A 121,896-nucleotide genomic window follows, 5' to 3' on the forward strand; every position below is an offset into this window, starting at 1 on the left:
TTAAAAAACAGGTTTGTTACCTTAACAAACTAGCATGGAACATCATTCACAGAGGAGAAAAAAAAAACTTTGTATAGAAGCTCACAAGTCTCACCTACCACTGCACCAGTTAGCTCTAGTGTTAGCATATGTTCATTTGAAGAGGCAGTCACCTTTACTTTTACCAACCCTACCAGTAAAACCTGCACTGACCAAAATATTTCCCTTCACTCTTTTTATACAATAAATCTTTTTTTTTTAATGTAATCTCAAGTCTTTTTGGTAACTTTACCATTCATGCTTACTTTAGCCTGATAGCACTAATTTGCCATATAAAATAACTACGTTAATCTCAGCTGTTCAGTCTTTGTCACCAAACCTCCACTTAATAAATGACAAAAATAAAACATGCCCTCTGACCAAAGCCATAACACCATACAGCCCAGCGAGATGCAGAAGCACAGAAGCAGCTTGCTGCGACACAACACAGTAAAGTTGTGAAATTAGGGGTGTGACCTGCATGAAGAAGTAGCTGCTGTGTTTTCTGCACACTTATGTCTGATGTGCAACTTATGTGCAACTGAGACAGAGTGAGTTAGCTCAGTGGAGGTATTAGCATTAGCTCAGGTATTTGACCAACTATAAAAACTATTATTGGTGTAATAGTTATAACTATATAATAGCATGTTATATAAAAAAAGACAAGGAATATGAGCATGTATTGTAACACTCCCTAAATAAGGATTGTTTTCTTTGTGGTATCCAGTTAGACACAGCCAAGCAAGCTCTTCCATGGGTTAAGACTTAAAGAGTTGAATTAAAGTTCTTACACATTAGATTAACTACCAACATAATCAGGAAGTGACACAGGAATCAACCAATCACACTTTGATTTACAAATTTTAATGAAAATTTTTATTATTTTTTTTAATTTTTGATTTTAAAATTTAATGAGACCCACCTACAAACTGAGCTGTGTAAGTGCATGTGTGTGTGCGAGAGCCTACCTTCTCAATGCGCTGCTCTTTATTGTGATCAGATTCAGGTTGGAGCTCCAGTTGTCTCCGGCGCTCCTCCAGCTGGGCAATCGACTCCTTCAGCTCGGCCGCTCTCGCAAAATCCTCACGGCTAATGCAGTCCTCTAACTCCTGCTTACATTCCATTATACAGACCTTCAATTCTGCCAGCTAGAGAAAGAGCAACAGAACAAGAACAAACAGAGAAAGAGACAGACACAGAGACAGACACACAGAGAGAGAGAGAGAGAGAGAGAGAGAGAGAGAGAGAGAGAGAGAGAGAGAGAGAGAGAGAGAGAGAGAGAGAAAGAAAAAGAGAGAGCGAGAGAGAGCAAAGAGAGAATAAAGACAATGTATGTACTCTTTCAAACAGCTAACATCTGCTCAGGAACACCATCTACAAACTGTGAGATCATCCGACAGTCAGTATAGATGTTGCCTTTTGACAAAGCACAGAAACTGAATTTGAGGCCACACAGCTCTGGTTTAAAATTGCCTTTAAGATAGCTGAAGGAGAAAAGGAGGAAGGTTTTAAACATCAAGTTTGTACTGTCTATTTTTCGTCTACATGCTCTACTAAGCCAGGGGTGCACAACTAAGATCCTGGAGGGCCGATGTCCGGCACAGTTTGGTGATAGTGGTGGTTTGGTTAGTGTAGTGGGTAACACCTCTGCCTTCTATGCTGTAGACTGGGATTCAATCCCCACCTGGGTAAGCACCCTACACTATACCAATTTGAGTCCTTGGGCAAGACTCCTAACACTGCCTTGGCCTACCAGTGTAAAATGATCAAATTGTAAGTCGCTCTGGATAAGAGCGTCAGCCAAATGCCATAAATGTAAATAAATGTGATATACCTGGTCAACCACACCTGATTATACTTGTCTTAGCTGGCAGGTTTAATAGCTGTGTTTGAGAAGGGAAACCTCAAAACTATGCCCTCTAGGGCCAGAATTGTGTAAGTTGTTCCTCTAGTTATATTTGTGTATTCATTTTTTTCGGTATTTGTGTATTCAGCATTAATAATTCAGTAATAATTCTGAATTTTGGATTAAAATAATCAAATCACTCTGAGAGCAGAGATTTACAGCCCTGCGCTAATGAGTCAAAACCACACTAAAATCTGGAAACTGAAATGGTGGAGTTATACAGTTATAGAATTACACGGTTAAACATAGATAGATCGTAGATGTAGACTTAGAGTAATACAGTCGGAGTAGTCAGTTTAATTCAATGTAACTCACTTTAACTTGTTTCTTCCGTTTCTCGTTTTCATCCACACACTCTGTGATCGGTACGATGGGCTCCCTCAAATCAGAGATAATCTCAGCCATCTGTTCATGACAACACAACACATGGACATCATAGAACAGAGACACAGGAGTAAACAGAAAGCAGGTCCTCCACTCTGACCTCAACGGTTCACAGCGTCACCTTGCTGTGATGGATCAATAAATCACTGTAACACACGCACCACTGTAATACGTTGTTGGTCGTCATGGAGAATTCCTACAAGCTTCTGCACCAGCTGACCAATGAGAGACAGTGGAGTATTGGGCAACAGCAGCATCTCCTTAAGCACCGCCAAAACACGCCTCCTAAAAACACACATACAACGAACAAACACAATGAAACGGCTTCTAATTATAATAATAAAAATTATTTAAAATAATAAGAATTATTATTATTATTATTACTAAATCTACGATAAAAAAAACCTAATGAACACCTTTAAAAGACAGAAACTGCATGACGCTGTATATGAATTTGTATACAAGACCGCATACAACACTGCAAAGGATGCTGTATGAGACTGTGTATCACTCTGTATATAGTCATATACAGTCCCACAAACAGCATTATACACAATCATATACAGTCTTGCATACAGCATCATATACAGTCGCATACAATCCTGTATACCAGGGGTATTTAATTAAAATTCAATAAGGTCCAGTCAAAGAAATTTCCTCAAGCAAAGGTCCAGATCATAACGTTTAACTTGCATCACGATTCAGTGCCGCATACTGTTTACTGGAGTAGTCTAGCAGTTATATCAACATCTTATGCAATTAATACCTGAATATCAAATCAAATAAAGTACAGTTCAGTCATATTTCCACAACATTTATTGTCAGTTTTTTCTTTTTAGATCACGCCATGTGAAATAACCTGGCTTACTTTCATCTCCGACCGCATGGTTCTCACCTCGTTCCTGCCCTGTGTGTGCGTCACTCATTCGAGTCTCAGTGCTTATTGTAATGCACAGATCTGATTGGCTGAGTAGCGATATATGTGATATTTAAGCAATTGGTCTGCGAGTCTCCTGAGCCACTAAAGCTCCCGTAAAGGCTAGAAAAGTTACGCTGATTAAAATAGGACCACCGCATCAAAATTATAACTTTTTCTCCATTTCTCGGATATAGGTCTACGTCCGCATAAGACAGCGCCTAGGTCCAGACTCGAACCACAGTCCACTTATTAGTGATCTCTGCCGTATACAGTACTGTATTTAGTCCTATATACAGCATCATAACATACTGCTCCAATTCTTTTTCTTTTTTTTTTTGATTACTTCACATGGGCACGCCTGTGCAATACTCTTGTATATATACTTATTTAAAATTTATTTATCTGCTGATATACATATGTTTACATATGCACTACACTACACTACATTGTATGCTTATATTTTTCTTTTTTCCTCAATATACTCTGAGCCAAAATTTCATTCTAATGCACACTGTACGGTGTTAATTTGAATGACAAGGTCTGTCCAAGTCCAAGTCTAATATCCAATCCTAAATACAGTCCCATATAAAGCCTTTTACACAAAAAGGACACTATCTTCTGGATAAAGTTGTCAATTTTTCTTTCTAACAGAGAGCAAATCTCACCGATTACATTTTTAGCAAACCATAAACCACAATGTTTGTGATCAAACCATACATAGATCAAAATGTCCAACAAGAAGGATTAAATAAAGGCAAAGCAATGAAAAAAAAAAATCATGCAGCATGTAAAGGATAATGAAGGAATGATCATTTGCTTAATATCATACTTAAATTATCACAATATTCTTTTTTTGAGTAATAATTTATTTGTCCAATGCTATTTTTTAATGTTTGTTTTGTTGTTTACTGTACCTGCCCCCTTCCTCAGTGGTGTCTAAGCAGCCCACCAGCAGAATGAGCTGTTGACCGATGAACTCCTTGGTCATGACAAGCTCCAGCTGAGTCATATCAGCCCGCTGTTCTTCTGAGAGTAGCGGGACACTCTTCAGATAACTAACACACAAAAACATCAATGTGCCAGATTAAACTGATTATCACAATAACAGTTTTAGAGGCTTTTCAACGCTCAGCTTTACAGCCTTCACTCATTTATCATCTTTATTGGAAATTGCAATCAATCATCAAAACTAGACATTTGGGTGCCGTTTTGAAAAATCAAAGAAGTGGGCTTTTTTGTAAAGCTTATGAATTCTAGAGATTGTAATTTTTGAGGTTTATTTTGTTATATGGCAGTTCTTAACCAAGAATATTAATTAACTGTGAACCTCAAAATCAAAAAAGCCAACAGAAAAACGTGTGAATTTACACCACTAACACACACTCAGTGCCACCACCCACCAGTGGAGTGTGAGTGTGCGTACATGTGCTTGTGTTCAAGTGTGAACAGCAGTCTGTTAAAGGTGAGTACTGACCTGTACAGATATTCAGCGAAGATGGCAGGCTCTGGCAGCAATTTCTCCAGAAGCTCCTCCCCCTCATCTCCCTTAGCCTTCACAAACTCACAAGCGGCCCTCCAGTACAGCACATTCTCACATGTCAGAGCATCCACAGGGATCAGCTTCCTGTACACGCACACAATAAATAGGCTGAAAATCTGAACTAGCGCAGAATATTTCGCACAGACCAACTTCAAAATGTGAAAATCACTGAACATAAATATTTCAGGTCGCTGTTCATGGACAGAATGTTTGATGCATTTGCAATGGGACATGTAACACAGTGAACGTCCCTTTCAGTAAAAGAAACCTAATAAATAAACCCTGCAACAATAAGCACTTTCAAGAAGCAGATTTTAAGGGTCTCATAAAGTGTGTAGAATGCTGCACTTAAAAACTGTCCATTCAAAATATTTTGCTATTGTAGATCTAAACAATAACGCTGAATACAAGATGTGATAAGCTCTGTGAGGTGAAATGAGGGGGGAAAAAAAAAAACCTAACAACGTCTTGATGAATTACTAACATGGCTATTAACATTTTATTTCCTCTATATAACCACTATTTATTAGTTAATGGAAATCCTCAAAGACAACACAACTGTTAGAACGGTCAATGATAAAGTGCTTATTGTAAATGTCCTGATGTGCGTACTGTCAAAGAATATGCGAAGATTAGTAATGTTTGTAGAAGATACCTTCAGGATTTAATTTGAAAAAGTTAGGATTAGTTTAAAGTTCAGCCAAGTTAGATAATTCACACATGCTGTTAATGAAGTGGGAAGGAGGGATCAGGGGGACCTAGTATCGAAATAAATCTGCAGACCAACGGTGGAAGTTACGAATGAGATGCCAAATGATGTTACAGAAGAAGCACATACAGTCAACTTCAGAATAACTGGCACTCTTCGAGAAAATAAGCTAAACACAATTAATTAACATACTATAAGTGATATTTCATGCTTAAATAGTAAGCTGCATTTTAAAGGGGGAGTGTAGGGGCTGGCAAAGTTCGCTTTAGAAACATGTTTTGAAAACACAGGTTTCAGAAATATTGGCACCCCACTTAAAAACATGTAGTGAAGCCTTTTTTGGCAACAATTACAGCACTGAACCACTTTCTGTAATGCTTAACAAGGTTAGAGAACACTTGTGGGACACTGGACCACTCCTCCTTCCAGAACATTCCAGATCCTTGATATTCTTGGGTCTTCGCATATGACCTTTTTCAATACACACCACAGGCTTTCAGTTGGGTTCAACTGTTCCTGCAATCAGTTCTGTGTGGATTTTAATGTGTTTGGGGCCATCGTCTTGCTTAAAGCTCCACACACCACCAAGTTTTAGTTTTTTGGCAGAGGCAGACAGATTCTGGGCTAAAACCACCTGCTATTTAGTGAAACTCATTATGCTATGGATTTTCACAAGTGGCCCTGGAGCACTAGCAGTAAAACAGTTTCACCGCTGTATGCGACCGTGGCTACTTGATGCTTTTAACTGTATGCAGCGCCTTTTTTCACAAAATGTGATTGTGTGCATGAACCAAAAGTTCAGCTCTGTCTCATCTGTCATCTGACCACATCACAATCTATTTTTAGCTCCAATGCCACAAAGTTCAGTAGCTGTACATTAGAAAAGGCTTAATTCGTGGAAGATGGAGATGAAATCTGACTGGATGAATTACTAATTCATCCAGTCAGTACATTGAATACATTGAATAATACATTGAAATCTGAAAACCTTAGGATTCAGCTAAACTGGAGTCAACTTACCGTTCATCAAGCTTCGCTCCATTCTGCAAGAGGTCGTCAAGAGTCGTTGCCGTGGAGAACAGAGCATGCAAGGCTAAAACGGCAGTCTCTGCGCAATTCTCAACATCCAGCCTGTGCAGCAGCTGCAGAATATCATTCTGTAGCAGGCGCAGCCAGGCAGGTAACAAAAACACCTTCACCACCTCCTTCACAGACTCTGAAACACAGGAAAATACAGTCAGAGCAACAGAAGATCCTAAAATTCAGGAGTTTGTAGAATCAAAACATGAGAAGACTGAAGGCTGTAACCACTGCTGATGAGCTTCAATGGAGCTCTGCTTAAGGCAGGGGAGTCAACCTTTTTTTTCTTCCCCAAAAGTGGCCAGATCAAAGCACTTCAAAATATTTGAGGGAATATTACTTGGAAATTAGCTGCAATATTTCTAAATCTGAAAAATACAACCATGAAGAGCATCAACTGACCAAGCAACTTGCTGGCAAACTATCATTAGAATCTGGCAATGACCACTGAAACGCATAAAAATCTGCTGTCAGAGAGGTTAGGGCACAGGCATGTTCATGCGTTGGTAAACCCAGCAGCAGTATTAGCACTGGTAACTTTCTGTGATCTACCATGTTTCCTATTACTGTATAAAAGAGGCACTGTGCTTCCTTTATTATTGGATTGCTCATTCAGTTATTTTGATCGTAGTACTTATACTACTAAGTACTTATATTAAAAAAAAAAAAACTGTTTAGTCACATTTTGTTGTTACTCTGAATAATGTATTAGGTATATTCCTATTCAAGTATTTACTTGATCAAAAATATACAGTATATATCAAAACCTATAAATATTTGGTTTTGTTATGTCATGTTCTTTGTGTGTCAAATAAATGCCGCAACTGCATTTGGAAGTCACTTCATTAAATGAGAAAAGCAAAGTGATGATAAACAGTCATAATATTGTTCCTTACCAGTTAATATTTACTAAACTACTGAATTTGCTCTGATAAGAAGCTCCTGTGGTGCGACCCGATTGGCTTTATTTTCTCTGCCCTCTCCTGCCCTGAATATTTATTGTAATATCCATGTTTTGTTTCATGTCTACTGATATTAATCAATTGTAGTCTTTTGACAGGTGATGCATATGCATTTGCTGTGGCTCAAAAAATTTGGTAAATTAAGATGGAAGTCTTATCAGAGAAGAAAAGTTCCTAATCTGGTGAATTACACTGTAAATTTACAGCACTGCAGCCACCATCAGGTGAAAGGAAAAACTGCAATGTCCTGGCTAGCAGGCCACTTATAACACACTCAAACAGAATTAACATTAAAATCTGTCCACAGGTTGCATTTGATCCTAGGCCTGGACTGTGGACACCCCTTGGTTAAAGGTTCTGGTTATTTGGTAGAATATATATATTTTAAATGTCATTTCTTCATTTCTTAAATGTTGTCAAATTCTTTGAATGTTTTTTATTATGGTGTATTACTGGTATAATGGAAGCAGATGTTTTCAGACTACTGTATGTGTACTGTATAATACAATTAAATAACTGATATCCCACTATGGTCTATGGCAGAAAAAAAGAGCAGGTTCACCTTGATTGTGGATATAGACAGTGAAGAGAAAAGATCCGACTGGCTTTGAAAAAGGGTGCATTGTTGGGGCACAAATGGGACAAGATTCGGTCTCAAATCCTGCTCAGTTATGTAGTCCCCAGTGTTTTAACAGAAACAGTGAATGAAGTGTCCTCGGCAATTAGATTTGAAAGTCATTAGTAAACAGGGCTGGAAATTGTAAATGAAAGTACACATTTAGTGAGCGATATGTAAGAAAAGACGGTACATATATATGCAAATGCTGCTTATGTGTACTGTATGTTCATGATTGTGTATCAGTAAAAAAAAAATCCATGGGCTCATGTCCATTTCTATCTCAATGACTCTTAGCTTAATAAACAATCATTTGTTTACCATCAGCGTGATAAAATCAGTGTACTTATATACTAGTACACTGGAACAACTTAACTGTGTGAGCAGTCACATTTTGAAATGTGGTGTTGGAGGAGCTCTTTCATACACCAATATGACGCCAATATCATCACACATTGCTCATCTCTAAAGCCAAATCCTTGCATTGACTGGATCTGCTGGATGGTGTATTTGACCCCTCGACTTGCTCTCATGCCGAAAAAATTGGCCACTGAAGAGTAACATTTCAACATTTCACATCCTCTACACAAATGAAGCAGGACTAATTATGCTTTGCACTTGCTTATTGTTCTTTAAGTAATGATGATACCCACTGTATGCTCAGAAAGTCATAAAGTTTATCATGACAAAAAAATAAAATTATCACAAGAATTCTAAAATATCCTTATACTGCCCACCACATCGATCTGTTTAAACCAATCTAATGGACTGTGCAGATGAAGTGTAGATTAGCGGGGATTTTACAAGGAAAGGAAAAACAGCATACTATACAAACAGCATAACAGGTTTTCAGAAGGCTCCTCTTCTCTAGTTAAAGGTGGAAGTTTGTTGAAATCTCAAACACTTGTAAAATTATACAAGTTTTACCACAACGTGAATACAACACCATTCACTTGCCGTTAAAGTACGAAACTGTACAAATATGGTGTGGAACCAAAGGTAGACTCATCCCTAATCTGACACACACACACATTCATACCTGCAGAGTCATTGAGGCCGTGCTGTAGCAAACTGACTCTCTGAGCGATAGTCAAAGCTCGAATGTGCACTTTTTCAGCAAGCACCTGTAATACACACATATACACAGTCTAGCATACAACTACAGGAAAAATAATAATTTTACTGCAGCTAACAGGTAACTTGAACTTAGAACAAACATTACACAGATAAAATATTTTCTCTTATTCAACATTGAGCTGCACTTCTAAATCAGGACCAGCACAATAAAACACATCTACAAAAAACAGAAGTAATTAAAGTCTCTGTTGTTGATGGAAACATTGATTAATTAACCTTTCACACACTTTCAAAAATAAGTATCATTTGAAATGAATAACCCATCCTAAATGTAAGTATTGTGATATAAACTGAGTTGTGTTCTACAGTTTCTCATTAGCCTGAATTTTTACCAGCGTTCTGTTCACAATAGTAGCTATGAAAAAAGACATTGGTTGGTGAAGCCTGGAGAGGTTTATGGTCCCGATGAAGGACGTACCTGATAGGATAATTTCCGCACTTTCTCTTTCACATCACGGGTGCGTTTGTAGATTTTGGGGAGAGTGAAAGCGGCTGGAGCAATACAGGACAGAACAGCCCGCCGAACTTCAGCATTAGAGTCATTCTCCAACAAAAGCATGTACGCTATTCACAAAACAGACAAAAACAGTGGGAGTCATTAGATAAAGTTATAGCTTTAACGGTGGGACAGTGGGGTCATCAGATAAAGTCAAACCTTTAATAGTGGGACACTCTGGGTCGTTGGGATCCTGCAGTCTTGCCATAGCAAGTGCTGCCTGAATCCGGACGTTGGGATATTTATCTGTCACTCTGATCAGCATGGCCTCATGGATCCGTTCACAGATTTCATCGTCAACCTGAGCATTCTCACTCAGACTGCCCAGCAGCTTATTGATCAGCTGACAAACACGGAACCGCACTGCGTGACTGTTCGCTGTGTGAGACTGAGAGCGGGAAAGAGAGAAAGTTCAGCCAAAAGAATAATTCTTTCTTGTTCTTGACTACTGACATTAGCTCAGTGTTTCAGTAATTTTTTTGCAGTGTTTTTAACTTCACAAAGCCCAAGACATTTTCATACACTATATTTCCAAAACTATTTGCTCGCCTGCCTTCACACGCATCTGAACTAGAGTGACATCCCATTCTTAATCTACAGGGTTTAATATGATGTCAGCCCACCCATTGCAGCTATAACAGCTTCTGTTCAATCTTCTAGGAAGGCTTTCCACAAGGGTTAGGAGTGTGTTTATGGGAATTTTTGTCCATTCTTCCAGAAGCGCATTTATGAGTTCAGACACTGATGTTGGACGAGAAGGCCTGGCTCACAGTCTCCGCTCTAATTCATCCCAAAGGTGTTCTATTGGGTTAAGGTCAGGACTCTGTGCAGGCCAGTCGAGTTCTTCCACACCAAACTGGCTCATCTATTTCTTTATCGACCTTGCTTTGTGCACTGGTGGACAGTCATGTTGGAACAGGAAGTGTGTCATCCCCAAACTGTTCCCACAAAGTTGGGAGCACGAAATTGTCCAAAATCTCTTGGTGCTGAAGCATTAAGGAGTTGCTTTCATGGACACTAAGGGGCCGAGCCCAACTCCTGAAAAACAACTCAGACCCGTCCATCAGATTGCCAGATGGAGAAGCGTGATTGGTCACTCCAGAGAACACGTCTCCACTGCTCTAGAGTTCAGTGGCACCGCTTTACACCACTGCATTCGATGCTTTGTGTTGCGCTTAGTGATGTAAGACTTGGATACAGCTGCTCAGCCTTGGAAACCCATTCCATGAAGCTCTCTACATTGTTCTTGAGCTAATCTGTAGGCCACATAAAGTTTGGAGGTCTGTAGCGATTGGACTGACTCTGCAGAAAGTTGGTGACCTCTGCACACTAAGCGCCTCAGCATCCACTGACCCCACTCTGTCATTTTACGTGACCTACCATTTCACGGCTGAGTTGCTGTCGTTCCCAATCACTTCCACTTTGTTATAATACCACTGACAGTTGACTGTGGAATATTTCGTAGGGAGGAAATTTCACTGGAAATTTGACTGGACTTGTTGCACAGGGGGCGTCCGATCACGGTACCACACTGGAATTCACTGAGCTTCTGAGAGCGCCCCATTCTTTCACTAATGTCTGTAGAAGCAGTCTGCAGGCCTAGGGGCTTGGATTTATACCCCTGTGGCCACGGAAGTGATTGGAACACCTGAATTTAATGATTTATGGATTGGGTATTATGGATGGGTGACTGAATACTTTTGGAAATAGTGTACATCTGCCTAATTATCCAACAGCGGTTTAGTCCTTCCCCCCAAAAAATAAACAATAACACAAGAGCAATATGAATAGAGTACAAGATTTTACAATTAATATGCAATATTTAATATAAAGAAAACAGAAAGAAAAAACCAGCCCATCACTAGAGGGAGGTATTTTGAGTAACCAGTGATCATCAATGACTGCTTTTAGAGGCCTATTAGAGTAATGGCAAGAAATAGATCTATGAAACCAGTGAAAAACAGTGACTATGTTCAGAAGCGTATCACAGTGAAAATGAGAGTAAAATCCAAAAACAACAGTGACTATGGTTCTGCTCAGTGTATTCTGAGGCAGGTGAATAGAGCCTAGAGTATATTAGCCCCATCCTTTCAGCCTACAGCAGTTTAGTGCCACTCATTCAGCTTATGGCAGTTTAGTTATGCCCATGATAGTGAAGTTATAAGGAGTGTTTCAGACTGCTTTTTGAACAAGACACAATACAAGACAGCCAATGAGGACAGAGCTCAGTTACATATATTGGTCCTAAAGGCACAGCAACATAAACAGCCTGTTTAATTCTAAAGGATAAAGAGAAGTTGGAAAGGATCATATAGAAATAAATGAGTGTTTCTGCTACACACAAAAAAATGTAATACAGAAAATGTATAATGTATGCTTCTTAAAGATAAACAGTTGCTGAACAGGTGTTTAAATCTTAGTGCTTAATGAAAGTGCATCCATCCTAATGAGCAGAATTTTATAATCTGATCTCAGTTTTTCTGCATGAAGTGATGCAATACACTTAATCAGAATTTTCTGGAACAGAGAGGTTCTTCAGTATTACCTCCAACAGGAAGTTGAGCAGGAAGTTCAGAAATGAGCCATCATCTTCCTCACTCTCTTCCTCCTCTTCTTCATTCATGGGAGTTTCAAAACTAACAGCAAACTTCACCACAAAATCAATCACGTTCTCCACAGCAGGTTCCCTGGTGTAGACAATCATGGCATACTTCAGACAGCGGAGAAACTCCTCGTGGAACTCCAACTTGTCCTCCAACTACACATGTGCACGCGCGCACACACACACACACACACACACACACACACAGTGTGTTTTAGCTCTGTTGCTCATGATCACACATTGTTGTAATAAACACTTCAGGACAGTTAGTAAACTCAAAAGTCAAGCTTTAGCTTTGAAAATTGTGTGGAAGAAAAAAAAAGGTGTGATACTTGTGTGATCAAATGAGGAACATGTTCACAAAGATGGTCTGATTCCAACAGTGCTAGCCACAGCCCTTATCAACTCAATATAAGATAATTAATCACAAGTTTCCAAATATAAAATGGGAATATATGCCACTTCACACTAAAGGGTCACATTTGTCTTAAAAACCTTTTATGAGACAGCACTTCAGCAGGCACAAGACAAAAGAAATGAACTAAATATACTGTCAAAAAAAACACTCATGAACAATTCAGAGCATGTTTCAGTGCAGCTCGAACACTGCGTTGTGCAGTGGACCAATCACACCCATGTTTTCATGTTTCCTTCTAATCCATTTATCAGTACCGTAAAAGCATCAAAATCCAGTTACGCAGTAACTCACTCCCAACCCTAAAACCTTTCAAAGGCAACCACAGTTTATTTTACTGTTAGCTTGTTTCACCATTAAATTCACTTTGTCAATCAAGCTTAACAAAGTCAAGAGCTAAACTGTGTAATTTCATGTACCCAAAAAACAAGAGCACATAAAACCAGACTAAATTAAAACCTGTTTCAAGGTTCTGAGAAAACAGTGATGTTATCTTGGTTCTAATGATTTTTAATAACCAATCAGAACTAAGACAATATGCTTCAGATGTCTTCTGGGGAAAAAACGGATTAATCCGAGTTCTGTTTGGTTATCATAGACAAAACATTTTATCTGTTGATTTGCTGAATAAACGGCTGTGATGTTCTGAGGTCAGTGGGTTTCTCTTCAGATTTATACTTGTTGGCAGCAGTGCCAGATCAGAGAAACTGACTGGATTTAAATCTCTGTATGTTTTATTACTTTACCTTAATATATCTGTTCTTCAAAGTGGCAACCAGCTTGGCCTTGTTGTGGTGAGCTTTCTGAGCTCGTTGAAAAGCTTCTTGTATCTCTAGTTCATTATCAGCAGTCATGGTGAAGATCCTGAAACAGTAGAACAAACATTACTTCAGAGTGTTAAATTAGTGTTCATCATTTAACCTACATCTTTTACATATGTATCTAAACTGTTTAGCACATCCAGAAAGGCTGCTATTTCAGCAACAGAACACAAGAGGGAGTGTATTATCGGGAAATAACATCACGGCTGTGATTTGGTCACCGTAGATCATCAGATTCATGATGTTATATGTGATAACACACAATCTTGAGTTTTCCATTGCTTTTATACAACACTTAAATAAATACAGTAAGAAATGAATAAATTGGGCCTTGAATGCAGCATTTAATATGTTTTAATGTTCAGTTCCTTCCTCCAAATGATAGTTCCTTAACAAGCAGCTTGTTGCTACGTCAGACTAACGAGCTCCGCCCACTCGCTGCACAGCCAGCAGCTTGTTCTTAAATTGACTGTTGGTCAAATGTGATCTTAAGTGTCCATTTCCGTTTCTGCGCAAAGTAACAGGTAAAAACATTCAAATGGCTTGAGCGTCTCCTACAGATGTCAAACCCGTTGCTTAGCAACAGCGTCTCAGCAGAGTGATGGTGTGAAAAACTGGTGATTTTATGTGAAATAACAGTACGACTAGAAAGCTTTGCAAGCAATCAGCTTGCGTGACTGGAACTGTTGTATAAAACATTAATAAATACATCCCAATGAACACTATGCAAACACACAAATACTCTGATTCAGCAGAAGAAAGGGTTCAAGATGAACTGACTAGGACTAAATAGGACACTAGGGTTTAGAATTAGGGTTAACCTTAACCCTGGCTTAACAGCATCAGCTAAATTAGGGTTTAAATTCTGGGCCAAATTTTAGGGGTCTGGTTTAAGGGTCTAAAATTTAGGTTCTACACTTTTTAAAATAATGGTTCATCACGGGTTCTTTCGTTAAGGGAATGATTCTACATAGAACCATGGGTTGTATATAGAATAATTCCATCCATCCATTTTCTAAGCCGTCTTCTCCCTCAGGGTCACGGGGGTGCTGGAGCCTATCCCAGCAGTCTTCGGGTGGAAGGCAGGATACACCCTGGACAGGTCGCCAGTCCATCGCAGGGCAGACAGACAGTCACTCACACCTAGGGGCAATTTAGCATGTCCAATCGACCTGACTGCATGTCTTTAGACTGTGGGAGGAAACCAGAGAAGCCGGAGGAACCCCACGCAGACACAGGGAGAACATGCAAACTCCACACAGAAAGAATCCCGGTCACCCGGCTGGGGAATCGAACCCAGGCCCTCCTCGCTGTGAGGCGACAGCACCACCGCGCCGCCCTATATAGAACAATTTCATGATTAAATTGTTCTTTTCATGGTGAAAAGGTTCTGGAGAATGTGTTGTATATTGTTCAATACAGGACCCCTTTGAAAATGGTTCTACATGGTTCTCCCTTTTGGTGCTACACAGGACCCTTTTAAAAAGGGTTCTATACAGAACCATATACAACACATCAATCTGTACAACCACTTCACCATTTAAGCATGAAACTGGTTCTTAAGAGAATCATTCCCTGCACTAAAGGACTCTTAAAGAACCATCTATTTAAGAGGTGTAGGTCTAAGGTTTAGGAGTTAGGGCTAACACATGTTAGCTTTAGCGCTGGTTTCGGTCGGCTGGTTTCTTCCTCTATGGGATTATTGTCTAGATAACAGAGCTATCTGATTCGGTTCTCTTGGTCCTTTAGCTCTTTATTGGTTCTGCTGATCCAGAAAAGGACCAAAGCCCCAGACAGCCCGAATATAAAGCTGCGCCGATGTCTGAATTGAAATGGCTTTATCCATTGTAGCCGCACTAACACACACTTTATCGTTAACATTTTAATGTTAGTGAATTTCTCGGTGCACCTTAAACGGCGCAGCAGCTGCATTCAATTTTAAGGTGGAACGGGAAATTTGGAACAAGAAGTTGGTGAATAAGAAGCCGACCTGAATAAGTCAGTTTCGTAAAATTTAGCGAGACGTCGATGTCGCTAAAAATAAACAGAACAGATCCGAGCGAACATTCCTAGGTTAAGCACCAAAATGACCAACATTAAACACTTAAATCATATAAAAAGTTAACTTAGTAGAAACGTGTGTGTCTTAACCAGCTAACTAACTACGTCAACTGGCCAGCTAGTTAGCGTTAGCTTAAGTAACGGAAGACCTAAACGATTCCAAATCTCAAAACAACTAAAAATACGGCAACCAAACTAACTCTAATGCAAACATATCGCTGTAATACTCGTTAGCATTTTATCTCAGAACGTTCAGGTAAAGTAATAAATAAAAATACTCTAATAATAAAGAATAAGCTTGTACTTCGCGTCGCTGCTTTCAGTTTGTTTTCTTCTCCCTTGAATGGCGCGGCTTTTCAAAATTAAGTCTCGCGATATCTGCCGCTTGTCGCTTTTCAAATTCAGATCTCGTGGTCATTTCTCCTAAACGGGATTCTCGTGCGAGGCCGAGGCCGTCAATCCACGCAGACTTCAGAGAGGAATTCCTCCATTTTTTGAACATCTTTGATAATTCAGGCGTTGAGATGTAAACAGAGGCATTCAGAGTCGTTCTGAGTGGTTTGGTGTGAAATGGTTCAGGTTTCTTCACAGTGGTGGTGATAGGAACCAGGGGTCTCCATGACTGCAACACAAATATAGACATTTTATTAACTATCCAAAACCACAGTGAACCTACACAAGTCTGAGCTTTATATGAAATGTTGAGGATGGTAAAATAGTGGAAAATCTTTAAAAAGTGAGCTTTCAGACAACACAGCTGCACTTTACTGGTCAGACAACACAGCTGCACTTTACAGGAAGGGACAGAGCAGACTCTATCTGCTCAGGAGACAGGTCATTTGGGGTGCAGGGGCCACTCCTGCGGACCTTTTTTTGACACAGTGGTGGCATCAGCCATCCTCTATGGAGTGGTCTGCTGGGGTGGCAGCATCTCCACTGCAGACAGGAAGAAACTGGACAAACTGATCAGGAGGGCTGGCTCGGTCCTAGGGACTCCTCTAGACCCAGTGCAGGCGGTGGGAGAAAGGAGGATGCTGAACAAGCTAGCATCCATGCTGGAGAACGACTCCCACCCCATGCGTGAGACTCTGGCAGCACTGGGCAGTTCCTTCAGTGACCGGCTCCTTCACCCCAAGTGTGTGAAGGAGCGCTATCGTAGGTCCTTCCTTCCTGCTGCTGTGAGACTGTACAACCAGCACTGCTCCCAATAGACCACATACAATATACACTTACATTCAGAATGCGAACATTTTTCATTGTGCAATATGCTAAGTGCAATACAGATTCCTATGCAACTCTTATTTTATTTTATTATTATCCTTATTTTGTTGTAAATAGTCTAGAGATTTAGCTTTAATTTTTATTATTTATAATGTTGATAAGGTTTATACTATTTCCCGTTTCTATTACTAAGTGCCTCACTCCTGTTACTCTGCTGCTGCTGTAATACTGTGAATTTCCCCACTGTAGGACTAATAAAGGATTATCTTATCTTATCTTCTTTGGGGACTACTTCCTCACAACGCCCTACATGTATCTCTCCACCAACAGTGGATTTGAATAAATGAATTAAAATACATTTTAAGCCCAAACTGTATCACAACCCTGCTGAAAAAGGACCATGAAATTAAAACATAACGGTTTTGCTTGCTAGTTGGAATTGACTAACTGGTTTCCAATAGAGACCACTAGTTTCCTGTAGAACACCATTTCCCATTATAAAATTAATAGACATTTTTTAATCCCACCAACGGGGAAATTTCACCTCCGCATTTAACCCATCCGTGAAGTGAAACACCGCATACACACACTAGTGAGCACACACACACTAGGGGGCAGTGAGCACACTTGCCCGGAGCAGTGGGCAACCCTATCCACGGCACCCAGGGAGCAATTGGGGGTTAGGTGTCTTGCTCAAGGACAGAAGAGAAATCTAAGTTTCTATAATGAACAATTTCACACAAAACCACTCTGAATGATGCTGTTTACACCTCAAACACTGTATGATAAAGGAATTTGGAAAAATCTGTGGAATTCCCCTTTAATAATAATGTAGAGTCTGGCTTATTTAGTAAATCTTGACAAAACATTAGCAAACCTGCCCCCTATATCCTTGAAGCAGTATGAACACCTAACCTGGGGGAGCTGGCCACTTGTTGCCCCTCTGCCACAATTCTGACCTATCTATTCAGGCTGACAGTCAGCTATAGCTAATCCTAATCTGCTTGTTAGTTGTTGTTTTGATTAACTGGTCACGGGGCTGTGAAAGACATTCATCACTGCCAGGAAGCTGAGGAGCGTAAGGGCCGCAGGCTTCACAGCAGAATGACTGAGGTTTTAACAGAGGTCCCAGAGGTGTGCAGCTTCAGCTTCAGCTCCAGCTTTATCAGACTGTGAGGAAAGGAGCACTCTCTACTTCTGGTTATGATGCGCAGGTCCACTTTTCTATCCTTGTGCAGCAGGACATCTCATGTCTTCAAAGCCATCTGGGATTTCTGCTGACATGGCGGGATTTTGAGAAAACGCGGCTTGGTGAGTATTAAGAGTGTCAGCTGTCGACTGTCTTCGGTCCAGTCCTTTAGACAGCTTTCACTCATGTCCCACTTACTCATGTCCCACTACTCAACTGAGTATAGTGCAGAATGTCTGATTGGTCTAAAGCAATGATGTTTTGTTTTTATAGTTATGTCTTAGAAGAACATCTAAAAGTACATACCTTTATTCAGCATCAAGATGGAATTTCCATTGGATTTGTGAAAAATCTGTCCTGTGTGGCCAAATTATGGAGTTTAATAACACATTAAGTGATAAATCTCATGTTTTAGACAGATGAACTGATCAATTTGAGCATTTTCTTCAGATTTGTCCTCAGGCATGCTCTGAGAACCAGGAGCAATTCTCATATATGGACATCAGTGGCTTAATGAGTAGCCAGTTGTTACAGCAGGACCTCCAGTTACTGCTAATCGAATGGTGTGTGTTGGCGCACCATCATTTGTCGAATTGTGCTCTCAGTTAAGAATGTCATTCATTCTAGAAAACAAGAGAATGGGGCCTACGACCAATCAGGGAGCTCTAAAAAGTAGGTGGGGTATTGATAATCCCAGATTATTGGCTACAAGGCTCTCATTGAGGAGCTCATGCTTAGTCGTGTTTGGCATATGAGATTATGGACACACCTTTGGCTCTGAGTACGGCTGAGTTACGTTAGTAGAAGGTAAACAACAGGGTGTTTTTAATTGATGCTGTTCTTTCCATTCACGTGTATGTAAGACTAAAAAAGAGTGACTGAGTAAATACTGATCTGTATTCACTGTTCAAGGTGAAGACTCAGAAGGAGATGGGATGTGGATCTGCTAAACCCACTCAGCACAACCAGAACCACAAGCTACAGCTGAAAAAATGTGACAAAGGTACTCAATCTGAACACATATCGTAAACGTTTAGAGGTTTTGATATAAACACATTATTATTATTATTATTATTATTATTACTGCTATTTGAACCCACATAATTTATTAATAATTTCTTAATCTACTGTAAAAACACCATAAATTCCATAAATGCATCCACTATATTTTTGCTCCTTCCTAATAACTGATATTTCTTTTTTTTCTCCTCCTCTTTAGCAAATGTCCCAGTTCCAGGTAATTCAAAATGCTTATAAAACAGTAAATCAATTGTTGAATTAAGTAACATTGACATATTATGATTATATGTGTCTAATATTTATATTATTCATATTATGTTCTCTGAAGTGGCAACAGGTGAGTAGATTTAATTAGAGGTTAGTGTAGCTGAATGTATATAGTGTAATATAAGCATTCATCTTAGGTTAGATTTTATTCTTTAATTTCAAGGACAACAAATGTAGTGTATTCTACTGACTGAGGATCCTGGCAATGTGACCACTGCTTTGACTCATTTAAGTTGCAATTTCTTCAGGTTAACAAATACAGCATAGACAAACAAACAAAAAAAACATTCAGCAACTCAGATGAGTCCAATCAGCCTCTTTCCGTTTCCCACTTGAACTGAAACCACAGACTCAGACACAATCTCAGACTGACCCTAGACTCTTTCCCCTCCACCACTGACCGGTGGACAGCGATGCGCTCGGCCCTGCTGATCCAGCGCTGGTATCGGCAGTACGTGGCACGGCTGGAGATGAGGCGCCGCTGCACGTGGAACATTTTCCAGTCCATAGAGTATGCAGGACAGCAGGACCAGATCAAGGTGAGTCAGTCAAGACATCATCTCACAAAGGAGAAATCTGCATTTTACATCTTACTTTTCGCTTCCACAACCATGATTTGCATGATTATCTGCAACCTGAACACAAAAGTCAGCATCTGAAGTGTGCAAAATAACATCTAGATAAGTCACAGGCATTTTGAAAACAAGTGCAGTGGACTGATGAAGTAAAATGGAACTCACCGAATTTATGTGCAGAGAAAAAAACAAGCAGAATTTGATGAAAGGAACACCTTGCCAACTATTAAGCATAGGGGTGGATCTATTATGCTGTGATGTATTATGCTGCTGGAATGGCTCTCACAGTCTCCTGGCTTGAAAAATTGTTGAAAGTCTCTGGGTAGATCTTAGACATGCTGTGAAAGAATATGCTGTGCATGAAGTAAAAGCACTTTGCAGGGAAGAATGGGTGAACGTTCCTAAAACAAGAACAAAAAGACTCCTGCCTTGCTACAAAACGCCTTTGTACACTGTGATTTTTATGAAAGCTTTCTGTAGAGGTCATGTTTACTTCTTTTCTTCTTCAAATCTATAATTTGGCCAGAGGTGCTACAATGTTTTTGCATGAATTGTATGTTTTTCAGGTTTCATTGTAATAAGAATTTGTGAAATTTATTTAGATACGGAAACAGGAATAGTGTATGCCCATTTTTCTTTTCAAAGCAAACATTTAAAATGTAAAAAACATACATTTTTCTGCCAATACAGAATTCCGTAACTGTTTTGTGTTATGCTGTGACACCATCACACTTATTATAAAATGTAGAAAACGGTAAAAATGAAAAAAAGCCTTCAGCATATTGACTGGTTTATAGTTGTTTAAGCATGCATATGCCTAGAATATTGTGGCTTTATTGCATCATATACACTTATGAAAAATGGAAAATTATGTCCCTAAGATGAAAAGTGCTAATTACTTAAATTAAGGATTTATATTATTAGTTTATGTATTATTTCATTTTTCAATATTATTGTATTGAAAAAGGATAATAATGCTAATTTGATTTGTGCATTTTGACTTCACTAAAAATATTCACAGCAAAACCAAACAGCAATCTTCCTCTTATCTGAGATGAATCATTTGTGTAACGTTGGATCTCCTTCTTTCTTTCTCAGCTCTACAACTTCTTTGGCTTCCTCATGGATCACTTCACTCCAGCAAGCAGTGAAAGTAAGAGCTTTATACTCTTTGAAACACTCTTTAAAAAACCCTATTTACATATGTGTCGTGTATTTTGAGTTGCAGTGAATAATGTTTTCAAATGGAATAAACATGTGAAGTTAGAGCCACACAGACTGTTTCCTTAACTGTTTCCATTCAAAACAGCCATTAAGTACAAGTTATTCATGTTTCAGGAGGTGTTTCTGAGGAGCTAAAATAAGAAAGTGAAATAACTGAAAAACAGGATTTTCCAAAACTTGAGTTAAATTGATTAAAAGCTATAGAAAAATTGAGACCTATAACAACCACCTGGAAAACCTGAAAGACACCAAAACTGCCCCCATTAGATAAACATCTTTGAGAGAGAGGAGAAAATCAAGCTGCTCCAGATCTGAAAACATCCACAGGTGTTTCTGTCCATCCTTCCACTGTGAGAAGACCACTCAGCGCTGTGGGTCTGAAAGGACGTGTAGCTGATCAAGAAGAACCTCACTGAGAAAAGGAGATGGACACATCAAACAAAGAGGCTGAACAATGGACTGACCACCCCAGAGTCCATACCTCAACACCACAGAATGTGTTTGATTACTTCAGAAAATCATCAACCAGCTTCTAAGACTGAACTTTGGAGGTGTGTCTGCAGATTCTTTGAGGACCTGAAAGTGAGTCTCCTGAAAAGAATGGAAGCTGGAATAAAGGTGAAGAGAGACACACTGAACACTGAAAACCAGTATATTATATTTAGTTATCGAGGCCTCTGTGTAACTTTCTGTGTAACGCTTTCTGCTTTTTTCCTTACACTGAAAAATGAATAACTTGTACTTTATGTGGTAATTTTGACTGGAAATGACAAATATTAATAAATTAATAAATAAAAAGTTTAGTGTAGATCAAATTCCATCCAACAGTAAAAGAATAATAAAAAAACAATGAAATATTCAGAGCTCAGATATTTAGAAGGATTGTGTTATGATGTATCTAAACCCAAGGTATTAATAGAAATAGTAATAGGCTAAATATATACAGAATCACCATTTATAGGGTATTTTCTATTGAGAGGTGTTTGTCCCAAACCATAACCCCTAAATTTACAGATCTGGGAGTGTAAAATTAAGTTTAATTGATAAAAAAAAATGCTCTTCTAGGTTTTCATGTCACTACCAAAGTTTTAGACTGTAGGTGGAGTCTTATTTTAGGCACGCCCCTGCATTTTAGAGCAGGGAGTGAGGCTGCATCCCTGTCCCTCATGGCCACATGATGAGCAGTTAGATCCCATTTTTTAAGTAAATATATTCCAAAGTCTGAAAATCAGTGTGGAACACTAAGAACTGTCACTACCTAAACACATATTTTCTGCTGTTAAGTAAACTTTTTATGTTTTAATTGAACGTATTATGATTTTACTACTGAAAAGTTTTGTTAGTGTTACAATGTTTTGGTAGTGATAAAATAAATGTTCAATCATTTATTTTAATAAAATAAACATGATTAAGTTATAGAGTACTCAGACTTTGAACCGATTTGGTGAAAACATCCACATGTATGTTTATTTATATAAATCTCACTTCCACTCTCCCACACCTCAATCTTGCTCTCAGGGAACCTTATCTCCCACATATTCCGAGAGAATGAGGTTTTCCAGGATGTAGAATGGGAGCCGTACTTCTGCTACAAGAGCATTGAGGTGCCAGACACATACGCTGGGCCCCACCTCACTTTTCCACTGACTGTGAGCAACATCACTGAGCTGGTGGAGGCATTCAAACACAAAGAAGTAGGTTCTGTGATGTCAAATATTCAGATGTTGTTAATGTGGCTTATATCCATGAAAAACAAGGCAAACGATGACCAGTATTTTAGAGTGTGAATCATACAACATAGGAATCAGAACATCTAGAGGTCCTCGTCTACATGTCCTGCTGGCTCCATGTCTGTCTTCTCTGGTGTGTTGTATTCCTCCCAGTAGCAGCTCCATGCGCGATTTGTCCTGCAGCTCCTCGGGGAAACCTGGAGACTGCTGAGGGTCTTGCCAAACATCACTGAGGTGTCCACTTGCCACAGCAAGGAGATCACCATCTGCGGTAAGAGGAGAAGAGAGGATTTACCAGGAAAGGGATTAGAGCACAACAGAATGCTTTTCCTCAGTTAATTAAACCATTTAAAATCTAATTAGGTCACATTTTTATGGTACGCTGAACTTTTTACTATATTGTTATACAGTGGGATCAGTCTTCTTTCTTTTCACTGATGATGGCTACTGTAAGAAATGGCTCATCAGTTCAACCTAAAAACACACTTCATGCAGAAATAAACAACTTGTTTCGTTCAACTCAAAAACTAAATTGAGTGAAAGAAAATTTCATTCAAAGTGTTTATTTAGGGGGTGGCATGGTGGGTCACGTTGTTGCCTCACAGCAAGGAGGGCCTGGGTTCGAGTCCCCAGCCAGACGACTTCTGTGTGGAGTTGCATGTTCTCCCCATGTCTGCGTGGTTTCCTCCGGGTTCTCTGGTTTCCTCCCACAATCCAAAGACATGCAGTCAGGCCGTTGTGTGAGAGAATGTCTATGTCTGTCTGTCTGCTCTGTGATGAACTGGCGACCTGTCCAGGGTGTGTCCTGCCTTTCGGCCAATGACAGCTGGGATAGGCTCCTGTGACCCAGAAGGAGAAGCGGTTTAATAGGTGTGTGTGTGTGTGTGTGTGTATTTAGGTTGAATAAAACTTGTTCATTCACTTGTTACCACATGAAGTCACTTTTGCGTTGAATTGACGAGCCATTATTACAGTGCATGTAAAAGCGACACTTTGGCCAAAATGAAAAATACACTAATCTTTATATCTGTTGAAAACATGCCTACTCACGTCCTACAGAGGTGCTGCAGTAGTCTTCAGAGATTTTCTTGTTTAAAGATTAGGAAACCCTCTTTCTGATTATGTATCTTGAAGGTGGGAGGGACTTTTGAAATATTATACCTACTTTGCAGCAAAATTTTGATGAAGGGCTGTTTGAGTTTTTTCTGTTAGCTGGCTATTGCCGAAGGAAGCCACATATATAATGTTACTGCTTGTAAGCCAAATATCACGTCTGTATCTATTACCCTATATGTCAGTGCATTTTTTCCATCATAGTAAAGACTCTTAGTAAAGAGTCTTTTAAGGTTCTTTAGTAAAGAAAATGGAACCATTTTATTATATGGGCGGCATGGTGACACAGTGGGTAGCACTGTCGCCTTACAGCAAGAAGGGCCTGGGTTCAGTTCCTTGCCAGGTGACCAGCATCCCAAAGACATGCAGTCAGGCTGATTAGAGTGTGTGTGAGTGTGTGTGTGTGTGTGTGTGTATGTCTGTCCTGTGATGGACTGGTGGAGGGTGTTTCTTGTCTTCTGCCCACTGACTGCCGGGATAGGCTCTCCCTGTGACCTAGAAAGATAAGCATCTTAGAAAACATGTGTGTTGTATATGGTTCTATATAGAACCTTTTTCAAAAGCGTTTTATATGACACCAAAAAGGCTTCTTCTATTTTTACAAACTTGATATCATAACAATAGCAGAACCCTTTTTAGGTGCTATACAAAACCCTTTTCAAAAGGATTCTGTATAGAATCAACTACAACACATTTGCCATCAATCTGAAGAACCCTTTCACCATGCATAGAACCCTTTAATCATGTCCATTTGAATCATGCAAAGGATTCTTTAAGAGTTGATGGTTCTATACAGAATGATTTCCTTTACTAAAGAACCATTAAAGACCCATATATTACGAGTGTACAGTGAGAGAACACTGATTGGCAAGAACACAAAGAATACAAGTTTGTGAATTCTGTGAAACTGATGAGGGTGAAGGCTGCACTACACTATATGGCATTGCACAACTAATTCTATACTGAATGCTAGTCAAAATGCCACTTTAAGTTTCATAAACTTCTACAGATGTTTAAAGTGATACTTCTTAATGACTGAGGTTCGATCCCCAGCACCAACAGTCCATGACTGAGGTGTCCTTGAGCAAGACACCTAACCCCCAATTGCTCCCCGGGCACCGTAGATGGGGCTGCCCACCGCTCCGGGCAAGTGTGCTCACTGCCCCCCTAGTGTGTGTGTATTCACTAACGTGTATGTGGTGTTTCACTTCACGGATGGGTTGAATGCGGAGGTGGAATTTCCCTGGTTGTGGGATTAAAAAAAGTATCACTTAAATTAATGCTGTGGCACTTTCTTGGAAACTCCAGAACGCATGGTTGTTTCTTTGTGTTAACTTTTATCCATACAGGAGATCTGCATGGACATCTTGAAGATCTCCTACTGGTATTTTATAAAGTAAGTATTTTCAGGATATGTTAATAACTCATTGTCATTGTCGTTGGATTTTTTTCCAAGTCTAACCATCTCATGTGCCTCTAGAACGGCTTACCATCAGTGGAGACTCCATATGTCTTCAATGGAGATTTTGTGGATCGAGGGAAAGACTCCATAGAGATTCTGCTGATCCTGTTTGCTTTCCAGCTGGTGTACCCAAATGATGTTCACCTCAACAGGGGAAACCACGAAGACCACATTGTGAATCTGAGGTACTTACAGGTCGTGCAGGTTGCAGGTTGAGTCGCTCTCTCAACAAGGGAAAATAATTAAACTCATAGAAATATAGAATTATCACATACTGCTTTCTGTGATAGTTAAAAGGAATTAGTTATATAATGATTTACATTACTGTACAAAAGTCAGAGATCACCCTTTATTTAATGTCCAGTCAAAATGGTCATGAGATAGAGGTTATTCATTTTTCAATGTCTGGAAACTTGGATTTTTTAAAAAGCGAAAAAATATTTATCAGAAAATTATACAGAAGCCTCAACAACTTAATATAATATCAATATTTCCAGTGTTTAGCATGTCCACTCTTTACCTTTTTTAACAGCTTCCATTCTTTTTAGAAGACTCGCTTTCAGCTTTTCAAAGAAAATTTACAGGGAAATTTTTTCATACCTCCAAAGTTCAGTCTTAGAAGTTGATTGATAATTTTCTGATGTAATCCAAACACATTCAGTGGTGTTGAGGTCTGGACTCTGGAGTGGTCAGTCCATTGTTCAGCTTTTTTCCTTGATGTGTCCGTCTCCTTTTCTCAGCTTGATTTTAATTTGTGAGGTTGAGGATGTGGCCCACAAACCAATTTTAAGTGACCCATGGGCTTCTCTTTTACAATGCTTTATAGGTGGCCAGTCAGTACATTTCTCCTTTCACTTGATATCAGTAGCAGTACTGTAAATAAACAGTATGTTGACTAAGTTAGTGTTGGAGTCTTTTTTCTGTGACAAGATCAGCAGATTAATTTACTGAATGACAATTAGTCATGACCACAGCCAAAAATGAAAAGGTAACAATGAAAACCACAAATTTCAAGAGGGGCGGAAATAAGTATACTTTTTCTTCGAGGGTCATAGCAGTTGGATGTTCCTCATAAATCAAGAGACTGTAAATTATTAAATGTCAAAAGGCATTGTGAAACAAAGCATAAACATTATGATTAATATTCATGGGATGACAGGGCAGAGAAACTGAAGCAGCTGGAAGCTCTCCTGGTCTCACTTTTTAGCAGAGAAAATTAAGTTTAATAAATGATATGTCAATGTTTTACACAATTAATATGCTTAATATTTGTTTAAATTATGAATAATATTTTGCCAAAGAATGACTGACCCTCAGGTGTCCAAATGACCCCACTGAAAAAAAAGTTTGGACGCCCCTTACCTATAAAGTGTGTCCTGTAATAGGGGTATCTATATCTATAAAAGTGTGTCCTGTAATAGGGGTATCTATATCTATAAAATGTCCAGTGAGTGTATACAGTGGAAAATCCTGTAACATTGCTGTGCCTGAAAAACTTTGCACTCAGCACTCCCATGTCAGTTAATTAACGTTTGGTCAGTGGTGGTCCACTGGTAGTCCCTATCCACTGATAAACAAGCTACACATTCTTACACATTATCAGTCCCTTGGTCTGTATCGACTCAGCAACATCGTAAATGAGGGTCGTCCTCAATGTTCTCCGAGATTAAATAAAGGTTGATTGATTGATTGACTGATTAAAGGTAGAGGGTACTGATAAACTGTGCATTAACAGATGGGCTACAGTCTGTAACTGTACACCTACAACGTGTACCTCTATGGTGGGTGCTGATGATGAAATGAAAAGTATTTTATGTAATGTTTCCATTATTTTGTCCACCTCCTGTAATTCCTTGTCTACTTACAGATACATATGTGGAATAGAATGAAAGTTTAGAATTTGCACTTTCCACAGAATTTCTCTGTTTGTTTCAAACAGGCAGGACATTAGAACTGTAAAATTATAGCGTCAGAGACTTGAAGGTCTTACATGATGGTTGTGCTTTCCTTAAAGTAATACATCTAATGTAGTATGAAGACATTGTTAAAGTACGCTATGGGTTATACGGAGTGTTTCAGCTTGGATTGCTTTTTTGAATTAGGCACAGCCAATCAGAATAAAGGTCATTTACATACATCAGTATATAAATGTAAATAAATAAATAAATGCCCATCTTCTTTAAGAGTAAGTGATAAGGAGTGGTTGGAAAATGGCCACGTAAAAGTGAATTATGTTGGTGGTAAAATCACACTAAAGTGGCCCTTGGGTGGAAACTATAGGAAAACTGTAGGATATGGGCCCTTTAAGCACTCCATGGATCATTATTACTTAGCACACCAAATTAGAGACATATACATCATTATTTATTTTGATCTGCAATCTTGTATATCATAGCAAAAAGTCTGATTGTAGACCTTTGTCTCTCTTGCTGGTTTCAGGTATGGCTTCACCAAGGAGGTTCTCGGGAAGTACAGGGTGAGTGTCTTATTTACTACAGTCTTCCTCACATGCCTGGCAAATGAATCATGCATTTCTCAAGCTTCCAGCAGAGGGATAACACCTGCATCTTCTCAACAATGACGGCTTTCCTGCGCACACCCTTAAGCTGGCCCGTGCCCACCTGGCTAACTCTGAGTGTAATTTGGGTCGCTTACTCTCACCCGTGAGATTACAGTGGATTAGACGGCCTTTCCCTGTCCAAGAGAGGCTCAGTCTTCCTTAAATAACCACTGCAGTGACCCCGTAGAGAACCAGCCTTCAGAGAGACAGACAGACAGAGTGAGTCATATTTGGGTTTAGATTTCACAGGAGCATTAGCAGCAGCTGCTAACACCACAGATTGCAGATTACCCTTTACTGAATGTCTAAATTTATCACATCCACTTAGTGTTGTTTACCTTTCGCCAGCTGACAGTAGCTAGTCTAGCATAGCCAATTCTGGAACTTGTACTACAGATATTCATGTGAGGTTGCATGAGGTACTGTTTAATTCCAGTACTGAGGCTGTGGATAGAGATTGACAGGCAATATTACTGGAAAGGCAGAAATACCTACCCTGCTCCTGTTTTGTATCTTTACAAGGTCTGGAGGGAGAATTGACATTTATATGTATGCATTTGGTGCATCTTTTCTTCAAGGCAACTTACAATTTCAATCACATAACAGAAAAAGGGGTTCGGTAGATGTAGTGTTAGGCTGGCTTTATGCATTGACATTTTCATGCAACTAGTTGCATGCTGTGAGTTGCATGCAACATAATTTTCCATGTAGCTTGACAGTTACGCAAATTCAAGGCAGCGCATTCAGTTACTCCACTAGTTATTATAAATCAGTGATTACTACTACAAATTAGTAGTATATCCACTATATGGACAAAAGTATTGAGACAACTTCACATTACACCTACTGGAGCTTTTATGAATTCTATTAATTTTATGAAGGCATTAATATGGAGTTGGTCCCCCTTTGCAGCTCTAACAGCTTCCACTCTTCTGAGAAGCTTTCTACAGATTTTAGAGTTTCTGTGGGGTTTTTTGCCCATTCCTCCAGAATAACCTTTGTGAGGACACTGATGTTGGACGAGAGGGTCTGGCTCACAATCTCCATTCTAGTTCATCCCAAAGGTGTTTGATGGGGTTTAGTTCAGGGTTTCTTGAGGGCCAGTTGAGTTCTTCCACACCAAACTCACCCAGCCAGGCCTTTATGGAGCTTTCTTTGTGCATTGAGGTTCAGTTATGCTGGAACAGAAATGGACATTGTCCAAACTGTTCCCATCAAGTTGGAAGTGAGGAATTGTCCAAACTGTCTTGGTTTGCTGAATCATTAGGATTTAGAGCAACACATTTTTCAGAGATTGTACAGGCAGACTGCCTGGCTAGGTGCTTGATTTTATACACATGTGGCCATGGGACTGAATGAAACACCTGAATTCAGTGACTAAGAGGTGTGTCCCAATACTTTTGCCCAAATATGTATACAATTGCAGTTAATATAATTTGATATCAAGCTTATTCTGTCTAAAAGCACTGCAAGTTGATCAAGGAGCACCCCACAGTCTCCTCTTCTACAACTGTCATCCTTTAGATTCCTCAAATTAACCTGCACTCTGTGTAAAATGTAGGGGGTGAGAAAATTGCTTGCTTGCTTGGGACGGAAATTAACCCCAAGTCTGCTTCATGGAAGGTGGCAGGGTTAGCCTTTATGCTGTTCACTCCTGGTAAATCTCTCCTGGATCTGGATGTTCCTAATGCTACTGCACATGTAGCAGAACACCCTGATTTCATAAGCTGAACTGAACTCTGAAATACAGTTGGTTAGTAATTTAGTATTGAGAGTTAAAGAGGATTTCCAAAGAGTTTTCTAACTTTTAGCACTGAGATGTAAACAAGGTCACTCCAAGTGGTTTGATGTGAAATAGTTCATTGTAAAAACGTACTGACTCAGATTTCCTTACAGTGGTGGTGATAAGAACCAGGGGTCATGATGTCTACAACACATCTTCTAAAAACTATCATAAAACAATGTCTCAGGCATCAGGCAGTGTATTTCATGTGATCATTTTCTGTAAGGGAGCTTTTAGAGGTGGACGTTTGATTCCTCTCACCACCACTGTGAAAAATTCTGACCCAGTAAGTTTATCTAGAGCGGAGAATTTCACACCACTCAGAATGACTCTGTTTACATCAGAACCATTTAATTATGCAGATTTGGACTGGATGGAATTCCCCTTCACCACTATTGGATTGTGTTGATTGCACTGTTCTCAGCCAGTTTAATATTTTATCAGTCAGTAAGCTTGAGGGTAGTTTACAAAAACTTAATTAAAGTCTTAATTTGTTGTATTTTTTCTGACTGTAAATCCTGGATCATGTTGCAGCTTCACGGAAAGAAGATATTAAAGTTACTCCAGAAGATCTTCAGCTGGTTGCCCCTGGCAACTGTGATCGACCAGAAAGTGCTGATTCTGCATGGTGGAATCTCAGACACTACTGACCTCAAACTTATTGCCAAACTGGAACGAAACAGAGTAAGGTTTTCCAAACAAACCTCTTTAATCTAATGGGATCTGATCTGATCCCTCAACAAGGGCTCCAGCTGTCTGCAAACCAAGATCAGTGTTAAATTATCTCTTGATGCTCATTTGTGTCCAGTTGAACACAAAGAATGAATGAGTTCACTTGGTCCTGGCAATTTTTACATGTATACAATTAAAAATTTGGAAGCACTCGTCAAATTAATAATACTTATTTGGTAACATACAGTGTAGATTGAAATGTTATACACTAGACACCAAAACTGATGGTTTATTCACAATTGAAATTATTTTGTGAACAATGAGAAGTTATGATGTGGTAAACCACAGTTATCTGTTTATAGTAATTTCCTGATATGAAATTACTGTAAATAGATATTTGACCTGCAAGATTTGGTCACAACGTTTCATAAATGTGGCCTTCTGAATATGAACTCTGATGTAAGTTCATTCTAATTTATTATCATCATCATCATCAGATATTCCTTCATTTTTACCCATAAAATATTTACATCATAGTAGAATCAATGTATTCATTGAGGATTATATTCCAAAAGGCTGTTTGTCCATTTGTAACAGTTTTGGAAATAACAAGTGATGTAAAACTCAGTTTATTTCTCCAATAAAGGTAGTGTTAATTATAATAAAGCATTGATATTTCTTGTATATCTAAAGCCCACTCCCAACAACGTATATCATGGAAAAAACCCTTCACATGTACCTGCAATAAAACTTGTTTTACATGATTAAAAACAGTGAATTGAAACTTTTTAACAGAAGTGTATGTGCCAGTGGGCCAGAAGTATTTTTAATAATGCACAAATTTAACTCCAATAAAGCTTTATACATTAGACAATAAAAACAAACTCAAAAAATATTTTAAGATACTATTGAATATCACTGTAATTGATTCTAACATTCCCAAATCAATGCAGCTGAATTGCTGTCATCTAACTGATGCATTTTTACACTCCTAAGACAAGCACTCTTCTGGCCATGTTGACCTTTGTCCTCCTGTAGTATGTCTCAGCTCTCAGGCCCCCAAAGTGCCGGCAAGCTGTGAAGTCAAAAGGTCCAGGTGGCCAGTACTCAGATGGAGAAGGGGACCGCTACAGTGCTGCCGGACGGAGGAGAGTCCGCTCTCTGACCCACAGCAACCCTGCGACCGCTCGGCATGAGCTCCAGCGGCGCTCCCTGCAGGCCTACAGCATCCGCACCAGCCCCAACGTGGAGGAAGAGCTCCGGGAGAGGAGGAGGTGGGCGGGGCTCAGTGCATCCTACGAGAGGATACATGACCCGATCTCCTCAGATTCAGACCCGGACTCCGGGGAAGTGCTGGAGACGGACGCCGAAGAGTGGAAACAGGTACAGCTATAAATAAAACAATCACTCAGCTCACCGCAACAAGAAAAAGCCAAAAGATTCACTATTCATGGGTGTAAATCTCAGACCTTGTTTCGATATGATTATGATGTTTTAGGAACAATTCATCATGAAATATATAATTTCACCAAGATTTGATTAAAATATTTTGGTGCAATTTAGAATGCACAAATATGTGGAGGAACAATTTCCATGCTTGTGAAATGTAGATATAAAAATATTTACATCAAGCATTTTTTAAGGTAATATACTATATTATTGTAGAAATGGTCCTCTAATATCTACTGGGAAATGGCTCTAAACATGTTTCCTTTAAATTAATTACAATAAAGCAGCTCCATGTCATGATGCTCCCACCTTCATACTTCACTTTTTTTTCACACGCGCAAGCCTTCTTTCTCCAAACATGATGAGCTAAATTTTTCCAAAGAATTTTATTTTTGTCTCATCAGTAGATTTCCATTTTGATTCAGTTGTTTATTAATGTTCTCCCTAAGAACCTTAGGAAGTTTCTTTACTTTCACCTTTGATTGGTAGCATAAAATCTTCCCAACCAGCAGCCAGATCTTTCAAAATGACACCTTGTCTAAGTTGCACAAGACTTTTTTGCAGAACCTGATTTATTTTTATCTACTTTATTTTTATGTAACATTTATGTAATGTGTACATACATATTTTAATGTAGTTTCTGAATTTCAGTTTTGTTTATGGTTATGTATACATACTTTTCTAAATACGAAGTCTAAAGACAATGTGTTTAAAATGTTAGTGGATGTATGCACTGAAGTTTATTAAATGACAAATGGTGTGTGAATACTTCGCCTGACTCAATATTGCAAAGGACAATTTTAAAGCAGTGGAACAGGAGAGGGAGTTTGTTTTTGTGAAATGTGGCATTTAATATGTTTTAATGTTAGAAATTCCTTCCACCAAATTATAGTTCCAACAAGCAGCTTGTTGCTACATCAGAATAACGAACTCTGCTCATTCACTGCACAGCCAGCAGTTTGTTCTCTAGGTCCTTACACTAAATTACCAAACTGTCATCACCACTGAGAAAACTTTTCAGTTGGAAGCTGTGACAGAAAACTAAACAACCTGGAATTAGCCTGGAATTAACCCAATACCATTCGCCAAACACACAGTCTCACCAAATCGGACCGAGCCATAAAACCACCGCAATATCAGGTTTAGCTCAGTTTTGTAATGTTTTTGCTAGATCAATATTAATGTTGTTTGGTTCCAGCCAGTCTGTAAAGCATCTTACAGCCCATTTTGTCTGGCGAATGGTGTTGGGTTAATTTCTGGCTGATTCCAGGTTGTTCAGCTGTTCTTCTGTCACAGCTGCCGACTGAAAAGCTGCTCAGTGGTGACGACAGTGTGGGAATTTAGTGTCGTCTCGTCTTCAGAGTTGGACCAAATCAGCTGTCGGTCAAATGTAATCTTAAAAGTGTCCGTTTCTGTTTGTGGCAAAATAAGAAGTAAAAACGTTCAAATGGCTTGAGCGTCTCCTACAGCCGTCAGAGTCGTTGCTTAGCAATGGCATCTCAGCAGAGTGATGTTTGTTGAAAACCTGTGATGTTATGGTAAAATACAGTTAGAATGCCTCTCAACCAATCAGCTCGCGTGACCGGAACTAACTGCTGTATATTATGGCTGTAACAAATAACAAATGATATATTGTTTAATCCTCACAACACACGTTCCCATCTTTTGCCCTGCAGATAGTGGACATGCTGTGGAGTGACCCGATGCTGCAGGATGGCTGCATCCCGAATGAAGTGCGAGGGGGCGGTTGTTACTGGGGGCCAGACGTGACACAGGAAGTGCTTAACCGCCACAACTTGTGTCTACTCATCCGATCACACGAGTGCAAACAAGATGGCTATGAGTTTTGTCACAACCGAAAGGTCAGGCATCCCCCCTAATCCCCCCCATACATACATACATACATACATACATACACGTATACAATGCATCCAAAAGTATCCAGACATCCCTTCTAAATGCTGAATTCAACTACTTTCAGGTGCACCCACTGCACTCGGTTGCACACAAAAATCTTATATAAGCTCAATAGAAAAGCACTGACCAATAGAATGGGAGGCTCATGAGCCTAAGGTCATAATGCCCAATGCCAAGTGTGGACTAGCAGGGTATAAAGTGCTGTGGAGCAGTGAAACTGTTCTCTTGAGTGTCTTCAGTATTAATTAATGTTCTGGCTGTGAATAAATTATGCCATTGAGACAAATCTGCAATCTGTTAAAAAGGATCATATTAGAAATTAACATAATGCTGCACAATGTAATATTGGCAATATTGAGCATCTATTGGCAACAATATAGTCTTATCAACCTTCTACCTACAATCCTTGGCCATTCTGTCAGAATCATCTACTATACAGAGCACTGTGAAAATGTCAGAAACCATGCCCTTTTATTTACCTTCCACTCAAAAGTTCATTCATTTTTCAGTGTCAGGAAAATACATATTTAACAGAAAATTGCACAGAAGCCTCAACTACTAAATATAATATAATATAACATTAGTAATATAACATGGATTGCATTCTTTTTGGGGAAAATAATTTTTTTCAGTTTTTCAACAAAATCAGGGGGAATATTTTTCACACCTCCAAAGTTCAGTCTTAAGTTGGTTGATCAGTTTATGAAGTAATCAAACACACAGAGGTGTAAAATTCAGGTCCAGAAAGTAAAAATCCTTCCCAGGATTTTGTTCCAACGGCCTGGCCTCTTGTTAGATAAAACCACCAGCAGAGCTGTCCAGGCAGTTGGTACAAAATCCTGGGAAGGATTTTTACTTTCTGGACCTGAATTTTACACCTCTGTGTGTTTGATTACTTCATAAACTGATCAACCAACTTAAGACTAAACGCATCCTTTCAGACCCATAGTGCTGAGTTGTCGACTCAGTGTAAAGAAGGGCAGTAGAGGTGTGCACTCCTGTGGATTCCCACAGGACCCACTATATCTTGTACAACCCCAATTCCATTGAAGTTGGGACGTTGTGTAAAACAAATAAAAACAGAATACGATGATTTGCAAATCCTTTTCAACCTATATTCAATTGAATACACTACAAATACAAGATATTTAATGTTCAAATGGATTTTTTGGCAAATATTCACTCATCGTGAATTTGATGCCTGCAACACGTTCCAAAGAAGTTGGGACAGGGGCGTGTTTACCACTGTGTTACATCACCTTTCCTTTTAACAACACTCAATAAGCGTTTGGGAACTGAGGACACTAATTGTTGAAGCTTTGTAGGTGGAATTCTTTCCCATTCTTGCTTGATGTACAACTTCAGTTGCTCAACAGTCCGGGGGTCTCCGTCGTCGTATTTTGCGCTTCATAATGCGCCACACATTTTCGATGGGAGACAGATCTGGACCGCAGGCAGGCCAGTCTAGTATCCGCAGTCTTTTACTATGAAGCCACGCTATTGTAACACATGCAGAATGTGGCTTGGCGCTGTCTTGCTGAAATAAGCAGGGACGTCCCTGAAAAAGACGTTGCTTGGATGGCAGCAGATGTTGCTCCAAAACCTGTATGTACATTTCAGCATTAATGGTGCCTTCACAGATGTGCAAGTTACCCATGCCATGGGCACTAACACCCCCCATACCATCAGAGATGCTGGCTTTTGAGATATGTACTACAAGGTAGAACTATAAGGGAGGGGTTTCTGATAAACTGGCCAGTGAGTTACACAGTGAGTGTAACTCCAGAAACACTGCTGTACCTGATACACTCATACCAGCGCTACACATACTACCATGTCAGTGCCACTGCTTTGCTGAGAATGAACCACCACTCAAATAATATCTGGTCAATGGTGCTCCAGTGGTGGTATTTTCCAATGATTTATGGGGTAGAGGGGGGGGGGAGCTGCTAAACTGTGCAGCATCAGATGGACTACAGTCAGTAATTGTGCACCTACATGGTATTTAATAAATAGGCAACAGCACAGTAGAGTATTTTGATTATTATGTGTACAGGTGTTGACCATCTTCTCTGCATCTAACTACTATGAGGTGGGCAGCAACAGAGGAGCTTACATCAGGCTGGGGCCAGACCTCAATCCACACGTCGTCCAGTACCAAGCCAGTAGATCCACCAGAGAACTCACACTGAGGCAGAGGTGAACATTCACACATATGCTCACACGAAAAGAGATAACATATGACTTTCTTCCAATGAATGTCTATTGGTCCATTAACATCATGAAAGTTTCACACAATATAAACGGCAGCTTTTCAATTTACACTACATGTCCAAAACTTTGTAGACCCAAGAGTTACTTCTGAATTGAAGGGTCTTAGTAGCGAGTTTGTGCTGCCACACCAGCATCTAATCTTCTGGAAAGGCTTTACACTAGATGTTGAACACTGGTGTGAGGATCTGATTGAGCATTAGTGAGGTCAGGTACTGATTTTGGATGGTCAGTTCTGGATCGCTCCAACTCATCCACTGCTTCACAGACCAATGCTGGGGGGGGGGGGGGGGGTCTTTGTATCCCTTTAGCTCACGCTTGTGTCGTGTCTCAAGAAAACCCAATCAATTAAGACATGGAATTAAGTTAATCTCACAATCTTACAATTTACCTGCACGTAAATGAATCTATTTCATGTCAAAAAAAAGACTTCAGACCCTGGGTTTAGTTTGAAAGAGAGAAAAAATGGCCTCAGTCTTTATTCTAACTCAGCACAAGGCATTGCTCGGGCATGAGGTCTCTGGAAACCAAATGTGAATACAATGTTCAAAGTTCTATGTTTTTATACACTTTTCAGAGGTGAGGTCATCCCCTCTCTCTCTGTTGATTTGTCTTAATCTGCTTTGTGCAACATTAAATCCACTTCTCGGACCCAATTAAATTTGACCTATTAAAAAGAACTAGTTGTCTTTTTCATTTCTAATCATTAAAAAGAGGCAAGCTGCATCTTTGGTATCCAGCATCTCCCTGGGTGCTTATCAAACACCTTATGAAACAATTGGCTACTTGTGGCCCAGGATTCAAAGGGTTCACTTGAAGGACCCTCATGAACCCTCACACAGCAGGTACTATTTGGGTGGTTCATTCTCAGCACTGTAGTAACACTGGTGGTGGTGGTGTGTTAGTGTGTGTTGCGCTGGTCTGAGTGGATCAGACACAGCAGTGCTGCTGGAGTTTATAAACACCCCAGTGTCACTGCTGGACTGAGAATAGTCCATCAACCAAAAATATCCAGCCAACAGCGTCCTGTGGGCAGCATCCTGTGAGCGCTGATGAAGGACTAGAGGACGACCAACACAAACTGTGCAGCAGCAGATGAGCTGTCGTCTCTGACTTTACATTTACAAGTCACAACACACACTAACACACCACTACCACATCAGTGTTACTGCAGTGCTGAGAATGATCCATCACCCAAATAGTACCTGCTCTGTGACGGTCCATGGGGTCTTGACCACTGAGGAACAGGGTAAAAGGGGCTAACAAAGTATCAGAGAAACAGATGGACTACAGTCTGTAACTGTAGAACTACAAAGTGCAGCTATACAGTAAGTTTAGCTGATAAAATGGACATTGAGTGTAAAAACAAGGAGGTGGTCATAATGTTATGCCTGATCAGTGTATATACACAGAGATGGCTTATGTAGAAGCCATACCAGGCGTAGAATATGTGCATAACAGTAAATAGGGAAAGTCTATATATGCAATTAGTTAAGTGTGTCTTGTGTTTCTGCAGTGTTGGTCGGACAGAGCGCTCTGCTCTACGAGCCCTGAGAGAACAACTCTTTGCACACAAGTCTGACCTCATCAGCGCCTTTGAGGAGTATGACCCAGAGCACACAGGTAACTACCGGTTTTGATTGGGCATTCTAATAAGTTGAAATAATTTTTTATTATCTCTGTTCCTGGTGCAAGTCAGGGCGACTGTTTAGATTTTGTAATAATTTGATGTTACAATGTCAAGCATGTAACAATAGCAGAACCCTTTAAAAAGGTTCTATATAGAACCCGCTCTCCATCATTCTGAAGAAGCATTTAAACATGAAATGGTTCTATACACAACTTATACTTTAACACAGAGCCAGTGCCTTTCACGAACCATCTTATTTATGTGCCTGCTTTGTATTTCCACTGGCCACTTTATTAGAAACATATATACTCTTAGCAAAAAGGGTTCTATATAGTACCAAAAAAGGGTACTATATAGGTACTTTTCTCTGGCCTTTAACAATAGTGGAACCTGTTATTTGGCACTGTAAAAAACACTTTTCAAAAAGCACAAAAAAAGTGTTCTACTGTAACAAGCTTGACATAGTAACAATAGAAAACCCTTTTTGGTGCTATATAGAGCCCTTTTCCAAAAGGTTCTATATAGAACCACACAGCACATTCTCCATCAAACAACCACAGAAGGGTTCTTTGACTGTTCAAAGTCCTATATAGAAACATTTTCTTTACTAAAGAGCCCTTGAAGAAGCACCTTTTTAAGAGTGTACCTTATAGGACCACTTGGTACTAGGCATTATTAAAAAGACATCTTTGCCAAACTATTGTGGTATCACAGTATCAGCTGACATTTAAGCCGACATTAATAAAAGTAGTTCTTCTGCTAAATAAAGTCTTGAAATCGCTTGTTTTGATTGGCTTGTTCTGCTCCGTTTAAGCTGGTGGTGAAGCGTTTAACACTAACTACTGCCAAACTCACAGCTTACCGCCTGTGTTCATCTCAGGTGTGATCTCGATGGAGCGCTGGGCTGTTGCCACGGAAACAGTGCTGCATCTGGGCCTGCCCTGGAGAGTCCTGCGGTCACAGCTGGTGGGATGTAGCACACAGGAAGGCATGATCAACTATAACGACTGGTTCAGAGAGCTCGCCCTCATGGACCCCAACAAGGAGGTGGGTGTAAACAGTCATTCAGAATGGTTTGGTGCGAAATTATTTATTGTAGAGACTATTTCTTTACAATAGTGGTGACAGGAACCAAGGGTTGCCATGATTACAACACAAATATTTTGGACATTTGATTTACTATCCATAACCACCAGTGAACCTACACGTGTCTTATTTTTTAAATAAAATGCTCATGAGGGTAAAATAGTTGTAAATCTGCAAAAAAATGTTTTCTATAGGGTCTATTTTGCCTCATTGTAAAAAGCACATTTTATGCCAAAACCTTCTCAAAACTATTTTAAAAGAATGCTTCAGGCATCTTACTGGTAAGTTAAGCGATACTTTTTTAATCCCACAAACGGGGAAATTCCACCTCCACATTCAACCCATCTGTGAAGTGAAACACCACATACACACTAGGGGGCAGCGAGCACACTTGCCCAGAGCGGTGTGCAGCCCTATCCACGGCACCCGAGCAATTGGGGGTTAGGTGTCTTGCTCAAGGACACCTCAGTCATGGACTGTCGGCAATGGGGATCGAACCGGCAACCTTCTGGTCACAGAGCCAGTTCCCTAACCTCCAGCCCACAACTGCCCAATTTAGTTAAATAACTTTCTCTAAGACATTAAACTTTTTTCCCGGTCACCACCACTGTGAACAATTCTGACTCTAAGTTTCTCTGTAATGGAGCATTTCACACCAAACCACTCTGAATTAACTGTGTGTATATCTTACTCATTCAATTATGTAATTATTATGACGTACAAGATTATGTAAAAAAAACACTAAACAGTTCTTTGAGTGATTCTATATGATTTTTAATGTATAACAAACTTGAGTTAAATTCTTTCTGTCTTCACTCTCACCAGCTGGCTCATACGGGGCTGCTGGAAACCATGTACCGGCACCACTCCAATCTGGAGACCATCTTCAGAATTATAGACACGGATCACTCCGGTAAGGAGATCAGCTCTGACTCACTTCACCTTCCCATTAATCTGTCTGACCCTGAGTACCATAATTGTGGAAAAGGCTTGTGTATACTATTCTTAACACTGAGATAAGTCAGTGTAATACCCACATAACCAAAATAAGCTGAATAGAAACTGAATAAACTGAGTAGTATGTACCACCCCAGGTGAAAACAACACATGGGGAACTTCTCTGCAATTAAAGTCATATTGCAATATTTAAGGTTTTTACGAGAAACATTTCTATAAATGAAGGCATTCATGGTTTTTCCCAGTTTACCCAAACAACTGGTTTGGTTATAGACTCGTTTTCATATTGAATATTACTGTAATATGCTTGTGACGGCCAGAGTTGTTATAAAGAAGTTTAAACAATATATTATGCAGCCCTAAGCTTCACATCATATATATAAAAAAAAAACTTCTTAAAGGGACACTCTCTGGCCAACACACACATACATGTAAATGTACATACACTATATTTCCAAAAGTATTCACTCACCCATCCAAATCATTGAATTCAGGTGTTCCAGTCACTTCCATGGCCACAGGTGTATAAAGCCAAGCCCCTAGGCCTGCAGACTGCTTCTACAGACATTAGTGAAAGAATGGGTCGCTCTCAGGAGCTCAGTGAATTCCAGCGTGGTACCATGATAGGATGCCACCTGTGTTCTCTGGAGTGACGAATCACACGTCTCCGTCTGGCAATCTGATGGATGAGTCTGGGTTTGGTGGTTGCCAGGAGAACGGTACTTGTCTGACTGCATTGTGCCAAGCGTAAAGTTTGGTGGAGGGGGGATTATGGTGTGGGGTTGTTTAGCAGGAGTTGGGCTCAGTCCCTTAGTTCCAGTGAAAGGAACTCAATGCTTCAGCACCAAGAGATTCAGGACAATTTCATTCTCCCAACTTTGTGGTAACAGTTTGGGGACGGCCCCTTCCTGTTCCAACATGACTGCGCACCAGTGCACAAAGCAGGTCCATAAAGACATGAATGAGCCAGTTTGGTGTGGAAGAACTTGACTGGCCTGCACAGAGTCCTGACCTCAACCTGATAGAACACCTTTGGGATGAATTAGAGTGGAGATTGTGAGCCATGCACTTCCGGAAGAACAGTCAAAAATTCCCATAAACACAATCCTAAACCTTGTGGAAAGCCTTCCGAGAAGAGTTAAAGCTGTTATAGCTGCAAAGGGTGGGCCGACATCATATTAAATCCTATGGATTAAGAATGTGATGTCACTCAAGTTCATATGCGTGTGAAGGCAGTAGCTACAGTATCTATCTAGATATGTTACCTCAGTTTGGCTCATTTTCTTTTGCTGAAAAGGTAAATAAATGTCTCTGGTTTCCATTTAGGGCAAAAATAAGGAATTACTGTTTTCTTTATGACATGTTCAACAATGAGGTAAGAGCTACATGAATGTTAGCTTGACAGTATTTATTAGCCTATGGCTTAGCAGCTGGGCTAGCAGTTAGGATAGGTTGACACCATGGGGATTCCCAATGGTTGTGGAATGTATTTGCGTACTGCATTCTGAGTTTCCTAGCGAGAGAACGTTAAGGAAAACATGAAAATATGAAATTGTGAATTCTGTCAAACCAATGAGGCCGAGGGATATAACACAGCATGAAAACTTACATATTGAACTAGGCTGGAATGCTCCTTTAATGTAAAGAAAGGGGGGTTGGTGGGAACTTTAAAGTTTGATTTATCAAAATGTGCATTGACAATTTGGTCCAGTTGTATTTCGTGTGATAAAAGGATGTAGCTAAATTGCAGCGATTACACTTCTGGGCAAATTCAAAAGTCTTAACGATTCATTCCTCCTTCTAGGTCTCATCTCATTTGAGGAGTTCCGACAGACGTGGAAGCTGCTGAGCTCTCACCTGAAAATGGAAATCAGCGATAAGGCCATCTCTGACCTGGCCCTCAGCATTGACTTCAACAAGGACGGCAGCATCGACATCAATGAGTTTATGGAGGCCTTCAGGCTAGTGGACTGTTCGCATGCCCAGATACTGGACAGCATTAACGAAGGGTTGACCCCTGACCTGCAACAGCCAACAAGCCCCTCATAGAGCTGGGGTTCTCCAGCTGGAGCCATGGAGGACTGCAGTGCTGCACTGGTTTACAGCGAAGTCATGTTTGGTGTCTGAAGTTCACTTCTTTAGCATTAGCAATGGAGCTACAAGACTAATGCAGCTAACAAGTACTGAAAGCTTATATCACACTAGTTAGCATCATGCAAACTGCATGCCTTGAAACACGGCAAGTTGGGCCCACATTCTTCTCTGGGATCCATTTATGAGGCTAGTGTGGGTTTCTATACCAAAAAGAGTCATAATTAATCTATACATGACTGTTTCTCAACGTCTCGTAATTCCTTACAATAACAAAAGGCTCTACCTTTAAGACTGTGTATATATATATATATATATATATATATATATATATATATATATATATATATATATATATATATATATATATATATATATAGATAGATAGATAGATAGATAGATATATGCAAGTTATTTCTTTTCTGATTGGCTGCCCTGTATTCTGCCTCCTTCAATAGGCGTTCCAGGCTGAAACAGTCCTTAAACTTAACTGTGAATGGGCGTGGCTAAACTGCTGTTGTTGAATTGGTGGATACATGTAAATGTGTTGGGTTTTGTGACATCACAAAAACAATTCATTCAAAACAGGCTGGTTTTGCAGCTTCATTTTTATATGTGTTTGGACTGAAGAGTAACATTTTGAAATTTGAATATGTTAACTACAAAATCAATAGGGTTTTCCATGATATGGGCCCTTTAAGTAATCTTATTAGACTTTCTTCTATGGTTTCTAAAACTGTATGACAGTTAATGATAAATATGGACAACTACTACTGTTTTCAGCTGTGCAGCACACTTTTGTCTGACTTTGTAGGCTTGGCTGATATATTTGAGATGATGTGAATATTGCGTTAATTTACATCTACTTTAAGGTGGCACAGTCAAATCAGCATTTTCTAATTATTAACAAGCTATAAGGACAGTGCTCAGCTGATCAGATTAATGAAACCACTAAACTGTGCAGTACTGCAGGCCATCAGGTTCCAGGACTGGAGAACCCCACCACAGACCCATAACATAGCATCAGGTCATGCTGGAGGAGACTCACTTGAAAGTTGTAAAAAGGATCAATAATTTCACTTCATCACTTAGGACTAATGGAAAAGTGGAAGGTGATGAGAAGGTTTCTGTGTGAGATTTGCATATTGTTGCTTTGATCACCGGCATTACATTAATATAGAAACACTTCAGCAAAGAAGTACCAACATGAAAGAAAGTTAAAGGGGAACAAAATGTCCATGGAATTAAATGGTTAACATGCAAACAATGCCAATCAGAGCGGTTTGGTGTGAAATGCTCCGTTCTGGAGAAACTTATTTTTCAGAGTGGTGATGGGAACCAGACATCCAATTGTTATGAATACACTGCCTTATGTGAGACACCGTTTTATAATATTATATAAAAGACAGTGCTTCAAAGGTCCTTTAGTAAAGAAAATGGTTCTATATAGAAGCATGAACATTCAAAGAACCCTTTGCATGATTAAAGGGTTCTTTGCCTCATTAAAGGGTTCTTTAGACCGAATGGAAAATGCACTGTAGATGATTCTATGTAGCACCTTTTTGAAAATGGTTCCATATAGCACCCAAAAGGGTTCTTCTATTGTAACTGTCAAGCTCGGAATAAAAGCCAATGTAAATGGAACCCTTTTCAAAAAGGTTCTATATAGAACCGTCTATAGCACATTCATGCACATCCTTCAGTCCGAAGAACCCTTCCATGATGCAAAGAAGCTTTTAAATCATGCAAAGGGTTTGGTGAGTGTTCATGGTTCTAGAACCATTTCCTTTACTAAAGAACCTTTGAAGCACTTTGAGAAGATTTTGGCTTAAAATTTATTTTTAAAACCCATTCATGGTTGAGGGATACATGCAGGGTGTTGTGAGGCAAAATGCTTCCCAAAGAAGAAAAACGTTCAGATTTCCCTCTATTTTACCATCATCAACACAACATCCAAAACTCAGAAGCCCTGTGTAGGTTCACTGGTGGTTTTAGATAGACATTTTATTTACTGTATTTGTGTTGTAGTCACGGCGACCCCTGGTTCCGATCACCACCACTGTAAAGACATCTGAACCATTTCAGACCGAACCACTAAATCACTCCGTTTACATTTCAATGCTGAAATTCTGAAGACTTATGCAGAATCCCCCTTTCACACAGACCAGTCCTACATAATACTAATGCTATGGAAAAAGTGACTCTGCTTTTATAATCCTGCAACACTTAATAAAGATGGATAAATGGACAATCAGAGTATGTTTACGAGTCCTTCTATTAACTCCATCTATGCAATATTATCCCATTTCTGCTGTGGTCAATTGCAAACACATCTGATGGCTTTCAGAAGGGTTGCAAGTCATCACTGTCCTTGTTTCAAGTGATTCAAACATAGCATGAAACAATGTTAGAGGCAAAGCGACAAGCAAGTCGATAATGGACAAATACAAACGGGTATAAGACTGATGAGGCACACGATGAGCATTACAGACTATGTTTAAAAGGTTTGCAGACACCTATTAACCCTTTCACTGGACTGTGGAGCAGTGAAACTGTGTTCTCTGGAGTGATTGAGCTCCATTCAGTACCTTTGGGATGAGTGAACCTCACTAATGCTCAATCAAATCCTCACAGCAATGTCCAACATCTAGTGTAAAGACTTCCCAGATGTGTAGAGGCTGTTACTGCAGCAAAGAGGGACAAACCCACTATTAATACACCTCATTTCAGAAGAAATGCTTGAGGAGCAGGTGTCCACAAACTTTGACAGAACATGTAGAAATGGTTTGAATGTATCTGGTGTGTCTCATGATAATAAATAAACAGCAAAGCAATTGCCATTGTTTTGTTCAGCAGATCGCATTATAAATAAGTTAAAACTGCATTATTACATGCTAAAAATATAAACAAAGTTCATACAGTTTATTAAAGAAAAAGATCTAAAGCTGTTACCCAGAAAACTTTATTTATACCAGTTTGTGTATGCAGCACACACTATTTTACAAAAAAAGCTAAAATTCATAATAAAAGCCCTATTTACATGAAGATTACGATTAAAATGACTCTCCAGTGACCACATATGCACCCTTCAAAATTAACATCCATATTGAGAGTGCTTATGATTTTTGTCAGGATTACAGCCACATGTAAATGTTTGAACATCCCCATAGTCGAGTGAAAATATGTTCACATCCTCTACAAACATGACATTTTCCTGTGAATTTTAGTGCACAATTTCCTTTGTATTTGCAGAGTTTAACATGCTGGTAAACAATGACAAAATACAGAAGCAAATAAACAGGAACTGTGCATTAAAATGTGTTCTCTGTAGGTGTGTTAACATTTTTTACTTAGAAAATCAACAAAACAAAAAAAAAATTGAACAAGTGTGCCCAAACAATGTCTTTGTTTTGCCATGTTATCACTGCATTCAGTGCTTCAAGAACCATGCCTGAATGAGGCAGAATCATGCCTGTAATCTCTTCTACATCAAAGCCGGACAGTCTGCTTAATTAGCAATAACACAGATTCTTTAAGACGGAAGACTTTTATTTGCAGAAGTGAACAGAGAGTGTTCTAGGATACTGACGGCTGTTGAAAGTGCTGTGCATGTTCCTTGTGAAGCACTCAAACTGACATGGAGCTGTGTTTATCTGTATAAAAAGTGTATGAATGAGTGTGCATGTCTGTACATGTATGAATGTGAGAGAAGGTCTGAGTGGACTGTGTGTAATGATCTTATCGGGGAAGATGGACGAGCCGTGTCAGCTGAGTTTTCCGGCCCTCACGTGCACGCTGTCATGCAGGCCCTGCTCTATAATCTTGATGTCCTCCATGTCGTCTTTAATCACGCTGATCAGGTGGCTCAGACCCTCCTGCTGCTGCTTCAGGTGCTACAAAAAATAGATTTTAAAAGTAAAAAAAAAAAAAAAAAAAAAAAACAGCACGTACACAATTTCAAGATGTCTTTGGATGTTTGGTTCCCATCACCATCACCACTGTGAACAAGGTTCTTTAAAATGGGGCATTTGATATCAAACCACTCTGCACAACTGTTTACAGCTTAAAGGGGGAATTCCCTTTAACATTACAATGTCAATTTACAAACGCAAACCTCTACTGCTGAGAGAAGAGCAGTAGAGACTATTGTTAAACCTCTTTAACTGTATCCAATGGTAGGTTTTTAAATCTGCCTGTTTGTTTGAACTAGACACCTGGCATCTTTTTTTTTTTTATGTTGCTGTCCCATAGATACACATTATGTCGCAGTGCATGCTGGATATTGTAGTGCAGCCCATGCTGAACTGGGCTGAAATTTACCATCCCTGTAAAACCTGGGGTTAAAATATTGTATAAAAAGTGTATGAAAGGGCCCATATCCTACATTTTTTCTTGCATTTTATGCCCGTCAAGGTCCACTTTTACTTTTTTTGTGGGTTTCATGTACAGATTCATTTCCACATGACCAATTTTTTTATCCCTTATAATTTAACAGGCTGTTTTTGTTACTCTGCAATTATGATATGTAAACCATCTTTTTTCTGATTGGCTGTTCTGTATTATACCCCATTCAAAAGCAGTCTTTGCTGAAACACTTCTGATAAATGCTTTAGGTCTATCCCATCCCGGACAAACAGACTTAAAAACAGTTTTTACCCCAGAGCCGTACAGGAACCGAACACTTCCAAACACACACTGACATCTATAGAACACTGTGCTCAGTAGAAGTGACTGAACACCACTACAACTCTTTACTGGCACTGACCTCATAGGACAATGTACACTGTTCCAGTGTTCCACTCCACCTCTGTTCTATGTTTATTCACTGTTCTCGAGTGTGTGATCTATAATCTGTATTCTTTCTGTGCAATAATTCTTAAGATGTGCAGTATCATGACCCTATAAGCTATCCAGGAATGTGCAATAACTAACTGCAACCCAACTTGTCTATTGTCTGTTCAGAATATAGTTTTATAGTCCTTTCTCTAGGTTTAAGATTTTTGATACTTTTTTTCCCTTAACCTGCACTTTATATATTTTATGTTTAATTGTTTTGTATGTGGAAAGTGCCGTTGGATTGCTGCTCAATTTCGTTGTACACTGTGCAACGACAATAAAGGGATCTTATCTTATAACTGCAGCGTGAATGGGTGCTAAATTGCTGTAAGTGGAATGGGCAGATATATGCAAATGTGTTTCCTCCCAAAATAATTACATTTTAAGCACACTGATCATAAGAACGCAATTTTAGACTCTCATACAAGCAAGCACACAAACCCAAACAGCGTTTACCTGTTTTATCTCTCTTAGCAGGTCTGTGTCTACAATGTATTTCTCCTCTGCCCGCACTGCGCCGTAGTGATTCTGCATTCGGATCTGAGACATCAGTTCATTCAGCCGACCCTGTGATGATACAACCACGCGTACTGGAAATTAATACAGTTTCAAAAGCAGAAGTAATAACTCGAGGTCTAAAGTTCTACAATCTAAAGTTCTACTTAGAACTTCCCCCGTATAGAACATCCCATCTTCTCCACTTTAAATGAATAACCTACACCGCTACACCACTGTTGTTTATGCTGAATTCAGACTGAATGTTGAGATGAGATTCAATCCAGATCACTACCACTGGGTTCTTATTCGGTTTGAATTGTAGACACTGAATCTTCTGAGGTGTTCTTAAAAGGAGAAAATACTTATTTGTCAGCACTTACTTTAAACTGCGTGGGAGCATTGAGTTCAGACTGAATCATGTCAAGCTGCACTCTGAGATGCTCTTCATCCACCTGGATAGCATAACCACTCTTCCTCTGAATCTCCTGCCTTATCAGCACCTACAAAACACACAGTTACCTTTACTGTTTGCAGTTGCGTCACTTCTGACACAAAAGAGCAAAAGCTATAGAACCCACAGAATCTACACACTCCTACTTCTCATACAGACTCACGCTACATACTGCACACTGAATTCAGTAATTTAGCTACAGTAAAACTATAAAATCAAATATGTATAATCAGTAACTTGATGACTTCATTACTTATTTATGCATTTAGGTTAATTGCTCCAGTCCAGCTTAATTTTCTCCCTCTTATGTCACCTGACAAAACTAACCGACCTTTGTACTAAAGCAGGGATGACGAACTCAACCACTAAACGGGCCTCATTAAATATTTTTTTTTTTTTATTTCTTGACCTGAACTGGCGACTGTTTATTCAAAACTGCAACAGCTACAAAAAAAGGTACTGGATATTATTAAGAAATAATTCAAAATAAAAGCAAGTTGTTTTATATAAAACAACAGACTTTATATAAAACAATAGGCTACATTGCTACGGACAGCTGTTAAACCTCTTTAACTGTCCCCAATGTATAGTAGGTTTTTAAACCTGCCTGTTTGTCTGAACTAGACATCTGGCATCTTTTCTTTTTATGTTGCTGTCCCATAGACACACATTATGGTGCAGTGCATGCTGGGGATTGTAGTTCACCATGAGCTGCACTGAGCTGCAATTTAACATCCCTGTAAAACCTGGGGTTAAATACTGTATAAAGTGTATTAAAGTGCCCATATCCTACATGTTTCACGTTGTATGCCCGTCGAGGTCCACGTTTACTTTTTGTGTGGCTTTCATGTACAGACATCATTCATTTTCACATGACCTTTTTTTTTTAATCCCTTATAATTAAAAAGGCTGTTTTTGTTACTCTGCCTTTAAGACTGATATGTAAACAATCTTTTTTCTGATTGGCTGTTCTGTATTATATCTCACTGAAAAGCAGTCTTTGCTGAAACACTTCTGACAACTGCAGTGTGAATGGGTGGTACTAAACTGCTTAAAGTGGAATGGGCAGATATATGCAAATGTTTTTTGTGACATCACAGAAATAATATTTTGGTTTATTTTCCATCGATGAAAACTGTAGACTGAGGAGTGAATATTGTGTGTCGAAACTTAAGCAATGTTTATATACAACATCATAGTCCCATTTCAAACAGAACGAGGACATTTTTACTTTCCGTTATATGGGTCCCGCACATGGAAACCCAGGCAAACATTACCTGTAGAACTCTGTGTGACAGATCCATCAGCTTCCTCTTATACTGAGCAATCTTAGCCACGGTGGTCGCCTGGTTCTTCTGAAGCTCACTGATGTCGTTGGAGATTATCTAGGCCACAAAAAGACAATAAAGTGTAAAATTTTCCAAACACAAGTAATTTCAATAGACAATACAACATTATCACAATATGAAGTCCGATAGTGAAAACTAAGATGACAAAACTAAGTTTACACCTGTAAGACTTGATTCATGTTTACCAGGCCAAAATTGTGGAAAACAGATATTTTCCTTCTGTTCTGTAGCTGCAAAGCTTCCCCTCTATCTCAGCAATATAAGGCCATATATGTTCTGTGAACTGTTTTATAACTAAACAAAAAACCAAAAACATTTCAGGTCACACTGGCCACCCCTTAGCACCCTTCTGTCTGCAGTCAAGTTTCATAGAAATGCTTTTTTCTGGAAGCATTTGGGCTTATTAGGCACTCACATCAAGTCTGGTTTGGTGCTGTTTCGTCATCTGTTCTTGAATCTTTAACCTGCGGAGCAACTCCTTAAACCCGACCATGGGCACTGGGATCAGCCTAGAGAAAAAGAAATTATTATTATTAAAACCATCAGTTATAGCAGTAGTAATACATAAGCATTATGTGTGTTGTGGAGTAAGCGACTCAATCTTAGGCCCCGTCCACACATACCTGTGATATTTCTGAAACTTGTTTTGCAGATGTATCAGAATGCACTGCACTCAGTTCTAAACATCTGTGACGTGATCATTATAAACCAAGTCTGATTTGGAAATGAAATGGAGGGAAAAGCAAAAACACACACACAAATTTTTTTTTTTTTTAATAAAATAAATGAATAAAAAAAACCCTCATCTCTGCCTGTTTAGGACTGTGTGGACAGTGGCATGGCCAAGACAATATAAACCACACTGCATCAATTAGGAGGCTTTCTTCGGCTTTTATTTTTTTTCAGGCAGAAATCAGACTACTGGTGAAATACTGAACTGCTGAGGCCTATTTTGTTACAAAATGTCTGCTTTAGCTTTGCACCCTGTATTTTGTGCAGTGCACATGTTCAAGTGTTTTCCTTGAGGTGTATGACATCACATATCATGAGGCCTTACTGCCCTTTCCTGAGCAGGTTTGCTCATGTGAGTGTTTGAGTTGTTTTTGCGTTCTCATGTGGACAGAGAAACTTTCAAAAACGCTGTTGGTATCAACAGATATGGATATATTTAGTATTTAAGAATTATACTTGCTTGAAACTTAAAGACTGAGCATTGTGCACTAGACTGCCAGTTGTTTGTGGCTGTGATGTCAGAGCAGAAGGACATTTGGTTGCTTATGAGTCCAACTCATATAAAGCAATTCACAAGCTCTGGGATATTTTTGTGTAAAATATTCCCACATAAGACAATGTTACTGATCATTATACTGTAATAAAAACTGGCAGCCCTTGTGATTCTTAAGAAGTTTAATCTTTCAGACAGTGGATGATAAAGAAAGGTTGTTAATACTTTATTTGAATGCTACCCACATACGACCTCACAGAACAATGATCCAAAAACTATATATACACAAAAAGCAATAAATAGCTTATGTCAGCATACACAAAATGACATTATGTAAAAGATGACATGATGTTTCATAAAGTAAGTGGCACTGTTTTGACATAAAGACATGTGAACCTAACTGACGGCTATTTGTTCCATTTAGAACACTTGTCAGAACAATGAAGCATTGCTCCCAAATGATGGAACTTTTAAGAGACACCCAGTTAAGAATACCTTATTTTGACTTCGGCATCAAGTTGGGTCGCTTTGCTAGTTTTGTTCATGAAAAAAGAAAGAAATTGAGCTTCCTTTCTCCATCCGATCTACTTCTTGTATTAAAATATGCACAGAAAATCACAATAACTGTTTCTTTGTGCTTCACATTTGATCTAGCAGTCAGATTTTGAGGCCTTGTGAAAGTGGTCGATCCATTTTAAATAAAGATGCATGGCAAGTGTGTTTGTTGGATGGGTAATGTCACATAGGCCATGTTAAAAAGATGTTAAAAAACAAAACAACAAAAAAAAACCCACACCACTCACCTCTCAGGTTCAGGGTTGTCCACTTTAGCCTGCTCCCAAATGATGGGATCCACTCCTGTAAGAAAAAAAAAAAAAAGACATGACAAAGTTAATGGAGAAAATATGTAACAATAGGGAACAACAGGAGCCTCTACAATCAACCATTTCACACCAAACCACTCTGAACAACTGTATACATCTTAATCAGCAAATTATGCAGCAATTTTAAAAAAACCTGTGAAATTTGATTAATGATTGCTTGTTTTTGCAAAGACAGGTGTTAAAGCCTGCCAATACAGTGGAAGTGCAGGACAGAGCCAACCACCTGCAGGAGGGTTCTGCAGAAGCTGTTTGAGCTGAGCAGGGGACAAAGAGGTGCGGGTGACACTCATGGTCACACCCAGCTGCTGCAGCTGGCCCTTAACGTTGGTCTGCTCCACGTAGTTGAACAGAGTGGTGGCTGGAACTCGCTTCGATGTGCCATTTGGTGAACGCTCCACCACATAAATTATAACCTCTGTCCTGTGTAAACAGAAAACACAAATAGTAAGTATGGCTTGTTAGACATATACAAGGTATATATAAACAGGTATTTTTTTTCCCCCAAACTCCTGATGATGAGGGTCGCGGGGGGTGCTGGAGCCCATCCCAGCAGTCATTGGGCAAAAGGCAGGATAAACCCTGGACAGGTCGCCAGTCCATCGCAGGGCAGACAGACAGACACAGTCAATCACACACTCACACCCAGGGGCAATTTACCATGTCCAATTGGCCTGACTACATGTCTTTGGACTGTGGGAGGAAACCGGAGAACCCGGAGGAAACCCACGCAGACACGGGGAGAACATGCAAACTCCTGATGCTAAGAATGCAATCTCTTAAAACTCTGAATACTAAGATTGGAGATGTTAAATATTTTTAAAGATTTTTTTCCTTCAATAATAAGCATATGATGTCATAGCACATGGTCTAACTCATCTACAAGCAGTTCACAAGCTCAGGGTTACTTACATGTAAAATTTTCCAACTTAAGACAATGATAATAAGGGTAAAAAAACTTGTTTTCTTACAAAATCTTGAGATTTGAAAATTGTTTTAATATCACAATTTAAAAAGAGCGCAATCTTCCAAGCAGGATGATAATGACTAGTATCACTAGTATCACTTTATTTAAAGTTTACCTACATAATAACCTCAATAAAAACTGTGAACTGAATAACATATTTAAAAAGTAATGACCTGCTTATGTCAGTATACACAAAGCAGGGTTTTACAAAGTAAATGAATGTAAGAATGTAGAAAGAGAGCGAGAGAGATAAAGAATGCAAGAGAAAGTAAGAGAGTAAAATCAGCAAAAGAAAAACAAAGGCTGTTTGTCACAGCATACTGTGTACTGTATGCTGCATACTGCACCATCACATACTGTACACTGCACTCTACTCTTAATCAGTAGTACAGCAGTACAGTACTACAGGGAAAGGGCACAAATGGACTGCCAAAATAACCTTATGTTGACATTAGAATGCATGAACCTGATGGATGTTTGTTTCATTTATATCACTTATGGAGCATCATTTACAAATAATGGAACTTACTAGGCAGAGGTCCAGTTATTTTGATGTCCTCAACCTAAAGTGATCATTTTTACATTTTTACAAGTAAATTTCAGAGGTGGATCAAGTATAAAACCCCATGCATGACTTAAAGTTGAAATAACCTTGGAAATAATTTTAGTATTTACATCGGCAGTACTCGGTTGAATTCCCGTGAACTGGAATCTATAGCTTTTTTTTTTCCCAACCCCCCACCCCCCGGGCCATCAGAGGCGGCGAGAGCAGTAGCGCATAGGCAAGGCTACGGGTCACATCTCGCTGGCTGTTCGCAGTAAACGGGTTGTATAAGATAAACATGTAAGAGAATGGTGTACAATTGAGAATGTGCTGACTAATGCTTACTGCCATGAAAGGAAAATAAGGGCGGGGGAACGACAGAGGGCTATAAAAATAACGACACACAGAGCGGAGATTGGGGGGAGAGAGCGAATCCATTTTTTGGTCATGTTCGCTTTCTCAATAAACTTGTTACTCACTTTGATACAGACTCAGAGGTTCAAATTCATTTTTCTGTCACAATTTTCCACCACAGTCTCCATCTATGGCTGCGCTTATGTACAAAAGTACTTTCTTTTAATAAACTTAAATGTTAAAAGTACAAGTAAAAAAAGTCAGCTGTTTCTGCCTGCAGCCACTCAGGTCTACCTAACAAACTGTACTTTTGTACGTAGTAACAACAGTGTATATATACATATGCAAGTATGAATAATATATTGCATAATATACTGTACATTGTATACTATACATAAAACCGACATATGTACATAAAACCAGCAGCTTTCTGCCTTATAAGCTCCATTACTTGAAAATGCCGCTTCATAATAGTGTTAAAAAATGGAACTAATCTCTGTTGCTTTAGTTTAAGGGCCCTTATAACAACATACTGTCATTTACTTGACAAAACAACTTATGCCATTTTGAGAATACTGACACAAGCTGTTCTTAAATGCTAACAAATGCATGTGAGTCTGTATGTTATCACTATACGGTTTTTCACTTTTAAATCAGCTAATTTTTTAACTGGTTTAGCACTGCCAAAAGAAAAGTAGCATTCTAATAAAGATAACAGTGAAGTGAGCTGGGTACTGACTGGTCGTCAGGTAGAGCTTTGACCCCCTCCACGTTGACCGTGAGTGTGGGGTTTCCTCCCAGGACTTTGTGAAGCGACTCCACCAGGTGCTGCTGCTGACTGCGCACGTCTGCCTCCTTCTTATTCAGAGCAAGAGCCACCAGACCGTCCTCATCCTTACTGCTCGGGATGCAGCTGTAGCCCACCGCCTGAGAGTGAGAGAGCGAGAAAGGGAGGCAGAAAGTTAAGAGGAATAAAGAAAGTAAGAGCAAGTAAAAGAGTAAAATCAACAAAAGAAAAAAATAAAGGCTGTTTGTCACAGCATACTGTGTACTGTATGCTGCACCATTATATACACTGTACACTGCATTCTACTCTTAATCAGTAGCATAGAGTACAGTATCCAGTATTCAACACCAATTTGATGACGTACTACACAGAAGGGGTGCAACTACACTGCCAACACCAGGTACTGAGCCAATCGGGCCCATCTCAAGACCTGTCGAATTTTTCCTAGCCACTTTTCAGCAGTGTGGACATATTTTGGTCAAAGGATGTGTCTGGAGGACATGTAGAGTGGAGGGTGTTGTTTTCTACAAACAGCCTCCATCTCAGAAGCCACAAATATTAAAAAAGTCCAGTTGTCGATTGGTCTGTGTGTCATCTCCAGACATGTTTTCCTATGTTTGCTAAATGGTAATTTCATTACCATTACAGGACGCTCCCCACAGGACGCTCCTGGCTGGATATTTTTGGTTGATGGACCATGCTCAGTCAATATAAAAATTCAAGCAGCACTGCTGTGTCTGATCCACTCAGACCAGCACAACACACACTAACACACCACCACCACGTCAGTGTTAATGCAGTGCTGAGAATGCCCCACCACCCAAATAGTACCTGCTCTGTGAGGGTCCATGGGGGTCCTGACCACTGAAGAACAGGGTAAAAGGGGACTGACAAAGTATGTAGAGAAACGGATGGCTCAGACCTTTGATAACATCCAGCTACCAATGGAATGGCACTGGCCTTTTCAGTATATTGCGTTAGTTATGCAATGATGACTAACCTTGAAGCGACAGAAAGGGTTCTCCTGGGTGAAGTCCACAGGTGGGATGCTGTTGTTGAAGTAGCCCTTCCCAGTGCCCCAGAAGGCCTGCAACTGATTCCATTTCGCCAGGATGGCATCACGCTCATCGTTGAGAAGAGTGGGGGCTGAGAGGGCACTGGCTGTGTTGATCAGCTGGTTAGATTGTGCTGGGGCTTGGGCCTGCTGGCCAAACAAACCTCCTGCAAGTAAACAAAGTGAGTTATTTGTATTAATCACTGTAGTATATAACAGACTATAGCTAAGACACACTAGTCCAACACACACCTATGTGGTGTGCTATAACTGTGTGTAATATTGATTGAAAATCTCTAGACTGACTAAATTATTCACTTATTTCATCTATGACCATTTTCACTCACTGTTAGCAGGGGTGTCACTCTGTTACTGAAGAGTCACAGCTACACAGTGATTTTTTCCCCTAATGCTGCGTTCATGACAACTGGGAACCCTGTGCTTCCTATCCTGGAGTATTTATGCAACCACAGCTGATTAAGGTTGGAAAATTGAACACAGACACACACACACACACACACACACACACAGAGCTGCAGTATGTTTGATTGCTGTGTGCAATTAAAAACCTCTTAAAGCTCCTAAAGCCATTGAAGTTAAAAGAGCTGTTTACTTGGTGCTTCATTTTCTTTAGAAGCAGCACTAAATAGCTTTGAAAATTACAAGAAACTGTTCAGTAGGAACAAACATCTAGAATGCCTTCCGATTTTCTGGGTATCCTCTATGTTTTACAATATCATAAATAAACAAACATACACACATAAAATAAAAAAAAAACAAACATATTTAAATAAATATCAAAAAGAAACTAAACAGCAGCATTTTGCAAAAAATGGTATTTTCTGCTTATAAGGTCCCCCTACAGTCACAGAGTTTACTTCACTTTTATACCACTGCTGTAAACACAAATCATGCCCCTCTCTTTGACAGCTGTACATGGGCATATGTTGATGAGCTGAAGGAGAAAGAATCAGACTCTCCATAGCGTGTCATGCAGACATACGGATGCTATGGATTTCACTGGTGATTTCTATGCATAAACAAAGTCACGAGTGTAAGCTGTAGCATCCACATGTCTGCATGATGTGCATGCTTGCACAGGGGAGGCGGAATTTGGCACAACGCCTTCAAAGACATCAGAATAATAAGAGGTAAAAAGAACGAGGTAGAACAATATTACAGGATTTTATTACATTACATTTATTGCAGAGGTTTGTTTGTCGTGAGACTGACAAAAACTGATGAACTGCCTTCTCTGCATGCTAGCCTGGAGTGGGACTTTCATCGTTGTCTCATTAGCCGAGAGGCTGTCCTGCATTCTTTACTTTCTGTTAACTCTACAAGTAAAAGGCAGTCCAAGATGTACTCTTGTCCAGTCTCTTGCTTGGTCTCTCCCTCTTTTTCTCTTCTTTTGACAACGTCTAGATTCTTCTCATAGCTAGCTGTCTTCTCCACAACCTGGGTGACAAGCCTTCAGCATCACTTCAACAGCCTACTGCATGCTATCCAACAGGGACAACACAGCATTCATTGTGCACTGAATACTAACTAGTTACTCCTAGCTTACATTCACTGTTAACCTTCCTGTACTCAACTGAAATGGAAAAATAAGCAGTTTTGCCTTCTAAACAGCTGACTATACAGCTGTTATAGACTCTTACCCTGTTGAGGCTGTGTAGGCTGAAGGTTAAAGCTTCCGAAGCCCAGGCCTCCACCTCCCAAACCTCCAAACCCTGTTCCAGTACCAGTGCCTGTTCCAAGGCCAGATGAAAATCCAAAGCTCTTATTTTGAGTGTTTCCAAACAGACCACCACCTGTCAACAAAGCATGAATCATAATTTAAGGCAATCACCACTGCATACATGCTACATACCGAACACTACAGTCAGATAAAATGCAAATCAACTGTGTCTGTTGCATATATTTTATGGTACATTATGAAACCACAGTGCCATCTAGAGGTGACAAATTGTGACACAGGCCTTTCAGACCCAGCCCTTGTCTACATGCAATGCTTTGGATTGGCTACAATGCCAGAAAAAAAATTGTGTGTAACAAATTTCACAAAACTACATGTACTGTGGTTTTGCACCACAGCATATGTTTTTGATAGAGAAATATAAAAGAAATGCTCACATTCGTTGTTGTTTTTTTTTGGACAGGCAAAGCCATTTCAGTGAGTCAGGATACTCAATGTGACAAATATTTTTATAGCACCAAATCGACTCATATTCGTTACACAGTGTATATCCTATGGAAAACTCTGTATCGAAAAAAAGAATATTAATATAATATTATAAAAAATTATAATTATAATAATATTATAAAATAATAATATTAATCTGCATATTGTGGCACCCCTATAATGAGGGCACCTTCATAAGCGTATACAGAGTAGGCGTATTTTCCTTTCATGTTGCAAAAGACACATTAGGTTCAGTGCTTTTTAATCATAAAAGTGCTTCATGTTTCAAACACATCATCTGCTGTTGAATAATCTAGCTACTTTTTTTAATCAGCCACAGCACACTATGGTGTCCATGGAAGCACTAACCCTAAACCTGTCATCTGTCATCTTTGTATATATAGCCTAAAACAGAACAGAAAATATTAAATTAAATAAACAACCAATTAAAAAAAAAAAAATAATTCTACAATTCACATCAAATATATTTCAGGGGGCCGAGCCCTTATAACTTTCTGGCACTGGTCAGATATTGGAAGGTCACCTGTGTTTGAAGGGTTGGAGAAGCTGAAGGTGGAGCCGGCAGTGGCTGATGTAGTAGTGGTGCCAAAGCCGCCAAACGCACCTGGACAAATACAGGTGGTTAGGAATGAAGAGAACGATCAGTGAAAGCGAACAAATCAGAAACTGCCCAGAGTTAAGATGCCATTTAGCGGGCGAGAGGAGGGATGAAGGGGTGAGACACTGTGCAACAGGATTGTGCCATGAAGATGTTGCTGAGCTTCTCATGTTGACATGGAAATGAAAAAGGCCTAAAACTACTAAAGCTGCATTTACAGGGTGTAAAGACAGCCTACATTGCTATAAAAGGGGTTGACGAACTAATTTCAAACTCGTCATATCGTCAATTACTCATACTACCAGTTGCTTTTAGCAAAATAGGCTATGAAAAAGAAACAGGAAACCAAATAAAACCTTCTTAAAGAACTGTTTCTTCCATTCATGATTAAAATGTGAAGTGTTTCACTCTTCAACTGCGTGTTGTGGTAGGTCTAATGGTTTGAAACCATTTTCCAATCAGAAATGTTGAGGGTAAACAAATGCATCACGCTATTTCACACATCACATTCACTCAGCAAAGTAACTACTTATCCATGCAGTAAAAGGTTGTTTGCACCATAAAACACTGAATATGTAATTGATGAACGTGCACTAGCTGCAGAAGGAACAGTGGCACATTACTCAGAGGTAGTATGTGTGAAACAGGCCTAACACAATGCATTGGTTACAAATCTACAAAGAGACCTAACGGCTGGGTCAAACTATATTTTCTAAAAGATCAGCAGAAATACCGCAAACCTTCGGTAACACTTTACTGAAGGGCAGCAACTTGAAAGGCCTCATGACACCTATATAGGCTTTAAATGACTATCTCATGTAAAACTACAATTATTATTCTTTCAAATGTCAGTTATTATAAAGGCATTTGTCTATATCATTTCATTCACCTCAGTTAAAAAGACCAACATCCTACATGCTTCTTGTATTTAATCTTTTTCTTTTTTCTGTGTGGTTTTATGAACAAAAACCAGTTATAATTCATTTTACCTGATTATTATCAAACCTCTCTTTAACCCTTAGAATTAAACGGGCAGTTTTCTGTTGCCGTGCCTTTATGACTGACATACAACGAGTTCTGTTCTGACTGGCTGTGCCTTGTTTAAAAAGCAGTCTGTTCAAAAAGCTGAAACAATCTTTATCATTTCAGAGTAAACAGGCTGGGCTAAACTGCTGTAGGCCAAAAATATGTACATGTAATATATAAGGATATTTGTAAATTAGTTAATTTCCATGATATCTCAAAAATTCAATTCAAAATTAGCTGTTTTTGTAGCTTAGTTTTCATATACGGACCGTAAGGACTGGAAGGAAACTTTGTTTTTCCAAGACCCATGTGTGAAACACAAGGTCTACGGGCCGAGTCAGGTCCGTGGCACAATCGTAATCGGCCAGCAAAATTATTTTCATTTTCAATTCTTTCACTCTGAGATGCACTACAGTACCCAGCATGCTCTGCAAAATAATCTGCTCCGAGCCCCTTCCCCAGACAACAATCTACTGGCCAGTGCACACAAAAAGAAAAAATTCCTTGTGTCTAGTTCAAGAAAATAGGCAGGGTGGGGAAAAAAAAAAAAAAAAAAAACACTTTCCTAAAACAATTAATTCTAAAAATTATTTTAGAATTAAGTGCCTATTTTGCTGTTGCAGTTACTTTGAATTAACAATAGCCCATTCATGTCACGGTCAAAATGTAACGTAAAATCAAACACCACCACAACTGGCCCACGGATTTGCTGAAAGTTTTTAATATGCTGCTTTTAGTGGTTGACTTTAACAGCGCTGTTCCAAGACATGGGCCTTTTAAGTGTCAACAACAGATACTTGTTGGAATAAGTCTTGATCAATGTTTATATAGGTTTGTCTCAGTTGTCAGGAAAAGCTTAGGCAAGTGTTGCATAGCCTTATGAATGAGGCTTCTTCATTAAAGTGTTAGACCTTTCTAATAGCTTTAGTGCAGGAGGCTCTAAGACAGACTACAGTTAACTGGGTGGGAAAAAAGCCGACTGCATAGAACTACATAATTTCAGTTTACTGTATATAATTGAATAACGTTCAGGTGAAATATACAGCAGACAAAACAGAAAACAACTAGTCACAACAAACACTATTCAAAGTGCACATAACTGAACAAAAAATCCTTTATATGCCATACAAATGATTTGGTAATATGGTGTAAAAGAAAACGGGGCACAACCAACTGTGGGGTAAAATGTCACAATAATGATTAAACAGGTTCTGGTAGGAAAGCTCGTCTCCTACAAAGAGAGCCAATTTGAACAAACTGGTTGGCATCAATTTATCTTAGAGTTGCTTAGCTAATGTTACAGTTCACCCCACCAATGGGGTAAGATGTAACATTTGCCCTCATGCCAAATTCAGCTGAACTGCTCACAAATGGAAGGAATCTGAAACAAAATTTCTGTTTATTTGTAGCAAAGAGGCAACTTGAATAAAAAAAATATTAGCCTTGTAAAAAATTAATTTAAAAAAAATTGTTTCAGAAAAACTAATGTGTTCGGTGGTGCCCCACTCTCTCCTGTGGTTGTGCTGACACTACAAACATACGTTTAGGCAGCAACACCAATCAAATACAATGGTAGACTGATGATAATGACGACGATGATGATAACGATAAAATACAGCAGAACATTCTAGAGAGGCATCTACCTGCACCACCAAGACTATTGCCAAAATTGAACACAGTGGCTGTTGTGGTTGGGGCCCCAAATCCCCCCATATTAAAGTTGACTGCTGCTGGATTAGTGTTCAACCCAACCCCCCCAAAACTAAACCCCCCTGTAGTGGTGCTGACAGGCCCCAGACCCCCAAATCCTTAACAGCATGGAAAGCCACGAAGAGAAAAAGAGAGAAAAAGGGAAGAACGAGAGCGTTAGTTGAGAGTCAGTTATGAAGATGTTAGATGCTAAAGAGCTGCATTCAAAAACAGTGATGCTAGAACTGAGTGCATGTTAATACAGCGCTTCAGGTCAGTGCTGGTCAGTATACTGCCCATACAGTCACATAATAATGCTTATTTTTCATTTTAGAGGCAACTTAAGTTAAGTGCATGTTATTTGCTGGGGTGCTTCAGATTGTTTCTTTGAAGCTGCTCCTTCAAAACAGTCTTAATTATAGACAAAGACGCACCTGTAGTCGTCGAGCCAAATCCAAACCCTGTGGGTGCAGATGTTGTTGTGGTGGCTCCAAATGCTGGTGCAGTCAGACCTGAAACAATGACAATTAATTGTTTATGTCTGTGACAATTTTACAATTACCTACAAATGAATCAGGACAGCTTCTTAGACAGGACTGCTATGAAATAAACACACTGTACCTCCTGACAGACTAAGTGCACATGTAAGCAGAGGTGAACAAAAAGCTCAGCAGAAACCAACTTTCAGGGAGAGAAGGTCACTAAGTTGGCCAGACTGTCAGGGCGTCAATCCTGTTCATTGTTTGTGCACTTGGCAACACAGAAATACACCTACACTATATGCCCAAAAGGTTGTTGACACCTGCTTATCCAGCGTTTCTTTTAAAATCAAGGAATAACAATTTTTATAAACGAAAAGTCCAATTTTAAAATTCGCAAGGACTTTTTTTTTTTAACCTTTATTTTACCAGGTAAAATGTTTGAGAACCAGTTCTCATTTACAAACATGACCTGACCGAAAGGCCCCAATAAAAATAGGTCCACGGCACAGGACTGAAGATTTTAATTACAGCTCGTATGATCAACAATGGTGTACACTTAAGCAATGGAACACGAGGGGAGTGTGTTATCACGAAACATCACTGCTGTGAATTTGGTCGCCGGCACGAGCCAAAGGCAAGAAATAAATAAACTAACTGGGCGGCGAACGTGGCATTTAATGTTCGCAGTTGCTTCTGCCAATTTACAGTTCCTTAACAAGCAGCTTGTTGCTGTGTCAGAGTAACAAACTCCCCTCACTCACTGTACAGTCTGCTGTAAGCCCCGCCTTTTGAACTAAGGACTGAGCCGTAAAACTGCCGCAATATCAAGTTCAGCTCAGTTTTTTCATTTATCGCCAGATCAGTATTAATGTTGTTTTGTTCCAGCCGGTCTGTGAAGCTTCTTACAGCCCGTTTAGTTTGGCGAATGGTGTTGGGTTAATTTCCGGCTGATTCCAGGTTGTTCAGCTGTTCTTCTGTCACAGCTGCCGACTGAAAAGCTGCTCAGTGGTGACGACAGTTTGGGAATTTAGTGTCGTCTCATCTTCAGAGTCGGACCAAATCGACTGTCGGTCAAATGTGATCTTAATAGTATCCGTTTTCTGTTTGTGGCAAAGTAAGAAGTAAAAATGTTCAAATGGCTTGAGCGTCTCCTACAGTTGTCAGAGTCATTTCTTAGCAACGGCACCGCAGCGATACAGAGTGATAAAAAAAAACGCTTCTCAACCAATCAGCTTGAGTGGCCGGAAATAACTGTTGCATAATAAAATTCATGACATTTATAAATTACATAGTTTATAACACGAAGCTTTGGGGACCAAAATCAACCAAACACAACCACAAAGAACTAGCAGCACTCAAAGCCTCAAACCAGAGAACGCAGATGCGTCTTCTTGGCCAAAATAAGATTACTTTGTGAAAAATAATTACAATTTAAATAATGGTCAGAAAAATCACAATTAGACATTTTACCTAAATCGTTCAGCCCTACTTTTACTACGGATGATATTCCCCTTTGCTGCAGTAACAGCCTCTACTCTTCTGGGAAGGCTTTACACTAGACGTTGTAGATGTTGAACACTGCTGTGAGGATTTGTTTGAGCATCATTGAGGTCAGGTACTGATGTTGGATGGTCAGTTCTGGATCACTCTAGCTCATCCCAAAGGTACTAGATGGAGCGCCATAACTAATATGGGCAATATAAAGATATTTAATTTCATTTTTGTTTAATTGGTTGCTTTGCTGTGCAATGCATTAAACATTGAATAAAATCTCTGCATTGATCATTTTGATAGGATTTTTATTGGTGGTATTAATGATAATTGAATTTACATGACCATCTGCCAACCTCTCTTCCTCTATTAGATTTATACTGGTTTTTGATGCTTTTGTACCTTTAAGCCTGATGTACGTAAATGAGCTCTGTTCTGATTGGCTGCCCTGCATTGTACCTCAATCAAAAAGCAGCTCAGGCTGAAACAGTACTTGTAACTTCAGCATGAGTATGTAGGGCTAAACTGCTACAGGCTGAATAGGAGAATGTATATCAGAAAACACAAACACTGTTTACTTAACAGGTTCTTTTGCTTATTTAATTTACTTATCTTTTTTTGGAACCAGTCTTGCGACCAGAAGGTCACCAGTTCAATCCTCTGAGCTGACAGTACGTGACTGAAGTGCCCTGGAGCGAGGCACCTAACCCAAACTGCTCCCTGGGTGCTGTGGGTAGGGCTGCCCACCAATCCAGGCAAGTGTGCTCACTGGCCCCTAGTGTGAGTCTTCACTAGTGTGTACGTGGTGTTTCACTGCACGGATGGCTTAAATTGCGGAGGTGACTCTTCCCCGTTGTGGGACTAATACGGGTCGCTTAAAGAAGTAGCTGAAAACATTCATTAAATGGACTGACTGGTTACTTTTGGACAAACAGTGTAAGTAAGCCTTCTCCACTCAGGTGAACGTTGACATGGATTACAGTTTAATGAGAATGTAAAACGACATCTTACATGCAGTGGTTAATTATATGAACACGGACAGGTGAACTTACTACCAAATCCGGAGGAAGTGGTAGTGGTGGTACTAGTACCAAAGCCAAAAGCTGTTGACGCTGTCGTTTTGGCACCAAATGAACCGAATGAAAACCCCGAAGAGCCTTTATTGACAACAGACAAGACATCAGTGACAGCAGGTGCACGAAGAAACGTGAGGAGGATGGACGCCACGGTTCTCCTCACGCTTTTCAATGATGCCATGCTTATCAGAGACAGAGCGAGGTATGCGGTCTACAAGGTCAGTGCAAGGCAAACTCAACGGATTCTGCTTGTTTGTCCACAAACGTAAATAACAGAGAACAGACAAACACACTTTGAGCAATAGGAATGTAACAGTACGAGTGGTCAGAGCTGCGCAGTAGGACAATACATATCGTTATCATGACAAACTGTCATAATACGATGTGCTTTTCTGAACATATTGTGGATTTAGTGCAGCACAGCATGACAAATACTGAACACAAATCACTGTATTTGCAGGTTTTGATTTTATTTATTTTAATTTAATTAAATGTAGCACTACTGTCCCCCCCCAGTTCCAAAACTGATCAGATGTCTGATTATACTTATATAATGACGTATCATTTATTGTAATAATATCTTACAGTATCGCAATATATCTTTGCCATATCACCCACCTCTGCTAGAGCTGCAAAATGAATTAATGAAATGGCCCATGTTCTACTTTTTTGGTGTGTTCTAACTCATTTTATCATGATCTTTTTTCAAACCTCTCTTTATCCCACAGAATAGACCAGGCTGTGTGTATTACAGTGCCTTTAGGACTGATCTGTCTGTCAGCTCTATTCTGATTGGCTGCCTTGTATTGTTTTTCATACAAACAGCAGTTTGGGCTGCAACACTGAACAGATGGATGTATGTGAACTTGTTGTTTTTGTGACATCACAACAATCCTAATACTTTTTTTTTTATTTCTCTCTTTTCCTTTATTCCTCCCATCAATCAGAGAGGATGTTCAAAACTGTCCTTGATAATTACGTGAACAGGATTATTAACTTCCATTTTCAGTCCGTGTATCACACATTCTGTCTACTCTGTGATCAGCACAAAGCATGTCTGTGAGTATTTTTTATAGTTTGGCCTGAAAGCTGAAGCTGGGGAGGCATTTCTGTTTTTACTGTAACATTTTTAATAGTTTTACATATGTTGGAAGTTTTTACTGTTATTTCCTTAGGAAGTAGACAAAGGGTTAAGTTAAATTAGACGACTTGCGTTCACTAACTTGGCTAATCTTGTAAGTTTAAAAAAAAAAAAAAAAAAAAAAACTCCGCTACGGAACGAAAAGAAGTTTTGGAGCTGAGAGTGTCGGTTCTTACCGGTGAGCTGAGCCAACTTCTCTGACAGAACAGAGCCATTATTAGTTAAGCCAGAGTGTAACTGCTTTCTATTGCATTTCAATTTCAAAAAGCCCCGATGGAGCGATCTTTACTGCGCACACACACACACAAGGCGGAAAAATGTGTGTGTGTGTGTGTGTGTGTGTGTAATTATTTATATATATATATATATATATATATATATATATATATATATATATATATATATACACACACACATATACACACACACACACAAACATACATACATACACACCATTTTCTTAAGTTTTAAGTGGGGAAATTCAATCTAATAACAGAGCTTGTGAGCAGCCAGTAGTTAGTCCAATCAGGCATACAAAACTCCATGTGTTTTGACATCAAACCACAATTTACCGGCAGTCTGGCACACTACAGTCAGGGCTCACGCCTCTTCAAAAAAAAAAAAAGGCCACACTAAACACACTAAATAATTTATTATTCAAAATCAGCTGAGGGACGATTGGTAGGTTATCGTGTTGATGGCCATCTCTTTAGATGAGCTAACGAGCTTAAAGAGCAAACCAGCGTAACGCTGCACACAGACAGAGAGGTATTTCCACCCCAGTGGACGTGTGTCGACATTTCATTTGTGACAGAAATACATCATCATTGTTTCAGGATCTGCACACTTGGTGGTTCTTCAAGGGTTCTTTAGTAATTACAACGGTCTAGAACTAGGAGTTCCATATAAAACCATATAATGTGTAAAAGGGTTTTTTGTATGTTAAAATAGTTCTTCAGACTGATTGAGAATGTGTCATACATGGTTTCTTATACAACAGTATAATATATACAAACAGTATATATATATCCGGCCACACAAGCTGATGGTTGAGAGGCGTTCTAACTGTGCTGTTATTTCGGCGTAACATAAGAGGTTTTTCACAAACACTGTATCACTCTGCTGAGACGCCGTTGCTAAGCAACGACTCTGACAGCTGTAGGAGACGCTCAAGCCATTTGAACGTTTTTTTCTTCTTACTTGGCCACAAACAGAAAACGGACATTGTTAAGATCACATTTGACCGACAGCCGATTTGGTCCGACACTGAAGACGAGACGACGCTGATTTCCCAAACTGTCAGTTGGCGGAGCTCGTTACTCTGACGTAGCAACAAGCTGCTCGTTAAGGAGCTATAATTTGGAGGAAGGAACTGAACATTAAAACATATTAAACGCCACTTATGAAAATGACTGCCATGGTTTCTGCCACTGTCATGATGCCCAAGTTGTAACAACAGAAGAACCCTTTCTGGTGCAAAGTAGCACCATATACAACACAGTGTGCATCAATATGAAGAACCATTTCACCACGAACAGAACCACTTAAGTATGAATTTTGTTCTATGTAACTAGGGCTCATGGTTCTGAATAGGACAATTCCCTTTACTACACCAGCCTTAAAGGATCATCTTGTTTGTGTACTTTCCCATCTCTGTATGTGCTTCTTATGGTTTTTAATTCATTTCTGTTCTGCTCGTATCCTTCAGTGTACTGCTGTTATTCTACACTTATATTATGCCACTATATAAAACGCATTCAGTTTTATTTATTGTTTAGGCTCAATTCCAACGTACTAAACTGCACTTTGGGGGCAGTCGTGGGCTGGAGGTTAGGCAGCTGGCCCTGTGACCGGAAGGTTGCTGGTTCGATCCCCAGTGCTGACAGTCCATGACTGAAGTGCCCTTGAGCGAGACACCTAACCCCCAATTGCTCCCCAGGCGCCGTGGATAGGGCTGCCCACCGCTCCGGGCAAGCGTTCTCACTGCCCCCTAGTGTGTGTGTCTATTCACTAGAGTGTATGTGGTGTTTCAGTACAGGGATGGGTTAAATGCGGAGGCGAAATTTCCCCGTTTGTGGAATTAATAAATCACTTAACCTGGTACAGACGGTGCTGCCTCCTTCAGGCTCCTCATAATTAAAGCTAATAATTCCTCATAATTAAAGCTTCAGCTGTCTTAGATTAGCTTTCTATTCATGGATGAGTGTTAATCAAGTCTTTTTTCCATTTTTTCCTGGTTTTAATTTAAATTCAGCTCCCGATTGACTAATTTTTGTGTTACTGTTTATATTTTTATTTATTTGGTGTCATATGATGTTAAACTGTCTCAAACGACTTTAATATTAACAAAAATCGAATAAACAAAAATAATATAACAGCTAAAATGTTTGTGTTTGTGCCTTCTGCCTTCCTATTCGCCGGCTTCTCGTTCAAATTCCCCGTTCCACCTTAAATGATGCGGTTACGGTCTACCAGTTAAGGTGGAACGTGGACGATTAAAAAAATAAGCTAGTTCAGCTTCCTACGGCACTCACTTCGCTCTTCTAGAAACCAGATACACGCCTTTAAGTCACAGCCCCGGTGATATCGGTACTTTGCGAGATATTATAAATAAATAAATGCAATAAATAAAACTCACCCGCGCCGCCCGGCGCGCCGCCGAAGTTGAACGCCATGTTTCCTGCTTCGCCCTGCTGCTGTGTCCGGGTGGAAACGCAGACAGCGGAAGAATTAGTTCCCGCTAGAGCAGGGCGATGCTAATAAAAATCGATAACGCGATAATAATGGAAATGAGAACGTATCGCGATATCAGGTGGTGTTAGTTTCAAACTTCTGTAAAGCTGCTTTGTGACAACATCGTTGTAAAAAACGCTATACAAATAAACTTGAATCACGGTAACTTATTATAACTTCTTAAGTTAGCTAGTTAGCTACAAGAGCTACAAGTCTGCCTTAACTGCGAACTTGACATAGCCAGTCTCTCTCTCTCTCTCTCTCTCTCTCTCTCTCTCTCTCTCTCTCTCTCTCTCTCTCGAATTACTGTCTCCTGCTTTCCTCTCTCTCTCTCTCTCTCTCTCTCTCTCTCTCTCTCTCTCTCTCTCGGTCCTGTTACTGTCTCCTGCTTTCCTCTCTCTCTCCTATTAGTCTCCTGCTTTCCTCTCTCTCTCTCTCTGTCATGTTACTGTATCCTGCTTTCCTCTCTCTCTCTCTCATTACTGTCTCCTGCTTTCCTCTCTCTTTCTCTCCTATTACTGTCTCCTGCTTTCCTCTCTCTCTGTCCTGTTACTGTCTCCTTTCCTCTCTCTCTCCTATTAGTCTCCTGCTTTCCTCTCTCTGTCCTGTTACTGTCTCCTGCTTTCCTCTCTCTCTCTCTCCTATTACTGTCTCCTTTCCTCTCTCTCTCCTATTAGTCTCCTGCTTTCTTCTCTCTCTGTGTCCTGTTACTGTCTCCTGCTTTCCTCTCTCTCTCCTATTAGTCTCCTGCTTTCCTCTCTCTCTCTCTCTGTCATGTTACTGTATCCTGCTTTCCTCTCTCTCTCTCTCATTACTGTCTCCTGCTTTCCTCTCTCTTTCTCTCCTATTACTGTCTCCTGCTTTCCTCTCTCTCTGTCCTGTTACTGTCTCCTTTCCTCTCTCTCTCCTATTAGTCTCCTGCTTTCCTCTCTCTGTCCTGTTACTGTCTCCTGCTTTCCTCTCTCTCTCTCTCTCTCCTATTACTGTCTCCTTTCCTCTCTCTCTCCTATTAGTCTCCTGCTTTCTTCTCTCTCTGTGTCCTGTTACTGTCTCCTGCTTTCCTCTCTCTTTCTCTCCTATTACTGTCTCCTGCTTTCCTCTCTCTCTCTGTCCTGTTACTGTCTCCTTTCCTCTCTCTCTCTCCTATTAGTCTCCTGCTTTCCTCTCTCTGTCCTGTTACTGTCTCCTGCTTTCCTCTCTCTCTCTCCTATTAGTCTCCTTTCCTCTCTCTCTCTCTCAGTCTCCTGCTTTCCTCTCTCTCTGTCCTGTTACTGTCTCCTGCTTTCCTCTCTTTCTCTCCTATTACTGTCTCCTGCTTTCCTCTCTCTCCTATTAGTCTCCTGCTTTCCTCTCTCTCTGTCCTGTTACTGTCTCCTTTCCTCTCTCTCTCTCCCCTATTAGTCTCCTGCTTTCCTCTCTTTCTCTCCTATTACTGTCTCCTGCTTTCCTCTCTCTCTGTCCTGTTACTGTCTCCTGCTTTCCTCTTTCTCTCCTATTACTGTCTCCTTTCCTCTCTCTCTCTCTCTCTCTATTACTGTCTCTTGCTTTCCTCTCTTATTACTGTGTATATATATATATATATATATATATATATATATATATATATATACACACACACACAGACACACACACACACGTATATATACACACATACATATATATCACTGCTGTCAGAACAAAACCTCATCTCCATTTTTGTCGTTTTCCAGTTTTTGCCATAATTTGAAAGTGCCTGTTGCCCTTTACACATTGTATCAAAATTTCATGACGAGTGAAATTTCTCAAAATTGAGAAATATCTGAAAGCATTCAGCACATTATTTAGTGTATATCCCATATTTCTATTGTTTCCTAATATGAAGAAGCATACAAATAAAGTCAACAGACATAGTTTCAGCTGATCAGGGTAAAGATTTAATGGTCTTGTACAAATACAACAGAAATAAACACAAATAACAGCTTTTTTTTAAAAACCTGAATGTATTTATTGGGAGCTCAACCTACACCTGTAAAACACAACTGTAAGATCATACTCCTAAAGGTACAAAAGAGGTGGTTCTTGGGACAAGAAAACATCTTATATAATCGTAATGTCCAAAAAAAAAAAAAAACTCCATTTGAGCAAAGCAGCTAGCTTTTATGTTGTGTAAAAATCACAGAAACGCTCCATAATGACTTTAAGGAAAAAACACGCAACATTAACTTACACGCAAAGTTAAGAACGTTTTGACCCTCTTCTGTAAAGTTACTATTTTGGAGATGCAAGTCTTTTTTTGGACAGCGACGATATAGATTATAAAACTAGAAAACCATAATGTTGCAACCCAATACACAGTCCCAAAGTAATCCAGTCCCTTTGCTCCCCACACTTCAAGACTGAAAACAGTGGGTCAAATCATGGTTTGAATACAAGGCACCCACAATCCCACCAAGGATGACAGTGTAGAGACGCTGTTGCTCTGCAACTAAACCCTGCTGGGAGCAGGCTTGTGGGATTTAGGTCGTTCTTCATCGCAGGCCTTTGCGCTTCAGCAGAGTTCTCTTCTTCAGCTCGGTCAGTTTCAGCTTCTTCTTCTTCTTGCTCTTGGATGGTCTTGGAGCTTCGTGCTCCACCTCTTTGGGCTTCTCCTCGGCTGGAGTCACAAACACGTCATCCGTGACATCCTCTGTCAGCACCTCCTTCACCTCCTTTCTCTTCTCCAGACGGATCTCCTTCACCATCTGCCTCTCCTTTTGTCTGGCGGCCTTTTCCATCCGCATCAGGCGCCGACACTGTGGAGTAAAGAAATAAAAAAAAATCAAATCGAAACATCATGAAAAATTTTTCTCCCCACACTTTGTGTACTTAACTGTGACTAACTGCATTTATTTTATTTACTCAAATTTGACCCTAAAGAAAGCATTACATTACTATAGATGGCCTGAACAGCCAAACTAGGAAAACGCAAAACGCAATTTAAATAAATAAATTTTTTTTTACTGATGTTAAGAATTGACACCATTAACTTACATAAATACATAAAATACATAAAATGTCATTGTTTAGCCGTGAACAGACATACATTATAAAGGTGTAAAATTATTATGTTTGATTATTTATGAACATATTATTTATGTTCCCAACCTTGTGCAATTCATGACCAGCAAAACTGACCACAAAAGCCTCTGTGGCCCACAAGACTGAACTGACCTGACTGTTCGAAATGCAAATAAATTTGTTACAATCAAAGTATCAAACTTCATTCGTTTCTGTTTGCAGCCATCCATACGATCAAAAGGAGAAATGCTTGGCATTAATATTTGGTTAAATGTTGTGAAATAAAATAAATAAATAAATAATTTGCAACGGCCCCTAGCAATAGCAAGATGGCCCAAAGGTTGAAAAACACTCATTTATCGTATTTACAGTTTCTTCTGAATCCTAGCTGGTACTCATGTTTTGTGATACCTGAGCTTCATCAAATCAAATCACCTGGAATAGAGAAGTCTAACCAAGTTCATTCAGAATACAATTTCTGTCCAACTGACTGAGGCGGGTAATCCTGTAAATTATCTGTTAGACATACGATTAATATCCGTTCTGCATGTGCGTCACGTCATAGTGAAAGTTTATACCGTTCAACGTGGCGAAGCAGAAACTGTTTATGCTGGACTGGGAAGTTTATGGGTATAGACGTCCAGCTTATGCGTCTCAGAACATGACGTCTTCGTCTCGCCTTTCTTTGTGAAGAACGTTTTCCTGAATCTGACGTAATTTTAAAGCAGTTAAAAACACAAGCACTGCTCACTGCTGCTCATCTCACACTGACTGGACTCGTGTGATGCTCGTTGTCATGGTAACGTCTACACTAAGTGGTTCTCTACACGTGTGTCATTTTGTATCTGATTACTTGTACTAAGCATGTAAACTGAGATTTTCCATCAGATTGTTGAGTAGAGTGAGCATAAAAACCTCAGCCTGAATCTATAATCAGAATGTATTCAATCGGTTCGGCAAAATCTTTGTGTGCAAACACAGACAGTGAGAACTTGTCCCACCATCCAAACAAAAAGGTTAGCCACTCATAAAAACATGCAAAGAGCCACTCACCATATTGGGAGACTGGAAATGAGGGTTTTCATAGAGTGTTGGGCCACCAAAGCTGCCTTGAAAAATTTTGATCAGATTGAGGACAAAGCGGGGTCCAATTTCTACAAGAGATGCATCCTCTTCAATAATCTACAGGAAACATGAAAATGATCATTAAAAACCCCAAACTGTAGATACCTGCTCATCCAGTGTTTCCTCTTAAATGAAGGGTGTTAATGAGGAGACTCGTTCTCCAAAATCTTAAGTTTGTTATTACATGTGTTCTTGAGAAAAGTCCTCAGAAAAAGATTTTCAAATTCATTCTTAAACTGCAGAACTGTTCTGACCTTTGTGCTCTTGCTTGTGTGTATATTCTGCTTTTACTTAAGAACAACTCCCAAATAAGAAAACACAGTTGTGAAAACTGCGCAAGTGTGTTTTAAGAAGAAATTTCTTGAGAGCAGTTGGTAAATGAGGATCAGTGCCCCCCTTTACAACAGCAACAGCTTCTACTCTTCTGGGAAGGCTGTACACGAGATGCTGGAACATTGCTGTGAGGATTTGACTGCGCATTAGTGTGGTCAGGTACTGATGTATGACTGTGTATGGTGACCTTAGAGACATATGGAGCCACTCCAAAGCCTGAAGCATAGAATGGTGCTCCAGAACTAATCCAACTTCAGTACTTGACCTCAGTAATGCTCTTGTGGCTGAACGCAATGTCAGTAAATATTCTTTGAACCGCTCTATACACAAGGCCGCAACATCAAACTGGCTCCTCACTTTCATCCACACCGATTTCTCTCTATTTAAGAAATGATCAATTATACTACAGCACATTCAGTGACATTTTCTTGGTCAGTCCACACTAAAGAAACAGCATGTGTAACTAATGTATCTCTTTGTACATTGTGTGGAGATGGTAAGAGAGGATGAATGTTCACCTGGTAGTTTCTGAACCATATCCTTTTATCTGCAATTGTAAAAGTTAACACGTGGTCCACAAAAGGCTGGCTCTTTGGATGGTATTGAGGTGTTGAGAAAGTCTGTAGTGGAGAAAGCATTAATCAACTAAACGATTTAGCAGAAATTAACACATCGCAAAAAAAGACTTGCAATCAAAGCACTGAAAATGCAAGTGTACCTGAGTGAACAGCTCTTTCAGCAAGGCATAGTGAGGTTCCTTATCAAATTTCTGTAAAGTCAAACAGAAACATGGTCATTACCGCAACCACAGTCAACAACATCTGCACGGATAAAGTGCTACTGGAGCTGGATTAGCTTTGTTTGGGAAGGTTGTGCAGTGTAAACTTTTGGGATTTGATTGGCTAATTGGTCTGGAATGTAGTCCATTTTAAAAGTGATGGTCTGGATGTTCATGTCAGTCTTGAACCATAGTGAAGGCAATAACAACACTGAAGCTGTGTCTATTAGCAGATTTTTTTATTTCATTAGTTTGAGATGTATTATTATTATGTATTATTATTAAACTGTATTATTGCTGCTAGAACTCCTGGTTCAGCCAATTACAGAAGACCTTTTACTGTACAATTATTAATGTCAAGACTGTAAAACTACACACACTACAGATTTGTAGTGAAAAACATACATAAAGTCCTGTAAGGAAAAAGCAATCCAGCTAGAACAAAGTTTAGGACATAACTGTCCCAATTAGGAGAAAAAATTATTTCTTACTGGATCGAATGAAAGTAGCGGTCTGGATCCTTTCAAACAATTTCCTGTCATTTTCAGCTCAGCAAGTGTGTGCACTAAAAGAAAGGAGCAGTTTTAATCAAGCAGCATCTTCTTAAAACAAGGCTATAACACTGAAGATTATTCACAGTAAAGTGAAATATGCAAAAATACATGAGCAATGATGTAGACTCACCATTCTGAACTAGGAACTTGGCTGAAGGTCCATGAGGAACATTAGAAACCCTATGAAAAAAGAAAAGAAAAATTTTTCACAAGGAATCTCCTCATAGCTAAAATGTTAGAGGCACGTTCAGAAACATACTCACCACATGTAAAGATCCATGTTCTTCTTAGCCTCAAAGAAAATGCATTTGTTGCAGTTTTTGATTTCGCAAACCTGAACCACAGACAAACTTTTAGAACAAATGGCGATGGGACTGAACACAAAGCAATTGAACCATATTGAGCTGCACAACACTAGAGAATGAAGGGGAAGTCATACCTCATTAACAACAAACAACTTGTCTTTTCTGTCCATTTTGGTATCTGGAGGAAGAAACGTGTAAGAAATATTCAATAGATGGCTTTAACACTGCAAAAAATGATAGCTTGGCAAGTAAAAGCATCTTAAACTCTTATTATCCAGGATATATTTTGTTTTTTCCATCTGAATTTACATACCCAAATCTTGAGGCAAATTATTCAGTAATTGCATGAAATACATGCAAGTGTTGGTGTATTATTTCATTTAAAGCTCCCCTCAAACACAAAATGTGTTTTATGATCATATACATAAAGATATCCACAAATATAGACACGAGGTAAAAACGTATTTAGCTCCGGCATATGGCACCATTCAGGCTATAGTTGCCTGTCAAAGGCAAAGGCAAAAATCAAATCTTCACTTCGTTGGTTATCAATATCAGTTGATGTTTACAAAAACATTCATTAAAATGTTAATTGAACCTGGTGGGCTGGGGTCTAACACAGTTCAGGTTGATTTTCACACCTGATTCAACTTAATAACCAGGTTAGGTAAATGCACCAAACTGTGCTTGACCCCGGCCCTGCAGGACCAGAGTTCAACTCTCCGGTTCCAGCTGGTCAAAGCATTCCAGATAGCCACCTGCTTTAGAGTGAGGCATCATGGTCTTTAGATCCTGCATGAGGTGCCTTGTTCTGAAGTTGATGCCTCGTGAGGAGAAAACGAGAACACGTTCCTTGTTTTTCCACTTGCCCTGAAAGACAAACAGAACATGGAAATTAAAAAAAACATCAATCTCCACTCTTGTGACAGCAGCCCTGCACTCTGCACAACAGCAGCATATATAATGTGAATAACAGAGATCCTAAAACAGAGCCTTGTGGAACACCACACTTTACTTTTGTAAGAACAGATGATTCGCTGTTTACATTCATAATTTGATAGTGATCAGTCAGGTAAGATCTGAACCAGGACAGAGCCATTACTGTTACTCCTACAAGGTTTTCTAGTCTATCTAGTAATATAGAGTGGTCTATCATACCAAATGCCGCACTAAGATCAGGCAGAACTAGCAAGGACACATTTTCTTGGTCAAAGAATAATAAGAGGTCGTTTGCAATTGTCACTAGTGCTGTCCCTGTTCTGTGATGGGGTCTAAATCCAGACTTAAAATTTTCCTGTATATGGTTCCTATGCAAATAGGAACTTATTTGTTGTGCCACGGCTTTTTCCAAGATCTTTGCTATTGGAGAGAAGTGTACAATGTGATGGTTTGCAGGGATCAAGATTAGCTTTCTTAATAAGAGGTCAAATTACTGTGAGTTTAAAAGTTTTTGAAGATAATGAAGGCTAAGAGAGGAGGTTTTTTAAATAACCGAATAAGGTTGGATATTTCTGGCAAAATTTCTTTGGGTAAACTTGTAGGAAATGGATCTAATATGCAAGTAGTAGACAGATCTGGGAGGTTTCTGATAAAGCTGCTAGCTGTGGCAGATGTTATAGTCCACGTATGTTAACTGCATCACTATGTAAGCTAATGTGGCTGAAAAATCCCAAAAAACTCCACTTAAGCATCAACATGTGCTGCATGTGTGGAGAACGTGAAGCTGGGTTAAAGCAATCAAGAAAGCCTGTAGCTACATTAACACACACTAACACACCACCACCATGTCATTGTCAGGACCCCCACAGAACCAACACAGAGCAGGTATTATTTCGGTGGTGGTCCTGTGGGACGGTCCTAACCACTAAACAGACTGAAAGGAGAGTAATAAATTAAGATCCTGCCACTCACTCTCACTCTTTTCTCTTGCAGTCTGATTTCTCTCTTTTTCACCATCTCACTTCCTTTTTCAGTGATTTTCTCTCTCACCAACTCACTCAATCCCCATTTCAGTCTCTCTCTCCTTCTCTTTCCCTCATCTCGTCCTTTCTCTCTCCCTCTCTCCTTCATGTCTTCTTTTCTCTTTTCCTCATTTCTCTCTCCTCCATATCTTCTATTCTCTCTGCCCCATCTCTCACTCCCTCTCTCTCCCTGACCAGGTCACTCAGTCCCTACTTCAGTCCCTCTCTCTCTCCTTTTCTCTTTCCCTCATTCCTTCTCCCTCTCCTTTTCTCTCTTTCCCTCATTCCTTCTCCCTCTCCTTTTCTCTTTCCCTCATTCTTCCTCCCTCTCCTTTTCTCTCTTTCTCTCCTCTCCTTTTCCTTCTCTCTCTCAGATTATGTTTGTAGTTCAGTAGCTCTGATAGTTACCACGGAGACCGGAGGCGGTACAGTGATCTCCGTGCTCCCTCCTCCTCTCTCGGTGTCGGTGTTCCCCTCTTCTCCTTCATTTTCAGTCCTTTTCTCTTTCTTCGTCTTTCTCTCTCCCGCAGCTTCAGACCCACGTTTCCTCTTGGCCGCCGCCATCTTGCCGAAATGACCCACGTGACTCGGCGCGGAAAAACATGAACGGCACAAAAACAGAGACGCGCCGCTGCAGCGCCGCCTGGCGGAGAGGAGAGACAGTAAATGCAACGGTTCTATTCAGAACCACGAGTTCTGTGTAGAACCGTTTGATGCTGACATGGTTCCTCAGATGGAGAATGTGCTGTAGGGTTCTATATAGAACATTTTTGAAAATGCCCCAGAAAAGGGTTCCGCTACTGTTACAAGCATGAGATCATAAAAATACCCTAATTTCATGTTTAATGTCTGTGCGTTGCATTTGTTCACCCTTCATATGTTTGATGTCATTTCATCATTTATTTTAGAAAAAACAACAAAACACCTCCTTGACAAGCTTTGAAAAAGAAAGTATTACAAATACGGGAGAAATGCTGGTTAGTCTGGTGGTCTCTGTGATTTCTGAACATTTGAAGGCCCACCTCCCACAGCCATCGCACTGCTTTGTAGGCAAGAATGAAAAAGAATAAAAAGATAGACTGAAACAAATGAAAGAGAGACATGCCCGCATTTCCAGTCCAGCGCTTCATTTCTGAAAATCAGTCCTTAGAAGAAAATGTCAGTTCCCAGTCTTTTCTTCAAGCGCCGAACAGAATATCTGAAAACTGATTAGAGTAAATGTGTGAGAGAGAAATCCTCTTACAGACACACCCAGAGGCACAAACAGCCACGTAATGTTCCACTAAAGTCTGTTTACACGACACTTTATTACTGATTAACGCATATTAATACATAATACAGTATAATATAAATTTTTATGACTAACAGTTTTTGTTTGAGAGATATAAGACAAAACAAAGAACACAAACAACATTACTAATGTAACTCACAGACTGTATTAGTAACCAAAGTAATAACAAGAACAATAAAGGTATAAATAATAATAATAATAATAATAATACACTTACACACACACATACATACACATACATACACACAAACACACACACACATACACACAGAAACACACACATACACACAAACACACACACACACACAAACAGAAACACACACACACACACACACATACACACACACACACACACACACACACACACACACACACACACACACACACACACACAGTGATCAAGATAGAGGAATGATATTGTTGTGTGTCAGTACTGGCTGGCACTGGCACCAAGAAACTCTGGAGGAGTGGCCAGGAAGATGACCACATGTAAAGGCTCCTGGTAGTGTGTGCCCTCCAACAAAGGGACTAAATGTTGTTGTGTTTAAGCTGTAGGTACATATAAGTGTTTGATTTGTTGTTATGCATTGAGGAGTGGGCTAATGTGTGGGCCTTGCGTGTGAGAGGGGGTCACCGTCAAGGTCTAGAGGTGACCTCTTCTTGAGTTCAGCGTTCAGCAATACATTTGATGTAAACCATTACTTGTGGCAGATTGTGGTTACTTTAGAGTTCCTCTTTTCTGCCACTGCCATATTATATTATGATATACGTGAGATCCTTCTCCCCTGGAATTACCGCAACAAGCAACACAAACATCTCTACAAACGAACGCCTGAACATTCTTTCTAGCTCCTATCGTTCATGTACAATTCCACCCAAAATGACGAGGAGTGCGGTGTTACCGTTCAGCCCATGGGTGGGTTCACTGTAACAGGCAGAGGGTCAGCAAACAAAGTTAATTCAATATGGTTCTATGTTGTAAAAACCAAATATATTTTCCAAACAAACGGCATTATATATTATCTATAATAATATAATACATATACACATCAAACTAATATGGAATATGGAACAGTGTTTCTGAATAACCACAGCTTTACTGACTGAAATCACTGTTATCAGATGTTCCTCTCCTTTGTTTTGAAATCTGTGAAAAACATGGAACAAAAAGACTAAATGTACTTTATTAGTCTTTGTTTCCTAAAGGTGTCTGAGCAGTAACGCTGTGTAAGAACTCACCCTGCAGTTCAGAGGCTGGACTTAAACCTAACACTTGCTGTGAGCTTGTCAGCTGCTTCTAAACAATGTTGCACTGTAGGAAACAAGAAGGTGATTACAGGAATATAGGGTTGGATTGTGTAATGTACACAAACTGAACACCAAAAAAAATGCCCTATAAAAACAACTTACATGCCCTGTAAACACCCTTTGGCACCAACCTCTTTAAAACACAGACACTCAATCTTCTCTAACAACACAAAAGTCTTAAAAATATCTTGTTAAGATTAAGTGACCCTTATTAGTCCTACAGTGAGGAAATTTCATTGCCGCATGAAACACCACACACACACACTAGGGGGCAGTGAGCACACTTGCCCGGAGTGGTGAGCAGCCCTATTGGGGGTTAGGTGTCTTGCTCAAGGACACCTCAGTCATGTACTGTCGGTTCTGGGGCTCAAACAGGCAGACCTTCCGGTCACAGAGCCGGTTCCCTAACCTCCAGCCCACGACTGCCCAAACGAGATGTCTTTCAAGCCATATTTGAACCAGCAAACCTAAGCATGGTCATTTGTAACATCTACAGTCCCCCACTCTACCAGCTGAGCTATAGAAGGTGCCTGATCAGGGACCGGGCTTCAGGGGGGGCTGGGAGGATGGCACGACCCTGGCCCCGGGCCTAGAGGGGGCCCAGATGGGAGAGAGGATAAGATTTCAAGTAGCCGGGCCTCTATCACGTCCGAAGAGAGCTGGAAGAAGGCGGGTCCTCTACTGATTGTATCCAGATGAGCACGGTATACGTCCAAAGGCACAGCCCACCTCACATCACCCATCATTCAAGTCTTACACGGGGCTTTTAAAGGTTGCCACAGTCAGGACTGAGTCACGGTTTCTAAAAACTTTACAAGACCGACTGACTTTAGTGATGTAGTAGGTGTGTAATACTGAATATGCATAAAAAGCATGACTGGCTTTATTTTCACTCTTACATTTAACTTTATGACACGCAAATTTTACATTTTAGGCATTTGGCTGACATTCTTATCCAGAGCGACTTACAATTTGATCATTTTACACAGGTAGGCCAAGGTGGTGTTAGGAGTCTTGCCCAAGGACTCTTATTGGTATAGTGTAGGGTGCTTACCCAGGTGGAGGATTGAACCCTAGTCTACAGCGTAGAAGGCAGAGGTGTTACCCACTACACTAACCAACCACTATGTGAAATTTTCAAGTGGATCACCGATATTTGGATCGCCGATAAGCGAAGCTTGTAAGCCCCACTGTTGCGGGCATGTGTATGTTGTAAAATGATGATCTTTATTAAAAAATAAAGGGTATAAAGGACCCGGTCATTTGCCCCGCCCCGGCCCGGCTCTGATTTGTTCCGCTAGCGTGCCCGATAATATGACATACTGTATAATTTCCTCATGCCGACGTTTCCTGGCTTTCATTATGGAGCAATCAACTTTCCCACAGGAAGGCTTGTAAAAGTATCGGAATCAGTATCGGTACGTTAGGCTTGGTATCGGGCATCGGTATCGAAAAGAAAATGAGCGGTATCGTCCAACCACACGCCACAGCGCGGCCCGACAGCATGCTGGGGGCGGGGTCTCCGCTACGTCATCACGCAGCCTCCCCCGGTTACGTCAGCGCGGCGTGTTGGTATCAGGGAGAGAGAGAGAGAGAGAGAGAGACAGGAAAAGGGAAAGGAGAGAGAGAGAGCGGTACATCGGAATTCAGGAGCTGAGGTTGGAGGACCTAAAGCTGCTTTAATCGGCCCTTTGAGCGGAGTGTCGCCGCGGGGAAGCGGACAGGGCTGCTGCTGAAGCTGAAGCAGAAGCTCAGGCTCCTCCAGAAGAGAATGGCACTGCTGGGAGTCGCGTGTCGCTTTCTCCGGTGTAAGTGATGAGTTTGATCAGTTTTCCACCCAAAACACGAAGCTTTTCCACCAGCAGACTCGAGCACACACCACAGTGCCCTTATTCACCCGCATGAACTGCAGGTTTAATCTCCTAACACAGCAGATGATGTGCCTTGACAGACGTTAGTGCTTCAGTGAATGCCTGTGTGAAATGTTCACCTTAGCCTCTGTGTGAGCGGCTGTGCTCCTTTTCCTTTGCACAAGACGGCCAAACGGGCTTTGGGCTTAACTGTCAGAAAATAAAAGTTTAATTCCGGCAGCTGTAGCGGGGTTAGGTAGGTCTGTGACTTGGTTTTACATCGCAATGGACCAGATCTGCACACAGCGTAGGCTTAATGGACAGTTTCGCTTCAGTGGTTGGCCAAGACGAATCCCACACTACTGAATTAAAAGGTTTTTAGACGTACTACACAGCCTTAACATCAGGTTACACAACACACGCTTGCAAAACTTGCATAACAGACTTGCGCCCTCTGGTGCCTTCACCGCGTTACTGCAGCCAGAGCGCCTGGAATAACAGGGGAGTGCACAAGGAAAGTGACCCCAAAGGACTGAGTGAATGCCCTTGAACAAGCCTTGGAAATGTCTTTTATGTGCTTTTGTCTGTCCTCTCTTTAGTCTCCAGGTGTGGTGGCCAGGTGAGCCTGTGTGTCAGAGCGCCCCTCAGATGGCAGTCTACCGCCACCGCGGCCGCCTTCGCCAGCCCTCCCACTCCTGAAGCCCAGGAGAACAGGTACAGGCACATCTTGCTGATACGATCACCTCTGAAGTCTCTGGAAGCCCATTATCAGTCAGTTTGTCCTCCCCTGAGTCTCTGTTTTAACTGCAGCAGAATGTCAGTGTTGACTTATTATGTCAGTGTCTCATCCACATGGACAAGAGGGTTCTTCAGGGGTTCTTTTAGTAGAGACGGTGGTTCTGTTTGAACCATGAACAATCAAGAACCATTTGCATGATTACGTTTTTTCGCACGGTGAAATCGTTCTTCAGATCGAGGGAGGAGGTGTTGTATATGGTTCTACATTTTGAAAAAGGTTCCATATAGAACCTAAAAGGGTTCGGCTATGGTTGTGATATCAAGCTTGTAATAGTAGAAAAACCCTTTTTGGTGCTGTGCAGAAGCATGTACAACACACACTCCATCAATCTGAGGAACGAATTTAAACACGCAAACGATTCTTAGTATTCATGGTTCTATTTAGAACCATTGTCTTTACTAAAGAAACTGTGTAGAACCTTCTTTTAAAATAACGTATTTACACTTTATCATTACACGTTTACACAGAAATGACAAATTTTTCAGTGTTTTGAGTCGAAAAATGACTGATTATGTCAGGACTGCGAGTTATGAAAGGAAAATTCCACCAATTTTTCAAAATTTCTGTGTAATTTTAGTCAAGTAAACAGTGATCCTGAGTGATGTGAATCTGGTAGCGATCAGAACCAGGGGTTGCCATGACGCCAACACGAGTATAGACATTTTACTAACTATCCCAAACCACCAGTGAACCTACACGAGTCTTCTGAGTTTTATATGGAACGTTGATGATGGAAAAACAGCGTAAAGTGTGAAGAACAAAAGTTTCGTTTTTGTACCGTTTTGTTTTACAACACCCTGCATGAACCAGTCTGCCAATAATAGATTTAAAAAAATGTTTTTAGGCCCAAACTTTAGGCCCAGTGTGTCATCAGGCGGCATATTCATAGCCATTTCATGTGATAGCTTTCTGTGGGGGGAGCTTTTAGAGACGTCTGGTTCCTATAATATCTGCTGTGAACAGGTCTGACTTTCTCTAGAATGGCCCAGTTCACATCATACCACTCTGAATGACTGTGTTTACATCTTAATGTTGGTTTCATACAGACGTATGTGGGAAATTATGCCCCCTTTAGCCCAGCTCCCACATACTATGTTGAAATACTGAGTCATCAAATTTGTAAAATATGTCAATATTTCTTGATAATAAGCCAATATGTCAAGATACTGAGACAAAATTTTGAGACAAGTCACGAACAGAGAAAAGGAAAACAACCAGCCTCCCTCTTACACTCGTATGAGGAAGTATTGATTAGGAGAAATGGGCTTGGATGTGAAGGAAGTAAGCAGACAATGCCTTGAAATGGGCGGGAGGCCTGGATTCTTACACTGGGAGGAGTCTTTATCTAACCCAGACGAGTGTCCTTCCTTGTTGAGATATCTGCATGTGCACTTTATCTTTTTCCTGAAGTCCACTCACGATGCTTGTTTGGGCTTATTTACCAAAAACAGTCAGTTCATGTTAACGTGACCGTTTTCCACTTTCTTTTTATCTCTTAATCAGGCTGTTTTTTTTTGGTTCTGTGCCTTTAAGGCTGTTATATGTAAATACGACAGAGCTGATTGGCTACCCTGTATTGTTCCTTATTAAGAAAGCAGTCTGGGCTGAAATGATCCTTATATCTTCACTGTGAGTGGGAATATATATCGTTGCTGTTGGGACTAAACCTTGTATCTCCAATTTTGTCCTTCTACCTTGTGGCTTCATGGTGCACAGACCAATGCAAGTGGTCCAAAATGACTGTATTAAATTTAATGTTTCTCCATTTACTTTAAGTTAACAGGGTTTTTCCTCCTCCTGTAAAGTTGCGCTTTCTAAGATAACAGGAAATGATGATAGATACCAGGAGCTCAGTGGGCTGTCCTTTTATGACCCCTTTGATACCATATGGAAGTGGAAGCATGCAGGACGGTTGCCTTCAGATTTAGCAGTGAGACGTGAGGAACTGCACTGTGCGAGTAATACGCCATATTTAGAGCAGCAGTTTCATAACAGACAACGGACGTTTGTTCTTTTGCTTTTGAAAAGAGGGCTCTCTAATATGATGACCTACAAAATATGCTGAGAATATCTTTGTTGTGTTTCAGTTTGACAGCTGATGCTGGAAGTGACTTCATATAAATAAACTCTGGTACTGCAGTTTAAAAGTTTGGAGTCACAGTTTTTCACATATAGTTAGTGCAGATACTGATGAAGTCAGATCCATAAGTTTGGGTGCCCCTGGTCAAATGTTGATTATTTAACTGAAAGTTTGCGCATCCCCTACAGAGAACACCCACGTTTTAATGCACGATTACTGTAAAGACAGATGGACAGACGGATAGATAGATCTATTGTTAATCCCAGAGGGAAAGTCGTCTATTACAGCCGCACAGAGTGCAGTAAAGACCAAAACAAGATCAAAAGTATTGTTGTATGTTATTATCATAAATAGAAGAAGTGAGGATATATAATAAAATATACTAAAACAGCCACAAAGTGGAAAAACAAGTAAGTAAAATTGGCTAAATATTTTGCAGGATGATCCAAGTGACTAAACACTGTGAACAATAACATATCGGTGTTGCTGGAACAAAACCTCGTATCTCCAAAATGGTGACTTTACAGGAGAAGGAGAAAACCTGCTTTACTTTTAATGTAAGTCAATGGAACCAGAATTTTTTATAAGTCATTTTGGGCAGTTCATCATGAAAATTACACACAATGGGAAGGTCAACAGGCATGTTCAAATTATGATTAAAAACTGAAAAATGACAAAAATGGAGATGTGAGGTTTTGTTCTGATAATAGCGATATGTTAATAACTGTGCAATATGCCTAGGTGTACAAACAAGTGGCAGTGCAATATGCAATATTTATTACTATTTTTTATGATTATTATTATTATTTGCTGAATTTAACATTAAAGCAAACAGGCAGCCTGTGTCAAAGTTGACAACCAGTGTCAAGCAGCACATTTTTTCATTCGTTCCATTATGTTAAACTCGGCAAGCAAATAAATATTAGTAGAAAAAATGCTTCACCTCCGTGTTCCCTGTAGAGGGCGTGTTCACTTTTTTTAGTAAGAAAAAAAATCAACAAAACATATATTTCAAAACATATAGTTTGACTGGGGGAGTTCAAATGTTTGCGTATGTCTGTATATTCACGTTTCTGAAATGTAGAAACTGGGACTAGTGTTAGCTTTACACACAAACATACTAAGTATTTGTAGCTTACTTATGCAGTAAAATAAATAAAAAGATATTTCAGTGCAGTAGCCCATTAGTTCAGTTAGTACATCATCAAATATCTGTTTGAATCAGATTGTTATCCATTAACTGAACTGTCTGATGCTGATACAGTTTACATTGATACTGATGTGATTCCAATGTCATCGTGTCTCATTGACATAAAACAGTTTTGTTACAGATTCATTTATAAGATGCTGATACTGTGCAACGTAAAACCTGAACTAAATAGGAAGCTGTCACAGAACAAACACTGGCTACATCCAGACTGTTGAAGGAAGCTGTGTAATAACCGAGAAAAGTCATAATCAAAACTCAAGGCCGATAATATGGCAAGAATAGACAGTATGTTATCATTGAAAATATGAAAAACTTAAAATTTATGTTTATAAGAGGAATGTTTAGACTGATCAAAATAAAAAATAACACGTTATGAATATAATATGGAATTCCAAGTTTTCAACAGTCTCCGATCGAAACATCTGTCCAGTGCTGATGTATTCTTTTTACAATTATCTTCTGATACTGTTGTGGTCCTGATATCATCCTGCACATTAATATACAACCGGTTTTGTTACAGATGAATGTAAATGATTATACTGTATGGCCACTAATTAGTAGAAAGCTGTAAAAGAAATGAAGAAATATTACATAAATCTAGAAAGATCAAGATTTTGGTTCTAGGATAGTAACTGCAAAAACTGTAGAACATCTAGAATGAAGTCATACTCAAAGTTATAATCAAATTTCTAACAAGAATTCACTCTACATAGGTAAATACGGTATATTATCATTGAGTACTAGCATCATTGAGAGTGTTTTTTAGGGAATAGCTGAACAAAATAACTGGTTATTATTGTAACTTGTGGTTCCAAACTGTACATTTCACTGCCTTGGACATTTACATGACCTGTTTAAACATGTGTGTTCCAGGAAGCCCAAGACTGGAATACTCATGCTGAACATGGGAGGACCAGAGAAACTCGAAGACGTGCACGACTTCTTGTTACGGCTTTTCATGGACACAGATCTGATGCAGTTTCCTGTTCAAAAGTAAGGAAGATAATTAAGTGAACAACACAAAGAGAAGGAAGCGAATTGTTTATTGAATTGTCTGCGTTGACTTAATTCACACTGCAGCTGTTTCTCTGTGACAGTAAACTGGGCCCCTTCATAGCCAAGCGCCGCACCCCGAAGATCCAGGAGCAGTACAGTAAGATAGGGGGAGGGTCTCCCATCAAAGCGTGGACCACCATGCAGGGGGAGGGCATGGTTAAACTACTGGATGAGATGTGTCCGGAGACTGGTAAGTAAACTCCAGGGGGAATTTATGTGATAAGCTTCCTGAAAGTAATGCAGTGCCAGCTTATTATTCTAAAACCACCTTGGAAGCCACAACATTCTGTGTCTATTTTACCATCTTGGCTGTAAATATGTCTCATTTTGTGCTGAGGTACTAAACGCTGGTCTACTTTAAGCTTTAGCAGAGCTGTAACCACCTTTTCTCGCAAAAGTTTCTTGTAAAATGTTCCACTTTTTACGAGGCTGAAATCAGCTTCTCATTCGCCAGCTTCTTGTTTGAAATGTCCCCTTCCACCTTAAATGGTGCTTGAGGCACCAGAATGTATTGCTGCACCATTTAAGCTGGAATGGGACAATTCGAACAAGAAGATGACAAGAATTATTTATTTATTTATTTAGTGTTTGGTTTCTCGTTGCAGATTAATCGTATCAGGAAACCAACTGGAGGGATTATAAATGCTAAAAAGTCCATTCGTCTCCAAATTATCAATGTTCGTCTTAAATCTTTCTCTTTGCCTTTTCATTAGCTACTAGCTATTGACCAACCCACTACTACATGTGGGTGACAGTTGACCTCAAGGCAAGTAGAGTATTAGCATCGGTTAGCTAAAGAGAGAGAATCTCATTGTAGGCAGTTCTTCCTGAGGGTCATATGTCACTATTTTTTTAGGGAACTGGACCTGTGACCGGAAGGTTGCCGGTTCAATCCCCAGGGCAGACAGTCCATGACTGAGGTGTCCTTGAGCAAGACACCTAACCCCCAATTGCTCCCTGGGTGCTGTGGATAGGGCTTCCCACTGCTCCGGGCAAGCGTGCTCACTGCCCCCTAGTGTGTGTATATTCACTAGTGTGTATGTGGTGTTTCACTTCACGGATGGGTTAAATCCCAAGGTGAAATTTCCCCGTTTGTGGGATTTAAAAAGTGTCACTTAATTAAATCAGGATCCCAGACAAATCCTGAAATGATTACTGCTGTGGTCTTTTAAGGGAAGGATTTCTTACTTAGCGAACTAACTTTAAGCGTAGTGTGATCCTGATTTTTTACAGTGGTGGGTCACTTCCTTGCATAATAACGTGCCTTAGGGTGTAATAAAGCTGATATATTAAGAGGTAAAGTTTGAGATTACAGATGGTAAGCAGCTCTTGGACCAGGGACAGACAGAGGTGAACCCATCCAGTTACGTTTGGGTCACTTTTCTTTGTGCGCTTTGTGGCCAACAGCATTGTTTATTTACCATTAGAAATGCTTTACTTTGTAAAAGTTATTCCATTCTTGTTATAAACATCCTCTTTAATGTTCACTTACACAAAATGAATCATAGCTTGAGCATCTAAACCTGAACACAATGTGTTGTGAGGGCGTAGCTGAGGAAGACGGACTGAGCTGAAATACTGTCTGTTAGCGAGGTAGTTATACGTCTGTTAGAGGAAATGCATCATAACACCGTCGTTGGCTGTGGCTGGTGTTAGATATGGTATCAACACACACCTCATTTAAAACTGGTCAGCTGCTGGCATGCTAACAGGGCGTTTCTTTAGCTGGGAAAAAGGTGCCAAGTCATCTGCAGTAACTGAGCAGCTGTGTCATCAGAAGGGAGTCAGGTGTGTGTGTGTGTGTGTGTGTGTGTGTGTGCAGTTTTGTGAATGCACAAAACCACAAAAACACCCTCTGTTAACGGCCTTGATGCAGGTAAAAGCCACTAAAGGTCTTTTAGTGAAATGGAACAAGTGATTGTCCCCTGGCTGGACCTTCAGCTTCCTCTGCACACAGAGATGTGCACACACTTCTATGTGTGTTAGGGAGTGGGAGATGATAAGATGTGGGGGAGTGGCTCACACGCCCCTCTCTCCCAACTCCCAGCAGATAAAACTGCAGGGAAAGTAGGGCACTCGCATGATGACCTTAAAGAGGAACAGATGGAGGTAGAAAACTCTGTCAGCTTCTCACTCGGCCATTTCCATCTACAAAGCATTCTAAATGTGATGGAGTCATTAAGGATGGGTAATAAAACAGTAAGCCAGCAGAGTTCACGCATTACAGTGATTTTAACAGGAGTAAGGGGTGCTCTCGTGACGAGAAGTGGTGTAAAACCCTTTTACCTGTGGTGAAATCACTGTAATGCATGTCCTCAAAGGGTTTGCTTTTAGGAAATGGCGAGAACACAGACTATATAACAATACACACATTTTCAATAAAATGAGAAAAAAGAATCTAGCTATGTAGATCATGATAAAAGCAATAAAACAAAGCAGCTGCTTAAACAGATGTTAGCGTTATTTAAACCAGACATTTACAGAAATGTTAGTAGACACAGGCAATGTGACGATATATTATTGTAATTGTGATACATTTTATTACTGTCATACACTGTGTATAATTGGACGCATGATCAAGTATGATGAGAGCGTTAGTCCTGTTTGATTTATTGAATAAATATCAAAATAGCAAAAAATGGTTTAATGGCAACCATTAAAGGTCTTTAATGTGGTCTATACAGCAAATATTCCTCATTTTAAGATTGTTGTAAGCATCATTAAAGATCATTTCACTTGTACTCAATCGACTTGTTTTCAGTCATTTTATTATATTATCTCTCTATAATGAAAATTTTGCTGCAGAGTTTCATACCAGTTGTGCTTTACATTGTGCAACTTTTAGTTTCATGTAAACTTAGACAAAATGCAGTTTCATGTAAACGTACACTTTTAGTTTTGTGTAAACTTGTATGAATTAATTGCATTAATTTTAACTTTAACTTTAATTTTATTTCAACTTTAATACTGTACATTTTTACTTTTACTTTTTAGTACTGTTTTTAAAGTTATTCTTATTTTCTTTTTTTTTATTATTCTTTTAAGATTATATATGGTGAATGGAGGAACAGCAAAGTAAGAATTTCATTGTACAGTGTAACTGCCTGTTCTGCTGTGCATATGACAGTAAAACTCGAAATTTAGTTCCATGTAAACTTACTTGAAATTTAGTTCCATGTAAAGTTACACTTTTAATTTTGGGTAAACGTGCATGATATTTAGTTTCATGTAAACTTACACTTAGTTTCATGTGAGTTGCAAGCAACTGTAGTTACATGAGCATTTCACCATGTAAAGTCAGGCTAAGCATTTTGCTCAGTTTTTCTAAAGTCATACAGTTTACAGAGTGGCCTGATGTTCGATGCAGCTCTTTCTCAGGCGTTTTCTCAGAATTACTCAAACAACAATGCTTTTATTTCCGCTCAGTAGGAGAGCTATTTCCAGACTGCTGTTCACGTGATCGCTTTTAAATGCTCACCCGTTGTTCTGACTTGCAGCGCCACACAAGTTCTACATCGGCTTCCGCTACGTGAACCCGCTGACCGAGGAGGCTATTGAGGAGATGGAGAAGGATGGAGTGGAGAGAGCTGTAGCTTTTACCCAGTATCCTCAGTATAGCTGCTCCACCACAGGTACATACATTCACTCTCACTCCAGCCCACCTCATTTAACGCCACTGAATCTCACACTGGATGGAAACCTGGATTTCAGTTGGGACATGTTTTGTGTTATCCGTTTTTTTTTTTTTTTTGGCATGTTCTTTCTTGCATGAACACAGTAAACTGAGACCTTTCCTGTTAATCAGAAGGCTGTGGCTTCACTGAAAGTTTAGAGGGTTTTGCTGTTGCTGCTATTCCACTGAGCCAAGATAATCAATAAGATCCTCTGGGCTGTTGGACTGGGCTTTGCATAAGATGTCCTTAAGTTTATATGAAAAGTATTTTATTAATAGTGTTTAGTTTGAAACTTATCTTTTCAATATATTTGGATAACCTGCCCTCCAACACGATTAATACCTCTAAAATCTTCTTCACAGTTATTGCATGAAATAGTCATAAGTATGTTTGCTGATTCATTGTCTTACCATCGTTTTGAGAAGTCTTTTGGCCTGTGAAATCCATTTATGGTGGAAAAACAGTCCCCAAGCAATCTTCACTGGTGATTTTGGACAGTAAGCCCAATCCCATTTCACCCCTTGACCTTACCACTTAGCCCTTAGCCCCTGTTTTGCAGGTTCATATTTATGTGTCACAATTCTTGTTGAGATAGAGGGGTAGGGTGAAGTGTTAGGGCTACATGGCCCTCCAAATGGAGGTTTTTCAGATGGAGTGTTATGAGAAAAAAAGAAAAAGCAGCACGATGGCTGAACAAGAGACCAAAGAAACCCACAAATCGAAGTATTTTCTCAGTTAAAAAAAAAATACAGTAACTGGTTTTAGCTTATTTTAATGCCATTTCAATATATTATGGTCGTTTTCTTCATAACAAGCATAAAAAATCGTGAAGAATTTGCTAATGTTTCAGTAGCTAGCCAGCTAACTTTCCCGTTCCACCTTAAAAAGTCAAGAAGCTGGTGAATAGCTGACTTCAGCTTCGTATCACCAAAGACTTAGGGGTGTACGATAATAAGTAATTGTCTTATTTCCCCTCTTTGAAAGCAAATGATTCCCTAAATGTAACTAAAGCCTTTTTTCGTAGAGCAAGATTTCAACCACTGCCCTTTGTAACTCAGTTCCGAGGGGTTAGGGTGACACTTGAAAACAAGGGGTAGGTTAAAAAGAAGAAATGGGACTGGGCCTAAATAAAAATGTGTCTGTGTTGTAGACATTGTAACCCCTTGTGTCAAAGTCAGTAAGTTTCTCTACAGTTGACTCTGATTTAATGGTGCAGAAATTTGTGAAACAATCTGTAGAATTTCCCTTTAACTAGTAAAGCAGTGACACATGTGAAACGATGTCACTTTAACATGATGCTCAAGTTAGAACCAATCAATACACATGCTGCCATGGTAACACTTGCGCTGGCTTTTTATGTTCCGTGGTAAAATATCTAGCATTTATAACAAATTTTCAGCGTACAGTTATATATCTATCTATATATTTGCTAATTTTAACATAGTGGAGGGAAAAAACTAAATATGAACTGTGCCATAACTTCTGCACAGGCCACATTTTTATGTTTTTCTCTACCCAGTGTGTTAAATTCAGCATGTGATCATTAAAATGGGCAGAAGTGTGTTCTCTGTAGAGGATGTGTTCACTTATTTTCACTTATATCAACAGAACAACCCAAAGTTTGCATGCGACGGTTTGTCGTTCCTGTCAGTTTCGCTGACACTTCTACTTGCTCAGGGAGGTGTAAATATGCAATAACTACTAAGCTCATTGTAAAAAAACTAGTAATGCATAAAGCGGCACGTGTAACGTAAACACTTACAGAGCCTCTAGGGTCGCCTACAAAATGTCAGGTACCTTAATAGTCATGCTAGTAAAGAAAGAAATACCAGTCTATAAAGAATATGTTTGTTAATTTGGTAAATTTGACAGGAATTAGAAGGATTTACATGGAAAAGGACAAATTTGTTCGGTTTTGGATGAACGAAAGTGTTGGAATCTGTTGCACCTGCAGGAATAGAACTGTTCATATGTTTTCATTTACATTTACAGCATTTAGCAGACACTCTTATCCAGAGCGACTTACAAGAAGTGCTTTGTCAATCTAGATAAAGTATCTTTGCTAGTCACCAATAGCTTAGAGAAAAAGACAGTCCTGGGCTCAGATACTGCTAGAAACAAGATGTCACTGTGGACCCCGAGAGAAAAAGAACCAGAGTTGAACGCAGAACTCTGTGCCATTCAATGCAATACAATAACAATAACATACAATTTTAACATACAGAAAGATATTTCCTTTATTAAAAAGTAAATGTCGGACGGTGTGTTTTGAATTGCTGCAGGCTTTGCCTGACTGTTTTATAAAACTGTAATAATATTAGACAGCAACCCAAATGTTAAGAGGCCATTTTGTCCTTTCAACAAAAATCAGACCACCTTGAGAGCCACCACATTTTTTTTGTCCATTTTGCTTTTTACCATCTTGGCTGAAAATATGTCCTAATATGTGCCAATGTCCTTTTATAGACTAGTAAATATAATACAACGAAAACTCAGGCTTACTTTGCTCTGCTTTAAGCTTTAGCTCAGCTATCGCCACTTTACTTGCATATCTAGCAGGAAACTTTTCAACAATTCTTGTAAAATGTCTCATATTTGACTTTTACAAGGCTGAAGTCAGCGTCTCATTCGCCAACTTCTCGTTTGAATCTTCCCCACCAGAATGTAACTGCTGCATTATTTAAGGTGGAACAGGAGAAGTGAATGAAAAACTGACTTCAGCTGCCCGATATTTTTTATTTATTTTTTTTTAAAAGTGTTTGATGGTTTCTCGTTGCAGATAAAACATATCAGTAAACCAGCTGGAGTGATTATAAATGCAAATCAGTCCCTTAGTTTCCAAATTATGGCTGTTTGTCCTAAATTTTTCTCTTCGCTGGTTTCTTAACTACTACCTAGGTGAGATTGTCTGCATTGCTATGGTGACCAGTAGTCTGATCTTCAGGGTTAAATGATGAATTAGCAGTTCTACATTAACTTCAGCGTTTAAGGCCACGTATTGTTAAACTCTGTTCAGCAGAGCTTTATTTTACTGTAAAGGAGGATTATTTTAGTTTTACTTAAAAATCTAATTCTGCCGACCCCTAGACCAGACTGTGCTCAGCTGTATGATTTCCCAGTAATTACTTGTGGAATTTAAGCTGTTTTCCAAAAGAAATGGATTTTGTAGATAAAGCACTGTGATTTACACACTGTTGATGACTGCTATGTACAAAAGTAACTGTCATTGGTTCTGTGAACTCTGTTTGACCTCCAGAGGCAGTGTGAAGCACAGTGGATGCTCATGTGTCAGCACACAGGTCGAGATCTTACAGCAACAAAATCACACAGTGACATGACCTTTGATGCAGGTGGCAATACAAATAATACACCACTCAGCTGGAGATTGCCTCTACCACCTAGTCATTGAGGGCCTTACTTGTCGGTGACAGAATGAATACTCTGTTGTATCTGCTGAAGAGAAAACACCTTCAGAAAGTGCTTGATTTGAGCCACAGTACCAGCTGGATTCTCCTGTACGTGTGGTGTGCTATCAGACAGTGTAGCTCTCATGTTTAGCCTAGAGAGCAACTTCAGAATTTACTCTCCATTGAAATCCACATCAGGCCTGCTTATGTCAGTGGCATGGAGGGCTTACTGTACAAAACGTCCAACACCAAGGATAAATATCAAGGTGAATTTCAAGATGAGTGTGCAGTCTTAATAATAACCCATCCACATACTTTTGATAAGCAGGAAGCGCAACTACATAAACTTTAAGCATGAATAGAGTGAGGGACCTTTATCCAGTGGGTTCTGTAGGGCCAACAGCACCATGGAGACTGAACACGACTGAACAACATCTCATGAGTGCCATGTATACCTGATTGTGCCTTTGGGCAAGGCATTTACCCCCCACCCCAACACCCCCGGCCATGCTCCAAGATTGGGCATAGTTAGGCAGCCAAATGACAAATTTGCCTTGTAGGACCAATGAAGTACATAACACAACATTGAACTGACGTCATAAACCTGCCAACCTTAAAATACCCCACACCAACCAGCAACCTTTATCAAATGTGGTGCTTAACTTGTTTTGGTAGCCTACAGTTTGAGTAGCTGGTGTTATAGAATTGCTTTAAGGTGTAGTAGATGTCATTTTAATACACACACGTTTGTCTGTAAATAAGTTAAGTGATACTTTTTTAATCCCACAAATGGGGAAATTCCACCTCCGCATTTAACCCATCTGTGAAGTGAAACACCACATACACACTAGTGAATACACACACACTAGGGGACAGTGAGCACACTTGCCCGGAGCGGTGGGCAGCCCTATCCACAGCACCCGGGGAGCAATTGGGGGTTAGGTGTCTTGCTCAAGGACACCTCAGTCATGGACTGTCGGCACTGGGGATCCTTCCAGTCACAGGGCCAGTTCCCTAACCTCCAGCCCACGACAGCCCAAATAATATGTACATTGTATATTACTTGTCCATACATTGTCTACATTGCTTGTATACTGTGTATATTGCATGTTTCCTATAAATTACTTCTACATTGTTTGTATGTTTGTCACAATTGGCCCCTCCCAGTCCTACGTATGCTTTTGTTTTGTTTTGGTCTTGTCCATGTGATTCCTTGTTTTGTTGATTCCCGGTCCTGTCCCCTTGTTTCCAGACCCTGCCCCTGATTGTAACCACCTGTGTTATCCACCTGCGTCTTGTTAACCCTCATTATTCCCTGTATTTAAGACCTGTGTTTTCCCCTGTTAGTTTGCTGCTCTTTGTTTGGTCTTTGTATTGCATTGTTTTGTGTCATTCTTCCGGCCTCTTTTGTGTGTTTTTCTGTGTTCGTTTTCGTCATGTCTGTCCCGTGTTGGCTCGCTGACCCTGGACCGTTTTGACCATGGTAATGGATTTGCTCATAACAAATCTCGCTTCTCTTCGCATATGCGTCCACCTCATCATCGCTCCCCAGCGTTACAATATTGTATTTATTTCTAGAGAGACACTAGTGCCTGGAACCAAATTCCTTGCATGTGTCAACATACTTGGCCAATAAATCTGATTCAAATTCTGAAATGTTAGCTTGTTAACGGCATGCATGTAGGCAATGTTGTAGCGACTCCTTAATAAGCTTGTAATTCAGAGGATTCAGTAACATTCAGGGAGAAACTGCTCAGCACAAAACACAGCAGCTTTGAAACATTTTTCTTTACAACAGGATGCGATAGACGTGGTTTTTCTCATTTAGAAAAACAGCTTAGACGTGGACTTCTGAATATAGGCGTGGTGCACAACTTCAGAGGTCTGTTGTTGTGTTTTGCCAGATTTGAAAACCCAGCTGAGAACATCCTTCCTGAGTGGAAGATCTCATGGTACGCCAACCACAGCAGGGACAGAAATAGCCTTACATTCCATCTTGGAGCCATTAGAAAACATGTTTATAATGCTGGATATTGAGTAGGATGTCCCCAGTGCAGAGCTGGATGAATTTCACAGGGAAACCATAGCCATATTGTGTTTGGCTATCAGCTCATTGTAGTGCAGCAGTAATGGGTGATGACAAGTGCAGAGTTCCCTGTAGGCCCCAAGAGTACTGAAATGTCATTGGTCTTCATCCATAGTTTGCTTGCTTAGCAGAAGCTGAGGGAATCAAAATCAGCGAATCCAGGCAGGTGTCTTGTTATTTAGCTTATAATAACTGAGTACTACCAAAAAAGTACTATAGCCACTATGCCTGGGCAGGAGCTGGAGAAGAAGCCTTCATAAGAACTGAACAGCTTCTTTATGTACTGGCTTGCACCCCAGGGACCTCTGGAGCTTGGGGAAAATCTTTGCCAGGCTCAGTGATTAGACAGTGAGGGGTAAACAAGTCAAGACAAGTAAAATCATGCCCATTAGTTACCCCACTGGACATAGGAGATGAAGATGAGTCTCCACTAGGGGAGTGGAACATCCCCTTGGTGTGGAGCCATATGTGAGGCATAACGCCAATGCAGGTAGGCTGGAGATTCTGCAGTGGAAGAATTTCCAAGTTAATCCATTTATAAGGCGCAATTCCTAATGATGAACAATTTGTTGAAGCATTATAACACATTCAGACTGCTTCACTCAGCTTGGGCAATTTGCTGCAAACTCCTAGGATGATTTATGGCTCAGTTGGTGGAAGAACCCTTTTTTATAGCCCATAAACTCTGGAGTAGCTTTCCAAAAAGATAAGGAATTCAAGCTTCATGGGTGTTTTTAAAACCAGAGTTTGGGCAGTGCTACTGCTGTATATTTCCAGGCTTGTAGTTTGTTGGAAAAGGGAGGTAGTTTAAACGTCGCTGCTTTAGGCTAATACTAACCTGTTACCCCCCCTAACGTTAGTGGCAGTGTGTCTGGGTGGAGCTGTAGTGGCGTTGTTGCCTGGAGAAACGCTATGTTGCGCATATGCTCACAAATGCATTTATGTACCTCTTTGCAGCCTTGAGTCGCTGCTTCCGCAGCCCACAGAGGACAAGTAGAATCCTGTGAGGAGAACATTGAGGACGTCTTCCATGCGGGTTGCATCGTAATTCATGTAACTGCATGAAGTGCAAAACCTGAATTGTCTTTGACTCTGATCTCGGTTTTAGGCTTCACATTAAAAGCGTAACTAAAACCAGAGTCAGGACTTATTTCAGACTGTATGATGCTAAGACGTTGACTCCCACTTTCTGGTTTTCTCTTTTTTAGATCGATGTAAAGCATTGTGCACTGGCTTATCTAAAAAGAGTATAGGCAAACTACAGTCTGTACAGAATAAAGCAGCAAAAGTTCTTACTTCAACACTGAATTACTCCAGTTCGGGCAGCACTTCACTGGCTCCCTGCAGCACAGAATTTTTAAGGCCGTTAATAGACTAGCGCTTGCTTGTATGTCAGATGGTCTGCATCTGCTCCACAGTGATGTTGAAGATCAACAAACCCAAGATTACTTTCTGTTCCAAGAACAAAACACATGAATATGGGAATCATCTTTACTTAGCAGTTTTAAACAGCAGCGTTTGCACTGTGCGACCAATTATGCATTCTAGTTTTAATTTTATTCACTGTTATTTCAATTTGTTATATTCTTTTATATCTGAACAGCTTGTGATTTTGTTATGTGGTGGTTTCACTCACTTTTGTTTTTTTTGTCATTATTCTTTATTTAAATTTTTAGATTTGTTTATAATTTTAAATATTTGCCCCTTTTAATGTTTATATTTTTCTCATTTATGCTTTTCCTTTGCGTTGGAAAGCAATTTGAGCTGCATTTTAATGTAATACAGGTGTTATATAAATAAAGCTTTTTATTATTTTATTATACAAGGTGTCTCAAAAGTAAGGATAAGCCCTTATTAAATGAAACTGGTTTGGCAGATGGTGACTCAGTTTCAGACACAAGCTGTTAGGCCACCGTCTTGAATCCACCATCCTTGTTTTTCTGGTGAAATTTTCTGCCAGTTTTGATGTGCCAAACACCTGCCTTCCCATGTGTAATGCTAAAGTTGAATCCAAGATGGTGGTCATCTTGAATGCCCCTATGTTGGTGACACGGCCTGACTGGTTCCCCCCTTTCCCCACAGCTTATGTCTGAAATGGAATTATTGTCTGCCAAACCGTTCATTCCATTCATTTTATATGGGTGTTTCCATACTTTTGAGGCAACCTGTATAATGGTGGTAGTTCTCACCTTTGCACAGATCAGTATCTTTGTGCTTTGTTCTGTCTTTCACGGTCAGGAGGAATGAACCAGAGCTTTATTTGTCTAAAGTAAGTTTATTTTCTCCTTGTTTTTGTGTGTGTGCAGGCAGCAGCCTCAATGCCATCTACAGATACTACAGCAACAGAGCCACTAGGCCCAAGATGCGCTGGAGTGTGATTGACAGGTGGCCAACCCACCCTCTGCTCATTGAGGTGAGACACTCTTTCAGTTTCCTACAGCTGATCTGGAGTCACCTGACACAAACCCCTCACTGTCAGAAGCAGTCTTCTGGTGTGCTTGGACAGTCCTCGTTAATTCATAAAATTGAGATATTGTCATGTTCTGGGTCTTAACTAGCAGTTGTTTGCATTCAGGTGGTCATCGGTGCCGCTTATTTAATAATGTAAAAAGTTAAAATAACAGTTTCAGTTACAGTTACAAGTTCAGCTGTATACAAGTACACAGTGAAAAGAAACAACATTCCTCCAGGACCAACGTAGGAACACAAGTGCAAAACAAAATCTGTGTTTATTGCAGACATTACAGAGCAATAAATAAAAAGACTTGCAATCAATACAAAAACAGAATACAGGCAGTACACGGTGCTGAGAGTGTGTAGCCTGTACAATACAGAATGAAACATACTATGCAGTCACTGCAGTAGCAACCGGAACAACAGAATACAGTATTTGGTTGATGCAGTAAAAAACATAAAATGTGCAAAAATGCAAGTAGAGATTTACAGCCTCCTCACAATGAGGTTAGCCTGCCAAAGTGAAATTAAAGAAGTCTGCATACTTCATATTAATTCACAACATCCATTTTCTGAATGCTTGATCCAGAAATGAATCACAAACGTACTATAGAAATAATTTACTAATCATATTTATTTTGTTGAATACATTTTTATGCATTTAGGTTGGAAAGCTTGTCTGGGTCGAACAAAATAGCGTTATACTGAATAGATTTGTGTTTGCATCGATTTATCAGGCCATTCTCGCTTCCCCAATAAAATAAAAAGAAAGTTTAGCATAAACTAAAATGTTGGGTTGTGCTTCCCTCTCGTCTACTCTCCTCTACTCTCCTCTCCTGCTTAAAATGACCGCTGTGGGAGAATGTTGGGATTTGAGGATGGATGGATGAAAATTGCAGTGCTACAGTAGCAAGGCATAGAATTGCACATGCATTTAAATATATTAGGCAGAAATAAAAATAGACATTAATTAGGCAGAAAAAAGGCAGAGCTGCTGGACATTAACTTCAGAGTGTTATATGTGTGGGAGGACCACCCACTGCTTATAAGCTGTCTTTAATTGATCTTCTTAGTTCACCTCTCCCTTTGGTCAAGCTTCTCTTTCTATTCTTGAGTGACTAAGTCTGTCTTTGGGCATGTCTTTGTGTGGTGTGTGTTTGAGACTGCTACACACTGAGGTGTCCAAATAAGAGAAATGCTGTCTGAGGTCCTGGAAAAATGTCCACACAGGTTGTGATAGTTTGAATATCATACATGAAGTCATGTCCATTTGACGAAGTTGACTCAGGAGTTGTCAGTTGCCATAGGCACGGTGAGCGGTCATGACTAAAGGCTTGGAAAAACAGCAGGTGTTTTTGTCAGCAAGGTTTTAGCTAAAGTGGTGGGTGTATTTGAGGACTAGATCAGTCATGTAGCCACCAATTTCTTTACAGTGGTGGTGATAGGAACCAGGGGTCACCATGACTACAACACATATATAGGCATTTTATTTGCTATCCAAAACCACCAGTGAACCTCCACACGTGTCTTCTGAGTTTTATTTGGAATATTGATGATGGTAAAATAATAATAAATCTGAAACAAGTGTTTACTTATTTTTCCTCATGACACCCGGCATGCATACCTCCACTGTGAAGTGTAAACTACTTTTTAGGCCAAAATCTTCTCAAAACGGTCATAAAACAATGTTGGAGAGATCAGGTCGTATATTCTCAGCATTTTTTGTACCAACATTCTGTAAGGGAGCTTTTAGAGGCAATAACCTCTTTAGACGTCTGGTTCCTGTCACCACCACTGTGAACAATTTTGACTGTAGAATGGAGCGTTTTGCGTCAGACCGCTCTGAATTAAATTAAATGATAATAATCTGTGGAATTATTCTTTAAATTATCCAGAGTGGGAGATGTTTTGAATCACTTGAGGGAATATGCGTCAAATATGAGAACAAGGGTAACATGCAAGCAAGTAAAGAAGCTTTCTAGCATGATCCCATAAAGTGGACCTGTTTACTATGTTTCATTGCTTTTCATTTTATACAACAGTTAGTTCCAGTTTGGTCCGACTCTGAAGATGAGATGACAATAAATTCCCAAACTGTCGTCACCACTGCACAGCTTTTCAGTCGGCAGCTGTGACGGAAGAACAGCTGAACAACCTGGAATCAGCCAGAAATGAACCCAACACCATTCGCCAGATGTGTCTGATCTTCAAAGTCTGACCAAATCAGACTGAGCCATAAAACTGACCCAATAAAAAAGAAAATAGCTGCTCAGTGGTGACGACAGTTTGGGAATTTAGTGTAAGGAGCTGGAGAACGAACTGCCGGCTGTGCAGCGAGTGGGCGGAGCTCGTTACTCTGACGTAGCAACAAGCTGCTCGTTAAGGAGCTATAATTAGGAGGAAGGAGCTGAACATTAAAACACATTAAACGCCGCCTTCACGCCCAGTTTATTCATTTCTTACCGTATTTGTTTAACTGTCATATAAAAGCAACAGAACACTCGGGGTCTACGAATAACATCACGGCTGTGATGATCTACAGCGACCAAATCACAGCTGTGATGTTATTTCACGATAACACACTCCCTCTCGTGCTCTATTGCTTAAGTAAGTGGTCATATTACATATGACAGTTTTTTTTTGACTGAGGTGTTCTCATTGTTTGTGATGATTCTTTTGAAAAGTACTAAATATTAAGAATCTCTTTATTGGGGTTTTAGTTTCTGAATACTCAGTATCTCTGAGTATATAGCTAGATGTCTATACTACACTTCAGTTAAGATTTAATATGGAACAGAATACATTACTGCACATTCATTTACAAAAAAGTTGAGTTTCTTTCTTTGGCACTGTTAGATAAGCACTCGGCTCAAAATACAACAAAGGTGCAGGTAAAATATGATCTATCACTGATGTGTGAAAGCAGCTGCGGTGATTATTCTCGTTACACATACGAAGAGGAGCATATGCACAATACACACTTACACAATAATGCCCAAATAGGTAAATGTACCTATGTAAATGCATCGATTCCCTAAAGAGTTTGTTTAAACCAAGACTACCACAGCTAATGGAATAAAACCATTTTCTGAGCCACTGCAGCTTTCAGTTTTTGGCCTGGCGGCACGATCTGGAATGGCGAGTGAGGAGGAATGTTGAATGAGGCTGGATCACCATAAAGTTGTTCCACCTTTTCTGTATGTTGTTAAGTTGGGGTTGTTGATCTGTGATCTTACCTGCCTGGTCTTTGATACTCTACATTTCATTTTCTTTTGTTGGACTGATGGGTTTCCCTATCATTGTAAAATTTTCAATGTCAGGACATTTATGTATAAATAATAAATTTTTAAGTAATAATAAGAAGAAAATTAAGTAATAATCATTTCCTACAAGTAAACAAAGCAGTGCATTTGATGCCAACGAAGGAGAACCAGAAGAGCTGGTTCTTCTTTTTCGCTGTGACCGATTCCTCTTTGGTCAGTTTAAAGTTTCACTCAGCTTCGCCTCCAGCAGCTCTCAGTGAAGTGAAGCTCATTTTTAACTGTGTGTGAGCTGCAGTTAGTGCTGGGTGATGACATGCTTGCCAATATGCAGTAATATGGATGTATTGTGATATTGCTCTTTGGTTTTAATGACCCTTTAATAACAGATTTGAGTCTATATTGTGTGCTTTACTCATTGACTGATACAGTTTAACAGGGGACCAGTCCAATAGTCTTCATCCGTTTTGCATGCTCCACGTAAATATTCAGAATTAAAAATCAATTTTTCATCCACATGAATGAAATGAAAACTTTTCATTCATGAGCTGAACTAACAGGCTTCAGTGTGCGTGTTTCTCCCCTTTCCTCGCTGTTTGTGCTGTCACCTCTTCAGGGGCCCACTGTTAAATATTATATGGTTTCATGGTTGTTTCAGAGTTGAATGTTCTTTTTGCGGTGCAGTTGTTCAGAATTGAGTGAGCGTACGCAGACCGTGCACATCATGCTCCTCGGTGGTTGTTGGGAGCCGAATCCTCTCCGTGTTTGAAACATGCCCAGTATGTTTCACCACTGCTGCAGCTCTTTCTCTCTTTATTCTACGAAGTGGCTTTGATAGTTAAAAAAGCATTTCTTTAAACCTGTGGCACCTTCCGACACTTCAACATAGCAAAATGTGTCTGTTCCCCTATAAAACGAGTTAAAGCATGAAATAAGAAGGTAAGCTCTTTTTTGTGAAATGTGCTTTCCGACTGGTTAATGTTTACGGTTCTGTCAAAGTTTCCTTTGGGGCCGTTTTAAAGGGGAATTCCACAGATTTTTCTGGATCATTACATCTTTGAGGCGTTCCGAGTGGTTTGGTTTGAAACGCTCCGTTCTAGAGAAACTTACAGAGTCAGAAGTGTTCACAGTGGTGGTGATAGGAACCAGACATCCACCTCTTAAAGCTCCCTCACAGAAACTTTTTTTTTTTAATCTCAAAATTGTATTTTTAACTTTTTTAATACATTACGGCTGAGGGATACATGCAGGGCATGCATGAGGAATACATGTAAGGCAAAATAGTCCCAGAAGAAAACTCCTTTATTTATTTATTCATTGTTTTTCCGTCATTAACGTTCCATATAAAACTCAGAAGACTCTAGGTAGGTTCACAGGTGATTTTTGGATAGTAAATAAATAGTCTATATTTGTGTTGTAGTCATGGCGACCCCTGGTTCCTATCACCGCCACTGTGAAGAAATCTGAACCATTTCACACCAAACCCCTCTGAATCGCTCTGTTTACATCTCAGTGACTGAATGAGGCATCTTTTAGCTGGTGTAACAGAATCAGCAGTTAGTGTTCTCCTCCAAGCGTGTTGAGCCGTACAATAAAGTTGCATTGGTGCATTACGTATCTTGAAGGAAGCAAATTCTGTCCTTCACTGTCCCAGTGTGGTAGTATTGTGTGATGAGGGGAGATCTGTCACACTCTGAGGCTGTGGTATTGGAGTACTGTGCAAAAGGCACCTAAGCACATTTAGGTTTAGAATGATTTATCTCGGCAGTAACCGTGTTTTGTGCCTAGAAAAACATCAAATATGATTAGAAAAGAAACTCCTACAATAAAATAACATGACATTCTTTTTTCAAAATAAATATTAATAAATGAATAATCGTGTTGTGAGCTAGTTTGAAGAGCAAAGTTTGGTTCCACATTTCACCAGGATTCCTCCAGACATCATCAGCAGCACCTGATTTAATTTAATGTAATATTGATCAAACAGGTAAAACAGGTATTTGATGATAACTACAGTTAATACAGGGCTTCCTTCAGGAGAGAGCAGGAAATGGTTAAACAAACACACCGACATACATAAAAATCACCACTTACTGAATTAATGTTATTTGTGTTTGTTCTAATATTGGTGCTAATGTTTACTGACCATATAACTAGCCTTTCAATTCTAAAATTCTTTCCACAGTACAGTATTTGGGAAAACGGTGATTTAATTTTGTCAGTGTTGTCTAGCACCTGCTGTGGTGTTGAATATTAAGATTAAGCATTAAGATGATGTTCTCTGTTAATGTTTGAATAACAGTTAATGGGTTTTCTTCGCTTGAATGCTCTGTCTCATATAAATCTTCTCTGTTGTTGCAGAGAAGTCTTTTCGTGTCTGTTAGGCACTATTAGGTGGTCAACTGTGGTTGCTGGTTAGTGTAGTGGTTAACACCTCTGCCTTCTACACTGTAAATTGGGGTTCAATCCCCACCTGGGTAAACACCCTACCCTATACCAATAAGGGTCCTTGGGCAAGACTCCTAACACCACCTTGGCCTCCCTGTGTAAAATGATCAAGTTGTAAGTCGCTCTGGATAAGAGCGTCAGCCAAATGCCATAAATGTAAATGTAACTGCATTTTCACTGGAGCAACTAGGAGGGCAAAGTAAAAATAGCGTCCACGGGTGCTGTTAGAGGATCAGTCTGGCCTGCACTTTTGTGGTGGAAAGTCACGGTGAAGCATGGTGAAGATCTCGTGCAGGCTAAAAAGACTTTTAGTTTATATCATTAAAAAAAACCCATGAAAACAGTCTTCATTACTTTTTACTTTATACTTACTGTTCTTTGAGTTATTGTTTTCTGTTTTCCCAATTCTGAAGCTTTGCAGGGTGTTATTATTTATTTATTTTCTGCTTCAGTATGATTTTTGATTCTCCGGCCCCTCCACACTTGTGGCTTTCTCCCTGCCATCCTCGCCGAGGTTCGTTGGCGCTGGGTGTTCGGGCCCCGCCTTCCTGCCAGCTCTCGCGGCCATCATCGTCAGGGCCCGGGGGGCGGGCGCATGCCACATATGTGTTCAGCGTTCCGATTGCTTTGGCTCAGATAAATACAAAGATTACAGAGGAGCACGTCCTTCCTCAAAGTGGTCTTATTAAAAAAGCCCAACTGAGCTATGAACAATACACATGGATTGGCTGGACCCAGATGGCAAGTTTTGATCATTAACAGTGATTTCCACAGAAAAACAGCGACTGGGTGGAGTAGAGAGTGAGGGACGAATCAACTGTATAGTTTGTCTTTGCTGGGAAACCATTACACTATTTCAAATGTTTGTTTTTCCAATTATTTAGATTTTTCATTGATGTCATTTCAGTTACCAATTACATGGCATTATTAATTAAACATTTTCTATGTTATTTAGATTGTAACGTAGTTAAATTTTGCCATGAATAATCATTACTCTGTCTCTTTCTGTCTCCCTCCATCCCTCAGTGTTTTGCTGAGCATGTGCGTAATGAGTTGGATAAGTTCCCTGCTGAGAAAAGGGATGACGTGGTCATTCTGTTCTCCGCTCACTCGCTGCCCATGTCCGTAAGTACCTGCATGAGCTGTAGACAGACTCTGTGAACTCCAGTGTCAACAATTTTATATATAATTTATGTGGTGCCCAGAGCGCTGACCACTCAACCAACAGGTTCATCATTCTGACTCTCTAAAACTCCACCATGAAACAGTAAGGATAATGTTGTGCTTCTCAAATGCAGTGACCGGTAGTGTCAAAGTTATGTATATAGCGCTTTTTACAACAGATGTTGTCACAAAGCAGCTTTACAGAAAAATCTGGATCTAAGCCCCCAGGAGCATCGCCAGTGGAGACCGTGGCAAAAGGAATCAAGACTCAAAAGGGGAGCCATCCTTCTCTGGTCAACACCGGATAGAAAACAGTGTTAGTGTAAAATATTAGAATACAAAACTGGGAAAAACAAGTGGAGCAATGGTTAATTAGATAGATAGTTTGAGTTTATGCAGCATCATCATCATCAGGAGTGTCAGTTAATGAAGGTGAGGTTTGCACAGCGTTGTACAGCATGAAGCTCAATGGTGGTTAAAACAGTCTGGACGGCTGAAATGGTCCAGAAGGCTTTTGAGCAGTGGCAGCCAATCAAGACAGAAGAAGCGACAGCGTTGGAGGCACAGAACTGGCGGCTGTTCAACTCGGCAAAGAAAAAACACACAGAGTCAGTTCTGTAAAGAGTGACAGATCAGATTACAGTGTAACAGAGCAGCAGAGACTCCAGCGGGTCTAGTTATTACAGCCTACCTGAAAGAGAGAAACCAGAAAAGTAACAGAGACATCAGGCTCCCTGAGATGTCGGCGTCCCTCCACTCCACCGTCAGCAGACCCGAGTGAGTGTGAGAGCAGTGGGACAACAGCACCAACACTCCCAGTTTACCATGAATACTCTAAGACCACGAGTCTCCTGATCTGTACCTTTTGTCTACCAGGGAAAACTAATTACCAAAGGCTTCACTAAACAAGTAGGCTTTTAGCCTAGACTTAAAGACCGAGGCTGTCTCTGAGTCCTGAACACTGATGGGAAGATTATTCCAAAGCTGGGGGGTTTGTATGAGAAGGCTGTCCCCCCGATGTAACTTTATTAATTCTAGGTACCAGTAGTAAAGCAGCACATTGTGATTCTCATTACTGCAATGTCTTTCTCATTTTTTGGTGGAATCTTTACTTCACCCTTTTCCTTGTAAACCCCTAAGGGTGTGAACCAAAAACAACAAAACGTTTGTGGCACATGTAACAAGAAAAACGTCAGTGACTGTCCGTGTGTTGCATTTGTGAGATAAAATGGCCAAATATTACATTTTGTAAAATAAATATATTTTTAAGAATCTGCATTAAAATATTTAGCCTGACAGATTATGACCGTCTTTAAATCATAGTGTTGCGGTAATGAGAATTTGATTATTTCAATTGGAAAATGTATTTAAAATCACTTAAATCATTCAGGTTTCTTTTAGCTATTCAACCAAGAGCATCTGTTTGTATATGCAAAAAAAGAAAACATTGTCATCGTAATTTTAGTTTGTTCGAACTGGGTCCCAGAATTTATTATGTTTGTGAGAAGGACCTGATTACATTATTGCACATCTGAGTTTAGGGCATGTTTTCTTCCTCTAAAGTCAGTTAGGAGATACAGGGTTTTGATAAGATCATGAAGGCATGTCATGTGTTTGTGTCCATTTTGGCCGTGTCTGTGTAGGTGGTGAACAGGGGAGACCCGTACCCTCAGGAGGTCGGTGCTACAGTGCAGAGGGTGATGGAGAGGCTAGGCCACTGCAACCCTTACCGCCTTGTCTGGCAGTCAAAGGTAACATGCTGAACATTTGTTTTTCACTCAAAGCATATGAGGGAACAGAGCTGGACATTTTCCCGCAGATACATTAAAAACGTCTTGTAAATGGTCCTAAAATGTCTTTTACTGTTAGAGATTTAGCATTTTATGGTAATACCTGAAGACCTAGTTGCTACTAGTCACTGTATATATTATTAAACTAACTCAGAATAGCCTAACAACAAAAACTGACCAGCTGTCAGTGGTCCTGTGGTCAGACTGTAGGGATGACTATAGAACATTAATAATGAAGTTATAATAAAATGAATATTCAGAATGACCCTGAATGTTGTTGAAAAAGTGGTGGTCAAAACATGGGGTTGACAAAAAACCTAGGGTTATTACAGGATGGAATTTACAACATATAAATAACTCAATCCTTGAAATACAGAACAAAACAACCTTTTGAATCTAGTTTGTAAGATTTACATCTGCATTGGATTAATGTTGTATATAAAAATATTAACAGGAATGATTCAAGTGTGTGTGTGTAATATATACACACGTTTGGTTTATAGTGTGTTTGAATAGAATAGACGTAATGCAACATTTGAGTTTGTGTGCGGTTAAAAATATTATTTTCCTTTTTTATTTAAAAAGTCCTAAAACAGAAAAGTCATTTTATAAAAACAGGACTCCTGCCTCATGTTAGGAACACAGATTCATAGTTTGAATAAAGTTTGTGGACATCTGCTCCTCCAGCTTTTCCTCAGAAATTAGGGATATTAATAGTGAGTTTTTCTTTCTTCACTGCAGTAACAGCCTCTACAGCCTCTGAGAAGGCTTTACACTAGATATTGAACACTGCTGTGAGGATTTGATTGAGCCTTAGTGAGGTCAGGTAGTAAAGTTGGATGGTCAGTTGTAGATCGCTCCAACTTATCCCAAAGGTATTGGATGGAGCTCCATCATTCCAGAGAACTCCGTTCTACTGCTCCACAACCCAATGCTGGGGGAGATTTATACCCCTCCAACCCACACTTGGCACTGGGCATGGTGACCTTAGGCTCATGTGCTTAGCAGTGCTCTTCTGTGAAGGTTATGCAAGATGTTTGTGTCTGAGAGTAGCTCAATAGAAGGACTGACTGTGTAGATACTTCAGGACATAAAGTGTAAATAAGCCTATCTGTCCGTTAGTGTGTCATCAGCTTAGGTGAGCTGTTGTATTTAGTTGGGTTAGTCACAGTCTTGTTTTTGCTGGAGGGCACAAAGTGCAAACATTAGTTGCACACTGCCATCATGTGGTGGCCTAGTGTAAGTACACTAAGTCCCAGATTTCTATACTGCATTCACCAAGTCTGAGATGAAAGGCTTCAGAACTTGTTACTGTCCTCATGACATCTGTTATTCCCAGTTGTCTCTTAATTGAATAGAGTTGATTCTGTGAGTGCCCCCCGCCTCCTTATTTATTGAATTTAACATATTGGGGGTGGGGGGCATCAATGAAATGCGTGTCTACTGGAGTGTGTCTGTCGTTTGTCTGTCTGTCTGCCCTGTGATGGACTGGCGACCTGTCCAGGGTGTATCATGCCTTCTGCCCGATGGCCACTGGGATAGGCTCCAGCTCCTCCCATGACCCTGAAGAAGAAGTGGCTTAGACGATGTGTGTGTGTGTGTGTGTGTGTGTGTGTGTGTGTGTGTGTGTGTGTGTGTGTGTGTGTTTGTTTCTAGTGTTTTATTTTTGCAAATAAACAGAAATTGAGCACAAAATGTGCAGAGAAATGCCATATTATTGTTTGTTCATTGCAGAGGATGTAATAACCTATTTAAACATGGAAAATCAAAATAAAATGTGTAATTTGACCTGGGGGGGGATTCTGCATGCAAATATTATAGCATTAGTTTGTCTTTTTACCACAATAAAACAAAAAAAATGTGAATTTTACCACAAAACTAAATGGAACAAAAACATTTTATTTGTATGTAATGTATATAGATCTTATTTGTATTTTTTTAAGTGTTATTGATAAGTTCTCCAGATTAGGCCCACTGTACTTTCAGTATTGTTTTATTCCATGTTGCTGCGAATTTATCAAACTAAATTATCAGATTAGTGAAAGCACTGAACACGGAGTCTGAACTAAATACAGTTACTTGGGATTTAGTTTAAGAATGTATTGAATTGAAGTAAAAGCTAGCTTGAGGCCAGTATCATGAATCTGAGGCCTACTTCAACCGAACCAGTGCTAATGTAGCTGACATTGATTAAACCTACTATTAAAAAAAAAAAAAAAAGATGGGTCTTCAAGGGTTCTTTAGTACAGAAGATAGTTCTATATAGAACCGTGAACACTCAAAGAACCCTTTGCATGATTAAAGGCTTATTTGCATCGTGAAATAATTCTTCAGGTCGGTAGAGAATAGACCTATTTGGAAAAAGGTTCTTTATAACACCATAACGGGGTTCTTCTATGGTTACGATGTCAAGTTTGGTACAATAGAAGAACCCTTTTTAGTGCTATATAGAACCCTCTACAGCACATTCTCCGTCAATCTGAAGAACTCTTTTGCGATTCAAAGAACCCTTTAGTCATGCAAAAGGGTACTTTGAGTGTTGATGGTTCTATATACCATTTTCTTTACTAAAGAAACCTTGAAAACATCTTCTTTGAGAGTGCAGCAGGGCACAAACACTAGCTGCAGGGTTTTGTGCTTTGTTAGCTGCCACTCAGCTTTTGATAGTGCTAATGCTTGCTGTTTGTGTCTGTAGGTGGGCCCGATGGCTTGGCTAGGGCCTCAGACTGATGAGGTGATTAAGGGTTTGTGTCAGAGAGGAAAGAAGAACCTGCTGTTGGTCCCCATCGCCTTCACCAGTGACCACATCGAGACCCTGCATGAGCTCGACATTGAGTACTCCCAGATCCTCGGAGAAGAGGTACGTGTCTCTGTGCATCCGCTGGTGTGAACGATTGTCTCTGTAATTGACAGGCTATTCATTCACTTATTTAACCATGAGCCTCAGTTTATCATTATATATACTTCACTGATGCCATCATTCAGAGTTCCATCTGAGACCTTTAGGATCATCAGAATTGGGTGAATTCTTTATAATATAAACCAACTGCTCAAAAGCAGCATTGACACTTTATTGGAGGGATTTTTGCCAATACTGATAAACCAGTGGGACTAGTTCTGGGTGATATACCATCAATAAAAAGTGATTGCTTTTCCTTTTTAGCAATACTTGTAGCAATATAATTGAGAAATATCTCATAAAATAACAGTCTTGCTCTTGCCAGGCATTTTTGTTCACATTACTGATGGTAACCAGGACCTAACAGTTAACTATAATGTGTGTTATGTTCAGATTGTTTTAAAGACGAGTTCAGAATTCATGAAACTGAAATAGAAAGTTAGTTTGCTTTCTGGAAATGTGCTTTCTGTCTGGTTAACATGTACAATACTGTGAAAGCTTTCCCTTGTTGTAATTTTAGGAGAAGAAAATGGACAGAACAAAAAAAACACTCTATTTTAGGCCTGTAAGACATTCTTTTAACATGGAGTAGCGGCAGTCTGGAAGTACACGCTCATTAATGGAGCACACTGGCTTAAAACTAGAATAATAAGAGTAATATTCTGTAGTATTGCATTAAATGCTTCAGCCTCGTCAGTTTGACTGAGTTTACCATTTGATACCCTAACGGTGTTTTCTTACTACAATGCTCAGCATGCATTACGCAAATAGAAAAGCCCAAAGAGCTTGTAGTGCTTAGGTTCCTCCCACCTTTGCGATGCATCATCAGAAGTTCTGTCTTTTAAAGGAACGATATGTAATACTGACCGCAAGAGTCTAAAATGGATACTGTGGTCCAAATTCAAAATATTGACTAGTTCTCTGCCACCCCCCTCATCCACAGACTGAAAGCTCACACGGGTTGCCAGGTTGAGGACACTGAACCTACATAAGCAAGCATGAGACAAGCACAACATTAAACTTGGACTATTGCATGCGATGATGAGTCATACACTGTAAATTGATCAGATGGATTAAGATTAGATTAAGATTAAGTGACCCTTATTAGTCCCACAATGGGGAAATTTCACCTCCGCATTTAACCCATCCGTGCAGCGAAACACCACATACACACTAGTGAAAACATGCACTAGGGGGCACTGAGCATACTTGCCCATAGCGGTGGGTAGCCCTATCCGCAGCACCCAGGGAGCAGTTGGGGGTTAGGTGCCTTGCTCAAGAGCTAGATGCATAGCTAGCTGTGCCTGTTATCCCGAAAACAGAAGCCTACTGCTTTAAAAGTCCTCGCTGCCTTGAATGAAGCTGAAGTCAGCATTTTATTTACCAGCTGCTTGTTTGAATTTTCCTGTTCCACCTTAAATGGTGCAGCAGTTACATTATAGCGCTTGAGGTGCTATAGGAAGCCAAATTGAGCCTCGTCTGCCTTAATAACCCAGCAGTACAGGGACCACAGATTGTGAATGATGAAGAGACGATAGCGAATTTCAAATCATAAACAGACTTTCCACTCCAGGACACAAAATTTGACAGGAGAACATACTGGCTGTAACACTGCTGATGGAGAAGCCGGTATGTTTCCTTAATCTGACATATCATGGTCTTTTTATGATTTAGTACAGTAAATATATTCCATAACGTTCCTTTAAACCTGAAAATCTCACTCTCGGGGTGGACAGTAACTAAGTAAAAGTAATTAATTACTGTACTTAAGTATTTTTTGTGTATCTGTACTGAAGTTTCTCCATTCTGGGCGACTTTTTCCTTTCACTCCACTACATTTCAGAGTCTAATATCCGACTTTTTCCTCCTACATTTTGAGAAATCTGTCGTTCCTTTTGGTTTCTGTGTGTATAAAAACGTAACATGTCAAAACAAAAGAAGTGCAAAGCCAGAGCACCAATCAGGGCCCAGCGGTCACTTTGTTTAGAGCTGGTTTTGACCTGTTGGTCATACCGACCCAGTGCAGCACGCGGTTCAACGTCAGCGCAGCAGCGTAAAACTTTGGGAGAGTCTGTTCAACATAAATGATGAACTAACCTAACTTTGTGTAAATAGAGCACAATATAGAAATATGTCCACATATGCAGTCGAGACTGACGCGGCTTTTTTCTGAATTTCTACAAACATCATTTCATTTTAAAGTAAATTAGTTTGGGCTGGTTTCTGTTTATGAACAGACGCCTACAGATCAACATAGTAAAGGAGCTCATCTGTGATCCTGAGTTTAAAGCCAGTTTTTATTCAAATTAAACTTGGAACTAAGTTGTAAATAAATCTGAAACTGAAACTTTGCTTGTGTGTAAAAAGTGATTTCAGAGCCACTCGGTTCTCCCTGATGGAAACTGTTTACCTTCAGTGTTTTGTGCTTCTGATCATTTTAATAGACGTCAGCGTCACTAATTAATGACGTTCTATTAAAAGACTGGTTTACCAAGAGAGACGCTGGAGGACTTTCACCTGAAATGAGTTCATGAAGCCAGTCTGGTTATAAAAATGATAACAGGACCAGATCAGAGCCAGAATTACTCTTTTAGTACTTTTACTTTATACTTAAGTACATTTGAAGGTAAATACTTTAGTACTTTTACTCAAGTGGAGGTCTAAAGGGAGGAACTTCTACTTTTACTGGAGGAATATTTTACCTTGGGTGACTCTACTTTAACTCAAGTACATGATTTGTGTACTTTGTGTACTGTAGGAAGTGATTAGTCTTGTTTACATCAGATGTAGCGATGGTGACGTTTTCATTTTGACTGGACTGTCCATTTAATTTTATTAATTGGGTGGAGACTGAAGTATCATCTGATACCATAATATATTTGGAAAATATTGTTGAGTTTTCACTTAGTGGCTGATATCAGCTGAGCCCTTGATTTCCACCAGAAGGCAGGAGGACCTGAACTGCCCCACACAGTTGGTCCACTCTATCTAATCTATCAGCTTCAGCTGTGCCTCCTGCCACACTGGGCTCGCTGATCTGTGAGATTTTTGCGAGAATGAGCTGGTGGGCTTTTTCCCAGTGTCCTGCAGCGCTGCACTGCATGCAGGTTGTCTGTGGAGCAGCAGTGTGTGAAGCTTGCTCCCTGTGTGATGGCCACATCAATGCCTGACCCCTCAGCGTGGTGCGCTCTGAGTGGATATGGCCGTGTAATCTCGGATTGGCCACTACAGTTAAGTGTCAGTGGTGAGTTTGGCCTGATCCAGATTGATCCAGTTTGGGTCAGGCTGGTGCTGCAGCTGTAGAGAGACAGACGGGCGAGAGACAGAGGAGCACAGAAGGAAGATGGGTTGGAAGGTGATACTTTTATGAGAGGAACGGTGAGGATGGAGGAGAGTCTGGGTACATACGGGCTCCTCGCTGGCTGGCGTTAGTTTGGCTGGTCCATCTGGAGCCACAGGAAGTAAAGACCCGCGTGGTCCCGCTCCACATACCACAGATCTATCAAGGTGGTCCCCCCGCACTCACTCTGCACATTGATCTGTCTGTCCATGCCCACCACAGTCCTCCACACCACACAGACCAGGAATCTTTACCTCTCTCGCTCTTCTTCTGAACTTCTCCTTTTCTTTTTCTTTCTTTCTTTCTTTCTTTCTTTCTTTCTTTCTTTCTTTCTTTCTTTCTTTCTTTACCTGTCTGTACTCCCTCCGCTCTCTTTCTCTCCCTCTCTCTTTCTCAATCTCCCTCTCTTTACCTGTCTGTACTCCCTCCGCTCTCTTTCTCTCCCTCTCTCTTTCTCAATCTCCCTCTCTTTACCTGTCTGTACTCCCTCCGCTCTCTTTCTCTCCCTCTCTCTTTCTCAGTCTCCCTCTCTTTACCTGTCTGTACTCCCTCCGCTCTCTCTTTCCCTCTCTTTACCTGTCTGCACTCCCTCCGCTCTCTCTTTCTCTCCCTCTCTTTACCTGTCTGCACTCCCTCCGCTCTCTCTTTCTCTCCCTCTCTTTACCTGTCTGCACTCCCTCCGCTCTCTCTTTCTCTCCCTCTCTTTACCTGTCTACACTCCCTCCGCTCTCTCTTTCTCTCCCTCTCTTTACCTGTCTGCACTCCTTCCGCTCTCTCTTTCTCTCCCTCTTTCCATTTTTTGTCCCTCTACCCTTCTATACTCTTTACCTTTCTGTATTCTCTCTCTCATCTCTTTGTTTTTGTTTTTCTGTTTCTCACTTCCCTCTCTATTTTTACCTTTCTCTCACTCTTTGTCTCTTTCTGTATCTGTCAGTCTCACTCTATTGCACACTCCCTCTCTCTCCATCACTCTTTCTCCCACTCCATCTGTACCTTTCTGTACTTTCTCTTTACCTTTGTGTGTTCTCTGCTCTCTCTCTCTATCTCTCTCTCTCTCTCTTCCTTTGTATTCACTGTCTCTTTACCTTTCTGTGCTGTCGTCTTTTCGCACTCTTTTCTTCTCTTAAGATTGCCTGTCTTTCAAATTTTTCTTTATTGGTATGACTGTTTTGAGTACATTCTTCCCAAAGCATGTAAATGGATAAAATAAGACATTGAATAAATTGAACTCTTATGCAGTGAGGGGGTTTTGGGGGGAGGGTCAGTGAGGTCAGGTGTGGAGTGCGTTACTGTCCCTCAGGTAGTGGCATGTCGCCACAGAGAGATGCTCTGCATCCTTCTCCAAGGAAAATTGCAAATGTTTCAGGTTGTGTTTGATTTCCAACATTTGCGGGAATGTTTGTTTTTTAATTTTGTGAAATTTTCTCGTGCCAGTTTGAATTTTTCAGGAGGAAGTGCAGCTCTGTCTCAACCTCACTGCCCTCTTTGGGCAGTCAGGATTTTTTATACCTGCTGTTTCTATGTTCAGACTGTGTTCACTCAGTCTGTACTTGGTCAGGATGTGTCTCTACTGTGGGTCTGTGGCGGTGAAGAGATTCTCTGTTTAGGGCCTGATGGCTCTGTAACTTAGTTGAGTTCTGGTTTCTTTGTCCCAGTGATCCAGATAAGTATTTTTACTCTACTTGATAATTTTGCTCTGCACTCAAGATGTTGTGTGTTAGGGGTTAGTTAGTCTCAGAACCAGCTGACAGAGGGGACTGGGCTTTAGAGGGGGACCACTGAATTTTAGATGCAGCTGGAATTTTAAAGCTCTTTTCTGAACGGGTATGATCAATGGAAATCGGCCTAATTCTGCTCTGCTTGCAGTTGTTGGTGTTTTTTGTTGAACTTTTCAATATACACCGAAAAAGCATAACATTATGACCACCTCCTTGTTTCTGTGCTCATTGTCCATTTTATCAGCTCCACTTACTGTATAGTGCTGATAAAATGGACAATGAGCACAGAAACAAGGAGGTGGTCATAATGTTATGCCTGATTGGTGAATTTCTGCAGAATTCTGCATGCAGGGGCTTTCTGGAATGCTTGTCCCATCTAGTGGTTTGTGCTTTTTTTTTTTTTTTAGTGCGTTCACTCCCAGATCAAAGTTTCCTGAGGCACTGAGTTTCGGTCCCAGATAATCAGAATGTAATGAATGCTCTAAGGTGGTGTTTAATAGAGAGAAAAGGTATCCGTTTTCCTGAAACCTGGCCTTTTTTTGGAAATTCATGATTAGTCTGTCTTGCTCCCTCTTGCACCCCCCTTTCATCTCTCTTTTTACCTCTCTCTCTCTCTCTCTCTCTCTCTCTCTCTCTCTCTCTCTCTCTCTCTCTCTCTCTCTCTCTCATATATGCTCTCTCTCTTTCATGCTCTTTCTCCCTTTACACTTCTCCCTTCGATATTGTTACACTAAAAGCGCCTTTAACTCTGTTTGTTTGTTTGTTTGTGATTTGCAGTGTGGGGTTGAAAACATCAGAAGATCAGAGTCTCTCAATGGAAATCCACTGTTTTTCAAGGTGAGAAATTACAGCACATACAACCTACAGATATAAGGCTGTGATATGATTTCATCCACAGAAACAAAGGTAAATCAGACATACTGTACCTCTAAATGCACTTTCATTTTGAAATGGAATGAAATTTAATCAACGTGGAATATCATTAATCTTTCTCTTATCCATCCTGTTCATAATCATGCACATTACAGATGGAAGTCCAGCGAGTTGGAGATTTTTAGGTCTTGAATAAGTTTCTAAGAGGAAAATTGGAACCCACCGGAAAAATGTATCTTTGCAAATGAAATCATGTTTTAAGAATATTATAATATAATCCCGTTTATTTGTAGACATTTTAGATATAAAGGACATCATGGATCTGGCTTGTAGCCCGCTTGCTTGCTCACTCACTCACGTTTAGCAGGCTGAAGATTTTCCACAAGGGGGCACTGTTAGCACTCAAGTAGCTTTTGGTCCTTTGTAAGAGTGGTGCTTTGAATCACTGAAAATGTGTTGCCTTGTCACTTGTTTCAATTCAATTTATCTAGTAAAATAATCTCATTCTTATGATTAAATTACTAGCGTTATATCTTGAAATGAGCATAATTATGTGCCAACAGCATAAGACTTTTTCTCTAATTAAAAGAAGTTAACAAGGAAGAAACATCTAGAAATAAGTTGAAGAGGCATGGAGATTATTAATTATATTTTTGATTTTAATAGCCATGATGTGATTTTTTTTTTTTTGCAGTACAGCAAATGTAAGTGTAAAAATTATGCATAAAAGTTCTTTTACTGATTGTTTTTATTTGGTTAACAGTATTTCTTTTGGACATTGTTGGCAGTTTTATTGTTTTTGAGAGAACTCTTTAGCAGGACATTTTCAGAGGCTGGAGGAAGTTCAGGACAGATAACGAAGAGTAACTTTCAGCAGTTTATTCATGACCTGATTGAAACCAAACTCCGTACTATAGGTACCTTTTTATTGTAGTCCAGCCTTTGAGCGGAGCTCTCTGCGCTCTCATTTAGAGGTGAAACTCTTTTCAGCATGCGAACAGAGACGATACTCGGCTGCACTCATTAGGGAGCTGGAAGCAGGCAGTGACTTTTATGAAGAACTCTGGGACAGTAGCCTTTTAAACCTTCCTGCACATCTTTCCTTTCTTTTTCAGTCTTTCATTCTCACCACCTCCCTCTCTCTGTGTGTGCTGTAATGGTCAGTTCTGGCACTAGCAGTAGAGTAGAAAGGCCAGAGGCACTAGCGAGGGTCGATAGTGTGATCCTCCTTTTGGCCGGTGCTGTGTTGGAACTCATCGCTGGGTTATAAAAAGCTACTGGCGGCCTGCTGGGTTTATTAAAGACCCATGAAATCAATCACACTGGCTTTCAACTCGCTGCAGAGAGCGGTCCACACATGCACGCATGCACACGCACACCCACCACGGGACCAATTACACCTGCCGTTCCAGAGCTGGTTGTGTCTGTGATGCTGATGGCAGTGATCATGCTTGTAATAATGGCAACAGTGAAAACGGCTGATTTATGATGAATTTGACCGTGAGGCACGTTTGTTAGAAAAGGTGTATATTCTAAATGAAGCTCTTTTATCTTAATTAGGGATATTCTTTTAAGAATAGCGAGCAGCTTCATTAAAGCAACTCTCACTTTAAATAATGGGCAAGCATGACCTCCAAGCAATAAAGTTCTTTACAGGTTTCGTGAAAGGAATAAAAGCCTATCTACTGTTTCAGGCTTGAGAGATGCCCTCTGGCAGGCAACAGTGTTCCCAGCTGCACTGAAAACTCGCTCATGGGGGCAGTCGTGGGCTTGAGGTTAGGGAACCAACCTTGTGACCGGAAGTTCGCTGGTTCAATCCTCTGAGCCAACAGTCTTAGAATGAGGTGACCTCGAGCAAGACACCTCACCCCAACTGCTCCCAGGGTGTGCGGATAGGGCTGCCCACCAAATTTCCCCGTTGTGGGATTAATAAGAGTCACTTAATCTAATCATTTTCATTGCATTGTTTAATTCGTTGCTCCACTGGTTGTTTGTGTTGTAAGTGCTGGAACAGATTTGCTGTGCTTCTACATTTGGTTGCAGCTGTCTTTGGACCCAACTTGCACTTTACATGAATTTGTTCAACATCTGACTTTTCAAATCCGTACCAACTGAGGTCGGCGCACAGACCTGTGAGAGGCAGCGTTTTTTGCTTAAGATGCGTTTTTCGTACATCTTGTAAATTTGAATAGTTTTGGTTGGTATTTTAATTGAAGTATAAGCAATGTAAACTGTAGAATGTCGATTGTCACATTTACAACGTCGTGTGAAAACGTTAATTCAAATGAACCAAATGAATCGTGGAAATCGTCCAGCACTGAAATGGCCTGTGTCATGTGCTCAGGAGTTTGACATAATATGTAAACATTGTTAAAGTTTCAAAACAAATTGCCATTGTCCATAAATGCAAACTGAGCCTGTTTTGAGTGAATGATTCTGTGATGTTATAAGTACCAGTACATTTTCATATATCCACCTATTCAGCCCTGCCCATTCATATTGAAGTTCTAGGGAGTGTCTCACTTCTGAGGGCAGCCAATAGCAACAGAGTTCATTTATATTATAGCAATCTTAAAGGCACGGTAAAAAGCAGCTTGTTTAAGGGAAAAAAAGGGACAGGAGAAAGTTCATGTTAAAGTGATCTAGGCCTGTTTCTTGGAACATAAATCACTGTTATGAGCAGACCTGAAGGGGAAAAAAATTAATATGTATTACATGGGCCCTTTTTAATTCTAAATAATTTTGGACCGTTTATATGGGTCCATTTTTTTAGCACAACTGCCATTTTCATGTTCTGTTAAAAATGGAGATGCAAGGTTTTATGACAGCAGCGACATTGTGCAGTGATCATGAAATACATGGAAAAAAACAGAGAAATGAGGCAATGCAGAGAGAATGTATTTGGTCACTGTAGCATCTAAAAAGTGTCCTGTTTTTATCTGCATTATCTGTGAACAAAAACATCTTGCTAGATCTCCGACTCTAAGATGTTTGTGTCTTGGAATACCTGTGTTATTCCTCTACGGATAAGTGGTCAAGAGCATGTGGACACCCAAACATCACCTCACCTATCTGGTCATTTCAAAACGATGAACAATATATTTGGGATTTTTTCCCAGCTTTTCTGCGGCAACAGCCACTCTTATAGGCAAGCTTTAAAGTACATATTGTAACATGACTGCAGGGATGTTGGGTGAGAATTCATGGCTTGCAGTGAATGCTCCAGTTTATCCCAAAGTCAGGTACTTCCACTCCAAACTCTGCAGGCAGTTTACTCATGGACACTGTGCATGGGAGACACTTTCATGCTGAAACAGAAGTTCTTTCCCCGACCTGCTGTAAGATTGACTAAGGGGCAAAAACCATGAAAAATAACAGTAATTATTATTCCACGTCCACCAAACATTATATCCAGCGCTCTTGAACATCCACCAAAGCCAGATTCATCTGGGAGACTGTCAGATGGTAAATTGTGATTCATGTCTCCAGAGACTGCACTTCCACTTCTCCAGAGTCCAGTGACTGCATGCTTTACACTACTCCAGCCGTCGATTGGCATTGCGCATATTGACCTTAGGCTTGTTGCAGCCAAGTGTTGCAACCACTTCAGCACATGCCTTTCCCATTATGTGAAACCCTAGATGCTTTTACTTCGCAGTAACAATGCTTATAGTTGGCCAGGGCAGCTCTAGCAAGGCAGAAATTTGAGAAACCTACTTTTTGTGAAGGTGACGTCCTTTAACAGCGACACGTTGAGAATCATTGAGCTCTTCGTTATGACAGCCAGTGCTTGTTTTTGGATTTTCTACACCTGTTAGCAGAAGACATGGACAAACTCCCTGCTGAGGTGTCCACATACTTTTGGCCGTGAAGTGTATCAGTGTTTCTGAATCTTTGTTGTTAGTTTTATTGCCTTTTAACTGAGTAAGTCATAGCAGTTACTGAATAATAAACCTGGGATTTGAGAGTTTAAAGAGGAATTCCACTGTTTCAAATTTTTGTCTAAAATAAGTCATTGAGATGTAAACACTGTACTTCTCAGTGATTGTAATGTGAAATTGGGCATTGTGAAGTAAACTAATGACTTGGATTTCTTGATAGTGGTGATGATAGAAACCATGAGTCACAAAGCAAATATACGTTTATTTGCTAACAGAACCCACCTGTGAACTTCGTGAATCGTCTGTATTTTTGTTGATAATGTTAAAATAGTGATAAATCTGAAAAAATAAGTTTTCTTTTGGGACTATTTTTTCTCACAATGTCCTGCATATGTCCTTCCACCACTGATGAGCTTTAAAATTCAAAACAATGTCAAGTAGTGAATTCATAAGCATTTCATGTAGTAACTTTCTGTGAGGGAGCTTTTCGAGGTGGACGTCTGGTTTCTGTCACCACCACTGTGTACAATTTTGACTCCAAACGACTCTGAATGACTCTGTTTGCATTTCGTTTATGTAGAAATTTAGAAAAATGTTGGAATTCCCCTTCAAGTGCTAGGAATACCTGTTTTAAGTTTGTTTCTCTGTTTCTTCCTCAGGCATTAGCTGATTTAGTTCGAAGCCACCTGAAGTCCAATGAACCGTGCTCTCGGCAGCTCACCCTGCGATGTCCTCTATGTGTGAACCCCACCTGCGGGCAGACCAAGGCCTTCTTCGCCAGCCAAAAACTCTGACCTTTCACTCTCTCGCCACTGACCCCTCATAGCGAAGAGGAACACCTAGTGCTTAACCTTGCTTAATTTAAAACTTAAAAAAAAAAACCCTGGAGCTCCGAACAGAACAAAAATCCCATTTCTCGCGTTAACTGGCACAGCTCTGCAGAGCGGGGAGTCCCCATTGGCCGCTGCCGTGCCATCATATTGCTTAAACCGGTCATCGTCAGTGAGCTGTGAAAAAGGAGCTTCCGAGGGACAGCTGGATTGGATGGACGTGTATATGGCCTTTCAGGACCTGCAGTTGAGTACAGCGAGATTTGTGTTTTCTGCTGACATTCCTCCAAGTATTTGCGCGTGCCTCTCCCCGACAGGTTCTCTACAAGGAAGCCAAAATGATGTCTATCCTAGAATTAGAACTCGCTCTGTCCCTCTCTCCTACTCCGAATCCCTCCCTCCCTCGCTGTTGTTTCCAGCAGATCTAGCAGTTGAGAAATGACTGAAGATGCTCTGAACAGGTGGACTGAGAGAAAAGTAGCCAGCCGCAACAAAGCCACCACTTTGACGCTGTCCAAACAGTCAATGCATTAAAGCTACAGCGTAGAGGTCAGATAATGGTCAATAACAAGGCTAAACTTGGGGGTGTTCCTGTATATTATGCTGCCCCTTCTTATCACCTGTTAGTGATAATGATCAGTAAAAAAAATCCCACCACATTTTTAAAAAATGTAAGTAAATAAATATCACCACTTTAACGCTGTGCCGTTTTGGAATCGGTCCAAACTGCTGCACATGCTTCTGTGAAATGGGGTTAAATACCTCTGCCCACCTGTTAGCAAGAGAAGGCCACTTAAAGGGAATTTGACCAGTTTGTTTAAAAACTCTGCCTAATTCAGTCACTGAGATTGGTTTGTTGGTTTGCTAGCTGCGTTTCTGTTGACTTGCTTTGCAAATGGCAAGCACTAAAATGAAAAAGCGCTAAAAACATTGAATTCTTGCTGTCCAGCACCTCCTTTAAATCAAGCTGACGTTTTATTTTATTATTTATTTTTCAAACTGGACCCTTATGTGAGAGAGCTTGTTACTCCCTCCGTTTAGAAAGGCTGTAGTCTTTTCTGCTCGTCTCTCTCTCTACGAGCTGAAATGTCAGCATTCCTTTTAAAACCACACTCGTCTCCTCCTCAGTGCAGCTCTACCTCTCCACCACACTGTATCTGCTGTAAGAGGTGCCTGAGGAAAATGTCACGTGATCCTAATTTATGCAAAAAATGCATAATCTGCCCCCCAAAAATGTTTCTAGTGTTTTTTTTCCAAAAAAAAAAAAGCAAACAACCAACTTCTTTGCAAAAATGCAACATAAAAAAAGTTGAGATTCATAAAACATTACCAACCATTTCCATTTCCGCAGCCCACATCCACAAACTTTTTGATGTATTAGATCCTTTGGATGGAAGCTTGGCCTTGGCTGAGAAACCTTCCTGTCGCAGATTTCTTTACGGTGGTGGTGATGGGGATCAAGCGTTTTGATGTTTGCAACACACATATAGCCATTTTATTTACTGTCCAATTTATTTATTCATTCATTTAGTTATTTATTTATTATTTAACGTCCGAACTTTCTGTGAGGGAGCTTTTAGAGGTGGACGTCTGGTTCCAATAACCACCTCTGTGAACAAGCCTGACTCTGTAAGTTTCACTAGAACAGAGCATTTCACACCAAACCTGAAAGACTTTATTTACATCTTAACCGTTAAATTATGCATTATTGTTTGTAAGAAATTCCCCTTTAAAAAGTGCTGTCCATCTATACAGGCTGAAGGCTGTAGCTCAGCAAAGCCATCCGCTTTGAATGCACTTCACTCGTTTCTCAACTTCTCCTTTTCCCTCGTAACCCCCCACGTCACCCCCACCCCTCACGACTATTATGCATTTTGGCCTGCGCTGATCAGTTTCTCACGACTACCTGAGCGACTTTACAGACTTCGAGGAGAAGATCGCCTCTCTGACTCCTGCTGCTCCTGCTCGCACAACAGCGTTTGCTGAGCACCTCCACCCCGACTGACTAAACGCAACAGCGCCACCTTGAGGCTGGTAACGCACAGCCAACTCATCGTCACGTGCCTTTTCTCTGGCTCCTGGAGGACTCCATGGATAAACTTAGCTGATTAAGTGCTTTAAGTTGTATTAACAACAAACGCAATACCAGGTTTTTGATTTATTTATATGAATTGAATGTGGTATGTATTCTTTCTTCTTTTAATTGTTGTTTTAGAACTGCTGTATGTGTGAGGTTTGGCTGACACCACTAACAACAAACAAACAAGCAAGATAAGTTATTTATTTATTTAAAGCAGTCTGTGAGAGTTGATGAGCGCGTCAATTGTTGCGTATTTCTTTGTGGTTCTATTTCAGTCTTCCGCCGTCGGCCAATAAAGTAGGAACATCCAGTGTAGCAGATCCCACGTTTTTGTCATTCCCTTCCTCTCTCTCTCTCTCTCTTTCTCTCTCTCTCTCTCTGTCTCTCTCTCCATTCCTCCCTATGGCGTGTCGGAGCTACTGTTGATTAAGCTGAGAGAAATTGGTTGTCCTGGACCCAATAACCCCTCAGAGGAGTGTGTGCGTGTGAGGGATGCTCCAGGGGCCAGCAGGAGCCTCCTGGTAATTGAAAAGCGAGGACGCCGGCTCTGCTGAGCAGTGTGACCTCTAATTGAGAGGGGAGCGATTGATTTCTCCAACGTGAGAGAAACTGGGAGGCAGGAGGGGGAAGGCAAGAATGGGGGGATGGTGCAGTTCTGAGGGAAGGAGGAGGGGAGAGAAATGAAAGAATGAATGTTGATTCTCAAGAGGTGGGAAAGACTGACTGTGGGGAGGACTGGAGTAGACAGAGTGATGGTTGGAGGGAGGGTTGTGGTGAGAGAGAGGGAGAACAATAGGATATTTTGACTCCTTAGATGCAGCTTGTTTTCAAAAGCTAGGAGCGCTTATATTTTCCCGTTTTCACCACAATCTCAAATCACCCCACTCTATAAAAAAAACAAAAAAACTAAAGGTTCCTGGAAGATCTTTTGAGGGGTTCTGCAGAACTTGCAAAGAATCTGTAATCAATAGAAGCCCATATCGTAAGGGTTCCACGTTGACTACTAAACATTTATTTATGTGTGTGTGTTCGAGG

The 121,896-nt window shown here is 40.1% G+C and overlaps 5 protein-coding genes across 7 annotated transcripts in view; 2 read left to right on the plus strand and 3 right to left on the minus strand.

The window, feature by feature from the left end:
• ncapg (non-SMC condensin I complex, subunit G) overlaps positions 1 to 16,035 on the minus strand; it is a 23,190-nt gene extending 7,155 nt beyond the window's left edge. For both annotated transcript variants that reach the window (XM_017713696.2, XM_037545776.1), the window contains exons 1-12: positions 15,971 to 16,035; positions 13,531 to 13,648; positions 12,313 to 12,525; positions 9,927 to 10,155; positions 9,690 to 9,835; positions 9,174 to 9,258; positions 6,497 to 6,692; positions 4,702 to 4,851; positions 4,142 to 4,282; positions 2,470 to 2,593; positions 2,240 to 2,329; positions 987 to 1,166 (exon numbers count right to left, since the gene is read on the minus strand). In XM_017713696.2, the coding sequence (XP_017569185.1) occupies positions 987 to 1,166; positions 2,240 to 2,329; positions 2,470 to 2,593; positions 4,142 to 4,282; positions 4,702 to 4,851; positions 6,497 to 6,692; positions 9,174 to 9,258; positions 9,690 to 9,835; positions 9,927 to 10,155; positions 12,313 to 12,525; positions 13,531 to 13,638 (1,662 nt within the window). In that variant the 5' untranslated portion in view covers positions 13,639 to 13,648; positions 15,971 to 16,035. The remainder of the gene's footprint in view (positions 1 to 986; positions 1,167 to 2,239; positions 2,330 to 2,469; positions 2,594 to 4,141; positions 4,283 to 4,701; positions 4,852 to 6,496; positions 6,693 to 9,173; positions 9,259 to 9,689; positions 9,836 to 9,926; positions 10,156 to 12,312; positions 12,526 to 13,530; positions 13,649 to 15,970) is intronic.
• A 2,783-nt stretch (positions 16,036 to 18,818) lies between these two features.
• LOC108436596 (serine/threonine-protein phosphatase with EF-hands 2-like) lies at positions 18,819 to 42,170 on the plus strand. Its single transcript, XM_017713193.2, has 19 exons — positions 18,819 to 18,883; positions 18,989 to 19,079; positions 19,296 to 19,313; positions 19,425 to 19,433; positions 19,775 to 19,902; positions 21,037 to 21,091; positions 22,681 to 22,856; positions 23,049 to 23,163; positions 25,355 to 25,401; positions 25,486 to 25,652; positions 27,907 to 27,943; positions 30,345 to 30,494; positions 31,521 to 31,865; positions 33,608 to 33,793; positions 35,905 to 36,047; positions 37,636 to 37,742; positions 38,630 to 38,796; positions 39,661 to 39,748; positions 41,597 to 42,170. Exons 2-19 carry the CDS (start codon positions 19,007 to 19,009, stop codon positions 41,839 to 41,841), a joined length of 2,256 nt encoding a protein of 751 aa, XP_017568682.2. The 5' UTR covers positions 18,819 to 18,883; positions 18,989 to 19,006; the 3' UTR covers positions 41,842 to 42,170.
• Positions 42,171 to 44,829: 2,659 nt separating this feature from the next.
• On the minus strand, positions 44,830 to 67,284 carry nup54 (nucleoporin 54). Of its 2 annotated transcripts, XM_037545725.1 has the most exons (14): positions 67,177 to 67,284; positions 60,783 to 60,860; positions 60,303 to 60,467; positions 57,559 to 57,639; positions 56,491 to 56,643; positions 54,776 to 54,996; positions 53,728 to 53,915; positions 51,350 to 51,546; positions 51,046 to 51,100; positions 49,433 to 49,526; positions 48,946 to 49,053; positions 47,598 to 47,717; positions 47,176 to 47,286; positions 44,830 to 45,776 (listed from the first exon to the last, which is right to left on the minus strand). In XM_037545725.1, exons 1-14 carry the CDS (start codon positions 67,211 to 67,213, stop codon positions 45,648 to 45,650), a joined length of 1,737 nt encoding a protein of 578 aa, XP_037401622.1. In that variant the 5' UTR covers positions 67,214 to 67,284; the 3' UTR covers positions 44,830 to 45,647. The 2 variants fall into 2 exon arrangements, with proteins under 2 accessions (XP_037401622.1, XP_037401623.1); XM_037545726.1 differs by lacking the exon at positions 60,303 to 60,467 and having other exon boundaries at positions 45,639 to 45,776.
• A 1,877-nt stretch (positions 67,285 to 69,161) lies between these two features.
• bxdc2 (brix domain containing 2) lies at positions 69,162 to 75,939 on the minus strand. Its single transcript, XM_017713216.2, has 10 exons — positions 75,772 to 75,939; positions 74,161 to 74,272; positions 73,537 to 73,580; positions 73,361 to 73,431; positions 73,228 to 73,277; positions 73,035 to 73,108; positions 72,484 to 72,534; positions 72,284 to 72,385; positions 71,361 to 71,489; positions 69,162 to 70,042 (listed from the first exon to the last, which is right to left on the minus strand). The coding sequence occupies exons 1-10, from the start codon at positions 75,925 to 75,927 to the stop codon at positions 69,779 to 69,781; spliced, it is 1,053 nt and encodes a 350-aa protein (XP_017568705.1). The 5' UTR covers positions 75,928 to 75,939; the 3' UTR covers positions 69,162 to 69,778.
• A 3,794-nt stretch (positions 75,940 to 79,733) lies between these two features.
• fech (ferrochelatase) lies at positions 79,734 to 121,181 on the plus strand. Its single transcript, XM_017713717.2, has 11 exons — positions 79,734 to 79,770; positions 80,412 to 80,526; positions 84,775 to 84,894; positions 84,999 to 85,147; positions 88,455 to 88,589; positions 96,431 to 96,537; positions 103,313 to 103,411; positions 105,094 to 105,201; positions 107,936 to 108,100; positions 113,975 to 114,034; positions 118,611 to 121,181. The coding sequence occupies exons 1-11, from the start codon at positions 79,734 to 79,736 to the stop codon at positions 118,743 to 118,745; spliced, it is 1,230 nt and encodes a 409-aa protein (XP_017569206.1). The 3' UTR covers positions 118,746 to 121,181.
• The last annotated feature ends 715 nt before the right edge of the window (positions 121,182 to 121,896 follow it).

The sequence above is a fragment of the Pygocentrus nattereri genome, chromosome 16, assembly GCF_015220715.1.
Source record: "Pygocentrus nattereri isolate fPygNat1 chromosome 16, fPygNat1.pri, whole genome shotgun sequence".
NCBI lineage: Eukaryota > Metazoa > Chordata > Actinopteri > Characiformes > Serrasalmidae > Pygocentrus > Pygocentrus nattereri.

Bases quoted from the DNA above. Each gene is read 5' to 3' on its own strand.
- fech (XM_017713717.2), top strand. From the start codon at position 79,734: ATGGCACTGCTGGGAGTCGCGTGTCGCTTTCTCCGGT. The intron at 108,101-113,974 runs GTACGTGTCTCT...TGTGATTTGCAG, and splicing joins CCCAGATCCTCGGAGAAGAG to TGTGGGGTTGAAAACATCAG. The intron at 114,035-118,610 runs GTGAGAAATTAC...TTTCTTCCTCAG, and splicing joins GAAATCCACTGTTTTTCAAG to GCATTAGCTGATTTAGTTCG.
- LOC108436596 (XM_017713193.2), top strand. From the start codon at position 19,007: ATGGGATGTGGATCTGCTAAACCCACTCAGCACAACCAGAACCACAAG. The intron at 19,903-21,036 runs GTGAGTCAGTCA...TTTCTTTCTCAG, and splicing joins GACAGCAGGACCAGATCAAG to CTCTACAACTTCTTTGGCTT. The intron at 30,495-31,520 runs GTAAGGTTTTCC...GTCCTCCTGTAG, and splicing joins CCAAACTGGAACGAAACAGA to TATGTCTCAGCTCTCAGGCC.
- bxdc2 (XM_017713216.2), bottom strand. From the start codon at position 75,927: ATGGCGGCGGCCAAGAGGAAACGTGGGTCTGAAGCTGCGGGAGAGAGA. The intron at 72,535-73,034 runs GTAAGAAATAAT...TTGACTTTACAG, and splicing joins CGCTACTTTCATTCGATCCA to AAATTTGATAAGGAACCTCA. The intron at 71,490-72,283 runs GTGAACATTCAT...TGTTTCCTGTAG, and splicing joins TATGGTTCAGAAACTACCAG to ATTATTGAAGAGGATGCATC.
- nup54 (XM_037545725.1), bottom strand. From the start codon at position 67,213: ATGGCGTTCAACTTCGGCGGCGCGCCGGGCGGCGCGG. The intron at 54,997-56,490 runs GTAAGAGTCTAT...GTTTACTTGCAG, and splicing joins GCCTACACAGCCTCAACAGG to GAGGTTTGTTTGGCCAGCAG. The intron at 51,547-53,727 runs GTCAGTACCCAG...CTGTTTACACAG, and splicing joins AAAGCTCTACCTGACGACCA to GACAGAGGTTATAATTTATG.